Below are 144,179 nucleotides of genomic sequence, written 5' to 3'. Positions count from 1 at the left end.
TATGGAACTTGGGGAGGAGGGCGGTTGGTTACACAGGGGCTGTAGTGGCAGTCTGTGCTCCAGCTGCCTTTGCTGCAGCTCAACCATACACTGCTTTGATCCTCCAGCAGCCTCAGCATTGAATCCTGCCTCCTCTCATCACGCTGCCGCCACATTTGAGCTTCAGCCCTGTCTTCAGCCCGCCACTTACTCTCTTCAGCCCACCACCTCTCCTCCCGGTCATTTTGTGCTTTCCTGCACTCTGACATTATTTGCCTCCACGCATTTGTCTGTGCTCTGTCAGTGTGGGAGGACAGCATGAGCTCAGAGAACATTTCATCACAAGTGCATTTTTTTTTCTTTCTAATCTTCACTAGCCTCTGGGAAGGAGAAGATCCCGTGATCACTGAAACACATGCAGCTGGTGGAGAAAAAAAAAGGGACAGCAGTATTTTAAAAGACACATTTTATAAAACAGTGGCTACAGTCTTTCAGGGTAAACCTTGCTGTTAACATTACATCCATAGCACATGTGCTTTCGTTACAAGGTCGCATTTTGCCTCCCCCCACCGCGTGGCTACCCCCTCAACCCTCACCTCTCCCCGTGGCTAACAGCGGGGAACATTTCTGTTCAACCACAGGCAACCAGCCCAGCAGGAACGGGCACCTCTGAGTGTCCCCTGAAGAAAAGCACCCTATTTCAACCAGGTGACCATGAATGATATCTCACTCTCCTGAGGATAACACAGAGAGATAAAGAACGGATTTTGTTTGAACGCCAGCAAACATACACTGCAATGCTTTGTTGTACAATGATTCCCGAGTACGTGTTACTGGCCTGGAGTGGTAAAGTGTTCTACCATGGAGGATGCAATAAGGCTGCCCTCCCCAGAAACCTTTTGCAAAGGCTTTGGGAGTACATCCAGGAGAGCCGCGAATGCCAGGGCAAATTAATCCTTTCACATGCTTGCTTTTAAACCATGTATAGTATTTTAAAAGGTACACTCACCGGAGGTCCCTTCTCTGCCTGCCGGGTCCAGGAGGCAGTCTTGGGTGTGTTCGGGGGGTACTGGCTCCAGATCCAGGGTGAGAAACAGTTCCTGGCTGTCGGGAAAACCGGATTCTCTGCTTGCTTGCTGTGAGCTATCTACAATCTCATCATCATCATCATCATCTTCTTCGTCCCCAAAACATGCTTCGGTGTTGCCTCCATCTCCATTGAAGGAGTCAAACAACACGGCTGGGGTAGTGGTGGCTGAACCCCCTAAAATGGCATGCAGCTCATCATAGAAGCGGCATGTTTGGGGCTCTGACCCGGAGTGGCTGTTCGCCTCTCTGGTTTTCTGGTAGGCTTGCCTCAGCTCCTTAAGTTTCATGCGGCACTGCTTCGGGTCCCTGTTATGGCCTCTGTCCGTCATGCCCTGGGAGATTTTGACAAAAGTTTTGGCATTTTGAAAACTGGAACGGAGTTCTGATAGCACGGATTCCTCTCCCCAAACAGCGATCAGATCCCGTACCTCCCGTTCGGTCCATGCTGGAGCTCTTTTGCGATTCTGGGACTCCATCATGGTCACCTCTGCTGATGAGCTCTGCATGGTCACCTGCAGCTTGCCACGCTGGCCAAACAGGAAATGAGATTCAAAAGTTCGCGGTTCTTTTCCTGTCTACGTGGCCAGTGCATCTGAGTTGAGAGTGCTGTCCAGAGCGGTCACAAGGGAGCACTCTGGGATAGCTCCCGGAGGCCAATACCGTCGAATTGTGTCAACAGTACCCCAAATTCGACCTGGCAAGGCCGATTTAAGCGCTAATCCACTTGTCAGGGGTGGAGTAAGGAAATCGATTTTAAGAGCCCTTTAAGTCGAAATAAAGGGCTGCATCGTGTAAACGGGTGCAGGTTTACATCGATTTAACGCTGCTAAATTCGACCTAAAGTCCTAGTGTAGACCAGGGCCTACTGGTTACTCCTTCTGGAATGTGGGGCAGGAGGAAATGAGACCAGATTGCAGAATTAATTACCTGCCATCCTGCTGGACAAATGAGAAGTCAAGCTAGCATAGGTAACCAACTATTGGTCATGATGCCAGCCTCCATTGTCCACTTGTTAAATTTTCAAACAAGCTCCTTGTTGCTTTCTCCCACCCTGACCCTCACACTTGGGAGGAGCATCCCATAAATATTTACAAAGCTACCTCTTTATCCACTTCAAATCGCTCCTTCAGTGCTTCTTTGCCATGAGGCTTACAAAAATCTTGACAATGGCTAGGCTGCTGGTGTGCCAAACTCATTGCCTATTATGCTGACCACTGTTGTCTCGTTGTTTCCTAATACTCCCTGTCTATCTGTCTTAAGGTTGCCAACTTTCTAAATGCACAACATCGAACACCCCAATCCTGCCCCTGCCCCACCCCTCCTCTGAGGCCCCACCTCCACTCACTCCATCCCCCTCCTTCTGTCGCTCTCCCCCACCCTCATTCACTTTCACTGGGCTGGGTAAGGGGCTGGGGTGCGGGAGGGGAGTGAGGGCTATGGCTGGGGGTCCGGGCTCTGGGTGGGGCTGAGGATGGGGGTTTGGGTTGAAGAGGGGGGCTCAGGGCTGCAGCAGGGGATTGGGGTGCGAGAGAGGGTTCAGGGTGTGGGTTCCCAGCGACGCTTACCGCGGCTCCCAGGAAGTGGCCGCCAGGTCCCCAGGGCCCCTAGGCACATGGGCAGCCAGGGCGGCTCCACGCGCTGCCCTCGCACCCACAGGTCCCACTGGTCGCGGTTTCCAGCCGATGGGAGCTGTGGAGCTGGCACTCGGGGCAGGGCCAGGTGTGGAGCCTCCCTGGCCGCCCATGCGCCTCGCGGCCACTTGTGGGAGCTGTGCAGAGCCAGGGCAGACAGGGAGCCTGCCTTAGCCCGGTGGCCCCCGCTGTGCTGCTGACTGGACTTTTAATGGCCCAGTCAGCAGTGCCAACTGCAGCCACCAGGGTCCCTTTTCAATTGGGCAGTCCGGTCAAAAATCAGACACCTAGCAACCCTAGTTTGTCTCCACCTATTATCTCTTGTCTTCCACTTATCTTGTAAGCTTAGTGGGGCAGGGACCTTTTTGTCCTGTGTTTGTATAGTGCCTAGCACAATGGGGTTCTAGTCCTTGACTAGGGCTGCTAGGTGCTATGGTGGCAATAAATAAATACACTATAATAAATACATTAGTTTTATGTTAGGAGACAAATACAACTTGTAACTATACAACCAAAAACCATGAACAAGAATTGGTCGAATTCATGTGAAAAAGTGAGGCTTTAAAGTGAGCTGTTAAAAAGAGATCCAAAGAGCTGTGATCCTGCCTTTGCTACAGGTCTACCTTAATAGCCTGGCTTTACCGTGTGCAGCTCCAGTTCTTGCCCAGTGAGCTCACAATAAAATAATTGACACTTTCTTGTCACACCTCTAATGAATGGCACTGAGAATTGCTGCAAATGAATATAAGGCTGGAAGTGAGAGAATAATTCTTTAAGCAATCTTTGCTGCTGCTGCTTCATTGTGTTATAAATGCTCTATGTCTGAACTCTGAGAGCATCTGACTGAAAGGAGAAGGAAAGACCTGTGCTGAACCTCTGATAATAATAATAATAAAAAGAACATCCAAAGGATGCCATCTTTTCCATGTCTTGGAAAAATTCCAGATAGAATGGCTGAAACAGGGAAATCCTGGAAGATAGGAAGAGAGTAAGTGGCTCAGAGTGGTGTTTCTGCTGGCTGACGCGTTATATTATGTAAAAAGAAAAGGAGGACTTGTGGCACCTTAGAGACTAACCAGTTTATTTGAGCATGAGCTTTCATGAGCTACAGCTCACTTCATCAGATGCATTTCCATGGTATGCATCCGATGAAGTGAGCTGTACCTCATGAAAGCTCATGCTCAAATAAATTGGTTAGTCTCTAAGGTGCCACAAGTACTCCTTTTCTTTTTGCGAATACAGACTAACACAGCTGTTACTCTGAAACCTGTTATATTATGTGTCACCTTTCCCTCCTTTCCAGTGACTTATACCTCTTTGCTCCGATTCTTTTGCTTTGAGTTTTCTTACAACATAAAGAAGTCAACAAATGTAAAAATATTATCTTACACAATAACAATCTCTTTAAGAGTGCCCTTACCCTTTTCCTAATTCAGTGTAGTTCTAATTATTCTTTTCCTTCATGAAAGAAAGAAAGAAAGAAAGAAAGAAAGAAAGAAAGAAAGAAAGAAAGAAAGAAAGAAAGAAAGAAAGAAAGAAAGAAAGAAAGAAAGAAAGAAAGAAAGCTCTGTTGTTGTGCCAGACACCAAAATGGATACAATGGTTGCATGAGCAACCACTCTGGAAGCTCATTTCAACAGAGTAGAAACAGATTTGGTACCTAATCCTGCTACCATTGAAGTCAGTGGTTAAATTCCCATTAGTTTCAATAGCAGCATGAAGAGGGCTACCTAACAGGCTACGGTGCACAACAGTGCCAGAATCAGAAAATGAAACTGACTGTTAACAGAAAGCAAAATCCACGCACCTAGTTGCACTATTTAAAATGGGCAAAATACAAAGATTAAAGAAAATAGCTGAAGTAGAGAAAAGTGAATGAGGGAGCTCTGGATGTTTGACACCTTTGAAAACCAGGCCACTTTTATTCAGCTGCCAAAACAGGATTTAGAGGATCATAGTTTAATTTTAGGTTTCAGAGTAGCAGCCGTGTTAGTCTGTATCCGCAAAAAGAAAAGGAGTACTTGTGGCACCTTAGAGACTAACCAATTTCTTTGAGCAGGAGCTTTCGTGGGCTTTCCTTTTCTTCTTTAGTTTAATGTTTGAAAACGTGGACCTACCGTGTTATATGCAGTGTGGTTGGTGTAGTTGTGTTACCTCACCCACCTGGCCTACCATGTTAGTTAGTTCATAGATATATTGCTTGGCTTCTAATATATATTGATGATTATACACCTGCACATGCACACACATGTATTTGATTTATTTTCTTGACGGTGTCCATTTTATATCTCCATTTACTCCAGTTTAGTCAAGCATCTACCCAGGTGATTGAAAAGGATGAGAAGCAATCCACCAGCTCTTTCTGACCAGATGGGGATTTTCCATGAGGCTTTCCTATAAATCTAGCTGAGAGAAAAACTCCATCAGACAACAGAAGAGATGCCTTGGAGTGACAGCTTTAACGGGCATTGCATCAGGCCCTAGATACAATGGGCCTGATTCACAGCTGCTATAAATCAGTGTAGCTCCTTAACAGGCAGAATGATTCTGCTGAGAATCTGGCATCCTTGATTTGGATGCATTAGAAATCCATACGTCAAGTAGACAGACAGCAGGTTAGAGGCACAAGTATTGAAGTCAACATTGTTAACATGACTAAAGGAAGTAGACAACTCTTTACTGGAGAGAAATACAATGTCTGAAGAGCTTGTGAACCTGCAGAGAGTTTTGCTTACCCTTTAGAGCTGTAAAAGTTTTTGCCCTTCAGATACAATTCACATGTGTGTCCCTGCTGTCTGTGAAACAGAGATTTCTGAATCTCATGCTAAATAATAATTAATAGCAGATTTCCTTTTTTCCCCTCTCACCAGGGTAATGGAAATAAACCTGGAAAATAAATAAAGATAATTTATTTTGTCAGGTTCCATACAATGTTGCTAACATTAGACACATTAACATGAGTTGTGTGTGGAAATAGTTCTTACCAGACATTTCCTGAACCCAAAACAATGTTATTTATTATCTCTTAGTATTACAACAAATAGCCTTCACAACATACAAGATATTTAAGCATAAAAAGTGGAAAGCTACTAAAATTTATCCCCAAATCACCAAAAAATCCCAACCACAAACTGTCTGTAGATTTGGGTAGCCAGGAGTTTTGTTAAACCCTCCACAAAATTCCTGCATTTTTAGGTGCTCAAATGCACTCATTCTCCTTTGACTTTTCTTAAATTTCTCACAGTACCTAAGAGCACTGCTGTCTTCTGGAGGTCACTGATCATGATATCTTGCACTCCTAACATGTTCTTGAGCTGCTCATCCATAGCCGTAGGATCATTCCAAGTGTTCCAATGACTGGGATTGTCTTTAGTTCTAGTTTTCCACAATCATTCCACCTCGTGGCAGAGTTCTTCATATGTCACCCTCTTCTCTTCCTGTTTCTTTTTGATGTTTCTGACTGTTGGTATGGCCATGTCAAATAACATAGTCATGTTTGTTGTTGCTGATGTTGTTATATCTATGGTCCAGTGGCACCAAGTGACTCCAGTCAGAATCAGGGTTCTATTTTGCTAGGAGCTGTACAAACATACAAAGAGCTTACAGTCTAATGGAAGTGGGTGTAACAAACAAAAGGAGGGAATGCAGGAGGGATGACAGGGATAGGAATGTGTGGTTACATAAGGAGCAATATGCATGACTTGATGGTTCCAAGTCAAAAAGGATCCCTGCCTAAAAAAATATAGAGATATAGTATCTATACATAAACAAGGCAGCTATCAGTAGGCTCCAGTAGCCAGTTAGGTGACTCCCAAGCCCCACCTCGGAGGTGGGGTCGGAGCTATGGTACGACAGACTGGAGCACTGCTCTGCTGAAGGCTGCATCATCTCTAGCATGCTGGGTGATGGCGTAGTGAGCAGCGAAAGTGTGCACCGAGGACCATGTTGCCGTCCTGCAGATCTCTTGAATCGGCACCTGGGCCAGGAACATCATCGATGAGGCCTGTGCTCTTATGGAATGAGCCATGAGAGCTGGGGCTGGAATGTTGGCTAATTCGCAGCAGGTGCGGATGCATGAGGTGATCCACAAAGATCCTCTGCAATGAGACCGGGAGATCTTTCATACGGTCTGCCACCACCACGAATAGCTGGTTCGACTTTCAGAACAGCCTCATGCATTTGATGTAAAAGACGAACGCCCATCAAACATCCAGAGACTGGAGCCTCTGCTCCTGGCTGCTCGCATGACGTTTGGGACAAAACACAGGCAGAAAGATGTCCTGGTTGGAGTGAAACTGGGACATGACCTTTGAAAGGAAATCTGGGTGAGGCCTGAGCTGCACCTTGTCTTTGAAGAGTACTGTGTATAGAAGGTCAGAAGTGAGGGCTTTGAGCTCCAAGATCCTCCTTGCCAAAGTAATGGTAATTAGAAAGGCTACATTTCTTGTGGGGAGGGATAACTCAGTGGTTTGAGCATTGGCCTGCTAAACCCAGGGGGCCATTTAGAGATCTGGGGCAAAAATTGGGGATTGGTCCTGCTTTGAACAGGGGGTTGGACTAGATGACCTCTTGAGGTCCCTTCCAACCCTGGTATTCTATGATTCTACCTTCCATGATAGATACAGGAGTGAGCAAGTTGCCAATGGTTCAAAGGGAGGTCCCATCAGTTTGGAAAGAACCAGATTGAGGTCCCATGTAGGGATTGGCTGATGAACCTGTGGGTACAGATGCTCCAGGCCCTTGAGAAAGTGGGCAACCATGGGGTTGGCAAAGACGGAGCACCTGGCTGCTCCTGGGTGAAATGCAGTGATAGCTGCAAGGTGTACCTTGATGGAAGAAGCAGAAAGACCTTGCTGCTTGAGGTGTAACAGGTATTCCAGGATGAGAGGAATGGGGACCTTCAGTGGTGGAGTGTGGCCCTGGGAGCACCAGATCGCAAACCTCTTCCACTTTGCCAGACAGGTGGCCCTAGTAGAGGGCTTCCTGATACTGAGCAGAACTTCCCTGACTGACTGCAAGCATGTGAGCTCCAGGGGGTTTAGCCATGAAGCTTACAGGCTGTGAGGTGGAGAGACTGGAGGTCGGGGTGACGAAGGTGACCGTCGTCCTGGATGATCAGGTCCAGGAACAGCGGCAACGTGACCAGGGCGTCCATTGACAGCTCCATGAGTGTGGTGTACCAGTGCTGGTGTGGCCACACCAGCGCTACTAGTATGATTGCTGCCTTGTCCTTGCAGCTCTTGAGCAGGACTTTATGTATGAGCGGAAACGGCATATGCGTACAGCAGATGGTCCGACCATGACAGGAGGAAGGCGTCTGCAATGGAACCCTGGATGTGGTTCCAGAAGGAGCATAACCGTTGGCACTTCCTGTTGCTTCAAGTGGCAAAGAGATCGATGTGGGGAGTTCCCCACCTCTGGAAGATGTCAGCCGGATGGATCACTCATGGTTGCGGAAGGACCTGCTGAGGTAGTCCGCCAGCTCGTTCTGAGATCCTTGGAGATATGTTGCTTCCAGGTGAATGGAGTGGGCTATGCAGAACTCTCACATCTAGAGGGCTTCCTGACATAGGGGAGAGGAACGGGCCCCACCCTGCTTGTTTATATAAAACATTGCAGTTGTGTTATCTGTCATGACTTCCACGCACTGACCCTGCAAGTGCTCCTGGAAGGTCTGGCATGCTAGCCACACCACTCTCAACTCCTTGACATTGATATGGAGTGAGAGCTCATCCTGGGACCAGAGGCCCTGTGTCTGCAGGTCACCTGGGTGAGTGCCCCAACCCAGCGCTAACACGTCTGTTACCAGGGACAGGGAAGGCTGGGGCCTGTGAAAGGGGGCCCTTTTGCACACCTCCTGCTGATTGAGCCACCAGTCAAGGGCCTGGAGAACCTGCACTGCTAGGGTGACCACTGAATCCAGTCTGTCGCGTCCTGGGTGAAAAGTTGATGCGAACAACACCTGGAGATGTCTGAGTAGCATCCTGGCGTGATGCACCACGTACGTGCAAGATGCCATGTGGCCAAGTAGCCTCATGCAGCCCCTTGCTGTGGTGGTGGGGTACTGTCTGAGACTGCATATGATGTCCGAGATTGCCTGAAACCAGGCCTCCGGCAGGAACACCATAGCCTGAGTTGAGTCTAGCACTGCCCCGATCAATTCTATTTTTGAATTGGTATCAGGGTCGACTTGCTCTCATTGAGGAGACCTAGTTCATCGAAGGTGAATTTCACTAGTCAAATCTGCTGTTCCACCTGGTCCCTGGAGTGCCCCCAAAGCAGCCAGTCATCGAGGTAGCGGTATACCTGCACCTGCCTTTCACGAAGGAAGGCCACTACGACCGACATACACTTGGTGAATACTCGGGGGGGCTGTTGACAGGCCGAAGGGGAGGACTGTAAATTGATAATGGTTGCAGTTGACCAAAAACAGGAGGAGCCATCTGTGCGCTGGACGTATGGATATGTGGAAGGAAGTGTCCTTGAGGTCAAGGGTGGCATACCAGTCTCCTGGATCCAGAGATGGAATGATGGTGTTCAGGGAGATCATGAGAAACTTCAGTTTCATGAAGTGATTGAGGCCTCACAGGTTGAGAATGGATCTGAGACCCCCTTTGGCTTTGGGGATTAGGAAATATCAGGAGCAGAACCCCTTGCCTCTTAGCTCCTGAGGAACCTCCTTCACTGCCCCTGCGGCGAGGAGTGACTGCACCTCCTGGATAAGGAGTTGCTCATGAGAAGGATCCCTGAAGAGGGACGCGGAAGAGGAGTGGAAGGGGAGGAGCAGAATTGGAGAGAATATCCCACTCTACTGTGAGAAGAACCCAGTGGTCTGATGTTATTTGGCACCAAGCACAGCAGAAGTGGGACAGACAATTCAAGAAACAAAGGGAAGGATCCGGTGTCATGGCTATTGCACCGTCCTCAGGTGCGCTGTCCTCGGGCCCGCTTTGAGCCTGATGATGGTTTGGTCGGCCTTGGCCCTGCCCGGGCAGGGGATGGGAAGGCTTGTGCCTGCCATTCCTATCCCTCCTCGTATAGAAATCCTGCCTCGGCCAAGGAGGATAGGAGCGTTGCTGCTGTTGTTGTGGCTTAAAATCTTTGCGATGGGTTGCTGGGGTGTGCATGCCCAATGATTTCATGGTAGCCCGGGAGTCTTTTAGGCTGTGCAGCCTGGAGTCTGTTTGCTCCACAAACAGGCCTGTCCCATCAAAAAGCAGGTCCTGCAGGGTGTGTTGGACCTCAGGTGGAAGCCCCGAGGCTTGCAGCCATGAGCTATGCCTCATGTCAATTCCGGAGGACAAGGTGCGCCCCGCCGAGTTCACAGCATCCAGTGAGGCCTGTGAAGAGGTCCGTGCCACTGCCTTGCCCTCCTCAACAATAGCTCCAGACTCCGCCCTGGACTCCGCTGCACCAGCTCCCTACATTTTAGTGTAGAGTTCCAGGAACTGAAGCTGTATCTACTCAGAATTGCCTGCTGGTTGGCAATCCTGAGTTGCAAACCCCCAGTGGAGAACACCGTACGCCTGAACAGATCCAGGCGCTTGGAGTCCATCGACTTACGTGTGGGACCTTGCTGTCCCTGCCTCTCCCTCTTGTTCACCGCAGCCACCACCTATGAGCAGGGTTGCGGGTTGGTGTAGAGGTATTTGTACCCCTTAGAGGGAACAAAATATTTCCTCTACACACCCTTTGCAGTCAGCAGGATGGAGGCCGGGGTCTGCCAAAGGGTCTTTGTGTTGGCCTGGATAGTTTTAATGAGAGATAGAGCCACCCTTGATGGGCCTTCCGGGGCTAGGATGTCCACCATAGGGTCCTCTGACTCTACCACCGCCTCGGTCTGCAGACCCATATTTCGTGCCACCCTGCGTAACAGGTCCTGGTGGGCACGGCTGTCTGGGGGGAGGGTGGCTCTGAGGTGGAGGTCCCCGCAACTACCTCATCCGGTCAGGACGACAAGGAGGCTAAGAGGGGAATGGGTCCTCCTCACCCTTCTAGTCCCTAGGGGCCTCCTGCACAGCCTTCTCTTCTGGACCAACTACCCTGGGGTCTGGCCCGGGAACGGGGGTTGGCTTCGGGGGAAGTAGTGTCATCAGTGCAACCTCGGCACCCCTAGGGGTGGGACGACTGGCTGATGCCTCTGGCACCTTTGCTTTGGATACCACCAAACGGGAACCCTTGGATTGGGTGCCCTGGACTTGGTGGTATGCCCAAAGGGTCCAAAATGGCCACTGCATTGGTCTCTGCCACTGCGCAGGCCATAGACCTGCACTGACTTCGGGTCTTCTATGGGCCAACCCATGCCATCTCCACTCTGAGTATCTAGATACCACCTCCAAGTCCAAAGATGAGGACCAGGACTGTGATGGCCAGGGCGGTGCTGAGTGGAGCTGGGCTGGGAATCAGTGCTGTGACCTGGAGCAGTGCCGGGAGTAGGGTCCACATGGAGACGCTGGCCGATATCAAGACGACTGGTGTCAAGATGACCGGTGCCGGGAGCGGGACCTGCTGCGTGACGGGGACCGGTGCTGTGAAGATCAGTGCTGCAATTGGGAGCAGTGCTGTGAGTCTGAGCGGTGTTGCAAGCCACAGCAGTGTCAGGTCTCCAAGTGGTATCTTGCCTCCATTGGCGGTGCCAAAGGACAATGCATGTTGTGGCACCAGAGGCTTGTCTCAGAATACTGGGGATCATGGCGCTGTCATGGTGATCAAGTCCCTCGCGGCCTCTAAGGTGTCCAGGGTGGATGGCAGTTCCACCTCCTCGACCACCTGGCTCGGGAAGTCCAACGGCACTGGACTGGATGGCCCCCCTTATAGGGCTGAAGTCGATGGTGCCAGCTCCAAAGTTCTTGGTGCTGGGTGCTCCTCCCTGGGACACGCCCCACTGGCCGGCTCCAAAGGAGTGGGTCTTGGAGTCGGAGATTCACTTCTGTGGCGCTGGGGAATGGGACCAGTGCTGGGCCATTCCCACCAGTTTCGGCCCGTGGGTCTCTGTGCCCAGAGTCCTTCTGCGATGCAGCTTCTGCTATAGATGCTGGAGTGCTGCACACCGATGAACTCGGTGCCGGGTCTTGCCGTGCCGAGGTGGGTTGCGGTCTCAAAGCCACCTCCATAAGGAGCTGCTTTAAATGGAAGTCCTGTTCCTTTTTTGTTCTACAGCTAAAACCTTTACAAATCCTGCACTTGTCCACTTGGTGTGCCTCCCCCAGGCACTTTAGACAAACGTCGTGGGCGTCGCCTGTTGGCATGGGCTTATTGCAGGATGTCATAAATACAAAGGGAAGGGTAAACCCCTTTGAAATCCCTCCTGGCCAGGGGAAAGCTCCTCTCACCTGTAAAGGGTTAAGAAGCTAAAGGTAACCTCGCTGGCACCTGACCAAAATGACCAATGAGGAGACAAGATACTTTCAAAAGCTGGGAGGAGGGAGAGAAACAAAGGGACTCTGTCTGTCTATATGCTGTTTCTGCCGGGGATAGACCAGGAATGGAGTCTTAGAACTTTTAGTAAGTAATCTAGCTAGGTATGTGTTAGATTATGATTTCTTTAAACGGCTGAGAAAAGAATTGTGCTGAATAGAATAACTATTTCTGTCTGTGTATCTTTTTTGTAACTTAAGGTTTTGCCTAGAGGGATTCTCTATGTTTTGAATCTAATTACCCTGTAAGGTATCTACCATCCTGATTTTACAGAGGGGATTTCTTTACTTCTATTTACTTCTATTTCTATTAAAAGTCTTCTTGTAAGAAAACTGAATGCTTTTTCATTGTTCTCAGATCGAAGGGTTTGGGTCTGTGGTCACCTATGCAAATTGGTGAGGCTTTTTATCCAACATTTCCCAGGAAAGGGGGGGTGCAAGTGTAGGGAGGATTGTTCATTGTTCTTAAGATCCAAGGGTCTGGGTCTGTAGTCACCTAGTGAGGTGAGGCTTTTTACCATATTGGTGAGGCTTTTTACCAAACCTTGTCCAGGAAGTGGGGTACAAGGTTTTGGGAAGTATTTGGGGGGAAAGACATTTCCAAACAGCTCTTCCCCAGTAACCAGTATTAGTTTGGTGGTGGTAGCGGCCAATCCAAGGACAAAGGGTGGAATATTTTGTACCTTGGGGAAGTTTTGACCTAAGCTGGTAAAGATAAGCTTAGGAGGTTTTTCATGCAGGTCCCCACATCTGTACCCTAGCGTTCAGAGTGGGGAAGGAACCTTGACACAGGACTTGTAGGGTTTGAACCCTTGAGATTTAGGCAAGCCCCCCGTCCCCAAGGGGGAATATGTGGTCGGGATGGAGGGGAAACCCCCACTCCCAACAGCTAACAGTAGTGACTACAATAAAACTAAAACTAAACTAAAACTAATGCTAAACTACACTAAACTGAAAGGCTAGGAAAAATGAGGAGAACTTGCCAAGCAAGCCACCTCCAATGACCATCACTGGCGGTAAGAAGGAACTGAGGAGGCGCCAAGTTGGCAGGGTCATATATTGAGCGCCATGAAGGTGCCACTCCAGGGGGTTCCACAGCCAACCGGACAGGTGCTGCTAGGGGAAAATCTTTCCAACGACTGTGCATGTGGCATGCACACACCTAACTGGAATCGATATGAGCAAGTACCCGAAGAAGAAAATGTGGATTTTCAGGACAGATTTGAGGAAGAATGAGGCTGCAAGGCACAAAACATGAACCAAAACAATCAAAAGCTGGACCAACACTCAGGAACTCTCAGTTAGAGAGGTGAAAATCAACCCACTCTACCACTACTTTAGAAATCTGGACATCATGAAAAAGCATGTTCATGGATTTTTCAGGATGATGCAAGAGCACCTTTGGGTGTTTTCTTTTTTCAAATCTTTCCAACGAATTGCTGTGACCACACAAGTTTATTTGTGCATGGGTGTGCATGTGTGTTTTCATTCCTTTGCACCAGACCTCAATTAACACAAGAGGTAGAGAAATGTTTTGCAAGAGCTCTCCACCCTCATGTGGCTATCTGCGACCCAAAGCAGCAAAGACAGACAATTACAAATGTAAACACACCCAGCCACATTTCTGCCAAGGAGAGTGGCTAGCAGCCCAGGAGGAATACGGTCCAACTATCTTCGACAGGATGACTCAATGTGGATCACTTCTGCTGAATAGAGCCTTTGGAAAGAACTTTGCTTCCTTTCCTATGGGTTTACTAACTTCGAAGTCAAGCAACGCATCTGATTAGGCTGGAATGTTGACTGCAAGTTCTGATTCTAAAGGCAGCTCCAGTTACCCAGCCTTTACAATTACCCAAAGGACTTGGTTAGTACTTGAATAGGGACCCACTTGCTTCTAACAGGTCTCTGTAATAGATAAAGCAACAGCTATTGCTCCTGGAATTTAGCAGCTTCATTATATAGGGAATTTATGTAGCTACGAGTCCAAAATCCTATGTATTTTGGGTGAGGTTTACACAGACTTTAAAAAAGATGAATTCTGATAGCACACAAATCTAAGCAAGTAAATATTAAATAAACCTCCTCCAAAGTTTGCTAATTCCTTTTCAACTCTGACACTTCATAAGCTTAGCCCCTCTTTCGGATCAGTATTGTAATGCTATGCTGTCCTGACATAACTTAGATATTTACTTATGTATGGCCTATAGGGCAGTAATCAAAAGTTTTAGGGAGACATGGATTTGCAAGGATTCTGGCTTAAATTGAGGGCCTTTACATGGGTGCATGTTACTCATAGCTGGGAAGAAGACTAAAGCAAGTCCCAGAAACTGGTGGTTTGAAAAATGAAGAAAACAATTTAAGTGTGAGCAATGAGGAGCCTATTGTTAGTCCTACGCTCTGATACTTAATTGTCTGAAGTTTTGTGGGCTGATATTTTAGTTCTGTGAGGAATATATTCATTCAGAGAACTATTCAAGATTTGCCATCCAACCAGAAATGTTAATTATTCAGTGGTTAATGGTGTACAGTGTAGTCATTCAAAAATTAGGTTGTGAGCTTCATTTTCTAAATGGCAGACTAATTCTGTCAGAGAATACCAGATTACAGGCTATCTGTAAAAGCCTTAACAGGCAAGTGTTCATGATTCCTACCTCAGCCTATTTCTCTCTGTAAAAAGGGGTAAATCATTTTTGTTTGTCAGACCATAGACATTTTTTCTTTGACACACAGATTTAATGTGTGCTTAGTACATTTTGTTGCTTCTGTAACATCTTACACATTTGCAGCAAATATAGTGGTGAGTCTCATTTTACTTTAAAGATTAGAAAAATCTTTATTATGCCTGTTAATGTTCTTTAGAGAAGCCATCAAAGGAATAATAGTCCACCCTGTATAAAGAACTCCTAGGGTTAATATTAGATGAGATTCCAGGGGATTCTCCTTTGTGGCTCAGTCATAATAGTACTGGAATCTAAATGGTATTCATTCAACAAACCTTGCATCTCCTACCTAGTTAGTAACAAAGCAGGGCAGCTGGCAATCCCCAAATAAGCCCAGCAAATCATCATTGAGCAAAAAGAGAAAAGAAGGCAAGAAAAGCAGTGCTGTATAGAATGAACCAGAGTCATGAACAAACAGAATAATTTACTGAGAAAAAAAGAAATCCTCATTAACTCTGCTAAGAAGAAATCTCTTAAGGAATTTTTGAAGTTGAAATGAAAACAGCTCTGGAAATAAATGTTAAATAACTCATACTGTTATCAGTTTGGATTTGGCTGCAAGTCTGACGAGCTAATACCTCCAGTGAAAAACAGGTCAACTGTACGATCTACTTCAGGGAATGGCGACAGGAAGGTTGTGAGACCGTAAAGGGAATAATTAGATGGTGGAATATGCCCCCTTGTGTTCCAACTAAGAAATAACAGAACTGGTAAGAATTGTCAAGAAGGAAATTTACATTACATGAGAGATCTTGAAGTCACTGTCCAGTTAAGGGCAGGTTAGAGCCCTTCTCAGATCAGAGGTACTGGTCTCAAGAAGTCTGGAAAACCACAGGTACATTAGCCAATCAGATAGATATTGAGTGGGTCACACTATTAACAAGTTGAAACATTAGAGTCAAGATTTTTAAAAACAGTTGCCTAAAGTTAAGTTCTAAAATGAATATTTAGGCACCTATATAAGTGACCTCATTTTCAGAAGTGTTGAGCACATAGCAACTCCCCTGGACTTAATTTGGAGTTGCTGAGTTCTCAGCACCTCTGAAAATCAGGCTCTATATTCAGGTGCCTAAATATGGATTTCAGAGCCTAACTTTAAGCAGCCACTATTGAAAATCATGGCCTCAGAGAAGAAACCTGGAAAGGATTATTTAGAGTTCAAAAAGAAAAAAAAAGGGGAGGGGGGAAGGTCCCTATAGCTCTACAGCCAAAAATAGTATCTAGATTAGAAAATCATCAATGCACCAAGAACTTAAACATCCACAATATCTGAGCACAGAACATACATAGATTTTAAGGCCGGAAAGGACCATTGTGATCATCTTGTCTGACCTTCTGTATAACACAGACCATAAGACTTCCCTGAATTAGTTCCCTCTTGAAATCGAATAGCTGTGGTTGAACTAGAGAATACCTTTTAGAGAAACATACAATTTTGATTGTAAAATTTCGAGTGATGAAGATTCCACAGTCCTTGGTAAGTTGTTTCAAACGTTAATTGCCCTGTTAAAAAATTCACCTATTTTTAGTCTGTATTTGCTTATCTTCCATCTTCCAGCCATTGGATCTTGTTATACCTTTGTCTGCTAAAGTGAAGAGTCCTCTATTATCAATTTTTTGTTCCCCATATAGGTACTTTTGAACTGTGATCAAGTCTCTCTCTTAACTGTCTCTTTCACAGGTGACACGTTGGGGGGAATGGAGGGTCAAGTGCCCCACCCCCCTCCGGATTGGCCTGCCAGGGTTGGGGCGGGACAGGGGCTCTGTCCTTCTCTCCCTGCTCCTCTCCCTGCATGTTTGTCACTCTCCCTGGCAGTTGGGCAGGGACAGGGCAGAACCACTTCTGCCTGAGAGAGCCTGGCTGGGAGGCAGCGGAGGCCTGCTCCCTGCTCGGACTTGGCTGCACGGGAGAGGGGCCAAGCATGCCAGAGGAGAGAGCGCTCTGGCTTGCTTGGCCCCTGTCCCTGCCAGCAGGACCCAGGCGGGGTACAGCCTGCTGCTGCACCAGCTGCCAGGGACAGGGGCTGAGTGAGCCAGAAATATGCTGGGGGGAGGGAGAAGGGAGAGACGGGGCTCCAGCTCGATCGGCCCCTTTCCCTGGCAGCTGGGGCAGCAGCAGGCAGCTCTCCGCCCAGGACCTGCTGCCGGGGACAAGCAAGCTGGAGCCCCTCCTCCATCCCCTGGCATGCTTGGCCCCTGCCCCCTGCAGCCAAGCCTGGGCAGGTAGCAGGCTGCCACTGCCTCCCTGACAGGCTCTCTCAGGCAGAAGCTGTTACATCTCAAGGGCCCCCCCTCAGGGGGTCCCCTGGGGGAGGCAAATCAGCACTGTATATTGCATTGCAAGGCAATTTGGGAAGGGTCAAAGGTGGGAGTGGAAGATTTTTTTGCAGGCTGTGAGAGGCCAAAGGGGGAAGGAGAAAGAAAGCAGAGAACGGGTTAACTCAACACTGTAGCTAGCAAGCTCAGTCCAACGATAAAACGCTGGCCTCAGTCCAAGGTCACGGTGCTAAACAAAAAGTCTGAAGCTGTGTTTATTTCTTACCCAGCCACAGCCAGCCATAAAAAAAAAAAGTACACTGAACCAGGGCTGCAGAAATAAAAAACACTGGCGAAACAATGAGCAGGGGGAGCAGAGCTTCGCGTCCCTGGAGCTGTTGTGTTTTGGGAAAGCGGAGAAGACCACAAAAAGCCGGTTTGAACTGGCGCAAAGAGCACCAGGAACAGAGGTCGTGAAATGGAACACCCCCAAAGAAGCCCAGGACTTAAAACCCTCCTAAGAGCTGGAGCAATTCGAAGATCAACAGCGGACCCTGGACGACCTGTGTGCACAGGACAGAACTCCTGTCCACCCTTCTCCCTCTTCTTCTTACGTTACACCCAGGCCTGGCCAGCTTCGGGTAGTGAGATATGCACATCAGTTGGCAGCCCCAGGGGGGTTTCTGTGATCTAACCCGTCACACTGATGATCTCTTCAGTATGAATTTTTCCAATTGTTTCATTTTATTTTATCTTTCTCATTTCTTCTCAGCTATAGAATTTATTCTCCTGTGATTCTGTTTTTCTCTTAAATCTGTTGGCTGAGATTTTCAAAGGAACATAAAACCTTGTCTACATGGGGAAATTTACTGGCATAGCTATCGCGGTATAAGCTATTATGCAGTAGCTACAGTATTGCAGAATAGCTCCCCATGTGGACATTCTATTGCAGAATAAAAGTCACTTTTATTCAAGACTAACTACTCCACTTTCAGAGTAGTAGCCGTTGGTCTGTATTGGCAAAAAGAAAAGGAATACTTGTGGCACCTTAAAGACTAACAAATTTATTTGAGCACAAGCTTTCGTGAGCTACAGCTCAATGTATCCGATGAAGTGAGCTGTAGCTCATGAAAGCTTATGCTCAAATAAATTTATTAGTCTCTAAGGTGCCACAAGTACTCCTTTTCTTTTTACTCCACTTTTTGAGCTTATTCAGCAATAACTGCACCAGTCATTTTCCCTGTTTAGACAAGGCCTTAGGGCAGAAGTCCCCAAACTGTGGAGCGCGCCCCCCTAGGGGGAACATGGAGGAACATTCGGGGGGCGGGGGGGAGAAAGACAGCAGGGCCCAGGCCAGCGGGGGCAAAGAGCGTGTGCCACTCAGACCTGCTCCGTTCCCAGGCCTGCTCCGGCCCAGCTTCCAGCCACAGCCCCAGCTCCATTCCTGGTCCCAGGCCCAAACCTGCCCCTGCCTTGGCCCTCTTACCACTGTCTGTGTCTCCCACCCACCCCCTGGAGCTCTGGGCCCACTACTGGCCTGGCTTTGAGGGGGGGTGCGGACAGAGGTAAGAGGGGCACTCACAACCCTGAAAAGTTTGGGGACCACTACCGTAGGGCATTACTTGCTCAACTCTCATTGGAATTCAAAAGGATTTAGGTGCCTACCTCCTTTACACGTCTTTCAGAATTCCAGCCTGTATTTTCTCCTATTGTTCCCACAGCATTTTTCCCCTCTTGTTCTTCTCTTTTCGTATACTGTTTACTAATTTCCTTTCCTTTCCTTTATGCTGCTTTGTCCCCTCTGTTCTGGCAAACTTCTTGCAGTGCAGGCCTTTCCCTTTCACGACAGGCTATATAAGTCTTGTTAGAAAAACAATGCCCACCCCTTGGGACCCTCTAGGCTAATGTCACCAAGGGTTCAGTGAAACTGCTGGGCATCAGTGGGAATTTTTTCTCCGAACTTCCTTAGTGTAAATGCAGCCTTAGAGGTGCCCCTTTTTTCATCCCAATTTTCACCTCGCCCCTCTTTTTTCCTACTCTCTCTGGGTGTAGTCCTAGCCCCACTGAAGTCAGTGGAAGTTGTGCCATTGACTTCAAGGGGGCCAGGATTCACCCTGCCTCTTTTCTTATTTTATTCCTCTCCTGTCCCCTCAATTTATTTCCTTGAACCCAGGATTCCTGCCCCCCCCTTAATCTTGGCATCAACAGTTACACTGGTAGGGCCACTACTATTGCTGGCTCCTGGAGGTCTATTCTGGGGCATCTCCACTACCTGCTAATTCTAGAGCTCTTATGCACAACCAGCTGTGACTGTGTTCTTTCTGATCCTATTCACATCAGAACACATATCCACGAATGCTTGTTACTTGCTTGTATCCAGCTCAGTCTCTTTCTTGCTGTTAATATGCTGAAAAAGGTCTATTCCAGACAGGAGAGTTTACATCTAATGTTGAGAAGGTCAACTTTTAAATCTTTCATGCCTGAAGCCAAGAGCTAAAACTATTTCAATTATTAGCCAAGAACCACTTTTTTGGGTACTGCCTATTTTGGACAGACCTTCAAAGGGTAGGTTATGAGGCTGTAGCAAAAATAACTTTGGCAGTTTAAAAAACAATGAGTTTGACAGTGAGGTCAATCTGAAGGGGCCCCATTAGGGTGACCCTGAAATTTTTATGCGAACAAAAAGATTCAGCCCTAACTGTGTGTTCCATGACAATTAATTATGACCCCAGCTACATCACAGTCAAAGCTACCAGCTGTTGCTACTATTCTTCAGGATATTTAGCTATACTTGGCAGATAGTTTGAATTTGTCCTAATGCCTTTTGAAGCGAGATTCATACAGGCACTTAGGTCAAAGTACAACATGGGTTACAGGAAGGTTAATCATTCATTTTAAAAACACTGCTCCAATGGTTACCTTGACTTTGTCTACACTAGTGTTTTTCTAAAAATTTCTTCATGGTGGTAGGCCAATTAGACAGCTTAGCCAGAGCCATCCTCCAGACCTTCTCTGCACAGAAGTAAATACCATGGTGGTTAATATGCCAGCAGGCACTCCATACTAATTCTCCTATTGGCACACCACCATTGGAGTCGTAATGGGGGCAGGGTAATAGTGAGAATTAAAAAAACCAACCAACCAACCAACCAACCAACCAGAGCTTTAAAGATACCAACACTGCAGTCAACACTTGGGGAATAGTGGCAGCTAATCGAATAAGGAACAAATCAGGAAGGCAATGATAGGACAAACCTGAGAACCTCAGAGTAAAATAGCATTTGCTATGGATCTGGGCAAATCAGTATTTCTTTACCACAAAACTGCTGCTCCAAAATTTGTTAAAGTATGGTGATAAGAAAATGTTCAAGATCTGCTTCAGGAATCATCTGCTTGGTAATTGCACTTTTTATTGAAATACAAATTCGCCATTCTATTCCCCACCCTCCTCCAAGGTGTTTAGACTAGAGCATCAACCTCATCTAAGTTAATGTATGCTTCTCTTTCTTGTGTAAGCGCATTAAGGACTTTTAAGCAGGTGATATCATGCTACGCATCTGTCACTATTTCCTAGTGAATATTCAAAGCTCTATTTATTCAAAAACAATGAAGATGTGTAATCTACCCTTACTTATCTTCTTTATGCAGTTAACATCATTGGTATAGTTTGAGGGGAAAGTGTGTGGGAGGTGTTCCCCCCTGCCCCCCGACAGGGCTAACCTTATGGGTGGGTGCTGTGGTCAGGGAGGCGAGGCTCAGTGCACTTATCTTAATGCACCAGGACAGGCTCCTGCCAGGAGCCCACCTGACCCCCAACTTCCTCCTCTTTTCCCCCCAGCAGCTTGGGGTGCTGCCTGTTGGGTGGCACTTAGAGCTTTCCAGGAGGGAGGCAGGAGGAGTGGGGAAGCCGCGTGCTTAGGGGAGGAGGCAGGGATTTGGGGAAGGGAGGGGGGCAGAGTTGAGGTGGGAACTTTGGGGAAGGGGCGGGAAGAGGTGGGCCAGGGCCAGGGCCAGAGTCAGAGGGGGGGTGGCTTTTGTATCTTTGTATGAAAAGGTATCAGCGATGTGGCCCTCAGGCCAATGTACTAGTCCTCATGTGGCCCTCGTGGTGATTTGAGTTTGAGATCCCTGGTTTAAAGACTTCAAGTTACAGAGAACTCCACCATTTACGGTAGTTTAAACTTGCAAGTGACCTGTACCCCATGCTGCAAAGGAAGGGAAAAGACTCCCGTGGTCTCAGCTAATCTGACCGGGGGAAAACTCCTACCCAACTCCACATATGGCAATCAGTTAGACCAGGGGTTCTCAAACTGGGGGTCGGAACTCCTCAGGGACTCATGAGATTATTACATTGGGGGGTCATGAGCTGTCAGCCTCAAACCCAAACCCCACTTTGCCTCCAGCCTTTATAATAGTGTTGAATATATTAAAATATGTTTTTAATTTATAAGGGGGAGTCGTACTCAGAGGCTTGCTATGTGAAAGGGGTCACCAATACAAAAGTTTGAGAACCACTGAGTTAGATGCTGAACACATGGGCAAGAAAGGAGGCTAGGGGAAGCTCTTGACCAGAGGTATAGTGTGACTTCTATATTTGGGAGGGCAGCTCCAGCCAGGCCAATGGGGCCATGTGTGGGGTTCAAATTTGGTGCCTGTCTGAGGCTTGCAGTGCTGGGCCTGCTGTGGAGTCAACGCTGGCCTACAGAGCCAGGCGCCTGTCCCAAAGTTTGTTGGGATCTTGCACAGGGACCCTGAGGGCTCAGCCTCTGTTCCCTTTTGGTCATGTGGGTGCAACTTGCTAGGCCAAGACAGGCGGGAATGGAATTGTGTGCGTGTGTCTAATGCATGTGCATGTATTTGTGTGTCCCTGTGGGAACGAGAAATGCAAAAGGTGATCGAGGGGCTGACCCAGCGACATGTGTCTAAGTATCCGTACACACAGACACAACACATCTTGGACATGCTGAAGCCAGTTCCTCTGGCTTGCTGGCTTTCTCCTCTGTGGCTGGAGTGGCAGGTGCTCCCGTGTCTGTGATGGGCTGTGCATTACTTGGGGCTGCCGGGGGACGGGCTGGTTTAGCCGGGGAGCCCCTGCTGCTGCTGTCCACTGTGGCTATAAACCTCAAGTTTAGGCTTGAAATTAGACAAAGGTTTCTAACCATCAGAGGAGTGAAGTTCTGGAACAGCCTTCTAAGGGGGGGGGCAAAAAAAAATCTAACTGGCTTCAAAACTGAGCTTGAAGTTTTTGAAGGGGATGGTATGATGGCAAGTGGCCTATCTGCGACTGCCTCTAGCAAGAATCCCCTACTGCTGGAGATGGGACACTAGATGGGGAGTGCTCTCAGTTACTACAGAGAACTCTTTCCCAGCTAACTGCCTGGTGGGTCTTGCCCATGTGTTTGGCGTCTAACTCACTGGTTCTCAAACTTTCGTACTGATGACCCCTTTCACATAGCAAGCCTCTGAGTGCGACCGCTCCTTATAAATTAAACACATATTTTAATATATTCAACACTATTATAAAGGTTGGAGGCAAAGTGAGGTTTGGGTTTGAGGCTGACAGCTCATGACCCCCCCCATGTAATAATCTCATGAGTCCCTGAGGAGTTCCGACCCCCAGTTTGAGAACCCCTGGTCTAACTGATTGCCATATGTGGAGTTGGGTAGGAATTTTCCCCCTGGTCAGATTAGCTGAGACGACGGGAGTCTTTTCCCTTCCTTTGCAGCATGGGGTACAGGTCACTTGCAGGTTTGAACTACTGTAAATGGTGAGTTCTCTGTAACTTGAAGTCTTTAAACCAGGGATCTCAAACTCAAATCACCACGAGGGCCACATGAGGACTAGTACATTGGCCTGAGGGCCACATCACTGATACCTTAAGTGTCTATTATTGATTACTACTTTTATCACTTTTCCTTCCCAGAATATATCATTCACTACCTGTATTCCAGACCAGATCACTTTCTGAGACTGAGATCTCAATATGTAATCCTTAGATCCTGTAAAGAAGTTTTTCTATTGACATATCTGTTTAGATGCATATACTCAAGATGAACTACAAAATAAAACATGCCTAAGCTGAATCACGGCTCTGTCAACTGTACACTGTTTTCTGGGCTGATCAAGGATAAATGACAATCATAGAAATATAAGTCTGGAAGGACCTCAGGAGATCATCAAGTCCAGCCCACTAGAGAGACAGGACCAAGTATACCTAGGCCATCCCTGACATGTTCTCATGAGCACATAGGACAAGTGCAAGAAATTTAGAGTAGTAAATTTTGAATATGACCCACTTCATAAAGCTGAGCTTACTGTTTATCCTGAGTTCAGGGAGAGAAACTGAGGAGGCAGGAGAGAACTAAAACAATGCAGGAACAATTGCCCAACACCACATACTGCCTATCAAGCAATGAGCAATACCATAACTTCAGAGAGACTACATAGCATGGTTCACAGTATACTGAAAGTGATAGCTGTAAGTTTTAAATAGAGACATATGTGGATCTTAACTCACAACTACAATGTTTAAGATTTTGAGTGTTCATATGTACTAAAACAGTTGTTTTACACCTAAACAGAAAAATTTCTTTAGTCATTACCTTTAACCTGGCTGTTGCATTGACTACTAATTAACTGAAGATGGAGTTACTAGTTGATCACCGATAAAATATGTAATTTCAACTACAGGGGATAGTATACATACACATCCATATGCAAGTCTGAATCTAGGCTGTTAGTTGTACACTTCAGCAGAACAGCAGCTGGCAACACTGACTGACTGGAAAACGCTACCTCAATAAAGTCTGATTAAGTTAGTGGGTCTAGATCTCTTGCCTTTTGAGTCTGTGCTCATTCTTCTGACCTTAGTATCTATGAATCTAGGTGAAATTCTCTAGCCTTTTGGGTTCCTTTTGAGGACACTTTACAGAAGTGTCCCTCACCAAAACAAAAACTGGCTAAACTTCTGAAGGCCTTACATTCAACTTGTGGCATTTCTTCTGTCTGTATATAATGTGATAAACCTTGAACGGCCAAATCCGGTTAATTCCAACATTTTAGGGAATGTACTAGTCTAAGCATCAATGGCTGGAATCTTGATGATTGGGGGGGGGGGATCAGAAAACCTGTAGAAAAATGGGGGACATCTGAAGCTCCTGCTATCTATTTAGCACACCTATAGCTTCAAGCACCTCTGCAACTGTCTATAGATCAAACTGACTGATGGCACTCATTAATGCCTTCCAGCATAACAATACTCCATCTCACCTCTGCTCATCCTCTCAATAATTAAGTTTGTGAGGGTGTCACCATATTAATCTCCCACATAAAAAATTGTGGGGAGGGCAGAAGGGAGAAAATGCTGGTCCCCGTTATATGGGGAATAAGTACACAGAACCCTTGGCAGGAGGACAACCGGAGGGTGGTACACAGGGCATTTGTGGGGTGGAATTGAGGAATGCAAGGAGCCCCTGGTGTATAATAAACTCAGCCTACAGAAGCTAAAAAGTGTGTAGCCCCCCTCACAAGCAGCTGGTATGTCCATCATTAAGAGGCATTGCTGCCTTGCATGAAGGGCAATTTTTGAAGTCTAGAGATTTGTGAAGTCTCACAGGCAAAGAGAAAAAGTCTTCTTCTTAAAAGTAGAAAGCAAACACTTGAAATATCAAAAGCTAGCAGTTAGTTAATCATTAACGTTAGGTATTTAGGTTTAAAACTATTTAGAATACAATGAATAGACCAGAGAGAAACACTCATACACTGCAAGTTCTGACTCATAACCACTGGCAGTGAGAAGGAACTGAGGGGCAGTTGGGGTGGCCCAGCTTTTTATGCCATCAGGTAGGATGGAAAAAGACACTCAGGCCACGCTGGCCTAAAGAATCCAGAGTGCATTGGGCACATGCCCTCCAACAGTGTAACAAACAGAAAAGCAGTTGAAGCAGCATCTAAAAGATTATCTGATCACAAGACACAAAGTTCAACTTCAGTAAAATAACACTGAGGAGGGACAAAAATAATCACTATGGGGCCATGACAGTTGATAACTCAAGAAGAGTATTTAAAAGGGTACGGGAAAAATAAAACTGTTGTGATCAGAAGAAAAAAATCTTACATGGCTAATGCTGAAGGAAAATAAATTTCACTAGAGTTTGGAGAAGTTGTACAGCAATTCCTACTAGGAAATAATTTCAGTGAAGCAGTTAATTTGAGTTGTACATTACACAATGCAGCCACAAATTAGTTATAGCCTAATTATAATCTATATATTCAATTTATCAGAGAGCCTTTTGCAGATAAAATGGTGTTCGTTTATTTGAAAGAGAAACAGAAAGAGAGAGATAAACAGCATGATTTGCTTTCACTGATTGGTTATGAATAGAGTGTGTCGCTGCCTGCTGACAAATCTGTGTTAACTACCACAGCTTAGGTTATACTGGAAACAAAAATGTTGTAGTTTGACAATTTGCACAAAGTTTCAAGGGACAGAAAGTGCATCTAGTCTTGAAGTAAGAAAGCCAGCAAATCATTGATCTAGTTTCTTTATTTTTATTAGAAATGTATTTACAAGACTTTAAACATTTTACATTGATTGTCCAAGTATCTGTTTCATAAACAAATTTATAAACTAATTCTAAGTTTTGCAAGATATTAGAACACAACCCTTTAAATAAAAATCAATTACAAAACTGATATCAGAACCAGTTAACACTCAGACTAGAGCACTTAACTATATGTACTGAGTTTAGCTTATATTTAAGCATACATTTTAAACTTGTTCTTCATCTCAAACAAGGTTGAAGGGCTATTCACAATATTTTTTTAAGCTCCACAATAACTGCATTTTTCCCCCAAGATGTTCTATGCAAAGTTGTTTTGTTTTTAAAGTCTCCAGTAAAGAAAGTTAATAAATTCTGGCCAGCCCAAGGCTAGAATGCAGAACCTGCTACATTTAAATCCTACTGCTCAATGCCTAGCAGCACAGGTCAAGGGAAGGCTGTAAAAATAAAACAAAATGATGAACAACTCAATCATCATTTAAGAAAGTTCAGGGTTAGCTTGTTACTTTAGTTTTAGAAAATTGAATAGATGTCAGTTCACCAGATAATTCTGGATGACTCTCTCAGATACTGGCAAAAGTCCTACCCAAATTATACCATGATACGAGTCATGCTAGCTGAAATCCAAACAGCACTAGTCTGCTTCAGGAGAATCTATTTAACTACCCTTTTAGGTAGAAGTTGCCCAGAGCATGGGCCGGGAGACAGGAAAAAAACCCCATACATAAAGGTAGCATGGATGTCAGCAGAAGGGAATATTTCAATTTCACATACATCATCCCACAAGTCAGTGATGCAGTTTTTGCGCTATTCACTGGAAGGCTTTTGCAGCACTCCAACAGATTCTGGAGATTATAAAAGCAAGCTTTCCATGAAGTGTTCCCACTAATAAGCTACATACATGAAGTTTCTTTCAGCTGTTATGACGTAATGCAAAACTTGATTCAACTACAGACAGTCTTGCCTCCAGTGCTTTCAGTATAGTTTCTGCCTGTTAAATAAATTGGAAAAAATAGTTTCCCAGAAATATGAATTTACAAGACAAAACAAATCAACACCACAATGCTAGCTCAATGATAGCTACATAACTAGTATTGACCACAGGAGATCCATTACATTTCTGTTTTCAATCTTTACTCACCATCCTCTCTAAAAGTAAGAGGATACATAATGTTTGGAGCTTCAGTTACTTCTGACAACTACTATAGCAATGTAGCCACCACAACTATCCTAGAGTTATCTGACACTTGGCTGAAAGTTTCACTGTGTTCATCTTTTGTAACACAAGTTTAGCTTCTCTCAGAAGTTTTGTTCATGTGTTCTCTTCAATACTGTCCTGGCTGCAAGATTATGGAATGATAGGAGCCCAGACTACAGGCTCAAAAGAAGGCATTTCCATAGTTAAAAATATTTTGTGTCTCTGTTGTATAACACTGGAAAAATATTTCAAGTACAATTATTTTACTCTATGGCTTCAAACCAAGCTGGTCAGAAATCCAAAAATGCATCAGTGAAAAGTTTGTTTGTAAAAACTGTATCTAGAGGGAAATTCTGAACTACATACACACAATAGGCTATAATTAACTGTCTAAAAATGAAACATGATAATATGCATAAAAATTAAGATCACTCTGGCTGAACTCATAGGTGATTAAGTGGGATTATTATTGATTTGGCTGTAAATCTTCCTCAATTGTAGTTAACCCTGAATTACTTAAAATGAAATCTTACCCTTTCTATTGCCTCTTCTAAGCCAGCTCGACTTTCAAGAGTTAAAGGTTCATCATCAGTTACAGCTTGTTTTTCTGACGATCCTAGGATGTAACTAATATAGTAGAGTTACAGTTCACATGATTGTCAGTCATAATGCAAAACAAGGAAGCCAACTTAAAGGACCATTTAGCAATAAAAGTAGCTCTCTATGACAGTGACAGAGTGAAGTGCTGCACTGATCAAAAAAACTCATGCTATTAATCACAGAGTAAAATATTGATTTTTTAAAATAAAAACAGAATTAAGTCATATACTGGTTTATTTTAACTAAAAAATTTAAAATGTTTAATTATGACTACTTAAAATCATAGAATATCATGGTTGGAAGAGTCATCTAGTCCAACCCCCTGCTCAAAGCAGGGCCAATCCCCAATTTTTGCCCCTAAATGGCCCCTTCAAGGATTGAACTCACAACCCTGGGTTTAGCAGGGCAATGCTCAAACCACTGAGCTATCTCTCCCTCCCTCCCTGCCTTAACTTATGTTAAGGCCTCAACTTACTATGATCTATTAAAGTAATAGTAAGCTGTGAAGTTTTAAAGAATTTCAAACCACTGAACTAGTGGAAGTCACTGGATAAGTATATTGGAACAGGTTTCAGAGTAGCAGCCGTATTAGTCTGTATCCGCAAAAAGAACAGGAGTTCTTGTGGCACCTTAGAGAGACTAACAAATTGGTGCCACAAGTACTCCTGTTCTTTATATTGGAACAGTCTGCTGAAGTGCTAAACCACCTTTAACAGCTGTAGCCTCTTCTGCAGGTGCAGAGAACATTTTCTTCATTTCAGTTTATCAATCTAATTCAGTTCAATGACGGACTCGTTCAAAGTTAAGAAACTAGTTGGGAGTTGAAAAAAAAACAACAAAAAACACAAGGACACTGTTTCCTCTTCCAACCTATGAATAAAAAACTAGGTATAAGAGAATGAGAAAATGGTTACTAACCTTTCTGTAACTGCTGTTCTTCGAGATGCGTTGCACGTGTCATTCCCATGTAGGTACATGCGCACCCTGAGTACAGTTGCTTGAAATTTCTCCCCTACTGGTATCAGGTCAGCTCTAGTGCCCTCTGGTACTGCATGCATAGGGCACTGGTATAAAGGGCACTGCCTACCTCGCTCCCTTTCAGGTTCTTCTTGATGACCGCCTCCAAAGAGGGGACAGAGGATGGGTCTTGCAATGGGCATGTGCAACATCTTGAAAAACAACTAACGGAAAGTTAAGTAACTGTTTTTTCTTCTTTGCATGCTTGCACATGTCCATTCCCACATAGGTGACTCAAAAGCAGTTATACAGGAGGCGGATTTGGAGTTTAAGGACAGGCTGACTGCAGAACTGCCTGGCCAAAGCCAGCATCCTCTGTAGCCTGTTGAATAATGGCATAGTGCATCGTTACTGCATGACTGGACGACCAGGTCGCTGCCGTGCAGATGACCTAAATCAGAACTTGCACTAGGAAAGCCATGGAGGCAGCTTGGGATCTTGTAGAGTGAGCTATAAGGATAGCCGGGGGCGGGATGTCTGTGAGCTTGTAAAATTCCTGGATACACAAGGTAATCCACGAAGAAAGTCTCTGTGCAGGGATGGAGAGACCTTTCTTTCTTTCTGCTATCATTATGAATAGTTGAGAAGACATGCGGAACGGCTTGCTCCTTTACACATAGAAAGCTAAGACCCTCCAGGCGTCCAGCGAGTAGAGACGCTGTTCTTCTCTATTTGCATGCAGTTTAGGGTAGAATACCAGCGATTGTCTCACATTTCCACTGTAGTCAAGCAACTTTTGGAAGGAACAACTGGTGTGGCCACAGCTGTACCTTGTCCTTAACAATGAATGTGTATGGGGACTCCAGTATGAGGGCCCAGATCTCCACAACTCTTCTGGCCAAAGTGATGGCCACCAGGAAGGCCACTTTCCAGGAAAGGTGTAACAATGAGCATGATGCTAATAGTTCAAACAGGGGCCCAGTGAGCTTTGATAGGATGAGGCTCAAGCCCCAGGCAGGATGGGATCTCTGGAGCAGGCCTTGATTAACCGGTTGTAGAGATACAGAAAGACGTTGAATCCCCCCCCCCCTTTTTTTTTTAAAAGCTGCTACCACTGCCACACATTTGGTGAAGACTCATTAGCCAACAGGCCTAATGGGAGCACGGGAACTGGTAATAGGCTTGATTCGCTACAAAACTTAGGAAGCATCTGTGGCAGTGGAAGATTGAAATGTGGAAGTAACTGTTCTTTAGATCGAGGACGGCATACCAGTCCCCTGGATCCAGCGAGGGGATGATGGAGGCCAAGGAGACCATGCAGAACATTAAGTTCTTGAGGTACTAGTCTAAAATGTGTCTGAGCCCACCTGTGGATTTGGGATTAGGAAGTAATGGAGTAAGACCCCTTCCTTCTCATGTGAACCTGAACCTCTGCTAGGGCTCCCATGCAAAGGAGGGACTGGACTTCCTGTTGCAACAGATGCTCATGAGAAGAGTCCCTGAAGAGGGACGGAATGGAGGGGAAGATAGAAATTGGATGGTGTAACCCAGTTCTATTGTTAAGGACCCAGCGGTCCAACGTGAGCTCAGTCCAGGCATCCGAGAAGTAGGAAAGGCGGTTGGAAAATAAGGGGGGGTAGCTGGATCCGATGCAGGGGGGATAGCAGTGCCAACCTGGAACATCTCCTCAAAAGAGATCCCGAGTGCCTGGGTCCAGGTTGAGTGAGGCCTGCTGACAAAGACAGGGGAGGAGGTCTGAGTCTAAACACCATATTTTTCCTCCTACGTTGGCCCTGTGTAGGAGGCTGACAGAAGTAGCAGCCTGTCTTGTAGCCTGTACTGCTTTCTCGACCCTGTGGCACGTAAAGTCCCAAGGATTTCAAGGTTGCTTTTGAGTCCTTGAGGCCATGCAGCCTGTGATCCATTTGCTCCAAAAAGACTGATGTTCCCTCAAATGGGAGGTCCTGAATCATTTCTTTCACCTTTTCAGGTAGCCCTGAGGACTGCAACCACAAACTGCTCTGCATTGTCACCACAGTAGCCATTGATCTGGCTGCAGAATCAGCAGCATGCAGAAAGGCACGAGCCAGTTTTCCCTTCCTTGACAAGGGAGGAAAACTCCTGCATGGAGTCCTGTGAGAGAAGGTCCTTGAGTTTAATCATGGACTCCCACATATTAAAATCGTAGTAACCCAGCAAGGCTTGCTGGTTCGCTATGCAAAGTTGAAGACACCCTGTGGAATATGCTTTCCATTCAAACAAGTCCAGTTTCTTTGGACCCCTTGCTTTAGGCATAGGAGCAGTCTTTCCCTGGTGGTCCTTCTTATTGGCAGCCACAACCACCAGGGATCCCAGTGAGGATGAGAAAAAAGGGAATTCAGACCTCTTGTCCAGTGCAAAATACTTGTGCTCTGTGCACTTCGCTGTCAGAGGCAGAGAGACAGGGGTTTGCCACAGTGCCTTGATCAATTTCATGATGGCATCATGTAGAGGTAGGGCCATCCTAGAGGGTCCCACTGGTGATAAGATGTCCAGGTTTCTATGCGCAACCACCTTGACCACCTCTACTTGGACACTCAAGTTGGAGGCTACCCGCTTTCACAAGGAGTACGAGGATTTGTTGTCTTGTGGATGGGAGGCCCCTGGTGTCACTAATGCCTTGTCTGGAGAGGTGCAGGACGACTGCATAGCCTCCGTAGTTTCCTCAGTGTCCGCCAAGGCCCAGTGGGCTTCCTCCCAAGGCTCGGTACCGGAGTCTCCCTGCACAATGCTGGGGGTGCTCTCACCTCCGAAACAATGGAGTATGAGTGCCTTGAGGGGGTGCCATGAGGAAGGAAAATCCTCAAGGGTTCCAAAAGGGCCACTGTATCGTCATGGCCCTATGGCCATGCTCCTGGTGGTACTGTGGAACATGGGACCATAGTATAGTACTAAAAGCCCAGAGAGCCGCAACGTCAACTATGTCACAGAGGGGAATAGGATCTGACCTTCAAGCCTGACCAAGGCTCTGAGCTGTAGTATGGAGACCAGAGCAATGTCGTGCTGCTTGAAGCCAGAGACAGTAGAGGAGGCAATCTTGTGGCTGATAACAGGGGCTTCTGCCTAGACAGTGGTCACAGCACCAGGTGAGATTCAGGGGGTGGCTCCCTGCCTCTTTGTGGAACTGGTGGTACAGAGTCTTGATCCTCCGGGGATCCCAGTACCAGTAGGGTGAGATGGTCCCTGACTGCTGTGAACGCCTCAGGAGTTGACGGCACCGCAAACTGGCTAGTATGTTGTCTACTCTGACATTGCTCCTTTGTAAGTGTCAGAGCAGCATCGGACTTGCCAACACCTGATGCTGTGGTGCCAGGGGAGACAAGCAGTCCAGAGCGGATCTTGCTCTCTCCCTGCCTCCCTTCGATTTTGACACCGGAGACCTGGTCTTCTCTTGGTGCTTGCGGTATTTCTTCTTAGGCACAGGGGGAGGGCAATAGGTGCCAAGAGTCCCAGGTCAATGGAGAAATGTTCCACACTGAAGCTGAGGTGCTTGGTGCTGGGTCCAAGCGCAGCTCCGAAGCCAGTCTTTAAGGCTGCATCTATGAGGACCTTCAGTTGGGCCACTTGGTCCTTCTTGGTCTACGGACTGAAGCGTTTGCAGATTTGGCAGCGGTCTTTCCTATGAACTGCCCACAGGCACTTGAGACAGCTCTAAGTGCAGGGCTTAAAACCTGGGATGCCCCGACACTAGCAAGGCAGACAATCCTGCAAGTTAAGTGCGGACGCATCCGAGCTATCTAAAACTATAACTATTTACACTAAAAGAGGCACGAAAAACCAATAAGAGAAAATTGCCTAAGAGCAATGAAGGATTCCAGCCAACCGTCACAGGCAGTAAGAAGGAACAGAAGGGAAATGGGGTTGGCAGGGCCCTTTATACCAGCATCATGTGTGCGCAGCAACAGAGTGGTCTAGACCCAACTCGATGGATACTGCTGGGGGAAAATTTCCAGCAACAGTGCTCGGGGAAAACACACACACCTATGTGGGAATGGACACGTATAAGCACTCAAAGAAGAACTGCTGGTTCTAAACTCATGAAGAACATGGTGACCAGAACAAATCAATTCAATTCACTAACTAAAGCTAGTACTTCCTTTGTTTACTAGGTTAGTTGTAAATGCAAAACTCTTAATAAAAATTTCTTACGTATCCAGCACATTTAAGGTAGTTTTATTTAACTAAAAGAATTCAAAAAATCTATTTTGTGCATCTTAACTGAATTTCCACAGAAATAATGCTTATATCACAAGTAAAAAATGAACTCTCAAATAAATTTATATTCAGCTATAACTGGTTAAACATATAGATAGCGTATTCTCCTAGTTAGCAAAATGCACAAAATTTAGCATAAAGGCTACATTTAGTTGCAAATCAACCTGTTTCAATGGTTAGCAACCAATGAGAATGAACCGTGCCTTAGGAAAAGAATTAAAAGTACAAATGCAAAACAAGATTAAGAGAGATTTAAAATCAGTCCACACTGTTAAACAACTTAATCCAGGATTTAGATACTGAAGAATGTTTTAAATCAACTATTTATCACAATGAAAAACATGTTTCAAATATTGTAGCTATGTCAGCACCTGAACTTCTGGCTTTAAGCATAAGGCCAATGCATCAGCACACCTACATTTCACCACCACATTGTCATCCTGCTCACTTTGTCCTTGAGGTTAAATGGAACAAATTTTACTTAAGATCGATCTGAATCCATTCGCACTTAGTGACCAATCACTGTGGTATCTATGTGCAGTGTCTCTGGAATGAGATTGGAAGTAGAGGTACCTTCTGGCTTTTGTGTTGGGTACCTAGTGTAATTTTATGCACTTGTGAGTTGTATTATATAAAAGAACATCCAAGATATGTAAATATCAGGTCTTATGCAATATTATACTGTACATGGAATGTTTTCACAACTTAAGTGCTGTGATATAGGAGACATTAACAGAAAACACTGCACTTGAACAAAAGGAATTTAGAGAAGTAATCCATAACCTTCTCCAAATACCCACCCCCATCCTCACCCTAACACAAGTTTTGCACAGTTATCTGATTGCTAAAAGTGTTAGTAATGATCCCAAACTATTTGTCTCAGTCTAAAAGGCAAAAACCAATTAGCATATTTATCTGACAACTTGGACCTTTAGGTCTCATCCTTACCTTTCAATAGAGTCAACATTGAAGCAAAATAAGTCTCGCTTGTAGTCAAGATGTTTTGGGGTGCATCTGTAGATGTTCCCAAGGGTCATTGAACAGCCAGAGCAGAACAAAGTTTCAATCATACTGTAAGCAAATATGTAACCACTTCTTTAGAAAACATTTAAATTGATTCTAATTCATTCACTCCCAGTCTTAGACTAGATTCATATATATCTTTGTTTCATTCGTATTCCAAATATACAACCTTTGAACCCTAACCATGATTTTAGCAAGGAACATTCCTCATCTCTATAGCAGAGCACATTAGACTATCCTAGATAAGAGACTTCCAAACGGGTGGTCTGGTTTAGGTTATTCCTAACTCCCTGCCTCCCTCCCAAGCTGTATCTACGTTTCATGTCATATTCGGCAAGATCCTTTGCACTTGCCCTATGTGGGTTTTTACAGGCGAGTTTGCCTGTTAATCAACTGAGATTTTTTGGGCCTTTTTGATTATGAAAGGTTTCAGAGGAACAGCCGTGTTAGTCTGTATTCGCAAAAAGAAAAGGAGTACTTGTGGCAGTGGGGTGGGAGGAGGTATTGTTTCATGATTTCTGTGTGTATATAAAGTCTGCTGCAGTTTCCACGGTAAACATCTGATGAAGTGAGCTGTAGCTCACGAAAGCTTATGCTCAAATAAATTGGTTAGTCTCTAAGGTGCCACAAGTACTCCTTTTCTTTTTGATTATGAACTAACTGAACAAAATTTTTTCCACTTTTGTTCCCGGGTTAAGATGCTTTGCAGCGGGCAATTTTGAAGTCACCGAGCCACAAACCCTTCGGATTGGGAGAGTCTCTTCAGCAGCGAGGCCAACGCCGCACCTTTACCGGCGGTTTCGAAACCAGCCCTCAGCGGACCCCGGGGCGGGGCGGGGGGTTCCGCTTGGCGCCGGCTTAAGCGGCGCCCGTGCAGGCTGACCCGCCCGAGGGATCAGGCGGGGCTGCTCCGGGCGTACCCCAGCCCTGACTCGGGGGTGCCCGTCTCCCTGGGCGCCCCCGGCTGCCGGAGCCCGCCCCGCGGTCACTCACCATCCGCACTCGCCGGGCCGGCTGGAGAGTTTCTGCTCCTTCTCCACCGAGACGTTGGGGGAGGCGCCTGCAACAGACAGACGGGGACCAACCGTCACTAACGGCCACCGGCCGCGGGAACAGGCTCGGGCTCGGGCAGCGGCGGGGCAGGGGTCGGAGCCGGGCACGCTCCGGGGGACTCACTGCGCAGCAGGACGCAGCCGGTCTCCTCGTCGTTGGCCACCCAGCCCAGCGTGTCCCCCACAGGCCGCTTGCAGCCGGCGCACAGGAACACCATGGGCAGCTCCTCCGGCTCCTCCAGGCCCCCCGCCGCCGCCGGCCCCTGGCTGCTCTCCGCCTCCAGCAGCGACAGGGACGCGTTCAGCCCCGCGCCCGGCGGCACGTACTGCGCGCCCGCCATCCCCCGCCTTCAAACCGCCCGCTCGCTCCCAGCGCCGGAAGCGGAAGCGACGCGCACGCGCGGAGCCCTGCCCCGGGCAAAGCCCCCCCCTCCCGCGAAGGGAGGGGACAAAGAGGAAGCCCCGCCAGGAAAGCCCCGCCCCCTTTTCCTGTCTCCGAAGGGCGGGGACGGAGAAGAGCCCCGCCCTTTCCCGGCTCCGGCGCGTGGTGTGGGGGCGGGAGTAACAGCGCGCCCCCTGGCAGCGGGGGCGGCTCGGGCGCAGGCTGGGAGCGGCCAGTCTCGGCAGTGCGGGGCGCGGGGAGGCTGCAGGGGGTGCCCAGCACGGATTGCCCGGCCAGGGCTGCTGCTCGCCGCCCGCACGTGCTTCCAGTCTGCTCGGGGCGCTGGCGGTGGCTCTCCCGAGTCCCACCCCGTGTGGGCGCAGCGCCGGGGGCTGGCTGGGGCGGCAGGCCTTACCTTTCCCACCCTCACGTCTGCCACCGGGGGGGGGGGGGTCTGCATCTCTTCTGTGTGGCTTGGCAATTGAAACCCCGAGCGCAGCCAGTGGGAAAGCTGTGGGCGCGGTAGCCGGCCTGCCTCCCTCTGGGCTGGTTTCTGCGGGCTGAAGAGTTGCTACTGGGATAGAGCACGGGCCTCCTTCCTCCTCAGCCAGCCTAAGGAGACTGTGCCCCACCTGAACTAGGGGAGCTCTGCCCACTTCAAGAGCCGAAAGGGCCCTATCACCCAGCTAAATAGCCAGAGCATGGCCAGAGGGACTTGACCCCCATCCGGCCAGATTAGCCAGCAAGACATTCCCGCATGTAATATAATGCTGCTAGCAGAGGCTGCAGCCCACCCCACCTTCTGCCACTATCAACTGGCAGCTATGGGAGCTATTGTGAAGAGGCTTCATGTAGTGCTGGAGAAGGGGAAGGCATTGCTGAAGGAGAGCTAGTGTAGGCTGGAATGATTGAAGGATTTGGGAAGGAGCAGTGTGTGGGATTGTGATGAAGTTTTTTAGGAGGGATGTTGTTTCACCCAGGTAATTTGTCTCTTGTCAAATATTAACAGCACTGGACAGACAGCAGTAATCCTGTTACAGCAGCATCTTTCCCAACCCTGCCACCTTCAGATACAAGGCTCCTAGCTCTTTCCATTACATTTGCTTCTCAGCTGTGCTCAGAAGCAGCCTTCAGGGAGGAAGTCAGTCTCCAAGGGTGGAAGGTGAATTTTGTGTGAAAAAGGTAGGAAGAATCTAAGGGCTTCTCTACACTGGTAAGTTTTGTCGATGGAACTAATGTTGACACACAAAAAACTACAAAAGCAAAGTTGCGAAAGTGAGTCTACATTTGCTCTCTCTGTTGACAGATCGTGTCCACGTTCAGGGCACCATTGTCGACAACGTGAGCAATGCACTGTGGGTATGTATCCCACAGTACCTGGTGGCACCATCTGTTGCTAAGTGTTGTGGGAAGGCAGAAACGGAGTGCAGCGCATCCTGGGATGTGCAAAATGTCCCGCCCTGTACCGCTTTGTGTCCCAGCCCTCCAATGGTTTCTGGCTTCTTTTCGCACCGTTCTGGCTTTCCTTTCATGCTGTTTTTCCATCAGTCAGTACTGCACACCAGCATCTGCAGTGAGAGAGGATGGATCCCACACTTCTCTCCTATGCCTTGTTAACTGTCATGTGGACATCGTGCATGGCAGCAGAGTTACTCACAAAGTTACTGGCAGAGGATGAATCACAGACACCCAAATATGATAAGAACAGGAGCAACTTATTAGTGCTTTTGGCATTCACAGAGCAGCTGCATACGATAGACCGGGTCGTTTTTGGGCTAGGGAAACAAGCACTGATTGGTGGGATAGCATTGTCATACACGTGTGGGATGACGACCAGTGGGTACAGAACTTTAGGATGCGTAAAGTAACCTTCATGGAGCTATGTGCTGAACTGGCCCCCAACCTGCTGCTCAAGGACACTAGAATGAGAGCTGCCCTTTGGTAGAGAAGCATGTTGCAATCACCAGGCGGATAAGGTGGGCAAGGCTTTCTTCCAGCAACTAATGGAAGTTACTAGATCGCAGGCCCTGGTTCTCATGGGAGACTTCAATCACCCTGATATCTGCTGGGAGAGCAATACCGCAGTGCACAGGCAATCCAGGAAGTTTTTGGAAAGTGTAGGGGTCAATTTCTTGGTGCAAGTCTGGAGGAACCAACTAGGGGCAGAGCTCTTCTTGATCTGCTGCTCACAAACCGGGAAGAATTAGTAGGGGAAGCAAAAGTGGATGGGAACCTGGGAGGCAGTGACCATGAGATGGTCGAGTTCAGGATCCTGACACAAGGAATAAAGGAGAGCAGCAGAATACCAGAATACCCTGGACTTCAGAAAAGCAGACTTTGATTCCATCAGGGAACTGATGGGCAGGATCCCCTGGGAGAATAACATGAGGGGGAAAGGAGTCCAGGAGAGCTGGCCGTTTTTTAAACAATCCTTATTGAGGTTACAAGGACAAACCATCCCGATGTGTAGAAAGAACAGTAAATATGGCAGGCGACCAGCTTGGCTTCACAGGGAAATCCTTGCTGATCTTAAACACAAAAAAGAAGCTTACAAGAAGTAGAAGATTGGACATGACCAGGGAAGAGTATAAAAATATTGGTCAGGCATGCAGGAGTGAAATCAGGAAGGCCAAATCACACTTGGAGTTGCAGCTAGCAAGAGATGTTAAGAGTAACAAGAAGGGTTTCTTCAGGTATGTTAGCAACAAGAAGAAAGTCAAGAAAAGTGTGAGCCCTTACTGAATGAGGAAGGCAGCCTAGTGACAGAGGATGTGGAAAAAGCTAATGTACTCAATGCTTTTTTGCCTCTGTCTTCAAGAACAAGATCAGCTCCCAGACTACTGCACTGGGCAGCACAGCATGAGGAGGAGGTGACCAGCCCTCTGTGGAGAAAGAAGTGGTTCGGGACTTTTTAGAAAAGCTGGACAAGCACAAGTCCATGGGGCTGGTGCGCTGCATCCGAGAGTGCAAAAGGAGTTGGCAGATGTGATTGCAGAGCCATTGGCCATTATCTTTGAAAACTCATGGCGATCGGGGGAAGTCCCGGACGACTGAAAAAAGGCTAATGTAGTGCCCATCTTTAAAAAAGGGAAGAAGGAGGATCCTGGGAACTATAGGCCAGTCAGCCTCACCTCAGTCCCTGGAAAAACCATGGAGTAGGTCCTCAAGGAATCAATTCTGAAGCACTTAGAGGAGAGGAAAGTGATCAGGAACAGTCAGCATGGATTCATCAAGGGCAAGTCATGCCTAAGTAATCTAATTGCCTTCAATGACGAGATAACTGGCTCTGTTGATGAGGGGAAAGCAGTGGACGTGTTATTCCTTGACTTTAGCAAAGCTTTTGACGTGGTCTCCCACAGTATTCTTGCCAGCAAGTTGAAGAAGTATGGGCTGGATTAATGGACTATAAGGTGGACAGAAAGTTGGCTAGATTGTCAGACTCAACAGGTAGTGATCAATGGCTCCATGTCTAGTTGGCAGCCGGTATCAAGTGGAGTGCCTCAAGTGTCGGTCCTGGGGCCGGTTTTGTTCAATATCTTCATTAATGATCTGGAGGATGGTGTGGATTGCACCCTCAGCAAGTTTGCAGATGACACTAAACTGGGAGGAGTGGTAGATGCGCTGGAGGGTAGGGATAGGATACAGAGGGCCCTAGACAAATTGGAGGATTGGGCCAAAAGAAATCTGATGAGGTTCAGCAAGGACAAGTGTAGAGTCCTGCACTTAGGACGGAAGAATCCCATGCACCGCTACAGACTAGGGACCGAATGGCTCGGTAGCAGTTATGCAGAAAAGGACCTAGGGGTTACAGTGGACAAGAAGCTGGATATGAGTCAACAGTGTGCCCTTGTAGCCAAGAGGGCCAATGGCATTTTGGGATGTATAAGCAGGGGCATTGCCAGCAGATCGAGGGATGTGATCATTCCCCTTTATTTGACATTGGTGAGGCCTCATCTGGAGTACTGTGTCCAGTTTTGGGTCCCACACTACAAGAAGGATGTGAAAAAATTGGAAAACATCCAGCGCAGGGCAACAAAAATGAATAGGGCACTGGAACACATGACTTATGAGGCAAGGCTGAGGGAACTGGGATTGTTTAGTCTGCGGAAGAGAAGAATGAGGGGGGATTTGATAGCTGCTTTCAACTACCTGAAAGGGGGTTGGATCTAGACTGTTCTCAGTGGCAGCAGATGACAGAACAAGGAGTAATGATCTCAAGTTGTAGTGGGGGAGGTTTAGATTGGATGTTAGGAAAAACTTTTTCACTAGGAGGCTGGTGAAGCACTGGAATGCGTTACCTAGGGAGGTGGTGGAATCTCCTTCCTTGGAAGTTTTTAAGGTCAGGTTTGACAAAGCCCTGGCTGGGATGATTTAGTTGGGGATTGGTCCTGCTTTGAGCAGGGGGTTGGACTAGATGACCTCCTGAGGTCCCTTCCAACCCTGATATTCTATGATTCACTGTATGGAAGCTGGCAAATCCAGAGTTCTACCGGTCAGTTGCAAATAAATTTGGAGTGGGGAAGTCCACTGTTGGAACTGTATTATTCCAAGTGTGCAGGGCAATAAATCACATCCTGCTGTGGAGGACTGTGACTCTGGGAAATGTTCATGATGAAATAGTGGATGGCTTTGCAGAGATGGGTTTCCCTAATTGTCGGGGTGACTGATGGCACACACACTCCAATTTTAGCGCCAGACCACCTTGCCTCAGAATACATCAGTAGGAAAACATACTTCTCCATGGTGTTGCAGGTGCTTGTGGATCACCTGGGGCATTTCATGGACATCAGTGCAGGCTGGTCTGGAATGGTGCATGACACATGCATCTTCAGGAACAGTGGCCTGTACAGAAAGCTGCAGGCGGGGACTTTCTTTCCAGACCACAAGATCACAGTGGGGGATGTGGAAATGCCCATAGTAATCCTGGGAGACCCCAGCTTACCCCTTAAAGCCCTGGCTCATGAAACCTTACACAGGGCACCTGGACAGCAGCAAGGAGGGTTTTAACAACAGGCTGAGCAGGTGCCGCATGGAAGTCGAATGTGCCTTTGGCCATTTAAAAGGTCGCTGGAGGTGTCTCAATGGCAGGCTAGACCTCACAGCGGGTAATATTTCCATGGTGCCACATGCTGCACTTTGCATAATCTGTGTGAATCTAAGGGTGAAGTGTTTGCACAGGTGTGGAGCACTGAGACAGAGCGCTTGGCTGTGCAGTTTGAACAGCCGGATCCTAGGGCTGTCAAAGGAGCCCAGAGGGCTGCTATTAACATCAGAGAGGCTTTGAGGAACCACTTTGACAATGAGGGGCAGTAACACGTCTGCTTTGGAGTTGCTTCCTGGGTGCATCCATGTACAATTTTAGGGCCCTAGATTCATGCAACAAAATGCTTTAGAAGCCTGTTCCCGAGAGTGAATTAATTGCTATACGCTTTTGTAGAACACAGAATAAAAACGCTGTACCATTAAATACCTTAGCCTTTATTTATTGTTAAAAAGGGTGAAACCTCACAACGGTGTGTAGCTCCAGCTATCGTTGTCCAAGCTGTGAGAGGGGGTGGAGTGATGGGGAAACTCAGGAGGGCTGTGAAGTGAAAAGGAACATGTGGGCATGGGGGGGCGGGTTGGCAAAGAATTGTACATGTGCATGTGCTGCAGTGGAGGTCAACCGCTGATCTGCTCAGTCTGCAGCTGTATCAAAGACTTGAGCAGCTCTGTCTGATCCTCCATCACTTTTATCATCTGCTCTGTCGCTTGCCTAGCAAATGCTACATTGGCTTCCCAGCAGTCTGCGTTCCCTGGTGCGTCTGTCATCGCACTGCAGCACCTCCCTGAACAGGTCTTCTTTGCTGCATCTCGGCTTCTTCCTTATCTGCCAAAGCCAGTCGGCAGGGGTGCGTGGTGTGTTCCTTAAGGTCTCGGCTGCTGAGGGCAATGCACAGAAGTTGGAATGTAACAATCCCTCAAATGATTGAAACATTTCAGTAACAAGGGCCTTTTGGAACTTAGCAATCACTTTCTCACTGACTCTAGGCACATAGCTCCGCGAGCACCCCAATCATAGTGAGTATCGGGAGTGGGGGGAAGGCGGTTGTGCATATGGACAAAAAGGTCATGGCTTGCAGGGCAGCTTTGCAGGGAACTCATTCTAAAATTATCGCACACTTTTTCCACAGGCGGCCAACCTGCTTGCTGACATTTCACTGCTGCAGGTGAGCAGGGAAACCAGGGCACAACTACGGCATGCTTTCACCCCCTTCTGTATGCAGCTCAGCTGTGTGCTGCTTTGGTCCCAGCTCCAGTGATTGCTGAATGGCATGGTACCGTTTCCTACAATGGGGGAAACTAACAAGGCTGCAATTCCTTGGAATCTGCGGCAGAGGATTAACAAGTATCTCTTGGAAACTTTCCAGAGTCTCTCTCTGGAGGATTCCCTGCAGGTCTCGATGTCCATTGACACCCTGCTTGGCCATGCAGATTAGCTACACAGGGCAATGTCCAGCTCACATAAAACACTACCTACGTTCCACTTTTCGATTCCCTACACAAACCACAGCAACTTACCCAACATCTCATCTGCTTCTTGCTCCCCGTTGAGCACTTCTGGAGTGGAGAAAAGTTCCTGGCTGCCTGCCCCACCGAGCGACCCCACTGGGAGCTCCACATCCTCTTCTACCTCCACTTCTTCATCCAGAATTTCAGCCTCTGGGTTACCCACCCTTTCTGCTGCCTCCAAAGTATCCACAGGGCTATCGGTGATGGAGGTGGGGTCACCACTGAGGATAACATTCAGCTCCTTATAGAAGCAGCAGGTCTTAGGTGCACCACCGGAGTGATGGTTTGCCTCCCTTGCCTTATGGTACGCCTGCCTCAGCTCCTGTATCTTCGCTCTGCACTGCTGCGTGTCCTGATCATAGCCCTTTTCGCACAAGCCTCGAGAAATTTGCCCATATGTGTCCCGATTCCTACGGGTCAGTCGCAGCTGCGACTGAACAGACTCCTATCCCCATATACTGATCAGATCCAACAGCTGAGCGGTGGTCCAAGCGGGAGCCCATTTGGTGTGATAGCCAGCCATGCTCACATGGGAAGCCAGCAAGCGGGAAATGAGATTTAAAATTCCCGGGGCTTGCAAAGGGGAGGGGTGGTTTGGCTGCAGGGCAATGGAGTTCAAACCACTGACCAGAGTGGTAGCATGGGAATTGTGGGACACTTTCTGGAGGCCAATAAAATCGGGGGGAAAAGGCGTGGTGTCTACAGTGGCTGTTTGTCGACAATAAAGGGAGGGGAAAAGACAAAAGTCTGTCGCAGGAGTGGAAGTTTTTTGTTGCCAAAACTGGGCTTTTTTTTTTTTTTTCAAAAATCCCATTGCAGTGTGTATGCTATCGCTGTTTTGTCGCCAAAAGACAGTTTTTGGCGACAAAACTTGCCAGTGAAGACAAGCCATAAGGTTGTAGCCATTCCTTAAGTGGGTCCAGGAGCAGAATGGGAGCCACTGGAGGAAAGCAGGGAGCCGTGAAAGAGCTGTGAGCAAGCCATTGGGGGGTTGGGGGAGGGAAACATTTTTCAAGTTTTTCCTCCAAATAAGCTGGCATTTGGGGGCTGATGATGCAATGTAAATTTTAGGTTATTTTCTCTATTTTCCCTTCTAAGCAGAATGTAAGCTAACATGCACTAAAATGCACATAGAAATAGTGACCTCTGACTTATTTGAAGAATGGTCTGTGCACACTTTCGCATGGTCGTAACTGCTTAGTGGGGCAAGAGCCTTACTATTGGGTGGGGGAAAAACAGGCCTGCCAGAAGAAAACCAAGTTAAAAGGAACACACAACTTCAGAATCAAACTTTTGAATTTTGATTTTGCCTTCTCTTGTATGAACTACTTTACTGTAACTAAAGATGTTAGCGGGAAAATAATTCTGTTTTACTTTTTTGCATACTTCAAGCATTTGATACAGCTTTGTTGAAAGTCACTTTCACTACTTCTCCTCAGTCAGTTCCCCCTGTTTATGTGGGTCTTTCACAAAGCAGCAGGAGAGAGAAAACATCTTAAAGATAGGACAGTTATGACTAAACTCACAAAAACTGGTAGGGAGAGTCTCGGAGGAAGAATGAATCAGTGGTTAGAGTTCTAGCCTGGGCTGTGGGAGGTGTGCATTCAATTCTTGCTCTGCCACAGACTTCCTGTGTGACTCTGGGCAAGACACACACGGAATGCCTATGCTACAGCACACAGCTGAGGCACTGTGGTTGTGACGCTGTAGTGTCGACTCTTCCTACATCAAGAGAAGGAGGTTTTCCATCAATGTAATTAATCCAACTCTCCAAGATGTGGTAGGAAGATCAATGGAAGAATTTCTCCCTCGACCTACTCCTGTCATCAGGGTTTATGCTGACCAAACTAGGAGTGCTCAAGGCATGAAATTTTTCACAGCCCCGAGTAACTTAGCTAGGTTGATCTAAGTATAGACCAGGCCTTAGTCTTTCTAGCCCAGATCCTCAAAGGTATTTAGGCATCTAACTCCCATTGATTTCAATTGAAGTTAGGAACCTAAATATCTTTATGAATCTGGGCTTCAGTTATCCATCTGCAATATGCAGATAATGTTATTTGTCTGCCTCTCAGGGTGTGTTGTGAAGATGAATGCATTAAAGATTGTGAGGTGCTCAACTACTGTGGTGATGGGGACTATATAAGTACATAAGATAAACAAGTAGCTGTAATACTTTTGAAACTGACAGATTTAATTTGAACTAATCTGCCTCCTACTGCTGTATTTGTGATTCCTGCTTCAGGCTGACAACAAATGCTCCTCTGCAGTCAGTCTGTTTTAGAGATAATGGTAGAGACCCTATGCTACACAGATATCAAAAGGAGAAATCTGGCACTATTCAGAAATCACATTTAGTCTCTATCAAACTCCTATCACCAAATATTGTGTCTTTTGAGATGAAGTTTTCTGGGACCTTAGCCTGAATAAACAGCCATCTCTGATTAGGATAACTATGATGTACGGTGTAGTTCTCAGGAATACATTTAAAAACTGATGGAGGATCTGTCTTCCTGTTAATGTTGGTAATTTCTCTTCTGATAAAATGTTTTGCATATGCACATATGTGTTCGTGTAGGCATTTCAAAGATTACTGTTGAAAGCACTGAATCTCTTCTACTTACATCCTGCCAGGGGCCTGTTTTTACATCATTTGTTGGGGGTGGCTGGTGTTAAGGCAAATCATTTAAAATATTTGATACACGATGTCCAGCTGTTCCAATACTGGCTTTTTTTTAAGGAGTAATTTATCGGGCCCTCTAGGGTATGTGTGTCATAGAGTCATGATTAATTTTTAGGAAAGCTCTTTTCAGGAGTCAAGAATCTGTTTCATGCTGAGGGCTTCACAGATGCTAGTTACTCATTGGGAATAGTTTATAAGTCATTTTGGCTTTTGTCCATTCTGTTACTGTTTATTGGACATCCATGTCAATACAAAGCAGGGTGCAAAATAGCTAGTACATAATTGCCCACCAGCCCCAGATGTTGCTATTAGGTGTCTGTCATAGTCTGACATTCATTTCTACTAAATGGTATCTAAGCAGTCCTTGAGTTGCAGGATCTGAGGACTTCCAGAATGATTTACACAGGCATCAGTTATGCAATCTCTATATGAGGAAACTGAAGTGTGGTGGAAAATAAAAGAGTATTAGATTGGAGTTCTGAGCTGATTGAAATGCGCTACTGAAATGGCTATCAGAACAAACTCATCTGAGTATTATTGGTCTTATGAATATTACTGGGACTATTTGGATCCAGTTCCTGTAGATGAAAGGAAGCTGAAGGCTAATAAATGTAAGTATTGCATAGTAACAGCTGCTGATCTAGTACGTTAAGAGTTAGATAAGAATAAAATATGTTGAATAAGCTCCCTTTATATCTTCACTATCATGTTTCTCTTTGTAACATAGACTATAGTGGGTTATATATATGCATAATTTGTATAGATGACCCTCTGTATTTCCGAATGCTCACAACCTTATTAGGTTCTAATGGTAGTTGATACTAATACTGCAATATTATTTCATTTACTGTACAGTATATATATTTGAGAGATTTTGATATTAACCCATCTAATTGGAAAGAAATTTTTTTTAAAACAATTTACTAAATGGAAGCCTATTCTGAGATGTTAATCAGTAGTTTGTTGTACTCCTAACTGTTTGCGTAATAGAGTAACAAAATAATCTTTTGTTACTCCATATAGATTTTTTTTTTTGTCAGTAATAGTGGTTTTCTTCATGGAATGCCAGGCTTGCATTAAAATTTATATAAGTTTTTAGATCTTAATGGAGAAACAAGTTAAATTTTGGTTAATCAGTAACAAGAAGCTGAACACACACAGTTTATCTGACATTCATCTCTAACTAATCATATTGATGTTTATTACCATAACAAAAATAATGCATTATAATGGGCATCATTGGGTGCTGTGCAAACCTAAGACCAAGTGCTTGTATGAATCATATATACAGTATGGCCATGGAAGTAGATTCCTTTAGCCTTTGATATTTATTTTCAATTGATGAAGAAATAAGATGTCACTCATTTCATCCAATTATAATAACTCCACTTACAGAAAATTAGAATTTCCATTTTGAGTGTAATAAATATTAATGAAATCTTAAATTATTACTTAACATGATAGGTCAAATTCATTCCTAGTGTAACTCCATGTCTTCATCCTATGGAAGCCAAAAGGATAAATTCACAAGAGATGAATTAAAAACTGATATGTATCAGACAGGTGGAATTTATGGTTAAGTGACAAAAGACAAATATATTATTGCATTATTGGTTCCTGTTTAAGTTACTGTTACCAAAGAAATGTTAGAATATATACAAGTACAATATTAAAGGTTCAAAAAACTTCATATTGTCATCAATGATCTAGTCTACAAAGAATAAATTATAGTCTTTAAAGACTTCTGCTTATTTGTATAACAGCCATACAAGAAACATTCTCTGTAGTGCAAAGTAATTGATAATATTGAAACTGTAACATCTGAAAAATCCTGGGGTTAACCTCCAGGTGGAGCAGAGCAATGTTTGGTGCACCTGGGAAGGGCTGGGGAATAGGTGGCTTTACATCTGTTTTCAGCCTCTTCTGAAGACTTTCGGGACTGCTGGAGGCTGAACCACCCTTGCACAGGATAGAGAACTGCTGTGACAGACTGCCAGTATCTTGCTATATCCTAAGTAAACTGTATTGAATTAATTTAAACCTTAATGAATTAGGTTTAATACCTTTGTGTACATTGTATTAAAAATGCAATAGTGTAAGATTCTTGTGGAATTATATGGTACCTTCTCTAGTAGGAAGGGGGATGCCAATGTATTTCCTCTGTTATCAGCCCTTTGAAACCACCCCTCTGGAGAGGTTTGCATAGACCTTGAGGGGCTAACAGACAAAGAAAGGCTATTTGGATAAATAGCCTAGTTTTAAACTGGCTCAGGCCTTTCATCCTGCTCTAGCAAATGGACAAGACCCCGGTCCACAAAGGACCCCAATCCTTAGGGTAGGGTTGGATGGTCTGGGTGCTTGTTCTGAGCTGGAGCTGTGATGAACTTGTAACCACAAGGAATCTCCTTGGGTGAGGAAACTAAAGGAGTGCTCCTGCCAGAATCCCTGTTAGAGTGAACTGTGGTAAACATATTAGCATGTATGTAGGGTCTTTTATGGTTTTTAATATTTTCTCTGAAATGCTTTTTACCTTAAGAATAAAGTAGGCTTGCATAGGAAGTGCTGTGGGGTAACTTATAAGTGTAGCAATCACACCTGTTAACAATCTATAAAGAGAAAGAAAACAAGTGTGTGAGCAACTCTGTGCTGGGAATAACACAGTGAAGGCAGGGATGCATGTATCCACTCAAGAGAGGCAAGAGCTTGGGAGCTGAAAGCCTGAGAGTGGATGCCCTTGCTGGACCACTGGGGCAGTTGCCCTGGTCTGACACAGCTACTAACTTGTTGGCAGATAATGGTCCTCAAGGCCCCATTGTGCTCTGGCCCTGCCTTGGAAAGGTCACTCTGCTCGTGCTGGAAGGATGGGCAAAGTTGAGGATTACCTTAGACTAAAGGAACCCTCAACTGCTGCCATAAACCAGCTGTAAGTCCCCTTTGCACAGCTGGATCAGCAAAAATGGGACAGTAGAGCACCCAATTTGAAGCCAATGGGCCTCGTATGCAGGATTATATTAAGCACAGGCTTAAGTGCATTGCTGCATCTGAGCTTCAGTCTCTTGTGAGATGTCATAATATCACTAGTTTTCTATTCGCCAATGTTCTAGAGTGGACTAAACCTGAATTTTCAACTTCAAACAAAGCAAAAAAGGAAATAAGCAATTTTTTTCTCCTGTGCGGGTCAATTTTAATGCCAGCTTTTGTTCCTTTGGTCCAATATGAACATTACAGGGCTGAGTTTCTCTTGCTGATGAATCTGAAGCCAGCCATGAGGACAAGAGGAATGATGCATCACTTCAGAGAATTACTCAAAGATTTTTCTTTCTATTAATAGCATTGGGCAGTTTTACCCATTTTTTACTACTAATAATAATGAATTAAGTGGACCCTGTAATCGAGTTATAAAAAGGCAGGTGAAAAATATAGTCATGTAAAAATCTTTTATCAACTGTTAGAATAAAATCTGTTAAAGAAAAGAAGAAAATCCCAATTGGTGAAAGGCTGAAAACCGGAAACGTCTACTGTTTATCTCCCAAGTTCAAATACCACCCTGAGATCCAGAGTGATGTTATCCTCCATTACATATGTAAATAGTTGTACCTTGATTGGTTCCAGTGAGCTCCATGAATAACACTATTTCTTATTAAAGCTGGACAATTCCCTCTAGTTCTGGTTTGTGTTGAGTTTTATGACTGCAAACCACCAGATGCAGTTCACACTGTTTTTCATCATTTCAAGCCCTTGAGGTTTGCTTGGAGTATGAACACTCTGTCTCCTCCCAATACAAGAGCCTCCCTCCTTACTTTAAAGACTTACTGGGGAGACAGGTCAGGCCAGTGCTCTATAATCCCCGCTTTGCAGTCTAATATTTCTGGGGCACTGTCTGGCTTGTTTATCACATGTCTGGCATCTTCAGGTGCTGTAGATGGCTGCTTCCCCAACTTTAGTCTTCAGGGGGCTGCATTATAGGTGTTCTATACCTCCTCAGAGCCTGGCAAGGGTCTTTTGAAGGAGCAGTACAGCATCCTGAATCTGAGTCAAAACTCTGAGCCTTGACTCCACTTGGCAATTCCTTCTTTAAACCTGGGTTGAATTTTGCTTTCAAAATTCAAACCAAAATGAGTTGAAACTCTAGTAGGCTTGGAATTTTCTTGCCATCATTTTGCACCATCCTGTTAGTCAGTGACGCAAATCTAGTTAGTGTGGCCAAATCTCAACTGCCTGATAAGAATCCTAAATAGGTGAGCTCTAACTTTAGATAGATAGTTTAATAGGGAATAAAATGGGTACCCCATGTAAAATTAATTTATGGCTCTAATTGCTGATATATTCCAAGTGTTTTCAGTAGAAGCACGTAATCCTACATATTGAGTTTATTTCAATGAACATCAGTTTTTTGTTCTTTGAGATAAATATTTATTTTATCTTAGTAAACATTTGCCTGTTGAGTCAATGACCCTTGTTTTTCACCTCAACAGAAGTTAACGTCTGCTTATAAATTCATTACGCTTCACAGATGTTCTGCCCCGGCACCTCACGATATTAAGGCTGGGTAGCACAGTTCCACACTGACCCCAGAAGAGAGCAGCCAGTCCTAGAAATGCCATCTAAATATTAAAAACACACTTCTGACAGTCAAGCACGTGCTAAAACTCAAGCTACGGTACAGAATTTTCCATTGGACTGACACATTGATGTCGCTTGTGAGCCTAGCACTTTTCAACAAGCTGTTCCCTCCATCCTTAGGCTCTGAAAGGTCAATTTTAAAATTCTTGGCTGGCAAGAGTTTCTTAAGGATCACATTCCATCCTTTGAATGCATTCACAGAGCTCCTATTGAGTTCAGTAGGAACTCATGCATCTAAGGGCAGAATTTGCTTCATAGACTGTTAGGCTGAGCAATATGGGTGCAGTTTTCCTTTAAAATAACAGGTGCATACACTGGAGTTCCAAGATTCTGTGATAGGAACTGAGTTGTGTAATCTGCAAATGGATAAAATTCTCAAAACCTTCTTATGTGTAATATATTGCTTTTCCAAAGATATATGTAGTGCTGTCACATTAGTGATTAGAGCAGGGGGCTAGAATTAGGATTGCTTTATTTCAGGGATCAGCAACCTTTGGCCCGCGGCCCACCAGGGTAAGCCCCCTAGCGGGCTGGGCCGGTTTGTTTACCTGCCACATCCACAGGTTCGGCCAATCACAGCTCCCACGGGCCACGGTTCGCCGCTTCAGGCCAATGGGGGCTGCGGGAAGCAGCGACCAGCACATGCCTCAGCCCGCGCCGCTTCCCGCAGCCCCCATTGGCCTGGAGCGGCGAACTGCGGCCAGTGGGAGCTGCGAATGGCCGAACCCGCGGACGTGGCAGGTAAACAAACCGGCCCAGCCCACTAGGGGGCTTACCCTGGCGAGCTGTGTGCCAAAGGTTGCCGATCCCTGCTTTATTTCATTCCCAGATACACTATACAGTGGCTTGCAATATGACTTTGGGCAGTCACTTAATCAAGGTGTGCCTCAATTTCCCCATCATGAATAGCGAGAATAATACCATTCAGTGGTAATGTAAAATTTAATTAATTAAATGGTATAAAATGCTTTGAGATCAGTTTTCTCTGCACATTTTTTATTTGATACTCTATTGTTGATGCTGCATGCTTCTTTTTCTTTTTTAACAGATTCAATTGTCATAGCCTTTTGGGTTGGGCTTGCTGCATTTGTGGGGTTTCTGTTCCTTATATTGCTCTACATGTCCCGATCTGGGTCAACACCAGTCAAGTAAGTAAGGCTGTTATACTGCAGATGATATGTTTAATTCACGTTATAATCAGCATGTAACACTTGTTCAGTTTCAGAGTAACTGCACTTGTATCCCACCTCTGTCGCACTTCAGGGGTGCCCAATGAGGTCTCAGGTTTCCAGCTGTCACTAGTCTCTGAGCAGGGACCCTTGTCCCACTTCCTTCAGACTGGGATGTAAAGACTGTACAGCCCCCTGACATACTCTGTGGTATCCTCAGCAAGTCAGTCTACCTAAATGCCAGCACCTGGTCTGTGCTCTCTCTTGGAGAACAATGCCCAGTGTGTACCAGCAGTTACAAGTACCATGCAGATCTTCCAAAGCAAAATACATTTATTCACACGGCAAAACCATTACAGAGACAACACAACAAATATAAAAAACCACAAGTTCTACATGCTTACTAAACATACCAGAAATCACCCACCTTCCACATGGTGAGTCTGGTAGGCCAACATCCCTTCCAACCCTTCAGCAAGGTTTGGGGTCTGCTTAGGACCAAAGGTCCTGTGCATTTGCTGAATCAGAAGGAAGACAGTGATTCCATTTAACCTCAGCCTTTATATATTCTTAGTCTCTGAAAACCCACTTTGAGCCAGTATATGCAAGAACCACCCCTAGGGGATGGTACATCAGGGGCTGTTTACAGTTTAAGTGGCTCACCTTAATCACTCCCCACTGGAGACCTGTGGTAACCCTCCACCATAGAGCAGAACACTATCATACTAAACCATTCATAAATTTAATCAAATGGTCCCCAAAGATACTGCATAGGTTGCAATATCTGTCACAACCCTGACTCACCTTGAAATGACAGAATGACTACATTCTTAATTTTATATATATCAGTGCATAAAGCATGACATGTTTTTCTATTAGCTGGCCTATGGAAGGGATCAGTTCTCAGCCCAATGTTATTCAATATTTTTATCAATGGTCTGGAAGAAAATATAAAAGCACAACTGATAGTTTGCAGACAAGACAAAGATTGGGAAATAATGAAGAGAATAGGCCACTTGTTCTGAGCCATCTGGATTGCTTGATGAGCTGGTGCAATCGTATAATTTGCATTTTAATAAAACCAAATGCAAAGTCATATATCATGCAAACAAAGAATGTAGGTCATATGTACAGGGTGGAGGACTATATCTTGAAAAGCAGCGTCTGAGAAGGAGTTAGGAATCATGGTGAACAAGCAACTAAACAAGGGTTCCCAGTGTGATGCTGTGGTTAAGAGTTTGTGATAACAGAGTGGATAAACAGGGAAATATTAAGTAGGACTATGAGGGTGATATTACCTCTGCATACAGCATTTCTTAGACCATGTTGCAGGTTGAGCCCACGGTCACACCTGCGCATCCCCAGCCATGGCTGCGTAGTCTAGTGGTTGGAATCAATCACTGCCCCCAGGCTCAGGGCTATGCGACCTACCAGCCAGAGTCAGTCACCGTCAGGATGGACCACCACCTCATGGTGGGCGACAGCCAGGATAGCAGGACCCAGACCCTCCCTCTCCTCCGAGTCCCAATCCAGGGCCCCGTCAGTGGCAGGGTTGCCTGCCACCAGCTCAGCAGGGATCTGGCTGAAACACACCATGCTAGCCTCCAGTTGTCCAACCAACTCCACACAAAGACTCCCTGGGTTACTTCCTACCCACTTCTCTGCATCTTGTGGCTTCATAGTTCCCCCTCCCTCAGTCATGTCCAGACACTGGGGGGTTGAGGTTTGCTGTCAGCTAGCTGGCCTCTGCGTCATGAAGTGCCCGCAGCCCTTCAGCAGGAGCCAGCAACACACCTCCTTCCCCTCCAGTCCACCCAGACTGAGCCAGGCTGCTCCCTCTTATCCTGGTGTTGCACTTTGAGCATGCCCAGTAGGGCCATGGGACATGGCTTCCTCAGCCCACAGTGAGGGGTTAACCCCCGCAGTCCCAGTGCAGGGTACGCACACCCCATCACACACACCCCCTTTTAAGAGGGTGTCTGGTGATGGCCCCTCCTCCTCATCTGCCCCTCCTACCCGGGAAAAGAAGTCTGCATTTGCGTGGGCCTTTCGGGGTTGGTGAATGACCTGAAAGTCATATGGCTGGAGTGAAAGGTACCACCTCATGACTCTGGCATTGGTGTCCTTCATACCATTAAGCCATTGAAGTGGCATGTAGTCGGTGACCAGCTGGATGGTCTGTAATAAGTTGGACAGGTTGCTGTGAAATTACTTGAATCACTTGCCCACCATAATCTTTGTTTTCCAGAAGCTGGGAATGGGTGAGAGGGAATGGATCACTTGATGGTTACCTGTTCTGTTCATTCCCTCTGGGGCACCTGGCACTGGCCACTGTTGGAAGACAGGATACTGGGCTAGATGGACCTTTGGTTTGACCCAGTATGGCTGTTCTTATGTTCTTATAACTGGAGCTGAGTATGTTGCCTCTGTAGTATTCACAGTCCTGGTCAGCCTGGAAGTGAAAGGCTGCATTTTAAATTGGGTTTACTCATTAGTAGCCTCTGATGCTCAAAGGCCTGATTTTGTCACCCTTACTCACTTTGGGTAATTCCTTATGTATGAGATGTCCCATTTCAAAGGGACTGCTTGCAGAACAAGGTACTACTTGGTGTTAGAGTCAGGCTCTGAGTTAGTGACACAGCAGAGCATAATAGCTTTCTCCGTCTCATGGGCCTGTGTGACATACCAGGATACACTGAGAGAGATCACAAATGGACTCATGTTAGCATTATGCAGTTCATCATTTGAGTAATTTAAAGCTAGACTTGACAAAGTAGGGGACAGTTGCCTCCCTGGTGGGCTAGTGGTCAGGATTTGGCGCTGCCGCAGCCTGGGTTCAGTTCCCAGTCAGTGAAAAGTGACTTTACATCAAAAAAAAATAAGTTTTAGTGGACAGGGTACTGGACTCAGATTCAGAAAACCTGGTTTGTATTCCCAGCTGTGTCACTAACCTGTTGTGTGACCAGGGGCAAGTCACCTTACCTTTCTGTAGTTGCTAAGGTAGCTCAGTTGGGAGAGCATTAGACTGAAGATCTAAAGGTCCCTGGTTCAATCCTAGGCTTTTGCATGCCCTTTCATCCCTCTTCGTGCAGTGGTGGCTTGTTTTCCGGGAGTGTAGTGGTTCCTTTAGTGGGGGAAGTTTAGGTTGGATATTAGGGAAAAAAATTCACTAGGAGGGTGGTGAAGCACTGGAATGGGTTACCTAGGGATGTGGTGGAATCTCCTTCCTTCGAGGTTTTTAAGGTCAGGCTTGACAAAGCCCTGGCTGGGATGATTTAGTTGGGGATTGGTCCTGCTTTGAGCAGGGGGTTGGTCTAGATGACCTCCTGAGGTCCCTTCCAACCCTGATATTCTATGATTCTATGAACTCTCCAGGAAAAGTAGGAGAACTAGGTGATCTAGCCATTCATTTCCATCTCTAACCTCTGTGACTGTGACACAGACCAAACGAAAGCGATGCCCATTGACACATAGCACTGATTTGTTTAGTGGGGTTGTAGACCTAACATTACTGGAGATTTTGAACTTTGCTTAAGTAAGGTTTTTATTTGATGCAGTCCATGTTTAGTTTACTTTGCTTGCTGCTGGTTTCTTTGAGCAAACAACTTTGTGTAAACATGGATGAATCTGGAAGGCTGTGCCCACTGCTTTTCATAAGCTGATCAGGAGGCAAAAAATTCAGCTCAGCCGTTAGGCAGAGAGAAGTTCCAGCTTAGATCACAAACAAGCAGACACAAACAATAGTGTAATATAATAGTAAAAGGGAGTAATAATACAGTCTAATATATCAGCATGCTAAGGCCTTTGGGACATTAACAAAAGGTAACAACAATACAAAAAGGCAGCTTTCCCAAAGAAACTGCAAAGCAGGAGGCAAACTAATTTCCAAATAAGACATACTGAATACAAGAAACACATCCAACATAAAATTACATGGTTACAGAGGCAAATTCCCTTTAATTTACTGTGCCTAAAGAACTGGCGGGAGAAATTGTACACAAGTAATATTCTCCCAGGAAAGAGAGAGTCCTCGTTGTAAACAGAGTACTTACAAGACTGACACGGAAAAGACTAAACATTAGGTGAGCTTTTATACTGTGCCATTGAGAGAGAACACGTAGGACATGTATTGTGCAGTATTACAATATTGCCATATTAATCTCTAGTGTAACTAGTATTTCCGATGTAACCCATTGAAAGTGCTATGGTAACCAATTAAACCCTAGGGGCATTTTATACAAACTATAGGTGTCAATAACTGAAAGGAACACTGGATGATGGATTGTTTATTTAGAGTTTGAAGTTCATCTTGTGTATTCGCAAAAATAAAAGGAGTACTTGTGGCACCTTAGAGACTAACCAATTTATTTGAGCCTTAGTCTCTAAGGTGCTACAAGTACTCCTTTTCTTTTTGCGAATACAGACTAACACGGCTGTTACTCTGAATCTTGTGTATTGTTTTTCTAGATGTTAAAACATACTGTTAGAAATTTTAGGAACAGGAGAGGCTATCCAGCCCAACACACCTGCCCTTTTTTGATTTACTTTCTACCTGTTTTCATTCTGTTTCACCATATACTCCAGTTCTTTCCAACTATCACAAGAGTTGGTAACGCTAAGGACAAAGATCTTCCTGCTGCCACTGCTAGATCATTAGGGTAAGGTTAAAAAAATAGCCACTAGGTAGGAGAAAAGGTAGCAGAAAACATTCTTTAGGGCCCAAGTCCAGCAATTGGACGGGTGTGACATACCCCTTTGCCTGAGTGGGGCTCTGTTGAAGTCAGCAGATATCTCCACATAGGTGTAGGGTTTGCCTGCATGCTGTCAGTTGCAAGATCAGGGCCTAAAGCTTCTAATTAATACAGAAATGTTCTCTCTCTGTGAGCAAAAGCAGATATCCAGGGCCTTGCAGGCTGGTTTCCCAGTGGAGATGAAATCAGTGATATGGCACCTCGGTATGCATTAAGAGTAACTTGTTTTATTTGCACATATACATCAATCCTGGAACAGAGGTGGTCAGACAGTTTTCAGGGCAATCTCTTCTTTCAGGAATCTCAGCCAACACCAAAGCCAAATTCTCAGGGGGCAACCCTGCCTCAAGAATTTACTGTAATCGGAGATGAAGGGAAATTCTTGTGTTACTTGCACAGCTCCCTCTACCCAAAACAAAAGTTAACAGCAGCACAGCATGTCTTCCCGAGACCAAAGGTTTACTTGCACACTAAGGAAAACAGTCTTATAAGACAGCGCTACCTGCAATAACAATGTTTTTAAAGAGGGGTGCAGTCCTGAAAGGGAATTGTGTAGGAGGAAAGTGGTACTGGGGAACATCAAAAGGTGACATAATGTTCCATTAATATTAACCACAAAACACCATTGATTTTATTACTAAAGTGTCGTGAACAATTTCACTGTTTTTAAATATTAAGAGCCTGATGCTGCAATTGCCAGTCCGTGTGCAGTCTGACTTCAGTTGGATTTAGCAGGTGCGGCAGCACGCCCTTGGTTGTCAGTTTCGGGATCGCAGCCTGCAAAGACTTTTGAAAACTCTTGCCAGGATTCATATAAAGGTTCCCCCAAAATCTACGAAAATAAAAATACAGCTCTCACTATAATACTTCCCCTTCTTCCTCTAAACCAATGCATTTTCCTTCCCTGGTATTTCAAGATATTGTTGAAACTTATTAGTGTGTAATCGGTGCTTCAGACTTTGCAACAAGGTATAGAGGGTAGAAAGGAAGGGTTTGGATTTCCTAGGGAAGTGCACTAAGTTTCAAGGCCTAATAAGGATATAATACTTGGTTTCTAATATTTTCAGTCCTTTCCTCACCATCTTTCAGAACAAGACAGCAATGGTAACTAAAATATGAATATACTTCTGGGTAGAAACATACTTTGAATCCGGATCCCTTTCTTTAATTTTTTCTGTTTTATTTTTTTCACAGAGAAGGCAGGCTAAGAAAAATGTTTCTGTAGAATTATGCATAATATATCCAGTAACACTGAAATCCCATAGCCAGCCATACCAGCCCAGGGTTTCATAGAATTTGTGGCCAGAAGGGACTATTAGATAATCTAGTCTGACCTCCTGTATATTACAGGCCATTACTAAGGCTATGTTTTAGTCACAAGTATTTTTAGTAAAAGTCATGAACAGGTCACAGGCAGTAAACAAAAATTCATGGCCCATGACTAGTCGATGACTTGTATTATATACCCCTGACCGAATCTTGGGGTGGCCTGGGAGACGCTGCTGGTGCTCTGTGGGAAACAGCCCATGGAGCACTGCAGGTTCTCTGGGGAGGGGGTAGTGTGTGGCCCAGGACCCCTGCTATTGCTGGAGGGGGCAGTTGGTAGGGCTGGCAGGCTCCCTACCTGGCTCCTCGCGGCTCCCCTCAGGTGAAGGTGCGGCCAGAGGGCTCCGTGCACTGCCTCCACCCCGAGCACTGGCTCCACAGCTCCCATTGGCTGCGAACTGCAGTCAGTGGGAGCTGCAGGGGAGGCAAGGCGCGGAGCCATCTGCTAGGAGCTGAGGGAGGGACATGTTGCCACTTCCAGGGAGCCCCCCGACGTAAGCACCACTCAGCACGCTCACCCCCCTCCCACTGCTGGGAGGGAAAAAGGGGGTCGCCAAGCCTTCCCTACCAGTGGCTGGTGTGGCTGGCCTGGGGGCTGCCTGAGCTGCTCAGGCTGCCCCCGGGCCAGCCGTAGTGGCCACTGCAGAAGTCATGGAAAGTCACAGAATCCATGACCTCCGTGACAAACTCACAGCCATAGCCATTACATCTCATCCAGCTAGCCCTGTTTTGAGTACAATAAGATTTGTTTGACTAAAGCATAATTAGTATTTGGCCCAAATATATCTTCCGGAAAGGCATTAGTCTTGATCTGAAGACATCAAAAGAAGGACAATGTATCACTTCCCTTGGTAGTTTGTTCCAATGGGTGATCACCCTCACCATTAAGAATTTATTTAAATTTAAAAATTGCTCATTTGAATGTGTCTGGCTTCAGCTTTCAGCCAGCTTCTTGTTATGCCTTTCTCTGCTAGATTAAAACGTCCTTTAGTAGTAGTGGTATTTTCTCCCTGTAAAGATATTTATACACTGTAATTAAGTCACCTCTCAATCTTCTTGTTGATAAGCAGATGGAGCTGATAGTCTTTAAGTCTCTCACTGTAAAGCATTTTTTCCAGCATTTGAATAATGTTTTGTCTCTCTTTTTTGCACCCTTTCCAATTTTTCAACATTCTTTTGTATGTGGATACCGGAACTGTATGCACTATTTCAGTATCAGACTTATCAATGCCATATACAGAGGTAAAATCATCTACACTCTCTCTCTCTCTCTCCCCTATTCACTACCCCCGTTTATACACCTAAGGATCACAGTGGGAGCTCCTGTTGAGTTACTTTCCCACTATGCCCCCTAAACCTGTTTCACAGGCACTGCTATAGTCTCCCATTCTGTAAGTGTAGTCTGCATTCTTTGTTCCTAAACTGTATAGCTTTGCATTTACTTGTATTAAAAAAGCATTTTGTTTGAATGGACCCAGTTTACTAAGTAACCAGATTCCACTGTATGACTGCCTTGTCCTCATGATTTACCATTCATCCACTCTTTGTGTCATCCACAGATTCTACCAGTAATGGTTTTATATTTACTTCCAGATCATTGATGAAAATGTTTAATAGAAGGCCCACTACCTTTCTCTGTGGAACCCCAGTAGAAACACTGCCATTCCATGAGGATTCCCCATTGACAACTACTTTTTGAGATCTAGCAATTAGCTAGGTTTTAATCCATTTAATGTATGCTTTATTGTCTAATGCTAATTTTTTAATCAAAATGTTGTGTGGTAAAAATCAAAGTATATTACATCTGCACAGTTACCTTTTTCAGCCACATTCATAATCTCATGAAATAATGAAATCAAGTTTGTTCCTTTTTGAATACTGGCAGATCAGCACTCTGCCAGTCTTCTGGAATTTCCCCAATATTCCAAGATTTATTTAACATCAGCAAGCCGTAGTTCTCTTTAGCCAACTCTTTTAGGACTCTTGGGTGCAAGTTATCTACACTGCTGATTTAAAAATGTTTATCCCAACTAGATGTTGTTTAACATCATCCTTAGTCACTAATAGATTGGAAAATACTTAATCAACCTCATGTGATATGAATACATCATCCTGCTTCTTTCCAAATATAGAACTGAAATATTTATTGAAAACTTCTGCCTTTTCTGCATCATCATTAACAATCACACTATATTTACCTAGTAATGGGCCTATGCCATTGCTCGAATTTCTTTTGTTCCTAACAATTGTTCCTAACTAATTTACTTAGCTCTGACTGCCATGGACTTTTCGCTGCTGTCTTTAACTTATTGTTTTTTTTACACGTCATAACTTCTAGCTTATATAGATTGATATTAATTTTCCCTTTTTACATTTGTTATATGTTCTTTTTTTATTTCTTATTGCTGCCTTTGCTTTGCCACTGAACTCAGAGGATCTTTTAGCCAAAGTCGTCCTCTTGATTGTGGAATCATGGCTTTTGGGCATCTAATAAACTCTTCTTAAAGAGCTCCCAGTTTTCAAACACTTTTGTCTAAAATTTTCCTCTCAATCAATTTTGCTCATAATTTCCCTCAGTTTGGGGAAATTAGCCCTTTTGAAGCACCAAGAGTATATAGATTAGTGGTTGGGACTGTCCTCTGTGCAACCAAATTGAATGTAATCAGGTGATGATCACGAGTGCCTAGACAACCAACTAGCTTCCAGTCCAGTAATTAACTCATCTTTATCCATCATCATGAGGTCCAAAACAGTTCTCATGTTGGATGCAATACCTTTTGTGTTAGAATATAATAATCTATAATGTTTATAAACTCTAATTATATTTACATAAGATCTGGAGCATGTCTCCAAAACTGAAGTCCTCTCTAACAACGCTTTTTTTTTCCCTTTCCACACATTACAGACAAGTGCTTGTAGGGAACCGGATAGAACATCTGGAAGAAAGTAGCTCCAATGTTGAGCGGCTGCATTGTGATCATCTCAGCAGCCCGAATTCAGACTTGATCGCTACTGAACTACGTAATTCTTTTTCAGATGAAATTGGAAGTATCATGGAAATTCATGGAAGTATCTCGGCTTGAGTGACAGCTGGAAATGGATTCCTTAAAAACCAATCAGAGTGGGAAGACACAAGAATGCTCTTGATACCTATTAGTAGCTGTGTAAAATTAAACTAAATTAGCCCTGAAAAAGAGAACAAAAATAATTTTAAAAACTAAGGCTAAAATTCAAAATATTCAAACCTCGATGCCTAATGAGTTAGGCTTCTCAAGCCATTTAGGCACCTAGCTAGACTTGCTGATTATTAGAGGTGCTGAATAATCCCAGATCTTGCAAATGTTGACCATTGTCAAGTTACTAATGTACTGGATGTAAGAAAAACTTAAAAAAATAATCAGGGACAGATTCTGCTCTCAGTTACATGGTTGTAAATCTGAAGCAACTCTTGTGTTGTCAAGTATATTACTCTGATTTACTCCAGTGTGGCTGTGAGCAGGGGCTGTTCCGGCAAGTAGAGGTATATAAAAGTGGTTCTCAACCTTTCCAGCCTACTGTACCCCTTTCAGGAGTCTGATTTGTCTTGTGTACCCCAAGTCTCACCTCACTTAAAAACTATTTGCTTACAAAAATCAGACATAAAAATACAAAAGTGTCACAACACTCCATTACTGAAAAATTGCTTACTTTCTCGATTTTCACCAAATAAAATAAATTGGACTATAAATATTGTACTTCACTGTATAGTATATAGAGCAGTGTAAACAAGTCATTGTTTGAATGAAATTTCAGTTTGTACTGACTACACTAGTGCTTTTCATGTAGCCTGTTGTAAAATGAGGCAAATGTTTAGATGAGTTGATGTACCCCCTGGAAGACCTCTGCCTACCCCCTGGGGGTCACATACCCTGGTTGAGAACACCAAAGTAGATTCCAATCCTGCAAACTGTTATGTATTGGGCTTGCCTTTATGCACTAGATATCTTCAGCTAAGCAGTTCACGTACATGGAGATAAGTGTAAATTTTTGCAGGATCAAAGATTTTATTAATTTGAAGAGAACCCTTTGATGGTATTGGACAGCTTAGATTTAAATATTTTTCCTGCAATACTTATTCCTTATGAACTGCATCCTGACCATAGTCATCAATCTTATTTCCTCAGGCGCCTGTCCTCAGCTCATCTTCTCATTGCCAACCTCATCTTAGCACATTGCATTATCTGGCCACTTTCAGAGCAATATCAAATTTAAAAGCCTTGTGACTGCAGAGCAGAGAATTGCACCTGGCTCCACCAGCTTCAAATTCAGCTATTCTTTTAAGTATAACAGAATGTGTTTTATTTACTTTGTTTTATATTTAAAAATATCTGGTTACTTTAAAAAAAGTTTACCTGCTCTGTTTAGAATAAATGGTCAAAAGCAGCATTTCTTACCAAAAACAAACTGAAGTGTATTTGTAAATAAAGCTGGCAAGTGATGCTAATCATGACCCGGTAGCCCTCTGAAAGACTGTATAAACCAATTTTTGGTCTGCTTTAATACCAAAGTAATGACCAGAAGGAAAATGTTAACACTGAAACTCTGCCATTATTTGATTGCTACCTTGGTGTCAGATGAAAACTTTGTAGTCTTTTACTTCTGTTTTATTATTAGCGCAACAACTTGCAGTGTTACCAACTCTTGGGATTTCTTCACAATCCAAGTGGTTTTGGCCAGGGCTGGAGCCAGTCTGGTGATGATATGAGAAACTCCAACCCTCTGTCTGGAGGAAAAGTAAAACCCCCTCCAACTTTCCTGCTTCCTGGGGAAGAGCAGCCAATCAGATCTGATGCAGAAGATAGGCATAACTTTCACTCCTCCTGCTCTCAGGAGCCAGGTAGGTTTTTGGGTCAGGTAAGAGTGAGAGGGAGCAGCCGACACCATTCTTACAGGACAGGATTAAGAAGGAGGGAATTTCCTCTTTCCTCCTGTGAACAATGGGTCAGTCTAGTCTTCGCCCCTCCTCCTCCCATTCCATTCCTACAACAGCAGGCCTGGGAAGGAAAAGGTGGGTGAAGACCACTGGAGCTTCCCCACCCCCAGGCCTAGGAAGGAGGAGGGGGAAGGGCCTGGGGGAGAGGGGTGAAGAACTCTTAAGGCTGTAGGATGAGCAGAGGCGAGGTTGGCAAGGACAAGATGATGTGGGGGCTAGGGAGCAGTACTGATATAAGGGTTGCATAAATAATTGCTGGGCTGAGTGGGACACAGAATTAATTAATTAGAAAAGGAGTACTTGTGGCACCTTAGAGACTAACCAATTTATTTGAGCTGTAGCTCATGAAAGCTTATGCTCAAATAAATTGGTTAGTCTCTAAGGTGCCACAAGTACTCCTTTTCTTTTTGCAAATACAGACTAACACGGCTGCTACTCTGAAACCTGTCAATTAATTAATTAGAACTGTGGGGTTTGGAGAGAAGCTGGAAGCTCCGTACCATCAAGCAGGCCATGGAATCACCATATGCTACAAATCTGGGAATTGGCAATTCTAATTGTCTCACACACACTGGGGATGGACAAGGGCAGTTCAAAAATCAGAGAGACCAGACAACATAACCTTTAAAAAAAAAATCTCGTCATGATTTAATGTTGGGGGTTGGTGATACTGCAAATAGTACTGTAGAATATTTTTTAAAGCAAGTCTATCTATCAGCAATAGACTCAGAAACACCAGGGGTTAAAGTGGCTTGAGTCACACTGAGTCATGGACCAGGTGGGTGAATGTGGAAATGATTGCAGGAATTGAAGGCAGGTTATTAGCAAGGAAATGTCAAAGCACCTCACTTTCTAATAGGCAAATAGATATGGCCACCGCAGCCTTCCCCCTTTTTTCCTCAGACGTGCTCCTCTTTTATTAGATTGGAGAGTACTGCATGAGATACTTGGCAGGGTTCATGGCTGACATAATAAATAAATATTTGGGATGAAATCCTGGCAAAATTCCATGGTCTTCAATAGGGCCAAGATTTCACCCTGGATGTTTTTCTGCTTAAGTGGTGCTAACAGATCATTGCACCAATTGACCTGCTCAGGCCTTCAGTCTGAACTGGTGGATATCCTCCTCACTAACTAATGATAGCCTGTGACAGAGATCTACTTGGTATCAAGAACTATTCGCAATGGATGGATTCTAAGGGGATTGCTGAAGTATGTTAATCACTCAATCAACTGGTGTTCTCTTTTTTAGTTACAATGTGGCATGATTCAAGCACAGACCCACTGAAGTTACTTATACTCTATTATTTCTTTGACATTATATGTAACAGTTCAGTGTGATATGGAAACCTAAGATGGATTATTATTTTTTATACAAAGTCCAAAGAACAAGGAAATAAAATACGTTTTTAAATTACTTTAAGAAAACAATAGCATTATATACAGAATAAACCTAACCTGGAAAACAAACTAATATTAAATATACTAAAATGCAATCCACCCCTTAAAAAATGCTAAATACTTCTGGGGAAGAATAGCTTCCCTTCTGGTGACATTCCTACCTACACCAATTTCTGGGCATCTCAAGTTTACCAATCCTCTCAGTGTGGACTTTTCTTCACATACTTTTCTGAAGGTGAATGCTCCTCCTCGTGGTTTGCCAGGTTTCATGGTTTGCTAGAGTTCTACCCCCTTCTGTAGGCTACAAACTCCACAGCAGTAGGACTCAAGTCCAGTCCCTTTATATGCTTCAAAATCAAGCTGAGCTCCTTAAAAAAAAAAAAATCTTAATGCCAAATGACTCTCAAAGGATCCTAATTTCTACTGAATCAGCCTATTAAGAAACCTCCACTCTAGACGCCTAAAATTCTTTTCTCTTGTTACTTCAGCAACCCCTTGCTGAACCAGTCAGAATGCCCCAGGGCTGAAGTACTACCATTGAGCCACATCTTTCCTGGTCTACTTTAAATCCTGAGATTTAAACTGCTGCTAAAAACTAGAAATCCATTTCACACACGGTACACAAAGGGAAGTACTTTTAGACCCAATTCAAAGTCCACAGAATCCATCAATGGACAATGGGATCACATCTTTACTGAACTTTAAAGGCTTTGACCCCTACAATGAGAACTAAGGGTGACCCTCTCATGAAAAGCCCCATTGACTTCAGTGGTGATCCGTCGACACAGTTCTCATTGTAGGACCAGGGCCAAAATTGGTGACTTACTTTATTTAAAGTAGTGCAGCTCCTTGGTTCAAAATGTAGATTAGTTTTCTTGGGTATATTCATTGCATTTGTTTTTTATTGACATTGCTGTTATATCTTTTTAATATCAGAGGGGTAGCCATGTTAGTCTGCATCCACAAAAACAACGAGGAGTCCGGTGGCACCTTAAAGACTAACAGATTTATTTAGGTTTCAGAGTAGCAGCCGCGTTAGTCTGTATTCGCAAAAAGAAAAGGAGTACTTATGGCATAAATTGGTTAGTCTCTAAGGTGCCACAAGTACTCCTTTAGATTTATTTAGGCATAAGCTTTTGTGGGTAAAAACTCCACATCTGAAGAAGTGGGGGTTTTTACCCATGAAAGTTTATGCCCAAATAAATTTGTTAGTCTTTAAGGTGCCACCGGACTCCTCATTGTTTTTATCTTTTTAATATATTTTTAAATGTTAAATTAAGTGCCCACATAAACCGTTTACTCAGAAAGCATTTATAGTGGGGCAGTAAAACAAATCATTCAACAGATCATATGAACTTTTAAAGATGTTTGGCCACTTACCCAGTATTTTTAAAAGTACCTAATTACCACATTTGTAGAACAGATTGCAGCTCACCAGTTGGAAATCAACCCTTATTTTTAAAAGTGCCCAAATGAAGATTTGGATAAGCCCCACTGATAAAAGTCTATGTGAACTGTATGTCCTTCACAGGCCAAACTGTAATAATTTTAACTTGTCAGCTCATTTACATGATAAGGAGTTTCCTTCTGGTTAATGTTTTTGAAAGTACCATTTAAAAAAGAAATGTGTCTCTGTACCAGCATAAACAACAGCAATGTGTTAGCACAGGGATTGGCAACCTTTGGCACACGGCCCATCAAGGAAATCCGCTGGCGGGCCAGGACGGTTTGTTTACCGGTCGCATCCGCAGGTTCCGCTGATTTCACCTCCCACTGGCCGCGGTTCGCTGTTCCAGGCCAATGGAGGCTGCGGGAAGCAGCGGCCAGCACATACCTCAGCCCTTGCCGATTCCCGCAGCCCCCATCGGCCTGGAACGGCAAACTACGGCCAGTGGGAGCTGCCATCGGCCGAACCTGTGGGTGTGGCAGGTAAACAAACCATCCCGGCCTGCCAGCAGATTTCCCTGACGGGCCACATACCAAAGGTTGCTGATCCCTGTGTTAGCACTACATAAAGGTCTGAGAATAAAGTTTTCTCTTGGTTGCTGGGTGCAGCTCACACGTTATTTTTGGTATGTCACACCAAAATGGCAGCTATGGCTTTAATATCCTACTTCTTGGCAACAGTGAACTTTCTTTTTCAAAAAAAAAAAAAATGCTTTTTTTTTTTTTAATTGAAAAGAACATTCCCATCATTTTAAATGGTTGTCAAATTTTAGGCCTAAGTTATATGACTGCACAACCCCTGATGGGCCCTTTGGAATAAAATATATTTTCACTGAACAAGCAAAGAGAATGGTTTTATATTTTTTAAAAATCATCTTCAAATAGACTGATACTATGAATAAAAACTACAAGAAAATAAATTATATTTCAGAATATATTAACATATAAAATATAATGCCATACTATGATGTGAACATGAAATGTTACACTTGTATTAAAAACAGATTCTATAAACATTAAATGGAGTGTGTATATCTGATTTCACTTTGAGTTAGAAATCTGTACAAATCTATACCTATGCATAGCACATATGAGGCATTATAAAAAACCCTGTTTTACATTTCAAAGCTTGAAATGCAGTACCTCCATGTTTGCATATCTGAAATGGTACATTAAATTGCCCCTTCCAGGTCTTGTTCAAGAAATCTTTAATTAGATTTCATGAACAATGTGCAGCAGAATACAATTTGAATTGATGAGGAACAATTCATTTAGGTCTTGTTTTGGTCAATTATACTATTTTTTTTGGTCTTAATTTGAAGAAAGCAACACTTGGATTTAACATAAGTGAAGCAGTACCAAAGCCTTATGCTTTTACTGAGAAAACAGGCAGAAGGACCAATCATTATCCGATTGAAATCTGAGTCTTTAGACTGTCCTAGTCAGGAGTAACCTAGTGCATGTCACTGTTACACAGGAGACTCAGGTTCACATTTTTCTCTCTCTATGATGCAGAAGTTGGGTCTGCTTCAGAAACACTCATCCCCACTCTCTGGAAAAGCAGCGGTTAGGACACAGATAAGCACATAGAAGACCACCCCTCATCTCTTCAGAAGTGTGAGAACATAGGTCTTTGCCATAGTAATGTCTCCTCCTTGGTTCTGATGGCTAGGACTTGTATTCTCTGGCCAGTGGGGAAATGAAAATGAGTTTGGAGGCACTGCAGTAATCAGCAATTTTTCTTTTTAGTATTTTAGAAATTAAAAAATGTTTGCAGTATAAGTTACATCATAGCTCCAGCATCCCACCTTGCCCTTGTCTGCGAAAGAAAGAGCAAACACTGCTTGAATATTCTACTGCTAGATTCTCCATGTACAGAATTCTTTTAAGTCTTGCTCTCTTTTTCTGGGCTTGTAGAAGTGTATGGAAAAAACAAGTTAGATTTGTACACAGTACAATTCAAAGAGGATTTCATGGTTACCAGCAGTGATGACATAGGTTTGACATTTTGAGTACGAGTCAGTATAGAGAATTAATGCCCCAAAATAGCTAAATAAATGTCTTTGCAAAGAGATACCATGGCTTCTTCCGCTTGTCTGTGCATTTTCTTGTCATCACCATTTAATTTACCATCTGTACCACCACAGATCAATTTGACATGGCTTATAAACATATCTGGTTCCTGTGCTCCAAGCCAAATGTCCCCAATGTAAACAGAAGCCAGGAATACACAAGAAGCTGTGAAACAAAAGTGAGGAAAAAAGGAATCAGAATAGATACTCTTCAGTTTCAAAACAGTAACATGGAAAATCTATTTTACCAAACTTTCCCTTTCAAAACAGTTTTTAAAGCTAGAGTTCGCTAATCCTTTCCTTTAAGGTGATATTAATTTTTTGTGCTCATCTTGGACCATCCGCTTCCCACCTCTAATAGAAAATACCCTCTTTTTAGTGGAAACCTCGGACATCTTTGAATATAGCTAATTATACCCTTAGCAACCACTTTTGTCAACAAATGGACAGAACTGGTGTCATGCAAATCAGAACCTCTAATGTGACTTTTGGTGCAAGAATATTTTCCCAATACAACTTCAGATATTCATGTATATAATTCAGCAAGGCAAATTTAATCCAAGACAACAGCTTCTTTTGGGGACTGGGACTAATGTTATATCAAATATTCTTGTGAGGTGAAGACCATATTCTATATTAATTAATGACCAATAAGCCAAATCTTTCCCAAAAAGATAGCCTTCTGAAGTGATGATCCTCCATCTTAGCGAAGACAGATTTCAAAAACATTTGATGAATGAAAAAGATTTAAGTTCACAACTACTGTTATCTACTCCTCTGCCTTGTTACTGAGTGTAAACAAAAAAAGGACAAGTTACCTTTCTTGATCTCGTCCTTCTCTTTCATTGCTGACAGGCAGAACGTTTTCACCACCTTATGACAACTGGCGTTAGTCAATCCCTGAGTATCCAGAAAGTGAAGCATGATTGTACTAAACAAACAGAGCTCTTCAATGTTTGATGACTTCTCTTTGTTGGCTTCACAGATTCTGTTGTAAAGCTTAAAGATACTACTTTTCAGTGTGGCATCCCTAAGAATCTCCCGCACTACCGGAGGGTGTGGCAAAATGTTACTGTTTAGCCACTTGAGAGTGAAAAATACATTTTGTATATTGAGGCTATGATCCACCATGGACTTCACTAGCCATTTGGTTACTATGTAAGCAATTGCACATGTAAGACTGATAGTTTCATTCTCTGGATCAGTAGATTCAAGCCGTTCCTCTGGAAGTTTAGCAAACGGGGCTGGATAAACAGGCTCCCAATGAACCAATATGGACTCCAGATGGTCTCTGCATTTCTCTAAGTTTGAGACCTTCAGCTCTGAGTCAGTTTCTTCCTCTATTTCTACCACATCCATTTTCCGAACATGGCGAGATGAAGGGCGAAATGGGACTTGACCTTTGTTCTTTTCTTTAATATTTTCTGTAAATGGGAAAAATAAAAACAAGTCTCAAGCCCTCCAAAAACCTCTCTTGTCACTATAATGCAGGGAGGATGGCCTTGTGTCATTACAGCTGCTGGGAGGTTGCAAAGAACATGCTTCTGGCCTGATTCAACAACCCGACCTAAGTGAATGGAAGTATTTGAGTACCTAAAAAGTTAAGTTACATGCTTAGGTACCTTGCTGAATTAAAGCCTCTAATTGCAAAGGGTGAAATTATTTCACTAGGGCCCTGATTCAAAGCTCAGTGAAGCCAATGGGTGTCTTTCCATTGACTTCAATGGGCCCCACATCCACAGGATGTAGTTTGGCCCTGATCTCGTGAAAGCTTAGACTTTCATGTAAGGTTATGTGAAACTTTCAGTTCAATTCATTGCTAGTTATATTATCAAAGCAGTAAAGCTTGTAAACAGCAGCAATGCATTTATTCTACTGCATCAGTATTGAATGGGGTATTGTCAGAGATCCTAATTCTGAAAAAGCTGGAAAGTCATCAGAAATCGCTATTTTGCAATAAATGAAATGGTTTTAAACCAATTTTGATTACTAAAAAAAAATTAATATCAACCCCAGCAGGTGATTTTAACAGCAACATTTCATGTCAAAGGGAATTTTTGTGACTGTCTTATAAACTGCTGAGGGCTTGAGAATGAAACTGGACACAATAATTGATCTTTAACTATAGAAATGGTAACAAATGCAAACATAATTCACTAAACTAAAATTTTATGTGTGTATGTGTGTGTATGTTAATAATATGGCACAGGCAAATATACAGAATCCCTAGAAATACCTAAAAAAAATATTTTGACATCTTTTTAAATTTGATGGGCTTTTAATATATTGTACACATTTTGTTAAGTGACAACACATTCTGTAAAAACTACAGTATCGCTGATCCTGCTGTACTGGATTAAAAAAAATATACACCTCTTCCCGCTCTCGCCCCAATATCTTTATATATTACTGAAATGGAAAGAGCGGTAAAAAGTTTAAATTTGCCTTTCACTCATTGTGCTGTTCCTTTACTTTTTGTATTTCTCTCAGCAGGGACAATGAAAATAGACTAGTCAATTTCCCTATACCCAGTTTCAAATCAATTTTGTTTTTAGGTTCTCATGCACTCTCAGAACACTGCAAGGCTTTGGCTGCAAATGCTGCAACTTTATTAAATGGAGGAGACCACCCAGCAAAACTGTTTGGGTCAGAATTTCATCATTCCAGCTGATTAACCAGTTGGCTTCTTGATCAGATATTTCTGTTGCAAGGCTTATACTCACTAACAGAACAGGCAACAGATACAAACAGGCTGCCAAAACTCCAGAAAATATTGTCCACACAATCTGCCACAGTCATTATGTCATTTTGTCAGACAGAATATTTTGAACACTTTGAGTTTATTATGGCAAGCTGATGACTAAGCCTCCACACGATTTTTTAAAAATGGCATTTACTTTCATGTGAAAATATAATACAATATATTTTTACAAACCACAATACTTGATTTATTACTGATTTTTTTTCTTACTTTAAAAGTGGTTTCCTTTGGAAATCTGGGTTCCTAAAAGCTCTCAGAATCCACTTTTATTTGTTTAAACAATGTTAAAAATCACTGCAACTGATGTGCTTTTAAACCAACATTTTTAATACTTACTAAGCAGCTCTTTGACTTGATATTTTTGAGCAATTGTTTGCACATCTTCTTGGAGCTGCAGATTTCTTTCAATGATGCTCCACTTATGCAAGAGCATGAGGACATCTTTGTTTGAAAGGACACTCTCATTTACAGTAAATCTGCCCATTTGTCTGAAGGCCTCAACAACGGTAGCTCGGTATCCTAGCACAGAACTGAACGTACTGAAAAACTGAGTGACCGTGGCAAAATCCAAGTTGGTCCTATTTCAAAAAGGAAACGGAGATTTTAAAAAAATTCACAAAATATATTTTTCTACATGTTAACCAAAAGCTAAGAAAAAAGCTAAATACATGGCTATTTAAAGTCCTCTGATTTTTTAAATTTAGTTTCTTAGAATGCAAGAGACATTTAATCTCACTCTGACTGAATGTCTGCTGCTTCTCTCCATTCGTGTCTGATGGGACAGACAGACAAAAAACCCCACATACACCAAAAATCTGCTCTGCAGATTACCTGCAGCCTGGAAAAGGTAACAGTAGAAGCCAAAGAGCACACAGTAGTGTGGGAAATGCTCTGGTGCTTCATCTAAAAGTATTTATTTTACATTAGTTTTCAAACTTCAAGAGGGAAGAACAAAAAATTTATTTTTCATGATGTGACAAACACCCATCTGAATGAATGGTTATGGTGAAATTACACCACTGCTTATTGTTCCAAACATCACCAGTTTCCTTGTCATCTCTCCTTGCTCACCGTGACCTGGTTTGTCTGTTCTCTCAGCATAAATGTCAAAAGACATCGGGGAAGACTGTAAATCCTTTGAGAAAGGGACTGTCTTTTTATTACATCTGTATTCTATATCTCGCACAACTACTATTATTGGCTAGGATTTTTCAAAGCCAACTATGCGAGTCAGCCACATACTCACGAGTATGGAGCTAACTCCCTAGTGTCAGCTTTAAAAAGCTTAACGATGACTATAACTATTTATTATATGTATGGTAGCAACTAGAGGCTGAGCTCAGTGCCCCACTGTGTTAGATGCTGTACAAACAGACACACTCCCTGCCCCTAAGGGCTTATGATTTAAACAGAGAAGACAAGTGATAAATAATAGTAATAAATCCTCTTTCTCTGTCAGTCGGGCAGCTGGTAGTCAGTCCAGATCCAAGGAAATTTGCACCCAACCCCCTTCCAGCTGCCAGCACACAGACAGGCTTCCCCAGGGGAAGAACTGCCAGAGCTGGAGAAAAATTTTTCTGGGTAACATTTTCAAAAGTGACTCAGGCACCTGAAACACTTTGTCATTTTTGAAAATTTTGCATTGTTAGCCTATACCTCCCTATACCACTTTGCCCGAGCCTGATTCTCCCACACAGACCACTCGCTAACCAACGCTGCATCAGGTAATGCATGCAAACCCAGTCAGTGGGGTCTTCAGAAGGTATGGACCAACCCTCAGTTCCTCAGGGGTATTTAGGCACCTAGCTCTCATTGATTTCAGTGGGAGTTTGGAGTCTAAATATCTTTGAGGATGTCGCCCAAACATCAAGTAGGGGCCCAGCAGAACCCATCCATGGAGACTGCGCCACTCGCTGTCCAGACTGTGGCCACTGCTCAGGCAGAGTGAGCTTGAAGCTTTTCAGGGAGTTGAAGTGCTGGATTTTGGCTCTGATCTAGCAGGAAAAGGACAAATTACATAATGCTGCCCTTTTAAAAACTACACATCCAGTACTTAGAACATGAGTCACCTTACAGTCACCACTTCATTGTTAATATTTTTAAAAGCAAAATCTTTCTGCAGAAGTTTCTCCCCTCGGGTTCATTTATCACCATTTAAAATTAAGGGGAAAGGGCTAATTTATCAGAGATTAGGTGAATTCATGTTGGCCTAATATATTTCAAACTGAATAACAACGTGATCACATAAGCCTGGAAACCTGATTGGAAAAGACTTACCGAATGTGTTTAACAAGCATGATCAAAACATACAGAAACTCATTTATAAACTGAAGAGGAAGGAACTTCTGGTTCTCCTGCGGCTTTTTTTTGCAAGGAGTTTGAAGTGGCATCGCCCTTCCTTTGTTTCCTAAATTTGTTATCCACAGAGTATGGACTAAGGAGATTACACTGGTTAGCACCTTGTTTTCTAGAAACCTGAAAGACAAACAAAAATGCTTTTGTGGAAGGCAGAAACTGACCCGATCACCATCCAATCCATCTCCTAGAAGGAGATGCATGTTGGCATTTGGGGCCCTGAACATGTAGGCAGACCTGGATTCAATGGAGCTCCAAGTGGGTTGAGGATTCTACCCAGGTAGAACTCATTGCAGGATTGAGACCTTGGTTGCCAAGCTTCACCCATACATTGAGAATGCCCAACATTTCCTGTTTGGATGGCATATAATAAAAAACACTTCTATGGGTGGCAGTGTAGCCTAGTGGATACAGCATTGCTCTGGAATTCTGGAGACCTAGGTTCTATTCCCCACTCTGCCAGTGGCCTACTGAGTGACCTCAGACAAGTCACCTCTTTTGTAATGCTTTATGAGAGCTACATATTAATTATTATTATTATGAGGAATTGACAGAGCTTTCTGGCAAAGGTCCATAAATAGAACTAGTGATTTTTGACTCAACTATATCTTTCATTAAATCTGAATAATTTTCCAAAGCAATCCATAAAACTGAAAACTACGCAACGGCCACCATCTGTTTTAAATCAATTAATGTTTAAAACAAGAGTTTCTCTTATGGTTTGTATTAAGGATTTTTCATTTGCAGATTACACCAAACTGGAGGGGTTGCAAGCACTTTGGAGGACAGTATTAGAATTCCGAATGACCTTGACAAATTGGAGAATTGGTCTGAATTCAACAAGATGAAATTCAATAAAGACAAGTGCGAAGTACTTCACTTAGGAATGGAAAAATCAAATGCACAACTACAAAATGGGGAATAACTGCCTAGGCAGTAGTACTGCTGAAAAAGGATCTGGGGGTTACAGTGGACCACAAACTAAATATGAGTCATCAGTGTGATGCAGCTGCAAAAAGGCTAATATGATGCTGGGGTGTATTAACAGGAATGTTGTATGTAAGACACAGAAGATCATTTTCCCATACTGCGTGGCACTGGTGAGGCCTGAGCTGGAGTACTATGTCCAGTTCTGGGTGCCACAATTTAGGAGAGAGTCCAGAGGAGAGCAACAAAAATGATAAAAGGTTTAGAAAACCTGACCTATCAGGAAAAGTTAAACAACAACTGGGCATGTTTAGTCTTGAAAAACATAATACTCTTTCAATATGTTAAGGGCTGTTATAAAAAGCACTGTAATCAATGCTCTCCATGTCCACTGAAGGCAGGACAAGAAGCAATGGGCTTAATCTGCAGCAAGGGAGTTTTAGGCTGGATGGTAGGAAAAACTTCTTAACTATAAAGACAGTTAAGCTCTGGAATAGGCTTCCAGGGGAGGGAGTAGTCACCATCCTTGGAAGCTTTTAAAAACAAATTGGACAAATTGGCCCAAGCCGCTTCCCGCAGCTCCCATTGGCCAGGAACGGTGAACCACGGCCACTGGGAGCTGCAGGCGGCCATGCCTGCCATCAGGCAATGTAAACGAACTGTCTCACAGCCGGCCAGCAGATTACTCTGACAGGCCGCATGCGGCCTGCAGGCCATGGGTTGCCCACCACTGCTTTAGGAGGACAGGTCAATCAATCTTTCTTTTTCCATTAAAAGATCTATTATAGGCGTCTGCACTGTTGATCATCAATCAATTGTCTGCATTTATTAACACAACAAAAGCTATTCTTATGTCAATTATTCATTACCTTGGAGGTCAGTGACCCATCCCACATAATTAGAAACAATACCCCTATTGCTTGATCATAGGCAAGCAAGATGCTTTCTAATCTAATCACAAAATAAGTATTGTGCATATTGGGCCAAATCCATGCTTCCACTTCCAGACAGGTGTGAAGAAAGGTGCCTAAAAGGGATATAAATAGTTGTGCCCTGCTCTGGGCACTTGAAAAACCTACAGGGTTTATGCTCTGCAAATCTATCTGGAGGTGGGGGCTGGGAGCATGCTCAGTCTGTTTTTAGCACAGATTCTCCTGATCCTGTAGCTGGTAAAAATTGTGTGTGTGTGTGTGAGAGAGATTGAGATTACAGCCAGTTCAGGATAGAGGATCAAATTAACAGCCATGCAGAGGTCATTGCAGGATTGGGTGCCTAAGCAACATTTGAAGAAGTAAACGGCTAATGCGCTATCCTAATATGTCATCTTGATAGTACCTTTGTGAGAACTCCTAAAAAAACAACCCCCAAAATTTAAACAACACGAGATAACATTTTAGGGTTCAACAAGTTCTTTCACCCTAAGGATGGCATTTATGTGTGGAAGTACCACGAGTACTCACGGGATACCTCTATGTAAGTCTCTTTCACACATACAGATGGGTGAATAATCCCTTTTATATTCATTTTCAATTGCACAAATACTCCACAAAGAGTACAATTATTTCTCATTACAACAACATCCCCCTTTTATGTACCTCTTCTCCAGAATATATAATATCCAGGTTAAGAGGCTATGGTCTCGTATCAGTTGATAGGCAGCTTTAGTGATACATGCAGCATTTTGCAGTATTTCCAGAATGTGACTCTGAAACGGAAAACAAAATATACTTTTATTTCAATAAACTATAGCTGTGGGCTAGTTCACTAGTATAAACATTTAGGAATGATAGAATAGGAATCTAATTGTTTGGTAAGCTTTTATTCAAAGGAAAACAATGATATCAGGGTTGGAAGGGACCTCAGGAGGTCATCTAGTCCAACCCCCTGCTCAAAGCAGGACCAATCCCCAATTTTTGCCCCAGATCCCTAAATGGCCCCCTCAAGGATTGAACTCACAACCCTGGGTTTAGCAGGCCAATGCTCAAACCACTGAGCTATATATTCTGTGATTCTGTGACAAGACAGGGAGAATGCCAGACTGCACCCTATAACCTTCCACACAGACACTAGTTTTGATGATATATCGCAGAGACGTAGACACCCGTTCCTCACTGAACTTAAACAGATAAGCAGCATCAAAGCAAAAGTCAATGGGACTACTGAAGGCTAGGTACATGCTTAAGTACTTTGCTGAATAGGGCCATAGAAAGGAAGTCTGTCTAGAAGTTAAAGCACAGAACTGGTAGTCAGGAGACATGGCTTCTATGTTTAGCTTTTGCTATGTAACCAGAGGCAAGCTATTTAATTTCAGTACATCTCACGTTTCCCCATCTATAAAATGGCAATAATGATACCTACCTTCCAGGAGTGTTGTGAGGCATAATGAGTTAATTTTTATATAGTGTTTTGAGATTTTGTAAAGTGCCTGGATTGCACTGTTATTAGGAGTTCAAGGTATTTGTTATTGTTGCATCACTTATGACATTCCTCTACTTGGACCGCCAATCGTTATGCATTTTGTGATATAAGTAAACAAAAATGTTTGTAAAATGTATTTTTAGAGGGATAGCTAATAGAGGCAGCTATTAAAATACCCACTCATCCAGAAGTAAATATAATACTGAAATAAAAAACGTGAACTATTTGAAAAATTGGTGGACAGTATCTAATCTAATAAAGGCAAACACTGTAACAAACCATTTCAAGTTCTTCAGAACAGCCAAAGGACAGCAGACTTTCTAATTTTTAGGCAGATATATTAGAATCATTAAAGAGAAGCAGTGCCCAGGCAACAAGATACTTTTTTATTTTTAGGTCAAGATTTTCAAAGGCAACTAGTGATTTTGGATACCTCCATTTCTGAGCACCCAACTTGAGACACCATAAAGGACCTGATTTTCCAAGGGTGGATGCTCCATATTTTCTGAAAGTTAGGCTTCTTTAAGATGACTCAAGTTGGGTGTCCAAAAATTGAGGAAACAGAATCACTCAGTTTTAAAAATACTGACATAAGTCTCCACTTTTCTCCATTGTAAGGATGGCCCCTTTGTTATTGGACCAGATGCTCATCACAGAAAGTATGTCGCCAATATGCTTCTATTTGGAGATAGGTAAAATTAATGAAGGAATTAGACTGACCTCATTAAATTCTGTTTGGCTGCTTCCCCAGGATATAAAACTAGTGCATTAGCTCACTGTGTCAGCTGGCCACTCCGTATCTACCCATGTCTTGGAGGAACAATTCAATCACCTATAGGACTGAGCCCTTTATTTCTGACAAACTTATAAACAGGTTGCATTTCAGGTATAAAGACTCAATAACAAAGCAAGCTATTAATATTATAACTTTAGGGTACAGTGAAGGTGGAATTGATGATTATGAACCATCCTAAAAAGGACAAAGGCCCAACTACGCAACTGAAAGTGCACAAATTAGAGTTCTGAATGTTAGTGTCACTGGTGTAGATAAGGCCATTGACCATTACTGTCAGCTGGTGAAAAATGGTGCAGGTCCATGATGAGACTGTGGCACATAGTCTTGATGTAAGTGGGTATTTCCCCCCATAGAATTGAATAACAGTAAGTTTGAAAGAAGAGCATCTACATGTCCCTTCTTAATTTGCTTGAAGTTTTACATTTTTCTTCTTTTAATTACCTGGGAGGCTTCATCACACAGTGGACTGTTGAAGAAGCACAAAATGACATGGAAAATCCTCTGATAGTCATACAGCTCATAGCAGTGCTTGTCTCGCAGTCCTTCTCCAAGAAGCCCAAGAACCCACTCACGTTCTGTTTTGTGCTGGAAACCACACAGAAGAAGTACCATAGTCACCGATTTTAAAGCATGCTGGGAAAAGCCTCAGCACAAACAATATGGTTTCCTACAAGTGGCAACATCAACTTTTCCTGACTTCCTCTTTTCAGTTTTTACCACCACAAAATGTAACCAACAGACAGATTTCTGCAGGAATAATGGGTCAACGGGGCAAATGTGATCAGACACAAAACTTACAAGGTTGCTATTTCTAAAATATTTTCACTGAATTCAGCATTAATAACTAGGTTAGACGATCACTGTAGGCTCTTCAGGGCAGGGATTAGATATTCATTCTGTGTTTGCACAGTGCCTGGCACCATGGAGCCTTGATTCCTAATCATAATGGTCATAATGATCATAATGGTCCCTTCTGGCCTAAATATCTATGAATCTATGAATCTAATTGGGCCCACTAGGCCCTACCACAATAGAGATAATAAATATTTATATGAAAATAAAAATGAAACAAAAATGCCAGTAAATAATTACAAATGTTGAGTAGAAAATTTCTGGGATTTTTTGGTTGATTGCTAGACATTAACACCCTCAAGTCATAATACTAGCTAGGCCAGGCAATATATTGCTCTCTGAAGGTTTATGAAACATACAGGACATGAATCTCACATTACCTCAAAATCAAAGCTGTAGAAAAGCTGATAAAATCCCGGTACTTTCTTCAAGTCCAAATACTGATGTGACAGAAGGAATTTATTTATCTTTGTGTACATGTGCTCCTCTGTGAACAGATTTCAGTGGTTATTTCTGAGGAGGAAAATTTAAGTGTGCACATTCACAACCTCACTGATGAAGTGGGATCTACACCTTGTATTGCCTCCGTAGATGTCAGAAATATTTCACTTGTGGCAAGTATGATGTTCTCATACTGTAACAGTAAAGGTATTGTTGATCACCCTTAATTTTCCTTAAAACAAAAATACACAACCAGAGAATGCCCCAAGCAGATGATCACATGAATATTTAACGTTGGTCAATTCTCAATACTTCCAAAGTTACCCTTCACTCAGAAATAAAAATCTACTACAGAGTTAAAAGTAAACCCCACAGTGATATTCACAGAGAAGCCCCAGGGAATCTCATAAAAAATACAGGATTCTAAGCACAGTGAAGAGTGTCAAAGGAAAAGCAAACTCAGAATCATGGACAAATTCCAGACCATGCAATCATTGGTTTTAACTTACAGGAAAACATCGGTACCAAAGAAACACTTCACTGAAACATTATGCAGCTATTCCACATTTTATATATTTGAAAAAAATAGCCATTTAGGGCAGGGATTCTCCAACATTTTCCACAGTGTGAACCACAGCCTAGAAGAGATTGTTTAGTGGACACCTCTGATCCTACTTGCAATACTATAGACCACCTCTCCTCCCATATATGATCCTATAAACATTCTTGTGTCAATTACAGTAACTAACCAAATGGAAAAGTAATACAAGGAAAGTATTTTCCTATATTTTTAGATGTAAACACAGAGGAGAGCCAGCATCATACAAATTACCAGGTCTCCACAGACCACATTTTTTAACTTTTGTATTATGGCCAAATCTGGAGATGCACGCATTAATGCCTGGATTTAAGCATGCAAATATCCCACATGGCTTGCACAGAGATCAGGCTATTCACATGACTAAGTCAGGCATACACACATAGATTCTAAATCCCGAAAAGACCGTTAGATCATCTTGTCTAATCTCCTGTATAACACAAGCCATTCATTTTCACCCCATTATTCCTGAATTGAGCCCAAAATTTGTGAAGAGAATATCCATCTCCTCTGCAACAGATTAGACGGGATCTGAACTGGCAACCACTTGCACACAAGGCACGACACTTTCCACTCCTCCAGTAAGTCAGGGCACAAGATTTAGATTCTAATGAAGGTTTTTCCTCAAAACATTTGAAGGCCTGCGTGATAGGGTGCATAAACTCTGTCCCTGACTGGAAAGGATTAAGCAGCAATTTGAGGCTTAATTAGTCAAACTCTGCTACATCAGGGTTGGCTGTTAAGCCTGAAAGAGAAGTTTAAAGAGGGAAGTCTAGCAGCTGGAGGCTGGTGTGGAGGGAGTACAGCAGACAGGCTGTCCTGTGGATGACAAGAAGCCTGACTGAAGATAGGAACTGTGATGACCTGCATGCTTGAACCCCTGAGCGGAGCCGGTGCTAGGCATTAGCAGACTAAGCAATTGCTTAGAGCCCCAAGCAGCTCAAGGGGACCCCCATCTGCTTTTTTAGCATGTGTTGGGGAAGAGGAGAATATTCCTGTTTAGGGCTCCCAAATGCCTAGCACCACCTCTGTCCCTGAGTGAGGCAAGAAGAGCGCCAGCCCCTGGACAGTGGCTGTTTGGGACTCAGGAGCCTGTCCCTCAAAATCTGTAGCTGATGAGGTGTGCCTGTGAGGAAGAGGTGGCCTGTTGAGCTTGGCTGGGCTATACAGTTGTGTTGGCATTTCTGTAAGAGTCTCTAAGGCACTGCAAGGAGCCGAACTCTGTAAAGTGGTCGGGCCAGGCCACGCCCACAACTGGAGCTGGTAAAAGGACAGTGGAGGAACCTGCGGTAGAGTTGCAGCATCACTACATCTGGCTTCCAGGGGAAACGCTGGAGTGGCAACCGTGCTATAGCATGTCTCATGGTTTCTATGTTTATCCGTATGCTTTGATTCTACAGTGTCACTGAAGCTAATCGTTCTATGCAGCGTTGTTTTCCCTGCTTTAGCCCCAGAAGCTAAGCCACAGAACACACAATTTAATCTACAATACCTGGCTTCAGCATTTGCTGCACCACTCTAGCAACGAAGAGGGTCAAAGAGAAAGTAAACCTGAGATTCGGTTGTCTGATTCCATTTTGCACAACATCCATAACATAGAGCAGCTGTAGCACAAGAAAAAGGAAAAGAAAGCTCTAGTATTACTCATCACCAGCTAATACAGCAGGACGTTCCTCAATGGGAGCGTGAGAAAATAGGCCTTAACTGTATTTTACAAGTAAAAAAATCAAGCCACAATCCCAGCAGAATGACTGTTCTAAGAATTCCAAATGGTTTTTGGTTTTTTTTGAAGCTCACTAATCATAATAAACATAGAACAAAGAAAATAGAATAGGAAAGCGGATAACAGATCTTTTAAAAAAACATTATATGAATTCAGTCAACTCTGAAGTACACATTTCTATAGATGGCAATTGCTAACTCTGGGACAAGTGAAAGTGTGCGAGAAACACAATCCCATCTTTGAGGACAGACTAATAATACTACACACTGAATCAGGGCTTGAGAAACCAGTTTACTCACCCACCCAAGGGCAAGTGGAAAGTAGAGGCTGGTGAATGGGTCCCTTCGAGGAATGAATTTGCCCTAATGTGCCTACCACAGCAGGTTCTAATATCATGGATAAATTAAATCTAGAACATTTGTACCTGTCTCTGTTCTCGAAAGCGAGCTCCTTCCAGGTGAGAACGAAAGGAACCCAGAATATAATACGCTGCTGCTCGCATATTGGAATCATAGCTGCTAAGGGCAGCTACTGTTAGGCCCAAAGCATTCACTTCCACAAATGTATGGCATGCCACTACACACTCTGTGGAAAGGAAATAAGTTAACATTTGTAAAAGCAACACTACAAAGGACATGTGGCAATGCAATTCTTCACATTAACTTCATTTAAAAACATAATTTCTGAAAGATGAACTAGAAACTGTACATTTAATTGACTGTAGCAATGCATGGTGAACAATCCACTCAGCAAGTTAGGAAGGGGCATTCTGCACACACACATCCATCTAAACAGGAACATTTTAGTTTCCCTGAAGTCATGTTGGCCAGTTCCTGGTGTGCAGTGATGCACCAAAGCTCATCTTCAAAGACAACTCAAAGAATTCTGCCTGGTGCACGAAGCTGGCCGAGCCTGGGATCAGGTAGAGTGGCTTGTTCAGCTCACGATTCTTAGCTTGCCAAACAGCAACTGTAAGGAAGACCAGGCTATAGAATAATTCAAAGAACAGGGGCAGAATTTAACTAATAAACCAACTCTTGCCCAGCCCTTTTCTATCTCTTGCTATCTTTTCTCTTCTTTTGATCGCCATTGATTTCAGTGGGTCTTGAATTGGGCTTCAACTCTGTAGCTAGGAATTGTAGCCTTGTGCAACAAGTATATAACAGTGTTTCAGTGTTTATGGGCACCTATCCATAAGAGTGCACCCCCAAAATCAAGAGGTATTACATTTTCAAATTGCCTTATTTAGATTTCAATCCTTGCAATCTGCTGTACCTCTGTAGATTTTGTCATTTTTGGAATGATGTACTCATTGTAGCACGTTCAGGGCAGTTGTCCCTTTATGGCACAGCTTCGAGTTAGAGTTAGCACAGAGCTGCCTTGCTCAAGGGGGAGTTTCAGAAAGTTTTTCTGACATGGGGGGCGGGGCGGGAAAGGGGGCAGTTTGGGCCATGGCCCTGCTCATTTCGGAGTGTCATGTACTTCAGAGCGTGCAGAGAGAGCAGTCCAGCAGTTCCTACATGCAGGGACACAATCTGTGCCCCAAGGCTGCACGAGGAGATGGAGGCTCCTTGTGCCAAGCCCCTCTTGCACACAGAGCAGCAGGACACAATCCAGTGCTCATTATTTGGGAAGGACATTGCTGTAAGTGGAAGACCATGTAAAGTTACGAGTAAGTTCTGGGAAGACTCTATGGAGCTCAATGTTTGATTAATGTTAACTGTAGGGAAAAAGCAAACCTCTTGGGCACGCCCCATATCCTGCGTCTGAACGAAGAAACAGTGGGGTGAGTAAAAGCACCTCCAAGAAAAGCATCCTTTTACTGAAAAGGATACCAGAATAAGACATGGATCCTCCCTCTTAAGCTACTAGCCGTGGGCACAGAATCTAGTTTACTAGTTTGAATTACAATATAGGCCCATTAGTGATTTTAACATGTAGGGCACTTTCTAATTTAAACCCAATTTACGCCCCCTTTAACTTTCTGAATAAGCCTACCTTCTGCATAAAATTTCTCTTGTGTAGTTCCGCCCCACCTGGGGCTGAATTTTTTTAAGGGATTTTTGAGGTTAATCAAGACGTTTTTAATGAGGTTTTGAAAAAGTGGTGGCATTTCTATCCACTCATAACTCCACATCAACTTGATGTAAACACTCCAGGCTTGTTGTCTATGCTAATCTTCGAGGAGAAACAGAGGCATAGGAGTATTTTTTTCCCAGCTGAATAACAAATGTTTTTTTACTTAGTGGCAACATCCACATAGGTTATAACCCCTATGAAACTTTTAGTGAATGTTTACCAGCTCTGCTCTCCCTCTAAACCAAGTACGTTCCTAGCCCTTTGATCACTAAAGGTTTATATTTGCCATGGCAATTCCTCCTCCTCGCCCCCAAAAATCACAGATTATCTATGTCCCCATCCCAACAGCTGTGCTCATTCCCTCCTCAGCTGCCAGAACACCCTATCTCTGCCTCTTGGCTAGCATGTCTCTCGGCTCACATAGCTCTGCTGAAGGTGGGACAGCCAATGGTAGAATCTGCCCCGCCCCACTCTGCACCCTGGCCAGCTCTATCCCACATGACAGGGTAACAACCTGTGCAACAGCACCACTGGAAACGCATTTCAAAACCATCTGCTGGAGAGAGTCAACAGCTGTTCTCAGCACTAACAATTCCTGTACATTTCCCCACGAGCCTCCTGGCTAAGTTAGATCCATCATATTGAATTGGCAGTACTCAAAATGCCTCAGTCTTCCCCCTCATAAGGGGCTCAGTCATGATCCTGGATGCACAGCTGTGCAGAGGGGGCTCTTCATGCTCCCAACTCCTCCGCATGGGATGTCCACATCTTCAGAGTCTGTGCAGGGCAGGAACAGCAGCTGCGGCCAGGTTGCTCTCACAGAGGTTCTGAGGAAATTGGAGGACCTTTGGCTCTTCCCCCCTCTCCCTCAGCACCAGGGGCGCCAGAAGATAGCTGGCAGCACTTCCTTCCCTGCTCGATTCTCACTCACAGTCTGTTCTCTGCCCTCTTCCTGGGGTACAGTGGCTATGTGCTGTGCTTACTTGGGCTGGGTTGCAGGGTGCCTGTAGAGCCCAAGGAAAGGAACTTTTCCTGGTGCGTTTAACACACACTTCAGAAGAATGATCTGAAGCCAACCAGTCTGTGAAGGGTTCTCTATCCACCCCTTAGCAGTGGCTGATCCAGAGTTCTTGCCTGAAGTGCAAATGCGAGGCCAGAAGCTCTTTAGAGTAGGGACTGCACCTCACTATATGCCTGTGCATAGTCTAGCACAATGGGGCCCCAATTCAGAGTGGAGTCTCTGGGCACTTCTGTCATATATGAACAACAAAAGATAATTTCCCATGTTCATGTCCCACAATAAAACCTTATTTCAAGGGTATAATCTATGTAACTCATATAAGGATTTATCTAGAAACTCCTCTTCCACTGCACGCATGGCATGGAAATATTTTCAACCAAGCTGCCCTTGGAAAAGGCAATCAAGAAATTGATGTGAAATAACAAGCTATTGAAAAAAAAAAAAAGTTAAATGTATGTATGACATCCAGTTTGTTTAAAGAACCTTGGGAACCACAGTCGGAAAGCTTTTGATAAGATGTTTATCAGATCTAAAGTTAGAGAGAACTGAGTACTTGCACAATTCAAGGCCTTTACTCAGCAAGCAGTAATCATTTGTAGGTTTATAAATATGTACCGATACACTACATAACATCTGTGCACATGATGCTGTACAGCAAGTGCAGGGAGCAGGCACAAAACAGTAGGGGTGATATTTTCAAAAAAGGCTCAAGTGACTTAGGAATATATTGGGACTTGGGATCCTAAGTCACACAGGCATTTTTCAAATCCCACCTGTTAGTCAATAACAGCCAAAAATACGAGGCCATCTAACACTGATCCTGTTAGAACACAAGGGGCATCCTGAATTTCTATAGCTTAATTTTTTTTTTAAAATATACACAGGATGACACTCTATATTTTTATTACTGTCAAAAGCATATTGGTCAATTTGCAACACCAACTTAAAACAGCAACCCCTCCCTCGTTTCCACCTACACAGATACTGTACTCCTCAGGTTTATATTTCCTCTCTCTTCATCTGCACTTTTTATTCTACCTTTCAAAGCAATTATATTATCAGATTGCCTTTTGTTTGAGAAGATGTTATTGCTACAGCAAACAAAAGCCAGCTATAGCAATCCAAAGTTTACCCAGAAAAGAACATCATGGTGGACATAGGAGAGAAGTGGTTGGTAAATTCACTGTGATAAATGTCTCACTTTGATCTTTAAACATTTTATAAACAGACACAAAGCCCTTTCTGCAGTATAGCAGTTGGGTGTACAGGGAAATTGTGTCATATTAAAGTAGAAAAGCAATATTGAGCAAGTGCAAATATCATAATCTCTCTCCTCTCAAATATGGTGTAAACTCTTTCTTTGTAATAATATTGAATTCTTCGTTCAGATGTATGTTTGCAGTTCCTGACAGTTGGGCCTAAAATGTGAGATGAATATATACTTTACCTGGTCTGGTCAATTCACTGAAGAGCTGAAGTAGAAAACAGGGGTCGTAGAAATCATCAAGATCCTTCTCACTTTTATCTCTATACAATGGCACTTGTCCTTCCTGAAACAAAATCCAAAATAGAGAGCTACTACTTGAATTTAAATCAGCTTGATTTCAAACTGCCCTGACAATATCATCATGGCAGCTCACATTAAAGCCCTGCAAATACAAGGCATGGAATCATGCTTAATCACTGCTGTGTTTAAATATGGCTATTGCTGCCACGGTTCCAGTATGTTTGTCCTTGACCAATATGAGCAGAGCTAGCAAACTATGCGAGAGACTAAACGAGAGAACCCAGTGCAACTGTGCCGATGCACAGATGTGGTTTAGACAGTCAAATGTGGTGAGACACTAAATGCCAAATTCTGATCTCGGTTATACTTTGGCAGCCTCATTAAATTCAGTGGTGTTGCATAGCTTTAATTATAGGCAAGATGTGGTCCTACACTGAAATTAATCTGGGAAAAAAAAAAAAATACTGGCACAGTTGGAAACAGAACAGTAAAAACATGTTCTGTGAAATGATACCAGCTAATTAATCTTAGCCACCTTGTTACATATTTCTCAATGCAAAACAGTGGACTACATCACATTAACAACAGCACGATTAATAAATTACTAAAAGGAAAGGGGCTTTTCCACATCAAAAGAGAATAATCAATAGTTGATCCAAAGCACCTCTGGTGGCAGGAGACGGCGATGCTGAGGGAAATGTAAGATAGTCTTCATCATCTTCTCTTTATCTAGCAGACACAAAGTTTCCTCCATGCTTGGCTGCTGCCATAGTGACTTCCCCAGACTCTTGCAAGTCTTGTGATGTTCCACAGCTGCCGGTCCCCACAACAGTATCCTTAAATATTGTTAAAAGTAAGCCCTTAGTTAACAGATAATTAGCATGGAGAGAAAGGCAATTATGGAGATGGATTCAATTTATAAAGGATATAACTTAGTATTTAAATTTTCCCCTCACTTGTACTTATTATCCTGTGGAAACTTGAAACTAGAATCTGTTTCCCTGGCAACACCTTTCTCATCCATCCAAAGGCTTTCGAAATTCAGCCTGATGGTGTCCCTTTAGCCACTTCCCAGCCTACAAATCAAAGTCTGTACATGCCTCAGGAGACTGATTTATTGACTGTGTCAGTGCCTACCACCACCACCTCCTCACACACTGACCGAGACTTGATCAAACTATACAAACCCCAGAATGTCTTGGAGTTCAATTAGTTTTTTCAAGCCAGCACCAAAATGCCTCCATGACCCCCTTAACCAAGCCCTTCCACCCTCTCCTTAGAAATCCACTTATTGTGCTGTGGCTTATTATTATTTAGATAGGGCCTACAATGCGCTAGGCACTTTATGAAGTCATAAGACGACAAAGACAATGCCACTAATCGCTTACAAGCTATTCAGGCTCCCATCAATGATTGACTATGACTCTGCTGAATCCCACTCTCAAGCATGTTCCTTGCATTGGTCTGTCTTTCCTGCATGCCGGGGCAGGGACCATGTCTATCTAAGTGTCTGACTACCAATTTACTTCAGAGTGCAATATTAAAGTGTTGTTTCTCACCTATAATGATCTAGATGGTTTACAGTACTAGGTACCTTAGAGGCCACTCTTTGCCCCTGTGATAACACAGCAGCTGACAGGCAGGAGACTAGTGGCAGGGTCCTTGACTCTGGAACTTCTGTCCTTACTTCACCTGAGTTCAAATATGCTGACCCTCAGGACAGGTGACAAGGCTTATCTGTTCCCACAGGCTTTTCCATGGGTGGGATGGGGTAGAGTAGGTGAGAAAAAGGAGAGTCTTTGACTTGGTCTACACTAAAATGTTAGGCTGACCCAGATACATCGCTCAGGGGTGTGAAAAATCCACAAACGTGAGCGACGTAGTTAAACCAACCTAACCCCTCTGTGTAGACAGTGCTAGGTTGACAGAAGAATTCTTCCCATCGACGTAGCTACCACCCCTCTCAGGGAGACGGAGTAGCCACAGAGACAGGAGAGCCCCTCCTGTCAGATTAGGTAGCGTCTACACTGAAGTGTTGCAGCTGTGCCGCTGTAGCATTTCAAGTATAGACAAGCCCTTAGTTTGTTGGAGATGGGAGGCGAGGGGGCTGGACATAGGTTGAATCTGTACTTTGTATGCACTTTGTTAGCAATGCTTATGCAGGTGAAATGATAGAAAGGTGCATTGAAAATAAACAGAATGAATAAGCAGCAAAATGCTAAAGGCAGCAGAGCCATTATAACTGCAAAGTGGGCTGGCTGAGCAGCAGACCAAGGACTAAAAGAACTGGGAGACAAAGCAATCCTTTCACCCCCCAGTGTGGTCCTCTCTACACCAGTGTAGTGGCACGAGGGGGAGCTGAAATGCTGTTCTGCACCTGCTCTGTGAATAGTGCCCAGGTTCTATTAATCCAGCACCGTGCACCAACATCAATTTATTCCCATCCTGAGTTTTGGTCCTCAATTAAAAAAAAGGTGCCAAGTGTATATTAACTTTCAGATTGCTTATATAGCACATATGCTAGCAAAACAAAAGGCGGCAATCAACTTACCTAAAGTTGATAAGACTTAGATCATTCTTCTCATATAACTGAAGAAGCAGTAATATTTTCTGATCTAAAAAAATCAGTAAGACATACATTAAGAATTTTAAAAAAAGATCCAATAGAAAATATCTTTAACAGTCCAATACACTTACCGACACCACTCAGTGTTGCACCATAGGATCCTAGTAACACAGCAAAGTGGCTGCTCTCACAGACTGAGGGATCGAGTTTCACTATAGTTGACAATACATCCACTAATGCCTCTGAAACAAATACGAAATTTTATTTTTAGTTTTTGCATTCTCTATCAGATGGTAGCCAGAGAGAGAACATTTAAACAAACACCTTAAGACTTTGCATTAATATTTACACTTGTGACACAACATAGGCAAAACATTTCTCTATCAGTGCTGTAGGCCACATAGGATACAGTAGCTTCAACTTGAACAACCTCTGTAGAAGCCAGCCTGGTATTTACCATCCTATCTAGGTATTTACACAGACTCCATCACTGCAAGATCTGATTGGATAACAAATTTTAGTGAATTTATCCTGTGACATACAGAAGTGTTACCATCCCCATTTTACAGATGAGGAGCTAATGCCCAAATAAATTAAGGACAAACTTGCCCAAGGACAAACAGGAAGTCAGAGGCAAAGCTGGGAATTGGACCCACATGTTTTGAGTTGCAGTCCATTGCCTGAGCCAAAAGCCCATCCTTTCTCCCCTACCTGCCATCCACATCATAAATCAAAGCAAAACAGTAACAACCTCTTCATGAGAGTTAGAGAAAGATAGAGGTATAGATGAATGAACTCATGACAGTAAACTTCTGAATTATTGAGGCTAGCTTTTTTGAAAGAGCCAGTCTCCTTGTCCTATGGAAATACTGTCTAACTGACAAATGCATGGAATAACGGATATACTTTCATGAAAAATATAGGCAATCCCTTCCTCCTACTGCATCACTGGAGCTTTCTCATCTTGTCAGGCATTTAAAAGCCTTGAAGTTTGTCTAGATTTTGCTCATGACTATCAGTGTTGGCAGTACACATTTGTCATCAACCTGTTCTACTTAGAATTTCATCATCATCTCATACATAGCAATTTTTATCAATTTATCTCAAAGTTCTTTAAAAAGGGCAGCTACATGTTATTCCCATTTTACAGTTGGAGAAACTGAAGGGCAGAGCAGGTAAGTGATTTGCCCAAGGTCACAGAGCAACTCAGCTGCAATGCCAAGGATAGAACCCAGGACTCCTGACTCCCAGCCCAATACTCTATCCATTAGACCTTGCTACCTCCTTCAGGTTAGGACTGAACTAGATTCCTCATAGGAGGATTGTTCTATCAAATACACAAGCTAAGAAATTAAAAATTGAAATACAACCAGCAAAGAGCAATATTAAATCCTCTATATCAACACAGATACCTATTTTTAAATTAACGTCTCTTATGTAAGCAATTGCTTAAATAAATACTTAGCCAAATAATATTTCTACCTCCTTGATCTAATCTACATCAAGGTCAAAATTCTGGTCCTACTGAAATCAATGGCAAACTTCCAGTGACTCCAGTGAAGCCAGGATTTCACCCCAAGTCTTCATCAGTAAGAAATAATACCGAAGAATGCTTTTAAAAGATATTAATGTTTAAAACTGGCATTCATGAGGAAAAATACAACATTTAAATTCAAGCAGAGGAGAGCAGGCAGGCTTTGAAATGAAATGGTAATAACAATTTGGGAGTTATTTTAGTAGCTTGGTAAATATGTAGATGAGTAGGTAACTGGATGGATGGAAAACAACACTGACAAGACACTATTACTATATATAGCTGAAGAAAAGAAAGAGAGATACCTCTTGTCTGAATCTTCGTGTTATCTTCTTCTCTTGACCTCAGCATGATTGACAAAAATAAAGAGTGCTGCGTGATCATCATGTAAAGCCTGGAGAGCTTGACTAATCTCTGACTAAGCGGGCTCTCTTTTGTGTACAACAATTGCACAGCAGCATTAAGAGTTTTCAGAAATCCATGGTCTCTGTAGCGATACCTTCAAAAACAACGATCAGAGGAAACTCAGATTTCAACCAAAGGCAAATTTGCTATTCAAAATAGTGAAACACAGCATAGAAAGCAAATAAAAAAACATAGCCCAATATTTCATTCAGTTTGTGAACTAGCCACATCTTAAACTTCAGAAGAAAGGACTATTTCAGCCAGAACAGCAATCTGCTCTACAGGCTTTACTACAGGTTAGCATTTCACAAATTTTATATTAAAACCTTCATTTGATAGTAATCCCTCAGCCCTACATTTCTATTTCCACATAAGGTAAGAAGACTCCCCCAAACTATTTATTTCTTCTCATTTCTCTTTTTCATTGGTAAAGGGAAAGTGCCTAATCCTGACTTCATACCAGAGTAAACAAGGAATATTTTAAATTAAAAATCATGGGTTACACTAGTTTAACTAAGAAAGTAGGAGCAGTTCCAGTAATTTGCTACCCCACACTAACTGAAGGCCAAGTCTGGCCTCAGTTGTACATGAAGTCAATGGAGTTGTACTGAAGTGAATGGAGATTGTGCCTATCAATGGGGCTAATCCTAAAAAGTGACTGTCATCCTCAAGTCCCACTGATTTCTGTAGAAGTTGAGGGCACTTAGTACTTTTTAGGATGTGCTTAGTACACTGTAGGATTAGGCCATAACTGATAGGATGTGGCCCAGCAAACATTACAGAGTGCCTATTCCATCTTTGCTCCATCTCAACAGCAATACAAAATTACTTACTTAAGTCCCATTTTCACAAGACTGTGCCAGTCAGCCGGAACCACTTCATTAACAAAATGCTGTATGGGTAGTAAACAACAAGTAGTGATATGTAACATTCAATATGAAGCAGAGCAAAGTTTCCATAGAACATCAAGACCTCAATTTTCTGTTGAACACTTTGGAGCCACGATAGCAGAGTCCAACCAGTTTCAAGGGTTTAAAAAGTACCAAAAGCAAAATACAACTGTTCTGCTTATGTCAAGCCTTAATGCCTTTTTTACTATCTGGTACTCGCTAGTCTTCCCATGTTTCTCAAGCAATGGTCTAAGGCTATGTCTACACTACGGACCTTGCAGCAGCATAGTTGAGCCACTGTAAGGTCTCCCATGTAGCTGCTCTGTGCCGGTGGGAGAGAGCTCTACTGCTGGCATAATTAAACCACTCCTAAGGAGTGGCGGTAGCTATGTCAGCAGGAGAGCGTTTCCTGCCAACATAGTGCTGTCCACACCAGCACAGGGGTGGGTTTTTTTTCACACCCTTGACCAACAGAAGTTTTACCGACAAAAGTGCCAGTGTAGACATAGCCTATGCTGTTACTTTAGATCAGGGATCGGCAACCTTTGGCACGCGGCCCATCAGGGAAACCCGCTGGTGGGCTGGGATGGGTTGTTTACCTGCAGCATCCACAGGTTCAGCCGATCGTAGCTCCCATTGGCCGTGGTTCGCCGTTCCAGGCCAATGGGGGCTACGGGAAGCTATGTGCTGGCTGCCGCTTCCCGCAGCCCCCATTGGCCTGGAACAGTGAATAGCAGCCAGTGGGAGCTGCAATCGGCCAAACCTGCGGACGCTGCAGGTAAACAAACTGTCCTGGCCCGCCAGTGGATTTCCCTGATGGGCCACGTGCCAAAAGTTGCTGATCCCTGCTTTAGATAAACACAAAATTTCAAAGACTCAGAACTATTTCCCTGAGAAATGCAATAATGTAAAAGCAAAACATTTTTAAAGCAAAATTACAGATATGAAGTTGGGACAACATGGCATCTGCAGCCAACTTCTTCCAGAAAGAAACTCCGTGTCAGGGGTGGAGGGGGAAGACTACAGGGTATTCCATCTTCAGCTGCAAAGGAATTTTTCATACCACAGCACTTCAAATATTAATCACACCTTTCGTTTTAAGTTATATGTTCCCTTGCCTAATTACACTGCAAGTATCAGAACCTCCTCTCACCTATTCCTTCTCCCTGGGACCCAAAAGAATAAAGGGCTGATGCTGTGAGGTGCGAGGTGCTCTCCTTTCCCGCTGATGCGTGGGATTTGAGGGTGTTCATCACCTCTTAGAACTGGGCCCTTATTTTTTTTTACAGCTCAGCAAGAAGGAATAGGTGAGATGTTACAATACGTGCAATATAACCGGGCCCTACAAACAGAAGCATAATCCAAATCACATTGGCTAATATGAGACAGCAGCAATTCTGACTTCCTTAGAACAGAAGTTTCTAGCTTGTGTTAATGTAGCAGCCCACCACTGTAATGCAGTACCCATATTTACTACTGTTATGAACTAACACTTCATTTTGCAGGGGGAGGAGGGATCTTTAGTCAATTTAGGTAACAGAACATTACAAAGATACAGTACATTTGAGTTTATCTGTAGATCAGTTGTGGAAAACCTTTAGGTGGGATCTACAGTGGACATGGAGCAGCTATGTAATAATTTTAATGAATACCATGTGTGACAGTCATACAGATACAGTTTAGAACTATGCTGGGTTAGTGGAATGTTTATTATATGCCCGTATTGCTTTAAGTCAATGGGAGCTGTCTCCAGGAAGACGACAATAGCTCCTGGATAAGAACATTCCAGCACACACTTGAAAGACAATGGGGAAAGCTATTAGTTTCCCGGAGGCTACATTCAACTAAGTTGCAAGTCTTGTTTTGCCAGTGCTGGTAGCTAACAGTTAAAAAGTTACATGTTGCCTGCAAAGGGCAGGAGGACAAAAATGTAACAGGATTTCAAGACTTTGTCCCTGAAGTAGAGAGAAGAACTAGTTTGGGGGTTAAGAGAACAGATTATGCCACTTGCCCCGAGGGCTCTGGGGGTGTCTGTAGGAAGTTTAGGCCTACCAGGATCCCAAGTGGAAGTTGGATTGACACCTGGTAAGCTAGATATGCATGTTTTAAGATCTTTTTCTCTGAAATGCTGTAGTTCTAAATAAACAATACTTTGCTTAATAAAGCTGTCCAATCACAAGGTAGCATGGGTCATAGCTCCTAGAGAGAAGTGCACTGCAGGTGCCCACCACAAGTCAGACCTGCTGAGGTAATCATCGTTAGTACCAGAGCCCTGTCTGAGAGTGGGAGAATTGTGTATTTACACCTCAAGAGAAAGGTGATGGCCTGAGAGGAAGTGCACACAAAGAGACCAAAGGGATAACAGGGGCAGTTAGCCCAGTATCTGTAAAAGCATCCTTTCCTTTTACTATTTAGGACCTGATCCTATATTCCTTACACACCTAAAGAAAATCTGAGGTGCCCAAGGAATACATAATTAGGAACTTACCAGGCTGCCACTGAAGTCAACTGGATGATTGTCGTTGACTTCAGTGGGAGCAGATTCATGCACTTTGTAAGAACACTTCTACTTTTACAGCATTTTCTCTCTCTCTCTCTCTCTTTTTAAATACCATCAGGGACTGATCTTGAGAGGTACTGAGCATCTCAAAATCCCACTAACTTCAATGGTAATTGCAAGTGTCCAGCACTTCTCCCAACAAGACCCAAAATTCTTTTGCATTAGGATCTTGCAAGGCCAGTTACATACTGTACAAGCTGCACACAAAATACCAAAGAAACCAAGTGCAACAACTTCATTTACATAATATAAAATATAAAAGCACAATAAATGTTCTACTGCAGTAAGAAAAGTCCATACAATCAAGGTTTAGATTAAAGCAAATGGAAAGGAGTCTCACCAATAACTCTTCTAGCCTCAACAGCATGGAACTCTCTGTTCCTTGGTTGTTTTCTTGTTCTTTACTGATGTTATATGTGGTGATTAACCACTTTATACAGGCTGCCAAGAGGCTTTTCTTCCAGGAGTGCAACTCCTCAGCAGAGTTCTCCAGCACTCTCGATATGGAATCTGCCACAATCCAACTGCAGAAAATTCAAATGTTAGAAGAATGTTTTTGTTTGTGTTAATTTTACCCTGATTTTCTCCACATATTTGTAATCATTTGATTTTATGCATAGGGACACCTAAGCCCCAGATGACCAAAGAATCACTCTCTTCTAAAGCTCATGATAACCATGTAATAAGTTAGTCACCTAGGAATTTACATGGCCAGTTCTTCCCTCATGTTCCCCCAGAGAGAAGTACTGTCACATCTGTTATAAACCCAGCCATCAGCTTAAGCAGGATAGAAAATGTTTCGATCACTTGCCCAAGAACAGAGCTTGTGGAAGTGTACTGGTCAGGAAAGTATTTTTACTGGTCCCAGCTAAGTACTACCAGACCTTAACGCATAAGTCCTTACAATATTTTTTGTCACTATGTTTATTATGCTATTGAATGTTAACTTTAAAAATGGCTCCAAAGTTCCCCAAAGTTTAAATAAAACTTAATATGAGTATCTGTGCTGTGGCTCCCTTTCCCAGCAAGATATGTGAGGCTGTTGTAGCTTTATTCTGCTGTGCTATAAACAGTTTATTTCTAAAGCACACCAATTAAATTAAAATGGAGAAAACACCAGGCTTTGAATTCCTGATATTTCCCCACACACATTTAATATCACTGAACCATTGTACATCTTCATGAATGAGGAATGTTTTATTTAAAGTTTTGGGGGACTTTTGAGATTTTTAAAAATATTTTTAAATGATCTACATAAATTGAAGGATACCTAGGCTTAAAAATACTATCACACTTAGACAGTAGGTTCTTTGAAGCAGGGACTATCATTGTAGATCATGTGTGTGTGTTCATGTACAGTGTCTATAACAATGTTTTATGCAACAAAATGACAATTCCAGGCATTACATTACTTAAAATGCAAAATCTGGAAATAGAACTTGCCTACCTCTCGTAATTTTCTGCTCTCTCAAGAGTTCCAGGTAACTGGTCAATTAGATGAGTTAGTGCTTCAATTTCTGAAGACTGTACCAGCTTGGAAAAAACTTGCAACTTCACGGCTTTGAGTTCTTGCAATGGCTCTGTATCTAGAATTATTTTTGACAGTTCTTTCCACAAAGCTACTCTCAAGACAGGTACAACAGCTGAGGAGACTGTAGGAAGAAAGAGTGCAAAGAGATACAGGGATGTCATTGTGAGCTCTCTCGCAGTGCTCTCAACTCAAACTGCTTTATGTGTTCAACGGAATGATAGAACACAGACTGTGGGCCTATTGTGAGAAAGCGCACACAGTTTGAGACAGTAACAGATCTAGGAAGTGTTTGAAAGACAAACGTTCTGTAAAGTGTCTGGTATCTCTTTCAAACACCCACTAGGCAGAGAAAGCGTTCTCTTCCTCCTCCGGCCCTTCACCAAGCAACACCTCTCTTGAACCTCCTGTAAGCTGGGTCTGCTACTCTACCCCTCCCAGACTCTGTTTGCTGCTGCTGAGGATTCTCCACTATTTTATACCTTTTCCAGAGACAAGCATCCTTCCCCATCGACAGCTACAGCAGGTCTGCCTCTGCTGTTGCCTGTAACCTTCCTTATCAGTAGGAGAATGAAACAGGTATGATCCTGGTTAGTTTAATTGCAGCACCTAATTTTCTGAAATGCCACTGTGACACTGACCAGATTTGTGTCAGTTAATTCTGCTGCTGATTGGGAAAACTCAGAGCAGCAGCAGAGCTACTGGAACTGTCTGAGGTTCAGGAAGGCATCACTGTATTGATTTATATTTGGAAATTTATTTTTCCACCCCCAGGGCTAGCATTTTTTTTTTTTAACATGACAGATAAAATTCTGCTGAAATGGATAGTTTCCAACATTTCACACCCAACCACTAGATCAATAGGGTTTATTCTAAACTGGATAAGTATCTAGACAGATTTTAAGATGTGTTATGCTTTGAACAGCTGTACAGGGCTCAAGAAGAGCCCGGGGCAACTGCAACTAGCAGTGTTCTATTTGAGTCTACGTGGCCCAACTTGGTTGTGGCCCTTTAAGCACTACTGCAATAATAGTCTAAAGAATAATCATAAAATGTCTCTGATTTTCATTATCTGCTGTTCCATTCACGGTGCAGACAGACTGATTCATAGATTTTTAAGTCCAGAAGGCATCACTGTGATCACCCAGTTCAATGTCCTGCATAAACACAGACCACAGAATGTCACTAAAAAGCTCCTGCATGAAGTCCATATTCTGGCTGAGCTTGAGCAATGGTTCTCAAACTGTGGGTTGGCATCCCAAAGTGGGTTGCAATGGGTCTCCAGGGCTGCCGTTAGACTTGTTGGGGCCCAGGACTGAAGCCTGAGCCCCACCACCCGGGGCCAAAGCCTGAGGGCTTCAGCCCTGGGTGGCGGGGGCTCAGGTTACAGGCTTCAGCCCCAGGTGGGGGGGGCCTTTGGGCTTCTGCTTTGTCACCTTCCCCCCTGCCCGGGGCGATGGGGCTTGGGCCCCCCCCCACCCGGGCAGTGGGGCTCAGGCTTCAGTCCCCCCTCTTGGGGTCGTGTAGTAATTTTTGTGTCAGAAGGGGGTCGCAGTGCAATGAAGTGTGAGAACCCCGAAGCCAGAGCATATTCAGTGTTATGGGTCATGTTACTGCATTCGGGATGTAGGTAAATGACTCAACTGTTGCTGGGATTCCTGCTGATTGATGGTACTCATCAGCATGCCTATTAATTTTTGTACTATGCTTTCAATTAACTTATTAGGTTGCCTTTGGGAAATTACTGCTACTATATGATGGAGAGTTACGAGGTTAACTCTGCCAGGCGATGAGAACACAAAGAGGAGCAGGGCCACTTTGCCATCAAAAAGAACAGCAGAAAGCCACAAAATGACCAGAGTGATCAATGTCATTGCACTGCCTTGTCATGAAACACATCTCTCACATACTGAAGCAACACCACAATGCAAAAATGACAATGAAACCTCATGGCTAGGGTGGACTGATTTATTCAAAGTGATTTAAATCACTGATTTTAATCATTATTTAAATCAGCAAGCAGGAAACCTTGATTTAAATCATTTTAAGTGTGTTTTGCATTTGTACTTTTTAAGTTATTTTCCCAAAGAAAAGTTGGTTCTCATTAGTTAGTAACCATTAATACATGCTGATTTGCAACTAAAATTAGTTTTTACAATAAATTTGGTACTACTTTTTGCTAACCAGGGCAAAACACATGTATTTAAGCAACTATATAGCTTAACATACATTTATTTATATTATTAATTTTTATAATTTATTATATTAGAACCTGATGAATGATGCATTTCATATGTACTAGACGATTAATTTTTTACTTGTGATTTTTGTCAAGCTCTGTTCAAGAAACAAAACTGGAATTCTATAAATGCCAAAAACAGAGTTTTCATTTTTATTTTATCAGTTAAATAAAATGACCCTAACTGTGCTGGATATACTGAGAAAAAGTAAAGTTTAATCAAAACAAGTTTTTCATTTAAAACTAACTGGTTTATTAAACAAAGGAATAGTTTTAATATTAAACTATTATCTGTAGTTTGGGAATTGAAGAGACTGCTTCTGGTCGCCATATTATTCAAGATTTTAGAACTAATAGACCTCATCCTCTCACACCTAGTTTTTATTCATAAATTGGAAGAGGAGAACAAGCTTTCCATATTTTTCAACGCCCAATCTGTTTTTTAACTTTGAATGAACTAGTCATTGAACTGAACTAGATGAACACAATGAAGGAAATATTCTCTCTGCACCTGCAGCGCAGGCTACTGCTGTCAAAAGCTGGTTTAGCTCTTCAACACCGCTAGTTCCAGGTGCTCAGCCAATGGCTTCTACCAGTTCAGTGGTTTGATTTTCTTTAAAACTTTGACAGCAAACATGCATTGCTTCTTTTTTTTTTAATTTAATTTAAATTATTTTTAATAGATGATATAGTAAGTTTAGACCTTAACATAGACTGTCCATTTCAAATTCCATTTTAAGGAGGTTTATTTTTAAAAAACAAAAATGGATTTAATTTAAATTTAAAAGAAAATAAGTAATTTTTTAAAATTTCTTTTTAAAAAAGTCATTGATTTTTATCCACCCAGCATATGACACTACACCAAGATTACTTTCTAGCGTTCTACTACTCCATTCAGCACAGTATTTCCTCCCCATCTCACTCTCTGATCAGACAGAGTGCTTCTTTCTTGTCCACCCATTCCTGCGAGATAGGAGCAATGAAAGTTTTCTCCTCTCTGTCTCCCACCTGTCATCTTGAAGAAACAGGGAGCGAGCTCTGGGTCATCTGATTAGAATACCATGTCTATGCTGCCTCTTGTGTCCAGACAGGGAGAGGCCTGCTCCTGTTTATCCATACTTTACTTGCTCTTCATGAGATCAAGCAGAACAAGAAGTGTGCCAATCATATCTTTGGATTCAGTGAGAGCCACAGCGGTGCTCTAAAGAGCCACATGGAACTCACCCAGACCTTAGGCCAGTGTAAGTTTCATTCCCTGAAAATGCTCTTCCCAATGCACCCAATGACAGACACGTCATTTTATCTTAACACTCTGATGAGAACAGTTAAAAATCCCCAGATAATATTTACATCATTAATATTGATCAGTTGTTGGTTTTACCTTTTGATGGCCGTGTAAAGTCATACTGCTCTCTACTCTGCAAATACACGTTGATGAGTGGAAAAAAGATGTCCATATTTTTCTTTAGGTACTTTCCAGTTGCACAATTCAGACACCACAGCTCAAACTGCAGCAGATGAGTCCTACAATGCCGGATCAGCAAAGCCACAATGGCAAGGGCAGTTTCAGTCATGTGATTAAGGCAGTAAACGTGTACATCTACACCAACCGCATGGGCAAAGAGGGGCTCTTGAGAGAGAGCCTGCAGGAAGACTTTTTCCAGATCCTCACTGTTTGACGTTGACAGCAGAGTCCCCACCCCTTTAATGTGCTCTGTTGATAACAGCAGCTCTCCCTGAATGGTCTGTCTTTGGTAGCTTTCTGTGAGGAGCTGCAGCAGTGTCTTCCCATAGAAGCTTAAATGTTTCTCTTTTTTAGGGGAATTTTCAGATTTTTGAATGGTCAGGCTTGCCTCAGGAAGCTGGAGCATGGTTAGTGTGACTTCTTTTAACTGAGCCGCATACATATAAACATGTAACTGCTGCAGAGCCTCCAGCTGCTGGGACTTTTTGGGAGATACCTTGTTCTTTTCTTTTCTTCTGGCCCGTAACTCTTCCAAGACGCTTTTAGTGATGGCTTCAAAATACTTAGATAGCGTGTCTATGTGCTTCATATTTTGCAACATTGGAGCACTCACCTTCAGTAACTGAAGGATGCCATTATTTACATGAGCTGACAGAAGCTTCACCATGACAGGGTTTAAGTTGTGTTGGGGAAGAGAATGCTGCTCTAAAGCCAAGAACCAGGTCTCCAATATAGGATGTTTGAAGATCAACATGAGCATATCTTCTAGCACCTACAACATACACAGTTATGAAGAGATCACAAAAAAGATAAATTATTTTAAATTATCTGCTTCTACTTATAATGCATGTTTACTGAAACCTAATAACCTGTAGTTTTGGACATTAATTGCCTATTACTGGTCAAAAGCATTAATGACATACAGGTACATACAATTATGTTTATCTCAATGTTTATGGTATGGTAAAAAAAAAAAAGCCTTTGTTCTGTGGTTAAAAAAAAAGATTCTAAACATTAAACAATAGCTCAAAAAGTTATTCATCTCAATTTCTATTCTGCTGCTTCTGGGATAAAGCCAAATGCCTTCTCCATTTGTTCACTCAGACAAGCATGATTGAATCTTTCAAAGTCTGTGGCAAAATTTTACACAGACATCAGAATGTCTTAGTCCTAAGTCAAGAGTTTCTCATGTGAGGGAAAAGACACCACTTTACCTATCACAGAACATAACTTTGTACATTTCCATAAGTTTAACTATGTTCCCGGGGAGGTATCACAGGTTTCATCAACTAGATACACGACATTCTAATCTTCTCAAATCCAGGAATCAGATAAAACTAAACACTATGGGGAAAATTCACGCCCCCCTCCACAAAATGTGGGCATTGAAACTTTGTGCCAGGGTTCAAAAGGAAAGGATAAACAGCATTCACTCACTCAATATACAAGTGAGCTGTAGATCTGCAGTGCAGCCCCTTCCACAGCCACTATTCTAGCCTGTGGGTTAGAACAGTAGAGGCCGCTGCCCAGCCACCCACCTGTGTGGTAGTTTAGAGCAGTGGCTCTCAACCTTTCCAGACTACTGTACTCCTTTCAGGAGTCTGATCAGTCTTGCTTACCCCAAGTTTCACCTCACTAAAAAACTATCTGCTTACAAAATCAGACATAAAAATACAAAAGCATCACAGAATACTATTACTGAAAAATTGCTGACATACTCATTTTTACCATATAATTATCAAATAAATCAATTGGAATATAAACATTGTACCTACTCTACACTAAAATGTATCTAAATCAGTCATTGTCTGAATAAAATTTTAGTGTCTACTGACTTTGCTTTTTATGTAGCCTGTTGTAAAACTAGGCAAATATCTAGAGGAGTTGATGTACCACCTGAAAGACCTCTGCATACCCCCGGTTGAGAGCCACTGGTTTAGGGACTCTGGATGCATGTTCTCATAGATCCATTGGTCCCTCTCCCAGACCTCCTTCAATGGCACACCTCTGCATTAATCTATCTGTGCCTGACGCAAAGACCCTTCTGTGGAACACTGTGTATGAAGCCCACTATTCATGTGGCGACAACCCACCTGCATCCCGCCCGTCACCCTGCAGAAAGCTACAGTAGTGCTTCCACTTAGTGTGCAGATCTTGCACAGCCCTTCAGCAAGTGATTGCATGTTTCCCTATCAGACAGGCATCACCTTTAATCTTAATTGAACAACCTAACACGAATAAATACCAGAAAGAGTCAAACCCTCACATTCCACATTAGACTGTAGCATTCACTGAAGCCCCCCTTCTTTCTTCAGCTTCTATCACACTGTGTGTCTCACTAAGAATACAGGTCAGCTCTATGCTAAAAGTTTCAGCTACCAATGACAATTAGTTAATATAGTTTGCACCCGAGAGCCATTTGTCTGTTTTGCCTCAGTAAACAGTTCTCCAAAACTGATGAAAGACTTACTAGAGTCCAATTTAATTGTGCTGACTAATATGGCAGCATTCATTATGAGTATACCAAGGGATTTATACCTACGCTTGGAAGGATTAGATTTTTATCGGTAATTCCTGCTAAAAGTTGATTTCACCATACACACAGAAATTGACATTGATAATAACTGAAATTTACAGATAGGCAAAGTAAAAAGGGAGCTGCTTGAGGTTTGACAATATTTACTTTGTGTACTTTGGCATGTGATATTAACAATTTGTATTTTAAGGGTTATAAAGCTTTAATCTTTTTAATCTCAATGTCTACTGTCATTAAATAATTCTTGTATGACCCTCCCCCTCCATAATTTTGCACATTTGTGAAAATTTAAATCAATAAACATTGAAAAAAAATTGCTTAAAAATAAACATTGATATTATCTCTCAAAATTATACAAAAAAATAAATAAAAATTGAATTCTGCCAAGCCTATTTATACCTTGTCATTTGCAGACTCCACTGTGGCCACAGACTCTAAATCCATAAAGAGATCCGATTCAGTTTGGGCCCCTTCTTGTGTCTGCTGGTTGCACAACTTCATCTGATCACATCGGCACAGCAAGCTGCTCAGCAGGTCCACGTAGAGACCGAGAAGGCGAGGACCAGAACTTTTACTGAGCTGTAAAAGTAAACACACTGGAGGATGAGGAGAAAAGTGTAGGAGGCTGGAAGAAAACTGTGCATGAACAACAGGTTTAAATTAATATCTTCTTAAATTGTAAACTCTTTGGGGCAGGGACCATATACAATGGCTCCCAAAATAGAGGCCGGATCCTGATCAAAGCCTCCGGAGGGCTAAACACAATATTCATGTATTTTAAGGGAAGAAGGAATCATCAGATCATCTAGTGTGCTTCCAACATAATACAGGTCAAAGAATTTAATCACAACTAAAGCATATCCTCCAAACAGGCAACTAGTCTTGATATAAAGACAACAAGAGACGGAAAGAAAGCTGCAATTCATTTGCAGTATATACAACACACCACATTTGTAAAGAATCCTATTGTAAAGGCAGCCAGTCTCAACAACAAGGGATACAATGGTTTACAATCTGGGCCAGATTCCTGAGTTGCTCCCTACCTTCAGTGGGGCTTGTGCACATGGAGAGGCTACTCAACCAAAGTACATTTGCACCACTTCAGCATGCCATACTTAGAACCCAAAGTATTCCTTACACTGCCAAAGTTCTCCACCGTGGTTTTTAGGTATAGCAACACGTGCTTGACTGCTAGCAAAAGCTGCTGAAGTTGGAGCTGGGAAGCTGCCACTCTCAGCTTTGCCTGGACACCATCTTCCAGCAGGACAGTGCCACCTCTCTCAAAGGCATTCTTCAGCAAGGAGGAGAACGAAGAATCTGGTGGTAGGATGGGCTCCCTGCTTATGCATTCAGTTTGTTTCAACTGTTGAAAATAGAAGTAATACGGAGAGGAAAAAAAGTCAGAATGTGTATGTCAAACTCTTAGGGCCAAATTGTGCTCTGCATCTAGGCTGGGACGATTCCCATTGCATTAAGGCACATAACCAAGCAGAGAATCATTCTCTCAGGGCCCAGCCCTGCAACCACAGTGCAATACTGCTGTACTGTTATCAGAGCATACAGATCAATGCTAGCCGAAGGCTTCTATCCAAGTGTCCCTCATAGGCTCTCTGGCTGGCTGAGGGAGCAACACTGCAGCTTCTATCATGGATGGCCTGCGTACTCCTAACCCCCGCTCCTATCTAGCCCTGCATCTCAATCACTGTCACACCAGCTGCTCCTGTTTGGAGGAGACGGGAAGCACCCACAACCATTCTCCTCCTTGCCCTTGCAGGGATGCTCCTCATCCACCTGCCTCCCCATTTGGGGAAGGGACACTCACACTACTACTGCCTGCTCCGAAAGGAATCTGAAATAATTAAACTTAATTACATATTAGGAGTTATAAACATTATTTATTCACACCAGTATGACACCTGCAATAGTTCTAACTAACACAGAACAAATAAATAACAAATCCATTTAAAAAGCAAAAATGCAAAAATCTGTTTTTAGCAGGATCTGAACTCGCAGCAGCCTAGCACTCCTGGCGGGCACCACAGGGCTGCCTGGAATTGCAGGCACTCCCTTCACAGGGTCTTGGCTGATCTGCTCATGCCATGACAGGAGCTGCGGTGATGCTCTCACTGGGGAAGAAAGATTGCCCAATGGTTAGGGCACTAGCCTTGGACTCTGGAGACCGACTTTACATCCTTGCTCCACCAAAGACTTCCTGTGTGACCTCTGGCAACTCCCTTAGTTTCTCTATGCCTCAGCTCCCCATCTGTAAAATGGACAGTTCCCTTCCTTCCAGGGGCCTTGTGAGGATAAATACATTAAAGATTGTGACATGCTCAGATACGACTGCAGTGAGGGCCACAAGTGCCATAGATAGATAATAAGATGGCCATTGTCAAGGTATTACAGCTATTTCCCTACTTTTTTTTGACACCCAGGCCACTGGTGCATGTAAGTAACTTTCCTGCCACTTGCTAAACATGATTCTGCATATAAATTATTGTTGCAATTCAATAAGAAGTTGCTGCTAATGTAAAAGTAATTAAGGATTCAATTAACAGTTCGACCCTGCACCAGCTAAAACGTATTTGCACCTCATTTAAAAGTCTCCAACACCCTTCAATCCAGTAAGGTTCTGCAACACGTTAGAAAACGAGGATGCCTAAACTTGAGTTTGGAAGATAAAAGCCTAGATGTACTGCAGAGTGGAAATGAAAGCCTTCTACTATCTACTGGTCTTTTAACAACCCTAAAGCTAGCAATCAAATGATTTTATGCATCCCTTACCAAGATTTCCTTAGCTTGCTGTGGTATCCAGAGACTATAGTATTGGTTAAACTGGTAGAGCTGAGGATACTGAGATGCATTCAGTGACTGGAGTTCTTTATCGAAGAGCTGAAACATCAGACAGAGGGCCAGGGGATCTCTCTGTGTGTGCAGGAGATCAGTAAAAACAGCAACAAGATACTCCACTATACTTCCTCCTACAAAAGCAAACAACAGGTTTGAGACAGAGCTTCTCTCACTGGTAACAATCTGGGTAAGTATACAGAGTAACTCTAGCCACAACACCATTCTCACCCACCTAAACTGAGCCGTATTTAGATAGCAATCACTTTGAGACCACAGCATGGGATTTTCACAAGTGCATGCCTAAGGAGTACAAATCCCACTGAATGTCAAATGGATTTATGCTCCTAATTTCTTGAGGTGCTAGTGAAAATCCTACATACTGTAGTTCTTAGTAAGGTAAATGGTGCCAGATTACACTCAGGCTTGCTACTGGGTTCAACCCCCAACCTGTCACAAAACTAAGTGCTTTTTGCAGTGTTATATTATACCTGTGTTCTGGCTGATCATAGGCCCCAGCACAGCTGCACATAGAAGCAGACATAATCTACATACACAAGTGCAGTTCAGAGGGGAAGCTGTGCACAAATACGCATATCTTGGCCCGTAAATCACTCTGGACACCCCATCCTTCGGGCTACTCACCAGTTCACCATGTGCAGGACCTGGAGAATGCCAGCTTTGCGGATGGGGCATGGGGAGAGAATCCTGATCTTTGCACAACAATTATACCAATAACTACCCATTGTGGCTACCTCACGTATATAGCAGGGTCAGTAAGAATTTATACCTAAAATTTCTAACTCTTTGAAGTTGTACACAAACAAAAGCACTTCTACCTTAAGTCTACCATTTAACCACATATTGCCAAGTTCTGTCCTAAAGTTATACCCAGTGCAACCTTAATAAATTCAGGTCTGAGCAGAGTTTAGCCCATTTTGTCATTTATGCTCCCAATGAACCCCAAAAAATAATGCTGTCAGTCAAGGATTAAAATGGAAGTTTTCTTTAAAAAAAAAAAAAAAAAAAGTTAATTCCCTCCCCCATGGGTCCAATTCTCCAGTCCCAACTAACTGGTTTCAATGGGAGAGTTTCCCACTATTTGTTAAACCAAACACAATCCTTTAAAACCATTCAGCTCTATTTCACTTAAGCACTTCCTTTTCCCAGTCACGGCTATTGTAACATAGTCGTCATTAAGTATCAACGGGGTGCTTTTAGAATATGAACTTGCATCATTCTTCCCCCAAATGAGCTTTTTTGGGGGGTGAGGGTGGGGGAGGGGAGGTTTGGTTTTCTACATTTTCCATAAGGCCACAAATTAACGTGAGCAATATTGCTTCCTACATGGCTACACTGCATAAAAAGGACAGGAACTCCAGGAAGTTCCTTTGGGTGACTTTTTTATATGTTCTTACCTCAGGAGCAAGGGAGGAAGGCATGCACTCCTCTCTCACAAAAGAAACAGGAAGTAAAGGTTTATGCTGCAAGAATCTTGGGGGCCTCTCAAGACAGGGCTGTCTATGCTGAGACACTTTGCCTCTGCCCTGGTTCCCAGCCCCTTGTCAGCAGAGTTGTGCTTACAGGGGCTCCCTTCTCTGGCTCTCTCCTCAGCCACTGATGTGGGTTCCACAGCATCAGAGGATAGGTGGGCTCTTTACTTCTGATATGACCAAAGTAGCTTTCCCACAAGAGTACCACAGAGTCGGTGGTGGTGGGACTAATGTTGTAAAGAGCAGTCATCACCTTCATACTGCCCTCATGGATCAGATTCTATACCCTGTGCATCTTCCTTGGGGCCAGAAGAGGGTAGAGGCATCTTGCACCCTTTAATGCTTCTCGGAGCTAGGATTCCTTGGATCTGTTTTTTCTCCACTTGTAGAAGCAGAGAGTACAATATGGTTCATTGATTTTCATACACAATAACTAGAGTAACCACTGCATGAAAATGATAAACTATTCCCCCCCTTCCACATACAGTGTGAATCTTTTTAGCCACTCTCAGGGACATATATAAACACAGTAAGTACCCATTTCATTTTCAGTGTGAAGCAACAACTTATTCCTGGCTTCTAACGCAGCAGGGACAACAGCACTGAATGGAAAAGTGTGTAGAATCATGTCTTCATTTAAACTGAATCCAATTTCTTCATCTAGGCCTTCGCTGCCCTCCACAAGGACATCAACCATATCCAGGACATCTAGTTACCAATGAAAAAATGTTAGGGTTCTGAGTTCAAGGAGACACTACTTTTAGGATACAAGTACACAGGAAATAAAAGGACATTTAAAGGCATGGGTAATTCAGGAGAAAATAAAGGGAGCATCCAATGTTAGTGCTGTATGCAAGTGAAAGGGAACAATATAATACAGCTTGGGGGTCCAACAACCCAGGGATAATAAGATGTCTCTTTGAATATACATTAACGGTACAAATCAGACAAAGGGTGAAAGACAGGTATATCTGGCTCCTAATGATGGTAAAATTGATGGCACTCATAGCATGTTTACATTGTGGGTGGCTTTCAAAGCTGATGCCCCATTAAGAGAAGTATGGAGAAAGGGGAAATAGCACAAGCAGAAGTGGATGAAGGCATCGCACCAAAACATCTGCAGTCAGAGCACCTCTGGAGGAGACGGGAGCGCATACAGGGGAGGCAGCTGCTATACTCTTTAAAAAAAAAAAAGGGGGGGGGGGATGTGTGTGAGCCATGTTCATTCTCCTGAGCCCTGAATTCCCAAAGTGGAACTAACATTCCCATGTCTGTATTCTCAGCTAGCCAAATCCTAGTCCCTGAAGGGGGAGGGATAGCTCAGTGGTTTGAGCATTGGCCTGCTAAACCCAGGGTTGTGAGTTCAATCCTTGAGGGGGCCATTTAGGGATCAGGGGGCAAAAATTGGGAATTGGTCCTGTTTTGAGCAGGGGGTTGGACTAGATGACCTCCTGAGGTACCTTCCAACCCTGATATTCTATGAAATAAGTCAATAAGAATTTTGATGCTGCAGTCAATGGGACCAGGATTTAGCCTAAAGAGCGCAAGCAGCAAGATTCCAGCTGCCTACTGAGTGTGAACACAAGAAGTGGGAGGGGCTCTGGTACGATCCTTGCCCCTTGCTCATATATGCAGGGGGAGCTGGCCCTGTGGTTTAAAAGAAAGCATGAATGCAATGGATTTGACTTTGATTAAAAACTGGTACTGTGGGACACTGAACTGAAAGCAGATCAAAAGTAAGATTTTATTTGCATTTTTAAAACTGCAAAGCTGTGTCACAGATTACCTTCTGGTGTGAGGAGACGCCCTGGCCATTTAGTTTTTACTTACAGAGCTGAATACAATTAAAAGGCCCAATCCTGTAGTTCCTTACTCAGGCAAGATTTCCACGGGCATCAGTAGCAGGTTTGCCTGATTAAGGACTGCAAGATTAGAGGGAGCAGACATCACTTTGGGATCATTACATACCATCAATGTGAGAGATGGGTATGCTAACACTGTCCACGTCTTGTTTAAATAAGTTGACTTGGAGCATACTGGCTTCCTGGACAAGGTCGGCGGCTTTATCTGTGTATGGATAGGGGTTTGTCACCAACTTCATTAAAATCTGCGAACCAAGATAAAAGTCAGTCATAGACCCATGAACAAGCATGCTCATTGCAATTCTATACAGAAAATGCTAGTTATAGGGATATTAAGTGAAACAAAAGGAAGGGCTTGGGAATTTAACATCTGGAAAAGGTGAGCAGGAAAAGAAATGTTTTCTTTTAAAGATTAGATTTTATTGGAATTAATCTTATCTGGGAGTTTCAAAGGAGCCTAGCGGGTGGGATGCCCAATAACCTTAGCCTCTTTTCTCCTCATGCCAGCACTGCTCTGGTAACAATACATCCTACAGGAAGTCAATTCCCCCCAAGCCTTTTCATCCACCCCTTCACCAAGGACAACAGATATGAGTTCTGTGTAAAGGATTTAGTCACAGCCTTTCTCAGAATTCATTCACAAGCCTTTGAAAGGATTTTCCTCAATAACAGCAAAGTAATTAGCGTCCCATTAATGTTATTCTTGACATTGTTTATCTAAGTAATTTGAACAATTACCCTCTCCAAAAACTGAATCACAGATTCCTTTTTGTCTTCTATTGTATTATCCAAGTGTTCCAGCCACAGTACAAGTTCCTTCCACGTGTGCTCAAATACTCCACTGTCATGCAAAACCTAGCCGGAAAAGCAGCATGAAAGAGAAAAGAAATAGTGTCTATTTATAGCTTTTTGCACAGCAGCTTTCATTTTTATTTCTTTTACTAAAGACAGAGTAGCAGCAGATTGCTGAACACCAACACTGTCCCCCTCTCTAACTTCTGACAGAAGGGGCCTGATTCTTACATATACCAGTGTTGCTTCAGACCACCCCAGTTCCACAAAAGGGCCCCGAAGTGGATGTAAATATTATTTACTGCCACTTTACATTGCCAAAGCTGTGTAAAGTGGCCTTGATGTAAATGAGAATCAGGCCCCATGTCTATATTCATGCTGTCCCCTTTGCTGAAAGCAGCTGTCTTCTCCTCCAAAACTTTTCCCAACACATACTTTTTTTTTTTTTGCCCAGCTTTATACAGCACTCAGATACAACTCCAATTTGTTCTTAGTCTTGCAGTTACTGTCTTGGATCTATGCATTTTAAGCCCCGATTCTGCAAACAGCTACACACACAATTAATATCATGCACACGAGTAATCCAGTTGAACAACATGAAGCTACTCGTACATGTAAAGTTATTCATAAGGGCAACTGTCTGCAGGACTAAAGTGTTTGTAACATTGGGGAAGCAAGGATCTGGCTAAACTACAGCCTGACTGCAATCTCACAGCAGTATAAATCAAAAGCAACTCAGGCCTGATCTAAACACAGTTTTTGTACTGATTAAACTATTTCAGTTATGGGTGTTTTTTTTATCAAAATGATTAAATCAGTAAACCCCTAATGGGGACATAGTTTTACCACTGAAAAGGTGCCGTATAGGTTATTCCCAGAAATGGTGGGTAACAAGCTATAGGGACGAGGTCCTTTTTACAACTGCATCCACGCTGGTGATCAGTTGCCAGCCAATATAGTGAAAGCAGTACAAAAACTGTGTAGGCAAGTTCTAACTCCACTGAAGTCAAAAAAGTTAAACCAGAGTTAAGTGAAAGCAAAATCAGACCTTTTGTGTTTAAAATAGTAGCACAGGTAATCATGTAATAATTAAACTAACTGAGGTTACTGAAAGAGAGAGGACACTATTGTACCAAAAATCAAATAACAAGCTTCTATACAGTTTTATGAGCTTTGTCTTTTGCAAAAGATATACTGAAAACAGTTCTCTTTCAGGGCTCAGTTTGTTCAGCTTTCACTCTGTGTGCTATACCGGCAGATACAAAAATAGCATCTCTGATTACACGAATCTGACACGACAATTCATCCAAAATAATGATTCACTCTTAAATAATTAACTACTTCTGGCAGATTCTCAAAAAAGAACAGTGCTTTCAGCCCTCATGAAAAGAGGCAGGAACAGAATGCAAAATTTGAAAACATTCCTGCAATTTATATTCCATTATGTTAAAAAATAAAGCAAAAAAGACTCATTAAAATCTTTTTTTTTTAAGTTAAGAATTTTTAAAAGCCCATTGGAACTGATACAACTGTCCTGACCTCGCCACTTATGTCTCCCTTTCAAAGAAAATAGAACAAACTGAAAGGAGAAAGTGAATCAGGCAGCCCAAATCTCTGCTCATCAACCAAATATACTACCAAAAAAACCCACGCTATTGCTTTTAAATGTAAATATGTTTAAGCACCAGAGGCTCACACAAGAGGAGCTTACCCACCACCATTAAGGACTCCATGTTTTCGAACCAGGCTTTTCCTATGCAGCTGCCAAGAGTAACTGTAACAGAAATTCTACTGGGTCCCAAATTTCTGGCTCTGATCCTGAACCCTATAACATCTATGGGAGTTCTCTCACTGTCCTCGCTGGGAGCAGGTTCACTGTCTTTAAACCTTTGTACTGAATTCCACTGCCCCAGACGTGGTGTTACCATGCAAGCATTAAAATCCAGAGGCCGCTGAACTCAGTGTGAAGACCCTCACTAGCTCCAATGGGCTTTGGATTGTAGCTTAAGTCCTTAAAAATTCATCTGTGATCTGGCACCTTGCTTTCCTGACAGTGGCAGCCAATGCTAGTACCATGGGCAGGAGGAGCACACTAGTGGGTAACAGACTCATGTGCATCTCAGTGGCTGCCATGAACTATACAACAGAACTCCTTATGTAATTTCTCTGATAAAAGCAGCTGTTTCTAGCTTTCAGAATGCAACCTGTGATTAAACCTGATAACAGTAATCACATGCCATATCAGTTTGGTTTGGGGCAAGTTCCTGGACCTGTGCAGAAGTCCCGAGAGTTGCTGGGGCTATGTACAGCCACAATGATCCACCTGCATGGACCTGATTGCAGAGTCATGGCCTAGGAATGCCTAGGGCAGATTTTTTTAATTTAGGCTCCTAAATCCATATTGAGGCATCTAACTAGAACTGACCTGATTTTCAGAGGCACCAAGCTCCTGCAGCTGCCATTGACTTCAATGGGATTTGTGGGCCCTCAGCACTTCTGAAAATCAGGCATCTTCTATTTAGGTGCCAAAATTTGTTTTTTAAAGGGTAAATAATATTTACTGCTACCCAGAAAAGACTGTGGCCAATGGGACTATTTCATGTGAGCAGTACAGGCTGGCTGTGTGCCATGCTCCACACAGGAAGGAGTGAATAATTACAGTCAAATTAAATTAGAGACACTTTAAAACCAAAGTGCTAGAAAAACAACCTTTGCGTGATCAACATCAAAACCCTGCTGTTGGCACAAGCTATATAAATGTGTTTAATTATTTGAGGCCAACAAAAACACTTACCTTAATGATCAGTTGTTTTGTTGATGTTTTCAGTTGTGAATGGTTACTTGTTACAAACATTTTCATCAGTAAATAAAATACTGATCTTTCACCATGAACCTTTTCTGCTTCCAAGACATCCTAAAAGAGTAATGGGTTTAAAACTCCCTTGTGTGGTAACACGGACAGGAATAAGTTACACTGAGGCAGCAGAATAGCAAAAACTCCTTTGCAGGCCATAGCTTTTTTGGGCTGGCCAAGTGGAAGTAGCGTGATTTGAACAAATTCTGCAACTAGTGGGTGAGCAAGAGGAGTGTAATAGCTTTTGAGCAGTGGAAAGAGTGTGTCTAATAGGAAAACCAACTAACAAAAGGGTCTAAATAGAGCAGTCTCTTCACCACACTGTTTAACTTTCACTCATCACCAATAATCCTGACATCACACTAATACTGACTCAAGGGGAAATAAATCCTTTTATCCCAGGGCTGAATTTAGCTCCTGAAGAAAGGGAAACCAGTGTAAGTTGCTTCTGTTCTGACAGGTGCCAAATTATTACAAATGTGCACTACTTTACTGCTTATTCTATTTTTTTGACCAACTCAATGTGAAAAATACAAAAACCCTGTGCATCACTGTTGAATGGGGCCTTCTAACTTTTCCTTTAAGCACTTGCCTAACACTAGTAGTGTGCAAAACAGAAAAATTACATTGCTGTTGAAACTGTCAAGAAGTAAAGGGTTTTTGGGGTTTTTTTTTGCCCGTTTCAAAGATCTTTCCTGCTCCCTCTTAAGTCTCTTCCCTATTCTCTATGACTGGCTGAATATGATGGAGACTCTGTTATCATGGGGGGTTCCAACCAGGGCAGCACTGAGTCACTTCTTTCCCCCACTGCCAACTCTCACAAGGCAGGTTCAAATCCTTTCTCCAGCCAGCTGTAGGAGGCTCTCTTCCTATATGTGCCTGGAGTAAATGAGAAGAGAGGGGAGTTTGTGAAAGACTCTACTTGCATAAGCAAGGAGCCACCTAGGGTAAGGTTCTTCTTCAGCAGGTGTTTAGAAGCAGCACCCTAGCATCCTGCTCATCTCCTTGATTTGCAGCCACAATCTTTTCATCCTCAGTGTCCAGAAGATTCTCACTCTTGCCTCTGGGAGCAACAGATTTTAGGATGCCCATTTTAACCCTTCTTAGCAGAGGAGGGAATTTCTATTCCCATGGACAAAAGGCCCTAGGCTGGGACTCTGCATATCTGATGTTGAGCCAATGATTCCTGTTTGCAATAAAGAGGGGATCCTGCCTAATAGAAACAGATGCTGAAATGATAGGACTGGCACTAAAGACATGCAGCATCAGAGACAAAGACATGAGGGCAACTGGCAAAAGAAACAGATAAACATCTGCAATTCTCCTACCTGTACTCTGAACCAAGCAAATTTATTTGCCGGCAGTTCCAGGGCCACCTTCAGTATATGGTGCTGTAGAACAGGAGGGATCGCCTCTCGCAACCCTTTTTCAGTGACAATACCTGGGGTTGGAAAACAGTTAGTAATAATATTATTTCGCATTTCTAGAGGAACTGTCATGCAAGGACCTCAGAGAGCTTCACAAACATCCATTATTTAAGCCTCAAAGCACTCTTATGAAATGAGCAAGCAAGAAATTAATAGATTTTAAGGCCAGAAGGGACCATGATTAATATCTAGTCTGACCTCCTGAGTAACACAATCCAAACGACCTCACCCAGTTCACACTGTAGGGATCATTAGGCCCACCCCTGAAAACACAGCCCGTCGGATTATCACGTAGTAACTGCAAACAGTAGTTTTCCACAGCAAGTGAAAAAGAAAACCCAGGTGCATTTCAGACTGCAGTGGGAAATTTAGCAAAGACTCTGACATGGAATTTGACCGAGGAATTATACCCGTACTGTTACAAAATGTGCTGTGGCATATTTAGTAACCACAAGTGAACTTTGGGCTTACATCTCACCAAAAGTAGCTTTTAATCATTTGTTTGCAACAAGTTGTATTTTTCACCTAAAGCAAAAAACAGACTGAGACAGGATACTTAATTTTCCTAAATTAACCAGAGATCAAATTCTACCCATATAATTCACAAAACTAGTGATGCTACCATTGGTTCACTGAGCACAGACGTACTGGCGATACATTCCGCACTGTGGCAGCTGCCTCATATTTTAACTCCACTCTGGTATGGGGTGAGCTCAGTGTTCTCTTTTCTTGTATTGTGTAATTTGTATATGGGACAGCACATTTAAAAAAGATAGCAGAACTAATAAAACTCCAAAGTTCCACCAGCGGCAAAACCAAATAATAAAGTGGGATCAGCTGTTAAACATACAGATTGTTACAAGTCAAAAATAGACTGCCTGTCTTCAGTCTCACGGGCAGACTGCTCAATTCTGTGCAGGAAGATGGGAGTTTTGTGACTAATTTTTAAATGTACATTGCTGCCACGAAATGTGAAGTGCTAAAATTTTATTCCTTCTGTCACATTATAACTAAACACAATACCAAGGGGTCATTGCCTTATCAAGATACATGTCCCTCCTTTAGTTTTTTGGAAAAATCAATCCATTATGATGCAAAAAATACTGGGACACACAGGGCACGTGATTTTGTGAGGCAGCCACAGAATACACTGACCATTGCAGTGCGCTCTGATAGGGGGAAGAGGGGAATAGCAAGCCCATGCATTAGTGTGTTTATTTTAAAGACTTTTGGCTCTTCTTTTCTTGACAAACTTTTAATTTATGTAACTCTTACTCTTATATACCTAACAAGGGACTGTACATAGTAAAGATAATTATTCTAGCTCTGTGGAGTACAGAAAATTTACATACTTCTCTATTCAGTTTTGCTGCACAAAGAAACACTCCTTGGGCAACTGTTACATAGGAGACAAACTCAAACCATCTCATATTACTGTTAATAATCTCCTATTATGATCTTCCCTCAGAAGCAACACCATGTAGAATTCCATCCCTCTTTTCTTGGACTGAAGGAAGCATGATTGACAAAACAGAGCAGTAGAAGAAGAAAGGGTTACTTTTGACACTTCCAGAAGAGACCACTGCATTGATAAGTGATTTTTTTTAAACCTCTAATGAATTACCCTGTCCCTTTAAGAGATTGCAATGTTGTTACAAATATGAAGAGTTCTAAAATAATTTATTTAGGTTGGGATTGTCATAGGGGCCTGCGGGAGTTAGACGCCCATATCCCATTGAAAGTCACTGGGAATTAATAAACAGCAAGTTTAAAACAAACAAAACGAAGTATTTCTTCACAGAACATACAGTCAACTTGTGGAACTCTTTGCCAGAGGATGTTGTGAAGGCTGAGACTATAACAGCGTTCAAAAAAGAACTAGATAGACTCATGGAGGATAGGTCCAATGAATCTATCAATGGCTATTAGCCAGGGTGGGCAAGGATGGTGTCCCTAGCCTCTGTTTGCCAGAAGCTGGGAATGGGCGACAGGGAATGGATCACTTGATGATTACCAGTTCTGTTCATTCCCTCTGGGGCACCTCGCATTGGCCACTGTCAGAAGACAGGATACTGGGCTAGATGGATCTTTGGTCTGATCCAGTATGGCCATTCTTATGTTATGTTCTTATGAGTTAGGCACCTAGAAATTCCAGATATTTGAAAGTAAATTTTCTGTAAACAACATCAAGAAGTAGATTAGAAGATTATTTTTAAAATTTAAAAATAGGAGTGGATGTGACAAAATATATATGGAATTTAAGAAAAAAATATCTTTTTCCTGTTGTGACGCTGGCAGACCAGGTGCCAGCATTTGCCAAGTCTGAAGGCATCAGCTGAGCACTGACAAATTCATATCTGGAAACCAGACCTATATATTAGTATTGTTCAAGATAGTTGTTAGACTTGTAAGAATCTGTTTAGACTCTATAAAATCTTTATAAATTGCTCCGCACATTGATCTTACTTCTAATGTCTGTAACCCATGCTGTAAGGTAATATGAAAGTTTTGTTCTATAAATTTTAAAAATGCCTGCTATGAACTTGTGAGCCTCAGCAGGAAGAGTGGTTCCCCCACCCACCAAGAAAGATTATCCAGGCCATTGTAGGACAGAAACTTTGTGGATTGCCCAATCCACCCATGAAGAAGTTATATGCAGGAGCTCTTGTCCCATCAGTTTAAACTCTGGGGGAAGGGCACATAAAGATGCTCTCAAGAGGAAATGGTTAGTTCTTTGCTGTTTGGACTCTTACAAGGGCTGGAGCTAAGAAACAAAAGCAGAGATTCCCCAGAATCAACCTAGGTTAGCCCTAAAAGACATAAATGGACAGATTACTACATCTCTGTCACCTTCTGGAACCACAGACTGTAACTCATTTGTGCTTATAAGTTGCCTGCTTTAAAGTGTAAATAACTCTCTCTTTTTTCCCCCTAGTTAATAAATCCTTAGTTTATTACAGGATTGGCTACCAGGGTTGTCTTTGGTGTTAGATCTAAGGTAAAAACTGATCTGGGGTAAGTGACTAGTCTCTTGAGACTGGGAGCAACCTGAATAGTTTTGATTTTTGATGTAAGTGACCATCCATCACTAAATCCAGCTTGCCTGGGTGGCAAGATAGACTGGAGTGCCCCAGGGGACTGCCTGTGACTCCATGGTAGCACTCTTACAGTGAAACAGGAATTCACATTTGTTACGGGGTTGGAGAAATCTAATTATAGAACATAGCACCAGCTTGCCCTGCTTTTCTGACAGTCTGGCTGTCACTTACAGTCGTTAACCACTCCAGACAGCAACACCCCTGTAACCCTTAATATGTATAGTTTTAAAGCTAAATCCTTGGAGCAGCGATCTTGCCATTTTACATTTGTTTGTGAAGTGCCATGCCCTGCATAAACAGCAAAACGAAATGGTAATGTAATGGAGAGTCTAAAACAGGTTACTCTTTTGAGAACACTCCTGTTCCTTTTTACTAAGTAGAAAAGCAATCAACCTCTCCTGCTAGAGGCTTTTAATGATTTCATTAGCCAGCTGAAGAACATTTAAATACCCTTAACATACCTTTTAGCAGTTTGCTGAAATCAAAGTTGCTCTGAGCTACCAAATGGGGAACAACCTTCTGACAAAGGCATATGACCTGAAGTAACACAGCTTTCAGAAGAGTGGTCTCTGCATCATCTGAGCCTGAACACAGATAGAATTAATATATTTAGAATTAGTTTATTTTTCCTTCATACAAAGGAAACCCACAATCTCGCAATGTTTTAACACCGTGATACTTCAACTAAGGCTCTCAAGCCACAAGTGGCTCTTTAATGTGTCTCCTGTTTGCAGCACACAATATTAAAACACTGTGCGATTTACTTATTAACCAGTCAGGAGGTTTTTACTATGTTATCAACTAATTAAATTATCAACTTGCACTAAGTTATTAACGTATTTGCTGTGAGAATAATATATTTTATTATGGTATATTTCAATATAGACACATACTAAATATTTCCCGTCATTCATACTACTGTGGCTTTTTTGGGTAACGTTGATTGCTAATTTGGCTCCTGAACCACAGAGGTCCGAGTATCACTGCTCTAACCCACACTGTGAATTATTATTTGTATTATCAGTAGCATCCACTACGAGCTAGGCTCTGTCCAGCTGACTAATAAAAAGAAGCAGAACTAGGTGCATACCTCTTTTTCTGTATAAATATTTACACTTTTAAATCTGGATTAGTTTATCAAATTCTTACATGGGGAACTGTGATTTTTGAATCTGCCTGTAAAGTGCCCCACATATATGAAGATACCACCTCTTCCCTTAAAAAGCATACACTCTATACCATCCATCAATCTCTAAAGTTGAATGTCAGAAAGAAATAGGAAAACAAAGAATCCAGCTAACCAATACAAATGCTTTTTGTCATTGACATTGGGTACATTGGTGTTGGATATGCAGTATATACTGGAAATGTATCACTATTTATTTCAGCTAAGGTTTCTCTCTCCCTGCTGTGGTTTTTTAAAAAATAATCTCCAAAGATGAAGCTTTAGAAGGAGACCACAGAGTGTCCGTAAGATGAGCAGCAAGTACAACAAACACCATCCTTCACACACAGCAGCCATCCACTTAAAAGCAAAAGGCATTTCAGCAGCCTAAACTATTTTTCTGGTTTATTGACAGCTGAATTGATGTGAGGCTGCATAAAGGCAAATTGTTGTACAGCTGCTAGTGGAAGTAAATAAATACAGAGTAAAAATAGCTGACCAATTCTTTACAACATTTTTTTCCCCGTCGGCCAGCATTTCCCAAAACGTGGAACATCCCCTCGCCCCCAAGCAGGTGTGAAAGACTAGATGGGAAGATGAGGACACATCTCTCAACTGTTATCTACACTCTCAATTTACAGTTTTTTAAAAATGAAATCTCTAGCTGTAATGGCTGCAAAGAAAACCTTGAAAACATGACCTGCGAGTAACTGATGCAGCAGAGCCTGTCTGAGTTTGCAGAGAGCCTGAAACAACTGCTTTTTAGATGTGAACTGCCCAGTTTGTTACGATAGGTGCTAAATCAGAGGCCAGTCATGATACTTTAAGTGTCAATATTATTAACTGTTTCGCTGCTCACAAAACTGCGATGAAAGGAGAGGAAGTTTCATATTGTGAAGAGCTACACAAGCGTTTCTCTCATCATGGGACATGCCACCCTGGGAGGGCACAAAGTAAGAATGGGTGCACAGAAGACATATCAATTAAGACATGTAGGCCATTAGCAATATTTGGCTAGGCTACAGAGGGCACGACTGGTTTCATTTTCCTGTAGAGGGACTCAGTTTTAAAAAATGTTGGAACACAGCTATAGACAAAGGTCGTTGTGAAAAGACCCAACTGACTGCATACCAAATACCAAGGATAAAATCCAGGCTCCAATGAAATGGTGGCAAAACTTCCATTGACTTCAATGGGGCCAGGATTTCACCACAACTGTTTATATACATATAGGATGTTATGCCTACAAATATTTTCCTACCGTGCTGTTCATTGGTTTCTGTGATCTCAGTCATTTCCTCCTCAATGGAAATGGTGTCTTCCCTTCTCTCCCCATCATGTTGTTCTCTCTCTTGTTTTAGAAGTGACTGCCAGACTGCCACTATGCTGTTCATGTCGGGTAAAAGCTAAAGGCAATATATATTATATATATATGTGAGAAAAAAATCAAAAGCTCTTCAGTGCTGCACAATGCTGTAATGTTGCAAATATTCCTAACACTGAGGAGGAGAATTGCTTATACGATGCAATATGAATACATACTGAAATCAGATTTTTATTTTCAGCTCTGCAGAGAACATACATATGAAAGAAGAACACTGTATTAAAACAGATATGAAAAGTTTACCAAGTGCTTAGCATTTTTTGGCTGTCTGGATTTCAATGTAATAAACATTTTCAAACCAAGGACCAGTTTCTGCTATAGATCACCAGGGTGTAAATCTGGATGAACTCCACTGACTACAATTTACTTAAAGGGAGTGTAGAATTTGGCCCCAAATTATTAAAAAGCTGCTCTTAATTTTAATAGTTTTCCTCAGTACTAGCACACCAGCTGCCAATGTTATTAATTCATTTTAGAACAGAATTTTTTTGGCATTTCCACTGACCAGATTTATTAGCTACCATGCTGTACTACAGCACTGGTTATTAACACTTAATAAAAATGTCTATAAAATACCAAGGAACTTTTATGTGCTTGGATCCCAGGATACAATAAATCAGGGGCAGAGTACCCCAGTGCACTGGAGCAGTTATCTGCTGCAAATGTGTAATTCTAGGCCCCTTGTTGTTAATACTTTCTATTTTGTACCTTGCTAAGGGCTTCTCTGTACAGTTGGACAAATTCCTGCATCATCAATGGAGTGTAGATTTCTGACTTTTGCCATATTTCCTCATTCAAACAGTGCTCAATATTTTTCAGGGCTCTTCTCAAAATAGTTGACATAAGGGACAAGATGGTGTGTTTCACTGTTTTGCTGGGTAACTAAAAGAAAGAGAAGCTGAATTAACAAAGTTACAGTGCTTCTTCCCTATGCTTTGTATTCAAACTACTTATTTTGGCGTATATGTCGAAATTTGTAAACAAAATAATTTTTTCTTAAAACGTAGGTTGGGTTCTTTTACCGCATGCATTCTCACTGTACGCAGTAGAAGAAAAAACACCAGCCCTTACAACCAGTAAGCATTTGCACAGCTGTAGCTTACAAGAAGTTAACAGAAGCAACGATCAGTGCGACTTAAATACATGTTTAAGTGCTTTCCTGAATTGGGGTCACTATTTGGAGCATTCGGCATAAAAACTGATAATTACTTGATTTTAAGTTACTTGGATGATCACCTTTCACACTCTTAACCCCAGGGAGGTTGCTTGGGAAAAGCCACCCAGAGACAATAAAACGCTTACATTTAATCCCTGGGTGAACATAGTTTTATTGCACACCACAGGAACTGTTGTTACCATCACCATAGAAAGCAATCTAGGGAGTGGAATAAACTCTGCAGTTTTAAAAGAGTTGGAAATCTCTGGTTGAGCCTCATAGATCTGAAATAAAAATGAGAGAGTTTAACCAAGACTGATGTAATCGTGCAGATTTGCAGCCAATTCTATAGAACACATTACAAACACAACATTTTTTGTCAAATGTTACTAACGACAGTACTAAATGTCAGGTTCCACGGAAAGAGAAGGGCACTCGAAAGTTAACCACAGAGCATACATACTTAAAACACAGTCATTCTGCAATGAGGATTACTAAGGAGTAGTAGTATATCCTGCAGAGAATACATCAACTTTATGTTCGGTTATACAGGAAACCTGCAAAAAATTTGCCTATTATCCTTGGAAGCCCTGCTCTATTCAACAGATGGCACTGTATACCCCACTCAGCTATTTTAAGATAAAAAAATACAAAGGAGTATACAGCAAGTACAAAAGGATTCTCTAGCCATTTGTTGTTGTGTCTTGAAAACCAAAATCCTCACTGGGATTTTTCTCACAGACTGTAATGCCAACTCCTTCTCGTTCCCAATTTAGCTAAAAGTTTGTACCTCTTTCTACTCCCAGAATGGCCTTTTACCAAACGACCTTCTCACTCACTTTACAGCTACACCTCTCAGAGCTGCCATGGCTCCGGCCATGGTTCACTTTCCTCAGCGTTCCCAGAAAACAGGGTGTGACTTTTTTCTTTACCATCTTCAACGTTTATTTTACAGCACCCTGCCTCTTCTTTCCTCACAGAACATCAATCTCTGAAGGTATTTCAGAACCCTCCTGTCCTTCCTGTTTAGGTCATTTAAACCACAAAAGTTTACCTTCTCTGTAACTGGGCCTTCGGATCTGGTTTGATTTTTAAAATAAATGAATTATTTAAGGTAAGTGCCTTGCTGCCTTTTTGGTGAGGGAACATCACTAACCAGGGTGTGTACACAGCTGGGAACACACTACACCTTCATCCACTAGAGCCTCACTTTAGGCACATTCTCCTCTGACACCAAATTACTGTTTCTTTCAAATAAGAGGCTAGATCCTCAGCTGGTGCAAATCAGTTTAGCTTTACTGAAGTCAACAGAGCATCTTCAATTTACACCAGCTCAGGCCAAGATCTTCAATCTGAAGTCACACACAAAAAATTATTTCCACAATATAAAACTGACTGGGCCCATGTATTGCATGGCACTTCAAGAGCAGTGAATTTTGCACCGGACTAACAGTACAGTACTTAGAATGTGCTGCAAGACCCAGCTGTAACAGGTGGAGTTAAGGGCAAATTATCCAATATAGCACCGAATTTCCTTGTTAAGTGGCTTTCGGTAGGCCACGAGTGTTTGAATTTTCTGTCATTTGTCTTCCACAATCATACAAAATAATAGTACTTGTTTAAACAAAATTTTTTTTATCTTTTAAAAAAAAAAAAGCCTCAAAACCAGGCTTTTCCATATACAGAAAGCACACATTTTTCATCTCTCTCTTACCTTTTTTAGCAATTTGATATTGTCTAACCAGGTGGACTTCAGTCTGGGAATGAAGGAATACTGGGTTTCCTTAAAGTATTTATTCAGTAAATCTGGGCACACTTTAAGAATATTCACCATAAGATCAGCAACCATCTCATCCTCTGTAGCAGTTTTTAAATTCAGCAGAAAGCGCAGAAGCACCAAATTTCCTCCTCTACAAAAACAAATTTTGGTGGGGGGCGGGAGAGGTCACAATTTTAATATTTTTAAGTACTCCACTAGTTCGGTAACTCCAGTATTAATAATGTTAAAATGCAAGAGGTCAAATTCTGCTCTCCTCTCATTTTTGCTGGTGTAAATCCAAAGTGACTCCACTGACATTAATAGAGTCACTCTAGATTTATATTGGTGTAACTAAGAACAGAATATAGCTGAAGGTCTCTTACATAATGTACTGTAGCTAAAACAGAACCCTCATCAACACAGTATCACTGAGACATTCCAAAAAATATTCCAACCAAATTTCATAAACTTGAAAACATAGAATTATAGCATTATATTAAACTGGAAAATATTTTTCTGTAGCCCCCCCCTTATGAAGATAGGTTCTTTTAAAATCTGGTTTTCATTTTAAAATCTGTTCAGTCGTGGCATTGCAGATGGCTTCTTCTAAATGAACCCGAGCCAAGTGAGAATGTTGTAAATGCCAAGGGAACAGCTCTTCAAATTTTGCTCCTCCAAAGCAAGAAAACAATTTGCGTGAATATAAGAGTTATAAATGGACTTCAGCCACTGGTTTGTCTAACAATGAAGCATTACATCACTGTACCCGCCTCCCTCCATGGACACACAGAAGTTTAGATTATTTTCCCTGTTGTTCATAAACTGGATGTATAAGTATTTTATCCAGTAAACCAACAGTGACAGTGAGACCAATGAAAAACCTGGTCAGGTGTTATGAACCAAATGCCGGTGCCACCGAAGTCCATAGCAAAACTCACGTTACATTTAGGGGGACAAGGGTATGTATATGTAGTTCTACAAGCAGTAAGTTAAAACAGATACTTCGGCATGGCAAGGTCTACATTAAACAATTTCATCTCTGTTACTTTATGCTAACAAATGATCCGAGGTCTGGAAAAAACCCCTTACAATGAAAGACTTAAGGTATTTAATCTATTTAACTTCTCAAATACCTGATGGTTAAGAGGCAACTTAATCAGAGTCTATAAGAACCCTTGCAGTCTATACTTACCTGATCCTAGAGGGATCTCTAATTTAGCAGACAAAAGTATAATGAGATCCAATGGCTGGAAATTGAAGCTTAAAAAATTCCAATGGAAAACATTTTTAAATAGGGAGGGTAATTATTAGAACAGATAGCTAAGGGATGTGGTGGATTCTCCATTACTTGAAATCTTTTAATTGAAATTGGATGTCATTCTAAAACATATGCCTTAGTTCCACCCCGTTATTGAGCTCAATCCAGGAATTACTGAAAATGTATGGCCTGTGTTATCATGTGGTCAGACTAGACGACTAGAATGGCCTTAAAAATCTGGCCATTGTAAAAATCTATGAAATACAGACTGGAAACCCAATACCAACACCCCCCAAATATATATATTATATAGACAAAAAAGCACTGGTAATTCACCTGCCAGACGTGCCAAGGCTTCGATCATAGAAATTAATGCCATGTTTCAGAGAACAACACAGGTCCATTAAGAAGTTATGAACCAGTTCTCTTACCATGACCTTTCCTGCCTCTTCAGGATCTTGAGTAACCTACAAAGTACACGAGAATTGTGAAAAACAAACATTTTAATTGTTAGTTTAATGAAAAGAAAATCTTAAAACAAATTCACTTTTATCTGTATTTTATACAGCTTGATTTATACACAGACAACTCCTACCTCACTCATTTTATATTTTGGTTACGTTAACAAGGCAAGTTTTAACCTGTGTATTAAACACATTCAATAATATAGGATTCCTTCTATTCATAGGACTCAAATTGCATACCTTGGGAATGCTTTTATTAATTACAGGGCATTTCTTGGGCTTTCTGGCAAGAAATAGGGACAGTAAAAAGAACCAGGCCAGATGAACAAAGAGAAAAATGAAGCTAAATAGAGATGTAAGTATCTCACTTTTATAAAGGGATTATGGCCAAACAATATGCTGGCACCATAAAAATTAAGATTTCAAAATTAATTTAAAACGTCTACTTTCAGCCTTACTACTAAGAATCAGTGCAAGAAAGCTGTCATAGAAATCACAGACGCTATCAGCATGAAGCATACAAAACAAAGAACATGTTCCTTGGACCAATTCTGGGTCAAGATGTTGGCCACACCAAGAGCAATTTTAATACAGCACATGAAAGATGGATAGCTACCAATGTCCTGCACATGCTAACTCTCTAGGGATGAAAAAAGCATGAATTCCATTACAGATACAGCAAAAAAATGAGAGACCAGACCAGGTCAATGACTTATTACTTTAACTCTTTTGATATGGCAGAGTTTAAGACTTCTGCAAATGTAAAATTCATTGTCAAGTTATTGCTGGGAAATCACTGACAAAGTAGCAGTTTGATCCACACAGCAACAGTGTGAATAATTCACAGCTGAAACGCATGTATAGTCATAGGTGTGCATGGCTCTGTACTAAACACTTAATGGAAACAGGTCCTTGCCAGGAGTTTACAGGCTTCTTATAAGCTGAACTAAATATACAGTAAGTACCAGGATAAGAGCTGACAAAGCGACAGCCCATTAATGGTAGAAGTTTTCATGGAGAGAGTTGGTCTTTTAAAATCTATGGATACTGATCTAAAGGCCTGATACAAAGTCCATCAAAAGCAATGGGAGTCTTTCATTCCATTCCATAAGCTTCCCATAAGGCACTAAGACAATTTAGACACCCCACATCTCAGATATTTCCATTACACAAAAGTGGAACTAAAAGATAACAACAGGTGCAATTCTTGTTATGCAGAGTAAAAACAAAGCAACAAAGCTTTTGCGCAGCTCCCTCTCCTCTACTAGAACAAAAGTGTTTCCCCTTTTCAATGCAGTGCTAGCAGGTATTAGGTTTGAGAAGAATGACTCTTAACTCCTTAAAGACAGTTTTATACAAGCGTGACTTCATTTGCTGACGGAAGCAAGAGCAGAGTCGGGCCGAGAGACGAGACTGCTCTTTATTCTGGGGCATTATTTCAGAGTCAGCCCAGTCTGATGTATGGAGACTGGGTACGTGGAAAGGGTATCGAGAGAGGCACTGCACATTCCAGCCTTTGCTCTCTCCTACTCCATCTTGCCCTAATGCAGGGAGCAAATTCTTCCCGACAGCCAAGCAGAGAAGAACGCTGAAGTATCAACATGCCCCAAAGGCAGCACTTCTGCTCTGGAGCTCCAGAAATTGGGAGACAGAAAAGAGAGCCCCCAAAGCAGCATGAAGGTAATCAGAAAAAAGGTGCAGCCCTACTGCCACTCTTCCTAGAACTGAAGCACTAGTAGTCCAGCCCAGGGAAGTCATTTGTTGGTTTCTTTAAAGCAGCGTATAGCCTGGTTCGCTCTCCTCTTCTTGGGATCATAAACAGGGGGAGCCCTAGCCCACCTGTCTATTTCTCCTGTTTGTGAGCTGCACAGATTCAAGCAAGGAGAGTGAGGAAAGAGGTACAGGAAAGGGAGTCAGGAGAAACATCTCACAAAAGAAATTACCAGACCTTGACATCCTCAGTCCTGACATCGGTAATCCCATTCCAACGGTAAAGAGACGCAATGTGACCTAATACTTCCACAGTAAAAAAGCGCACCTTCTGCGTCTTACTGATACTTTTATTTTGAACCACCTGAAAACAATAAAAAGAAAGTCTTTAGTGTATTGCAAATTACAACAAAATGGAAAATAATCATCTCCATCACACCTTGCACTCGTATTGCTTTTGCGCAGCTCCCTCTCCTCTACTAGAACAAAAGTGTTTCCCCTTTTCTCCTTGGCTTGGGGAAGCAGCCCTCTCCCACTGCTCCTCTTCCTTCTTGGCTAGTGTACCGCGAGCAGCCTCTCCTGTTTCAATCTACTTTAAGTCAGAGCATATTAAGGAACTCCCTTAACCATTGAAATGCCAAAACCCCATTAGCTCCAGACAAGGAACTGGAAAGCTGTTAGAAAAACTGGCAGAGCTTGCTAGCTATGGAACCTGAAGAGGAGGGAGTGTTAGCTATACGTGGAGTTTGTGTATGTTGGAAGCTCTACTCTGAATACAGGACCTGACAAAATCCACTGGGGGAAGCTGGCAAGAGTTGTTACCAGAGTAATCCACTGAATGCACCAAGCAGATGTTAGCAATGGCGACTGGTTTGTTCCAGGCTAAGACATAAGCTTTGCAGAATCAGACTCTTCTGCAGCTCTACAGGACCTGAGCTTCAATCACACCTTCAGGGACACATCTGACTTTTGGAGAACCAAGAGTTTTGGTTAAGCAAGATTTGGATAGCTGAGGCTTGTTTGTAGCTTCATTTTTTATTCCTGTTTTCCTTGTTAAATTGTAAACCTCATGTATGATGTTATTAACACAACCATGATACATACCAGAATAAGATATGCAACACAGATAAGCTAACAATGCAGGAGAAAAATTCATTTCTGGAACTCCCTGATTTCTAAGGTCCTGATTTTGCAATCATGATGCTAGCTTTTTTAAAGTTTAATTTAATGTAAGCAAAAGCACAGTTTTCATTTATATGGTCAGTTACCCTTTCCTGTTAGGTTTCTTCCATATGGAAAAGGGACAGACGGGGCAATAGAGCTCAAAATGTGGAAACTGCTGATACACAAGGGGATGTGGCCAAAGCAGCTGAAGACAACTGATTCTACAGCAATTCTCAATTACTTCTGTTATCAGGCTTCCATAGCAGCCTTGATGTAACTTAAATCTGCTTTCCCCACCCCATAATAGAACCAGACAACATGACACCCCATCACAGAACCAACTTCTCCCTTCTCTTTCAATGGGTTTACGTTGCACATGAAAAGTAGTCCTCCCTGCAGCAGCTTTCCTGGATGCAGCCCTGGGTTTTTACTGGAAACCTTCATTATAAAAACCACCATTTTCCTCTTTCCATCAAAAAACAGCTTTGCCTGGCAGACAACATCACTAGCCCCATATCAGGAGACTCCCAGTGTCAACAGCAAGCAGATCCAGACCACAACAGTTATCTCTAGTCAGGAGGTCAGGATGAGGGATGCTACAGAACCACATCAAGACTATGTCTTTAATTGGAACCTATGGGTAAAGGTGCTTCACCCACCAGACAAGGGCAATTCTCTGCACCCCATTTGCCCCAACAGCTCCCAATATGAAAGCAACAAAATCTCTACTCCTTCTGGAAGTGAGGCAGTGTGTTCAATAGCTAGATTTTCAAAGTAAGAGTAATAACTTATTGTGGATATGCCACCCCACTTCTCCAGGAGGTAAATGAGATGGGATGTGTGAGAAACGTTACATACAAGCAGTAATTCGCTCTTAAATTCAGCAGCTTGGCTATTTCATTTAATATTCTACTTAAAAAATATCACATTACAAACTTTAGCCCTGAGACAATTTTATGGCCAACATATAAACCCCCGATGAACAAGCTCAGCAACAGAAATGCCGATGATCCTTTGCAGCACAGTGCCAGAGTAATAAATAGGTGTATATTCTTTGGGATTGCGTTGTAAAGCTGTCTTCAGTAGCAAGAGAAACAGAAAGCAAGTGACAAAGCCATTTCAAGGGCATATCAGACCTTTGTTCCCAGCGTGGAAAGCAGAAGATTGATAGCAGAAACTTTATCTTCCTTTAATCCAGTCCTAAGAATATCTGGAATGAAATCTAAGAACATATTTCAAATGTTAGAGTCGTGATCTGAAGACAAGCAACATTTGAATATGAAATTAATTTCAGGGGATTTGTACTTGTTTGTCTACAATGTCATGTCACTCATCTCTGTGTTGTATTTAAAGACGAACAAAAATACCAGTATTAGCATGCATAGTGAATAGATAATACAGTGATAAACAAACTGCCGTGACATTGCCTTTTATGAAATACTTATTGTAAGAATTATTAAGCCAGTTAGCTCAGTTATTATTATTTAATACTTATATTGAGCTAGAGCGCCTAGAGACCTCAACCAGGTCAGAGCCCCACTGTGCTAGGCTTTGTGTAAATATATAGTTAATGACAGCCCCAGCCCTGAAGGACCTACAATCATTGAAGTCAATGGGATTAATTATAGGGTCTGATCCAAGGCCCACTGAAATCAACAGGAGTATTCCCTTTAGCTTCAATGAGCATTGGATCCAGTTCTTAGTACGTTAAGCCAAGTGCGTAGATAAGTCTTTTCAGACGTAGACCCTAAATTAGCTAAAAACCCTGATTTTGTCTCTATTGCGGTTCTGTGAGCTATTCTACACGGGGCTAGTACAATCACCCCTTCCTCAATATCTGGGGGTTGTACAATCACCCTCTGATGGCACTTCCCTGCAGAAGCCAAAGGAAGGGCTTAAGGGGTCCAGCGGCCAGAGACAGTGGCCATTTGACCCAAGAACAATCCATTCAGAGGGCTTACATGGGCCTTGCACAGGCTGTCTACACAGGAATTAATTTCACTGTGTTCAAAAACTAGACCTTGCCTGATTTTTAAATATTTAACCTTAAAAGAAGGCAGCACATCCAATGTTATTACATTATGAACAACTTTTAAAGCCATGAAGTCTCCTCTGTCTTCTGATCTTTGTGGTTCTGAAGGTAGTATAAGTTTATTTATCATTAACTGGGTCATCTAGGCCTTCCTAGTTATCCTGCAGTTTCTTTGCAGTCAGCATAAGCAATACCATCACCATTATTTTCAGCCAGTACAGCCAAGTGTTTTGGAAAGCATAAGCTTATTTAAAGTCAATTTTTAAAAATGAATTTCCTTTGTCTTGTCAATGCTATGTAATTGGTTCATATTTTCAAACATCACCTTTAAAAGATACTCCTTTAACAAAAGCAGTAACTGTGAAGTACCTTTTAACTCTAGCACTTGTACTAGGATTGTGTTGTCACCAGCAATTAAAAAGGAGAGAGCAAACTGAATATATGCCATACGGACATCTGGTTTCCCCTAAAAGAAAATTAAAAAAGACACTTTTAGCATATAGCTTGTACACAATTGCAAAATTATTACAGCAGCAGTTGGTTATCATAAAATATGTAATAAGTTGTATAGATATGTTTTATATAAACACATCCGCAGTACATTAATCTGAAAAACGACATGAGTTTGTCAATCACAGGCTATTAACCTTTCATATCTTAGCATCTAGTTAGAAAGGCTGGTTGATTCACTAATTTTTCAATTTTGAATACCTGGCCTAGGTCACAAATGATAAGTGGTTTGGTGGTCACACCCTAATCCCCATTTGCGCATATCACCAAACCACCACAGATTGTTGCGCTATTCAAGACAACTGGCTGTCTCATAAGACAACCCAAGGACCAGACTAATAGGGTGCTGTTGCTCAGGACCAATTTGTATTGGCAATGCTACTGAAACCGACAGGAGTTCTGTCTCCATAAAGGCCACAGGATCTGACTGTAAATTATGATTGTTTTTAAGGATTAATTATTTAACTTCCACCTGGAAAATGAAATCCCTAGCCTGTTAGTGCAGTGTTTCTCAACCAGGGGTACATGTACCCCTGGGGGTATTCAGAGGTCTTCCAGGGGGTACATCAACTCATCTAGATATTCGCCTAATTTTACAGCAGGCTAAATAAAAAGCACTAATGAAGTCAGTACAAACTAAAATTTCATAGACAATGATTTGTTTATACTGCTCTGTATACTATACACTGAAATATAAGTACAAAATTTATATTCCAATTGATTTATTTCATAATTAAATGGTAAAAAAGGAGAAAATAAGCAATTTTTCTGTAACAGTGTGCTGTGACATTTTTGTATTTTGATGTCTGATTTTGAAAGTTTTTAAGTGAGGTGAAAACTTGGGGGTACACAAGACAAATCAGACTCTTGAGAGGGGTACAGTAGTCTGGAACGGTTGAGAGCCACTGCGTTAGTGTATGTCATTTAAACTATATGTAAAAATCCCCAAATAAAATATAATTACTGGAGTACAATGAGAAAGAACTTCCCCTTTAAAAGTGATTTGCAAAAAGGGGGAAAGAAAAGAAATAGCAGTGGGGACATGAAAGATTTTGGGAGTTTGTTAGTTTTCTGCCTGATTTTTACATTAGAAATTCAGGTCTGGTCTACGCTGAGACACTATTACAACTAGAGAACTAGTGAAATGAGGACATCACAATGGAGTGAAATCTGAACAACTGAGACAAGGAGGAATTTTCAGGCATGTCTGAAACTCTGTTTTGGTTAATAATATCTAATTTACTCCCATGACTAATGAACACATTGTTAAATGAATATCCTGGATAAAGATTTAACACCCAAGACCTTCAATTAAGATGTGAGAGTTCACAAAAACAGCAAAACCAGGGAACACCAGACTTGACACTCCTGATAATTTAACATAAAAAAAAACCCAACCTATTTTCCCCTAAAACCATTAGTTACAATTTCCAAAGCAGAGTGTAGCTTTTTCATAAATATTGGGTGAAATCCTGGCCCCCCTGAAACTGATGGCAAAACTCCCACTGACTTCTACAGAGCCAGGATTTAACCTGCTAATTTTAGAACTGGACAATTTCCACCCCTCTGAAACATAAATTAAAAGCATTAAAACATTGCCTTTGCCTTCATTCCATTCTAGCCTTAAAAGGTCTTGTCTAATGGCAGTTCTGTCCTATGGCCACCAAACCACATAATAAGCCATGATGCAGTTTCATAACAAACTAAGCCACCCAATACTATGGCAGCAAAACTCAACCTGTTTTCCCCATGGCATTATAATCTTCAGGCGCTCCACTTCACCAGGGTAGCAGAGATCAAGCAGGCATGGAAATGAAATGAGCAACTCCCAGGTGCCAGGACTATGTTTATAATAGGTACTAGCGCTGATCTCTGAAGAGTTTCCCATTCACTTAAATGGGAAACACCCAGGGGTCATGGATGTTTATAAGTGTCTGTCATTATGGGAGATCTTGTATAACAATCAGACAGAAAAGGGGAAGGAAGAGGTGGAGAAGCAGTAGTGCATGAAAATACAGTGGAGTCGCATTAGCAAGTTTATTTTAAAAATTCGCAAAAGTAAACCGAAGATACCTCCATGCCAGATCATCTGACCCCTGCAGAAACTTTGCTCACTTTACCTTCTTATCTCTTTTCTTCACTAATCCAGGCAGGAATTTATTATTAAAATCAAAATGGCTATAGACATCCCTTGCAGAGTCTGGCCCCTGTGCCACCATGGCCGACAGCAAGGTGAGGCATACTCGAGTCATCCTACATGAATAAATAGGGGGGAAATGCATGTTATTGAAGGAATGATGGTTACACAGACGTTATAATGTGAGAATTTATACCTCTCAAATCATCCAGCCACAACTTCCACCAAAGTCAGTGGGAAATGCAGGCACAGAGCAGCACTCTGAGTCTGTCCCAATGTGAGTAAGCAAACACAGTGAGGAAAGCTAAGCTCTAACCACATTGAACCTGATTCTGTATTTTGCTGCATGCAAAGCTCTCACAGTCCATGGGAGCTGCGGCTCAATAAGGAATGCAAGATCCAGCATCTTTACAAAGCAACCACTGTTATTAATTTAGGCAAAATGCACGTGACTTTTTCCTAATTCACACAGAATTCTGGCCAATCTTATTTTCATATTGCCTGTTTTAAAATGTGTGTTTCTCAGATCAAGGCCCTGAGCCTGCAAATTCTTATGCATGTGCTTAACTTTAGTCTGGGGAGCAATGTCACTGGAATTACCCCTGGCAGGAAAGTTAAGCACCAACATAACTGTTTATAAGATCAGGGCCTTAATTCATTCCTACAGAATTGTTTGTATTATTATTTTCTGTTAAAGAATGCAGAAAAAGAGCTGTGTTCCTGTCACTGGATCAAACCCTGAGGTCCTTACTCAGTTTTCATTTAAATTTTATATTCAGTCCTTACTCACTCGAGTGGAAGTCTGAGTAACGAAAGGAAAAAGTCAGAGGTACTGATGTAGAGGGAGCAGGCACAAAGGAATTTACATCTACATTGTTCCTATCTACTCAGCTTACACACACAAATATACTGGGAGGCTGGATGTTGATTTTCCAGAACAAGGGGGAGAGCGCAAGAAATGAAGGCTCCAATCCCTGCATCCACTGATGTCAACAGGATTTTGCTGTTAACTTCAAAACTGGGGCCATAAGGGCCTGATTCTGCAGACCTTACTGATGTGCGAAGACATGTCATTATTAATGGCTGCAGGATCAAGCCCTAAAGTTCCAATATTGAAACGTTATCATTCATAAAAAACCTTGAGGAGGAGATGCATATGAAGCAGAGATCCTGCCTTCATATGCCACAACAACATGACCTCTTTATGCTTCAGCTGGACAACACATGTTCTCAGCAAATTATTCTAATCATATTCTATACCTGTTTGGTGCAACTGGCACATGAAAATAATTGTTTTGTGACTGCCAAACCCCTGCGCCTTACCATTTGGCCAATGTAGCTACTAAAAGTCAAAACACCCTATCTGAAATTCAACAGAGCAGTTTCCCTTAGGCAAGCTCTGGAAGGATTTCTCCAGTAGCTGTATTTTGGGGTCATTACTATGAGGGTAGATTATTTTGTTGGTACTGTTATTGGAGCCATGTTGATCCCAGGATACTGGAGAGACAAGGTGGGTGAGGTAATATCTTTTATTGGATCAACTTGGGTTGGTGAGAGAGACAAGCTTTCATGCTTACACAGAGCTGACAAAGAGCTCTGAATGCCACAGACAGGGTCCCTGAACCAATAAGCACCTTCCCTCATCCAAATGACATACTGGGATGTAAAGCAAGAACCACCCTCCAAACCTCAACTGCCATGGAGGGACAAGGCAGAAGAAATGGTTGTTGAAGTACCTCCTGTGGACTTAGGTTATAAATAAATTAAAAAATAAATTCAATCAAAAAAATTAGTTGTCACATTTAAGAGACAGGAAAAGGTATCTAAGAAAAGTTGGGCTGATGGAGAAATTCTATTACAAATGTGACAATATTTTGTAAAAAGACTAGGAAAAAGAAGCAACAATCAAACTCAACATTTCTTGCCATCAGCATGGTACAGTAACTCCTCACTTAAAGTCATCCCGGTTAATGTTGTTTCATTGTTATGTTGCTGATCAATTAGAGAACATGCTCCTTTAAAGTTGCCCAATGCTCCCTTATAATGTTGTTTGGCAGCTGCCTGCTTTGTCCACTGCTTGCAGAAAGAGCAGCCCGTTGGAGCTAGAATCAGGTGGGGGCTTGAAATCAGGGTGGACCAGCAGCCCCCCTATTATCTCCCCGCTCCCCTAAGTTCCTTGTGCGGCAGCCACCCAGCAGGCTATCAATTGCTGGCAGTTCAGCTGTCCCTCCCCACTGCCATGTGCTGCTCCCAGGAGCCTCCTGCTTGCTGTACAGGGGCTGGGGAAGAGGGGAGCTAATGTCAGGGTGTTCCACTCCCCCCTGTTCCTGCTCCTCGCTTACCCCATCTTCCATGGGGGGGGGGGGGACGGGACACACACGACAGGGCTCAGGATGGAGGGAGCATGCTGGCAGCAGGGGCTGTGGGTTAGGGTTAGGGTCAGGGTCACTTGCTGATCTACTTAAAAAGGCAATGTACTTAGAGTCAGCATACTTAAAGGGGCAATGTGCATCTCTCTCTCTCACAAACAGGGTGTGTGTCTCTACCTGCCATGCTGGCTCCCCTCCCTCCATTTGTGCTGCCTTGCAGAGTGTGAGGTTACATTAACAATGTGTTAACCCTTGAGGGCTCAGCTGTTCTAGTTCATCATTTAGCAGTAAGACATTTCCTGGGAAATATCCCACCCTCTTCCACACTCTGACTTCACCACCTCAACCAAGCTTCACAATCATCATTGCTGCGTACAGTATTAAATTGTTTGTTTAAAACTTATAGTGTGTGTGTAGGTCTTCTATCTGGTGAAAAAAATTTCCCTGGAACCTAACCCCCCCATTTACATTAATTCTTATGGGGAAATTGGATTTGCTTAACATTGTTTTGCTTAAAGTCACATTTTTCAGGAACATAACTACAATGTTAAGCGAGGAGTTACAGTAGTCTGCTCAGCTTCGGTGAGCAATAGAAAAGGAAACCTCTCTCTGTGCCTCAAGCAGTTTCATACCACAAATAACGTAGTTAGGGTAAACAAAGCAAGCAGAGGAAGAGAATGGAAAATTACAGACTCAGCTAAAGTCAAGCGCAGCACTACTCCCTGCAGCATTCCTGCAAACACTTATATGTATGTGCCTAAGTTTATACACTGTGAGCAGTCCTCCCAAAGTCAGTGCGACTGCACATTGCAAATAGTTCAGCACACGCTTAGGTCTTTTTGCAGGATGGTGGCCCAAGGCAGCATATTGCGACTGTGTCAGAGCAACCAACACAGGTTCTCCCTCTGGTATGCAGTAGGCTTACCGGTGACTTTCAGAATACAAAGCAGCATAGATTAATCTCATGTAGCTATTAATCAACTTCTTTACTATGTTCATCCCCACAACAGAAAAATGGGACAGGTCACTTGCTGTTCTCAACAAGATGGCTTCCAAAGCTTGAAAAATTAACAGCATCTGCAAAGTTCAGAGATATTTTAAAACATTGTTGCCATTACTTTCCTCCAATATCCCTATACAAGCAAATATAAATTAGAAAATTAGAACAGTAAACATAATAAATAATAAGTAACTGTGCAACAAGAGGAAATGCTTCCAAATGTGAAACTCAAGGTAACACACACTGATTCTCTTCCAGATGGTTAACACTGAAATAATATGCTTGGACAGAGGCTTCCATACTATAGTCTATGGGTCACTACTGAGCAGCAGAGACGTGGCTGGTCACATGGTACCAACTCTTCTCCTTGTTTCCAGCTGCAAAAGTCATGAAATTTAGTGTTGACAACAGCAAGACAAAGTACATCAGAGAGAATCATTTGAACTACTCACACACTTACTGTATTCTAAAGTAGTTGTAACCAGTAAAGATTAAGACCTAGGCCTCAATATGGACAGCACAATTAAAACATCTGCTCATAGTGCAGCAGCATTCAATAAAGGAAACAAGATACTAGGATGCACACATGGACAGAATGGAAAATAATACTCAAATATACAGTAGAACCTCAGAGTTACGAACACCAGAGTTACAAACTCACTAGTCAACCACACACCTTGTTTGAAATTGGAAGTACACGATCAGGCAGCAGAGACCAAAAAAAGGCAAATACCATACAACACAGTACTATGTTAAATGTAAACTACTAAAAACTAAAGGGAAAGTTTAAAAAAAAAATTTGACAAGGGAAGGAAACTCTGGGCTTGTTTCATTTAAATTAAGATGGTTACAAGCAGCATTTTTCTTCTACATAGTAAAGTTTCAAAGCTATATTAAGTCAACGGTCAGTTGTAAACTTTTGAAAGAACAACCATAACGTTTTGTTCAGTTACAAACAACCTCAACTCCCGAGGTGTTCATAACTCTGAGGTACTACTGTAATGCCATTATATACAGAGCTCAAAAACTATACCTAAGCCCAATACTGCACTGAGCTCCTCACAGTGAAACCCTACATACACACACAACCCTGCTGCATCAGGGCCTTACAAATCTCAAACTCTGTGTTTTATTAGTAAGTGGAAGAATATCTACACAGCAAGCAGCTAACAAAGTAAGATATGATGTATACATAGTTTTGCTGTTATGCAGACAGAGAGGATATTTTATTAAAGAGATTGTTTATTGAAAGTTAAAAGGGGCTCTATCAACTTTAATCCGTTGTAAACAAACACTTCTTTACCTAAATTACTAATAATGCCTCAGATAATTAGCGGAAAGAGAGCTCTATAAATCCAGTATATTGGTCACTATTTACACTCTTGTTTATGTTTTGCATTTCTCTCAGCTCAGACAATAAGTTTTACCTTCTGGTTCTTAATGCTGCAATAGCTGGATATCAAACTCTACAAAGGAAAGCTTGTTTATTTAACAACAAATGCTTTTATTAGATTTGTGTGTGCGCAAGTGTGCATAAATTTTTCTGTTGGTCTTGAGTTTTATAAAAGATTTTCTTAACAAAATTCAAAGGCCCCAATACTACAGAGCTTGACTTCAATGGGACTATTCAGAATACATTAGGTTTAGCACATGTAAGAGGCTTTGCAGGACGCCTTTACGTTTTATGACAAAGTTATAACGCCACTGCCAACTTAACAACCGATTTTTCTGCTCCTCAGATCTCCAAATAAATGCTTTTATTCTGTGTTTATACTACAATTATTAAATATTCTATTCAATGCACACTCTGCTGTCCATTACAAATGCAATGCATGTGGACAACTTACTTCACTTTCAGGCCTTCTTTCACCATCCAAAAGTCTGAAAATTTCAGCACACTCCACAGAAATTTTTATATATCCCTCTACTACATCATATAGTTCAGTAGATGATAATGTCTTAGCTGTGGAGATGAAGTTTTCTAAACCTGAAAGAAAATAAGCATTTACATCTGTAATCAAAAGCATGCTTTTCAAATGACAGATATAACCTTTATTCCAGCTTCACAAACTCTGCACACTGCATTATAATTTGCCCAGGTTCATGGGAGAAGTGTCTGATACGGAGTAAGAAAAGAAGTACTTGTGGCACCTTAGAGACTAACCAATTTATTTGAGCATAAGCTTTTGTGAGCTACAGCTCACTTCATCGGATGCATACTGTGGAAAGTGTAGAAGATCTTTTTATACACATAAAGCATGAAAAAATACCTCCCCCCACCCCACTATCCTGCTGGTAATAGCTCATCCAAAGTGATCACTCTCCTTACAATGTGTATGATAATCAAGTTGGGCCATTTTCAGCACAAATCCAGGTTTTCTCACACACACACACACACCCCCACACACACACACAAACCCACTCTCCTGCTGGATTTGTGCTGGAAATGGCCCAACTTGATTATCATACACATTGTAAGGAGAGTGATCACTTTGGATGAGCTATTACCAGCAGGATAGTGGGGTGGGGGGAGGTATTTTTTCATGCTTTATGTGTACAAAAAGATCTTCTACACTTTCCACAGTATGCATCCAATGAAGTGAGCTGTAGCTCACAAAAGCTTATGCTCAAATAAATTGGTTAGTCTCTAAGGTGCCACAAGTACTCCTTTTCTTTTTGTGAAAACAGACTAACACGGCTGTTACTCTGAAACCTGATACGGAGTATGTGACATTCAGTGTGGGAAGAAACTTAGACCAATATCATCTACTTGTTAACGTTTTCTTTCTTCCTGTATATTCACCTGAGTGCTAGGCATATTACTGCCAATCCAAAGATACATCCACTAATACAGAATGGGCAAGTTACAAATGCACAATGCAACCAACTACACTTCACTGAATAAATCCCCACAAAGGACAGAATTTATCCAAGAATATTTCTACCCTGAACACTGAATTACTTCATATCATTTCAAGCTCATTTAAACATGCAAAAACTGCAAAATAGTTTTGGAGAGCAATAAAAGGCCCCCCCTTTTCTTTCCTTTCTCTCTCTTTTTTTTTTTTTTTTTTGCATTAATTACAGGAATACTTGTATACTATAGAAAATACATATAATGCACCCAATTACATCCAAGACTGCCTAGTGAAAAAGTAATATAGAGAGAGAAAATGCAAAATCTTTGTGAACAGTAACAGCGAGCGATCCACAGTACAAATACAACAATAATTCATGTATCACTGGGGCACCAGCACTAAACAAGCTCCTAGGTGTGGGTCTCAATCCCCCCTCCCCGCAGGGACGGCCCATCATGCATAAAAGCAACATGACTGGGAACAGTAAGGCGCTTGGAGCAGCACGGGGAGGGGAGCAGGGCAGGGTGCGCGGACACAGCAGCGATGCCCGGGAAATAACGCGGGGCAGGCGGCGAGCGCAGCAGGACCTCAGCACAGAGTGCCAAGGCAGCAGCACGGGGGGGCGATGGCCGGGGACAACTCAAAGAGCAGCCTGGGGGCGCCCCACGCTGGAGCCCAGCCAGTGCCAGTTCAAGGGCGGCGGCGGCGGCAGGCTCCCCCGGGGGAAGCACGTGTAAGCCCAAGCCCCGCTCCCGCCCCGGCTCACCCTGGATCGCGGTCTCGGGGTCCCGCAGCAGCGATTTGAAGTGGGTGCCCGTGAATTCCCCCTCCGCGCCGCGGGCTCGCTTGGCCTCCGCCGGGCCGGGCGCGGGGCTCTTTCGCTTGGGGGCGCCCATCGCGGCCGCCTCCAGGCTGCGCACGGCGGCTACACGCGGCGGGCTGGCCCGGCCTGTGCTCTCCCGGAAGCGGCCCGCGTCCGCTTCCCTGCTCGGTCCTCTGGAAACTGCAGCCCGGCAGCGCCCGAGCCGCCCAGCGCTGGCTGAAGAAGCCCCCGGCTGTCTCCGAGCTCCAGGGGGGCCCGCGCCCCTGCCCTCCCTACACGCCCTTGGACATCCAGCCCCATGCCCCTGTTGCACGCCCAAGCCCCCTCTAGGCCACCCACCTCCCGTCCAAGCACATCTACCTAGGCCCGGGAGGAGGCAGGGAATTAGGCCCCCACTGCAGCGTTAGGCCTTCCGTGCCTAGCCCTCTGATTGGGGGTGGGGCGGAGGGATAGCTCAGTGGTTTGAGCATTGGCCTGCTAAACCCAGGGGTTCTGAGCTCAATCCTTGAGGGGGCCCTTTAGGGATCTGGGGCAAAAATTGGGGATCGGTCCTGCTTTGATCCAGGGGGTTGGACTAGATGACCTCCTCAGGTCCCTTCCGACCCTGAGATTCTGTGATTCCAGCAGGAGCCCAACGTGTGCTCGCAGTCAGAGCAGTTCTGGTATGATGTTAAAACACCAGCGGGCTGTCCCCGCCAGGGTAAGCAATTGCAGGAAGTTTAAGAAAACGTTCCTCACAAGACTCTGAGAACACAAGGGAAATTCCCCTAAAGATCCTGCTTTCTGGGTATTGGCTAATCCAACAACAGCAGCAAAAAATCAGTGGAATCCAGTGGGTGTCTGTTTGTTTCATTCTTCTTCAGTGAGACGTGCAGGGCCATCCTTGCAGGAAAGGTTATCACAAAAATGTGTGTCTGGTATTTCATCAGAGAGACATCTTGTACAGGCTGCTTTAATCTTAATCCCTAAAGGCAGGGTTGATACTGAGTACTGCCTTATTCCTCAAGGAATCCTGCTAATTTCAGTTGGACAACTCAGCAAGAGAAGGGCAGCAGAATTGGGCCCTAAATCAGGGAGATGGAACATCTCTTTCTCTTAAGTACAACCATACAAGAAGGGCGGGGGGCATATTCCATCTGTCATCCCTACTTCACTGGCATGTAAATATCTATCTGTTTTAATAACTCTCATCACTGTAGTATGTGAGCCTCTAAAGAAACCTGAAGAATGTAGGCACTTCTACTCCTGTTTTCCCCATCCCAATTTATTGTACATAGCTGCATCTTTACTAGTCTCTCTCCCTCCTGGGATTTCCCTCTTTTATACTGTTGTTTCTCTGGGACTCCTCTCCCCCAACCTTTGGTTCTCCATTTTCATTATCCCTCTTCCCTGTGGTCTCCTAAACCAGTAGCTGTTAACCTTTCCAGACTACTGTACTCCTTTAAGGAATCTGATTTGTCTTACGTACCCCAAGTTTCACTCACTTAAAAACTACTTGCTTACAAAGTCAGACATAAAAATACAAAAGTGTCACTGCCCACTGTTACTGAAAAGTTGCTTACTCTTGTTTTTACCATATAATTATATAATACATCAACTGGCATATGAATACTGTACTTCCATTTCAGTAAGTACATTTGCATATAGAGTAGTATAAACAAGTCATTGCTGTATGAAATTTTAGTTTGTACTAACTTTGCTAGTGCTTTTTGAGTAACCTGTTGTAAAACTAGGCAAATATCTAGATGAGTTGATGTACCCCCTGGAAGACCTCTGCGTACCCCCAGGGATACGCAGTACTCCTGGTTGAGAACCACTGTAAACACTCTCACTTCCCTTTCCTCCCAAATTCTCTATCCCTTTGGTCTTCTCTCTCCTGGTATTTCCCATATCCCTGGATCTCCAACCCCCTTTCCTATCTTTTGAGGATTCCCCCCACCCTGGAATTCCCCCATCTCAGAGTCGTTCTCCCACCTCCCAGTTAGGTGTCCACCACTGGTGATGCTGCTGCTGTTCCTAACATTCCCCCTACAGCTCAGTTAGATATACTGTTTACTTCCTGTCATGGACTATTGTATATAGTTACTGCTTGGTGTCAGTCAGTCACCACATTCAATCCCAGAGATCAACCATATCAGTGCTGCTTGCAGTGATCTCTTTGCATAGTATGCATATCAGTTTGTTAATGTCTGTAACACACTTTCAGATATTTCTGCGTAGAAGCCATTATAAAAATGAAAATGATTACAAATGTAAGATGTTATTCTAATAATAAGTCAGTTATGCCAGTTGTGTTCTTAGAACCTGTCTAACATGGGAAACACCATAATTAGAGTGATTTGATTTCGTTGTTTCCCAGAATTATACTGAAACCAGGGTTTTGTCTTGGTTTCATCAAGAACGGTAGTTCTCAAACTTTTGTGTTGGTGATCCCTTTCACTTAGGAAGCCTCTGAGTGTGACCCCCCTTATAAATTAAAAACACTTTTTAATATATTTAACGACATTATAAATGTTGGATGTAAAGTGGGGTTTGGGGTGGAGGCTGACAGCTCACGACCCCCCCCCATGTAATAAACTCATGACCCCCAAGGGGTCCCAACCCCCAGTTTGAGAACCCCTGATCAAGAACATGGGACTACAGGTTATGCCAGCATGAATCAGAGCAGTCTGAAGGAATGTGAGTCTGGAATAATAATTTTGCAAGATAAATGTAGAATACTTACATTTCTCTTCTTTACAGGATAATTAAGTTAAACAACATTAGCAGCACAAATTAGATTCTTCCAAACAATGATTTCCCCCCAGGGTTATACACTATACAAGAGTATATGGTAGCATGCTGCCCTTGGCAAAAAAAAAAAAGACTTCTGACTATTAAGTAAGGGCTTCACTTTTGTCTGCAGATAACTTTTGTTCAGGCTCTGTTCATACAACCTGTTTATATACACACTGCATCCATGCATACACCAACTGTTACTTTAAGGCAGAGGTTCTCAACGAGCTCCATTCAGGTGGTCCATGGATAGTTCCCTCTAAAATATGCACCTGGGAGGCCACACACGAGAGACTGAAGAGCCACCCACTTAATTAGTGGAGCTGTGCAGGCGTGGCTCCACTAATTAGGTGCCTGGACACTGGAGAAGACATACATGTTAGGTGAGGTGGTGGCCTTGAGGGGAATAGAGGGTAGGTGGGAGGGGGCAGGGGGATGAGAAGAAATTTTAGACGTTCAGGGCTGCACTGGCCAGAGAAAGAGGCAGCTTTCCCCAGCTCTAGGGCTGCGGCTGTCAGGGAGAGATGGCTCTCCTTCCCAGTCCCAGCTCAGGGGCTGCTGTGGCAGGGGAGAGAGGGCACATCCATCGCATTAGAAAGGTAAGACTACTGATATTAAAATATGAGTTGTGTGCTTTTTTTTTTTTGTAAAACAAAAAAATGTTAATTATTATTAAGTTTTTTTTATATAGCGCTTTTATCCAAAGCACTTTACAATAGTTAGCTAATGGTACAAACAACATTTGGAAAGATCATTGAGGGGTCCGCTGAGACCCTCAGCAAATTTCAAGTGGTCTGTGGGGGAAAAAAAGTTTGAGAACCACTGCTTTAAGGAATATAAAAGCTACTGAGCAACCTATTAAAATGGATGATCTATTTCTATTCCAATACACCTTCTCTTTCCCCTTACGCTCTACTTTTTTCGAGGGGATGGAGGGGTGCAAGGGCAGCACCTGAAATTTCCAGTGCTGGGTTATCACCCAAAGATTATTTTTGAGCTGCTAGGGTTGGGAGCTTGGGAGCTCTGCAGGGGAGAGAACAAAAATGCCAGTGAGTCATCAGCATATGTCCAGGATCAAGAAACATACAAGATCTGATGGCAAAAAAATGTACTATTGTCTGTTTATGAAGAAATACAGGTGAGGATACTCCCTTAAAACACTGTTACAATTCCAGGACGTCTTCTAGATTCAGATACCGCTTCTGATCATGTTGACTAATATCGTCTCATTGTTTCCTTGTACTCCCCTATCAGTCTGTATCACTCTGTTATCTATGGTCTTATACTGAGACTGTAAACTCTTTGGGACAGGGATCACTTTTTTGTTCTATATTTGTCCAGCACCAAACACTATCGGGTGCTGGCCTATGACTGGGGCTCCTGGACACTACGGTAATAATAATAATAATTGGAATGTTAATTTTTTAAAATAATCCACATCCAGTCAGAAAACAAAGAAACATTTTTACAGCATGTGTCCTAGGCATTTTATAAAAGCAGAGACTGGAAGAACTACACAGTTCCCAGAATATAACACTGCAAGGCCATAAGTGCTCATTGCTTAAAAATAGCCACCATATCACATTAAAAACTTGGGCTATTGCACCCAACTTTAGAAACCTGTGCTAAAACATATGATTTTATAATCCTGGAAAGTCTGTGAAGGACTATTTGGTTCATTCATACTGTGAATCAATTAGGAATATACCCCTTTCAACATTCCTTCTTCTACAGTTAATCTAAAAAATGGGTTATGTGTGCTTGGTAGAAATGCTCTGATAAACTTTATTATTGAAGTATTCTATTAAGAATTTTAACACGTGTAAAGATCACATGGCTATATACACATTGTCATATACACAATACATGCCCTTATAGTTCCCTCCACAGTACATCAGCAGGACTAAAATACAATTAAAAGCAATGGATTACTCCAAGAAATACATCTAGGAGGGCCTTTTGCCATTTTGGCACAAATTTTAATCTCTTTAATGGCAAACCTGTTTCTTTGAAATTTATTAAGGTTGAAAAGGTTAAATTATCATGCCTGCATGGTGTTCCGAACACAAAATTACTTCAAAGGGAGGCTTTGTAAATTCCTACTATGGCCACAATACATTAGAATGTAGAAATATAGACCATGGACTTATCTATAAATAGGAGTCAACTCACTCTTTGCTTCTCTACTCTGTTTCCCCTCCCCATGCTGACTCGGTTATCCATATATATTTGCTTCAGGAATACCTCAAGCAAAATGACAGTATTTTTATTCCTCTGTTCCAGATAGATCCCAACCTTGCTCCAACTGAGGTTGATTGAAGTCCCATTGTCTTCAGTGGGTACAGGACTGCAACGGAGATCCTCAATGGGTGTAAATTGCCATAACTCCATTGGCTTCAATAAAACAACATTTTACACAAGTAGAGACTGTTTGTTTGATGTGCCAAGTTACACATGACTGTTTGACGTGCCAAGATTTTGACTAAAATAATTGTAACCTTCTTCCAGTGTTCTGGCTTTTGAGTGATGATTAAGAGCCAGATCTTGTAGTGCTGAGGTAGTCAAAACACCTGTTTAAGGCCCCAACCCTGCAAATACTTAGGCTTGTGGTTAACTCCAGTCATGTCAGTAAATCTCACTCACTTCTAGTGCTTAAAGTTAAGCATATTTTTGTTTGAAGGTTCTGTGGCTTAGTCAGTAGGAGTTATGACTGTCCAAGGACTGCAGGAGTAGGCCCAAAGGGTTTATTATAGATACTGGGATGCAGTGTAGGGGGAAAAAATTATCCCTTCATTGAAACAATAAAAAAAAAAATAAGAAAAAGCTTCCTATTTCTTCAGTCTTAAAGAAGGTGGAAATTGTGAGAGTTTGGTGCATGGGATAAGTGACATAATACCTGCTAGATTATAACTATGTGGCTTTGGTCTTTTTTTTATAAGACATTTGTTCTTAGGTAATTTTTAATTTTCTAGTTCTAGGCATTTATTATTTTTGATCATACCACTTGTAGGGATATATTTCTATTTCTCTTACATTGACACTCCCTCTCAGTTGCTCTCACTTCTTCTGCTGAGAGAGCTATTGCTTTTGCTCTCCCATTTTACAGAAAGATCTGGTTCAATATACTGTCGATATAAAACATAGGGAGCTAAACCAAGGGTGAGATATATAGAAGACATGATGTTGCATTATGATTGTGGCGAATACAAAAATTAAGTTACATTTCTGTCCAAAATGGGGGGATTTATATTTAAAAGTAACTAATAAAAACCAAAAGCACTAATATTTTTTTATTTCTGTGCCAGTCGTGTCATCCTTAGATAATCCCATAAAAATAAATATTTGGTCACGAAGAGAGCAATGTCAACAGCTACTTAAGTGAAATTTAATTTTAGGATGGAGATATGGGTTAATTTCCATAGAGGACAGCCTGGTAACATTTTGAAAAATGGTTGGTGGGGCAAAATAAGAAGGAACAAGGTGGAATAAGAAAAGGAGAAAAGAAAAGAGGAGGAAAAAGGAAAGGTTTGGGATGCGAAAAGAAGGGGAAATATGTAGGGTAATAAATTAAAATGTTAGGTCTATGTACTTTAAAAAAAAAAAAAGGAACTTTGCAAAACAAGGCTAAAGTGGCATCCTGTGGCTTATGCTTACCTTCATTCTCCATTCAAACTCTACTGTCATAATGTTACCAAAAAACCCCGAGTTGCAGCTCTGGAGCTCTTGCGGTCCTCCCTTTCTGTTTGTTTTTTATAAAATATTTAGCAGTTTTATTCAGGATTTGAAGCAGCAGAGCAAATATTTACTCAAAGGTATATTGTTCAGTTCTTCAGTAAAACAGCTGGTGCTAATACTCTCTTTTGGGTGGCAACAACCTTAATGCCACCTTAAAGTTTTGTTGTAAGTAAATTGAAAGTATATTTTCAAAAAAATATTTTAACTCAAAAAAGCTTTAGTGGTGTACAATGTGGAAAATAGATAATATTCTTTTAAGGTGTTTTGGATGAGATGAGAGACACTTTCAACTTTAAGTTAACAATTGTCTTAGGATGGCTCAAACCCCACCTCATTACAGTATCTCTGAGAAAAGCTCATGTTACGTCACAACTATAAGCCCCCATCACCTTGCCACTAGATCAGTGCACAATTCTACAAAATTTCTGCTACTAAATGTGCCATTTTATAAAATATATTATTCAAAATAGTTTTTAATTAGCTACTTTCCCCTGAGTGCCTGAGCAGCTGCTGCAGTCATTGAGAACGGGGGCAAGGCAGATGCTGTTAACTGTAAGAGTTGTTTTCAACCCAGACCTCCTTTTCCTTTGCTGCTCTCTTGTTCCTCTGTCACTGGTTTTCTCCACTCACACCTACACTATCCTCTTTTTCCACCACTCCCATCTGTACTTTGGGGTAAGCTCTCCAGCTCCTGTAGCATACTGGGTGAAATTCACCCCCATGAAGAGGCCCTACACAGGCATCGGATAAGCCCTATGTTAAAGCTGACTTTTTTAAAGTGCCCACCAATTCTGGATGCCCACATCAGTCACCTAGGTGCAGATTTTCAGAGGTACTGAGCACCTTCATTTCCAAGAAGAGCTGTAGGTGCTCAGCACTTCTGAGCATCATGCCTGAGATGATTTTAGCCCTGCCCTGCACCCAGTTAGAAGTCATTTCTGAAAACATTGGCTTTGACACAGAGCTTAAGAAGTGCATAGGTCTTGTGTGGGCCCAGGAACTGGGGTAAATTTCACCCTTTGGGAGTGCCAGCCTGTGATTACATTCTTAATGGGTCTCCACTGCTGAGCCAATGCAGCCAAGCTGGGTTTTCTGTTATTGACAAGGATTAGCAGCTGCAGCAATGTAGGTAAACCACCACTTGTTTTAATCTTAAATATAATATAATCAGTCTTTTAGCTGTTTCAAATGGAGCAGCGCTTTTCTAAATAGCTAAAGAACTGCATTTTAAAATATGACTTATGGGGGTTTATCTTCCTCACTGTCACACTTGAACCATATCAATATCAAAGCAACCAACCTCGCTGTAGTGTCAGCAGCAGTGGACATGCTAGGATTTCAAGCCAGGACTCAGAATGGTTTGGGAATTGGGCTGCTTGCCCAGAAAACAAAAACTGAGGGGAAGATCAGGACAGCAGAGGAAGATGACAGGGGACCAGCAAACGAAGTGAGCAAACCTGGAAGAGCAGGGAGCAGTATAAGATGAAGCAATTGGAATCACTTGTAATTAATAGAATAAGCCCCTCTGCCCACTGGCATCTTCCGCACAGTAGTTGAGTTACAAAGGAAAAGGAGAAAGGGTAGCTTACACAAATACCAAAATCTAACCCACTTTATTTTAATAGAATAATATTAAATTACCATGAAGCCTTAGCCACTTTGACTTTGTAAACTGATTATCTCCTCAAAATTCATCATTGAACCCTTGCAGTCCAGAGGAAAAGAGCATCAGTGCACATACAAGCAATGACACAATGAGCACCAACGAGTAGGCAGATTTTCAAATGTGCTGGGTCCCAGCAGCTCCTACTGATGTCCTTCCGAGCCGGTCTGCAAGGCACATACTTTCCCTGCATTCTGATCCCTCCTGAACGCACACTGCTACGGAGGCACAAAAGATGCTTTGACTAATAATAGCTAGAATGAGGAGCAATTGGGGATGATCTACACCATCAATGCTCTGAATTATTGAGATATGGACAATCAAAATTTTGACCTCTCTATATCTATGTTTTACCCCTTTCTTTCTTCCTTTTTGTTTTGTTCTTTTAGATTGTAAGCTCTTTGGGACAGTGGTTGTGCCTTTCTTTCTGTTTGTATAGTGCCGTGCATGCTGTGGGTGCTATCAGAAAAAAAAATCCGATTACAGGAGAGGTGCCAGTGATGGTGGCAGTGTGATGGGAGGGTGGGGAAGT

General features: G+C 42.7%; 3 protein-coding genes and 1 non-coding gene across 5 annotated transcripts; 2 read left to right on the top strand and 2 right to left on the bottom strand.

Moving 5' to 3' along the window:
• Nucleotides 1-25,610: 25,610 nt before the first annotated feature.
• Nucleotides 25,611-35,174, bottom strand: MIS18A (MIS18 kinetochore protein A). The gene is made up of 5 exons (XM_073362324.1): nt 34,862-35,174; nt 34,679-34,745; nt 33,611-33,733; nt 27,385-27,478; nt 25,611-26,644 (listed from the first exon to the last, which is right to left on the bottom strand). The coding sequence occupies exons 1-5, from the start codon at nt 35,076-35,078 to the stop codon at nt 26,567-26,569; spliced, it is 579 nt and encodes a 192-aa protein (XP_073218425.1). The 5' UTR covers nt 35,079-35,174; the 3' UTR covers nt 25,611-26,566.
• A 7,305-nt stretch (nt 35,175-42,479) lies between these two features.
• Nucleotides 42,480-61,483, top strand: MRAP (melanocortin 2 receptor accessory protein). The gene is made up of 3 exons (XM_073362336.1): nt 42,480-44,962; nt 50,023-50,122; nt 59,126-61,483. Exons 1-3 carry the CDS (start codon nt 44,857-44,859, stop codon nt 59,301-59,303), a joined length of 384 nt encoding a protein of 127 aa, XP_073218437.1. The 5' UTR covers nt 42,480-44,856; the 3' UTR covers nt 59,304-61,483.
• On the top strand, nt 53,138-53,210 carry TRNAF-GAA (transfer RNA phenylalanine (anticodon GAA)). The gene has a single exon. It is a non-coding gene; the product is annotated as a tRNA-Phe (tRNA).
• Nucleotides 61,484-64,875: 3,392 nt separating the features above from the next.
• URB1 (URB1 ribosome biogenesis homolog) lies at nt 64,876-136,133 on the bottom strand. 2 transcript variants are annotated; one of them, XM_073362303.1, is made up of 39 exons: nt 135,418-136,132; nt 133,641-133,780; nt 131,719-131,870; nt 128,408-128,540; nt 126,147-126,243; nt 124,882-124,967; nt 122,820-122,945; nt 120,744-120,874; nt 119,105-119,300; nt 117,537-117,674; nt 116,943-117,116; nt 116,112-116,256; nt 114,147-114,269; nt 110,489-110,601; nt 109,101-109,220; nt 106,253-106,369; nt 105,621-105,759; nt 104,190-104,360; nt 102,097-102,293; nt 100,451-100,675; nt 99,712-99,891; nt 96,693-97,548; nt 92,992-93,196; nt 91,885-92,068; nt 88,928-88,986; nt 87,995-88,188; nt 86,287-86,397; nt 86,141-86,204; nt 84,254-84,425; nt 83,530-83,632; nt 79,407-79,567; nt 78,752-78,863; nt 76,601-76,707; nt 75,810-75,953; nt 73,750-73,859; nt 71,150-71,347; nt 69,209-69,450; nt 66,930-67,535; nt 64,876-66,277 (listed from the first exon to the last, which is right to left on the bottom strand). In XM_073362303.1, exons 1-39 carry the CDS (start codon nt 135,545-135,547, stop codon nt 66,072-66,074), a joined length of 6,867 nt encoding a protein of 2,288 aa, XP_073218404.1. In that variant the 5' UTR covers nt 135,548-136,132; the 3' UTR covers nt 64,876-66,071. The 2 variants fall into 2 exon arrangements, with proteins under 2 accessions (XP_073218404.1, XP_073218413.1); XM_073362312.1 differs by lacking the exon at nt 117,537-117,674 and having other exon boundaries at nt 119,222-119,300; nt 135,418-136,133.
• Nucleotides 136,134-144,179: the final 8,046 nt, after the last annotated feature.

The sequence above is a fragment of the Lepidochelys kempii genome, chromosome 1 (genome assembly GCF_965140265.1).
Source record: "Lepidochelys kempii isolate rLepKem1 chromosome 1, rLepKem1.hap2, whole genome shotgun sequence".
Classification (NCBI taxonomy): Eukaryota; Metazoa; Chordata; order Testudines; family Cheloniidae; genus Lepidochelys; species Lepidochelys kempii.
This window is presented reverse-complemented; position numbering and strand designations above follow the sequence as displayed.

Bases quoted from the DNA above. Each gene is read 5' to 3' on its own strand.
- MIS18A (XM_073362324.1), bottom strand. From the start codon at position 35,078: ATGGCGGGCGCGCAGTACGTGCCGCCGGGCGCGGGGCTGAACGCGTCC. The intron at 34,746-34,861 runs GTGAGTCCCCCG...TGTCTGTTGCAG, and splicing joins CGGCTGCGTCCTGCTGCGCA to GCGCCTCCCCCAACGTCTCG. The intron at 33,734-34,678 runs GTGAGTGACCGC...ATTTGCTTACAG, and splicing joins CGGCCCGGCGAGTGCGGATG to TATGATTGAAACTTTGTTCT.
- MRAP (XM_073362336.1), top strand. From the start codon at position 44,857: ATGGCTATCAGAACAAACTCATCTGAGTATTATTGGTCTTATGAATAT. The intron at 44,963-50,022 runs GTAAGTATTGCA...CTTTTTTAACAG, and splicing joins GAAGCTGAAGGCTAATAAAT to ATTCAATTGTCATAGCCTTT. The intron at 50,123-59,125 runs GTAAGTAAGGCT...CACACATTACAG, and splicing joins TCTGGGTCAACACCAGTCAA to ACAAGTGCTTGTAGGGAACC.
- URB1 (XM_073362303.1), bottom strand. From the start codon at position 135,547: ATGGGCGCCCCCAAGCGAAAGAGCCCCGCGCCCGGCCCGGCGGAGGCC. The intron at 131,871-133,640 runs GTAAGTTGTCCA...TGAACTTTGCAG, and splicing joins AAAGAAGGCCTGAAAGTGAA to ATGCTGTTAATTTTTCAAGC. The intron at 119,301-120,743 runs GTGAATTACCAG...TTGTTTTTGTAG, and splicing joins AGCCTTGGCACGTCTGGCAG to AGGAGGAAATTTGGTGCTTC.